Genomic DNA, 144,179 nt, shown 5'->3' with positions numbered 1-144,179 from the left:
ACATCTCCAGTGCTTGTCCCTTTGGGCCCCAATTCGCTTGAGCTTACCTGTACCTGGCTTTCTATAAAGGAGCTCCTTCCTAAGAGAGGTCTGAAAAAGCATCGCTAGCAATCTTTCACACGATTAAAAATTCGAAAAACATCTTTGGACCAGTTGTTCAACTGTGTCCGTAGACGGTGATTCCAAATTCAGACCCCTGCAAACTGAAGGCTAGGCTACAGGATCATTCAGTGGTACTGATTAAACTGTGACAACTAGAACAGTAGGTGGTCTGTTTTATATAGTCTCATCTGCAGAAGATAAAGTAAGGATGAGCAAAGTTATCTCACTAGAAGTCTTATTATCCAATTTGATTTTTTCCCCAACATTTTGCAATATGGCTTAAAAAGAAGGCAAAAGCAAATGACGTTAACCATGGGTTTTATTGAGTGCATGCACAGATAAAAAGGTAAAACATGCATAAAGTATTATGTTGAATCTTAATTTGAAACTGAGAAATGGATTTCACTTTTTAGAGGTTAATTTTGTCAAACTGGAACAAGTTTGATGGTTCAGAGGTAAATATTTTATGATCCCAAACTGAGATGTGGTAATAAGTGCATTTGTGGGAAAACATTGCATGTTTAAATAAGTCTTTGATAATAATATTGATGCCCCACATTTCTGTGCATATAGGAGTTATAAATGTATAATTTCAAGTTCATATTTGCAAAAAGAACATAACCTAATTCACTGTTTATACACCTGTAAAGAACAAGTCTGAACATGAGGACATTTTAAATTCTAAGGAGGGGCAAAAGTGTGACACTGTATTAGATATCCAAAGCTATGAATCTGCAAGTAAAAGTTCAAAATACTTTTTCAACTACAAACTGCTAAGCAAATATAGGGTACTGTGTTTATTACAATGTTGAAGGCCATATACATGCTAATATAAGACATGACCAAAAATCCATGACTTTCCCATATTTTGAACAATTGTTCTTGCAATCATAAATTTTAATTCCTGGATCTCCAAATCAGGACCGTTTGTACCTACAGAATCTACACCAACATTTAATTTATCTCAAAACTTTTATACAAAAGACCATCCTAAGCTTTTATTTCCCATTAACTATTTAGCTTTCAGTTACAAAGTCAATCAAGAATGCCTAATGAATCCTTCTGTATAAAGCAATATCACTCCTCAATGTCAAATATCTTAAAATAATTTTCCTCTTAAGGGTCCTTTCTAACACTGAGTTTAAACTTAAAATGCCTTTTTTTTTTTTTTTAAATCACAGAGAAGGTGTTTTCCACATGAATGCCAGAAGCATCCCTGGACTAAAATACACTCTCAGAGAAAACTAGTAGCTCTAAACCTTAGAACTTTCTGAAAGGCCAAATCTATTTCCACATGATGTAATTTGGTTTTGAAATTTATTTTAAGGAACAGAAATCCCCCACTCCTAATTGGTGCACTGGGTGTAGTATGTGTTTTTAGATACCGGGTAAACAATTTACTTCAGTATCAAGGAAACATCAGTGAAGATTTTATTAGAATTCTAAAAATGAATAATAAGCCCAGCCCCATGCTTATTATAATAACTAAAAGAAATTGGAAGCTCACACGAGGTGACTTAGCAAAGCTCTTTTTTCATCCCATCACACTGCGTGGGGCAGCAGCTGGCCTCTTTTTCGGCACTCTTGGTGTGTTTACTGCAGCAGTGTAACTCTGTCTCAGAGGGCTGGGGCTGTTGCTAGGGCTTCCACCACACCTTCCTCAAGCTTACCTAAAGCCCAGTGGTCACAGTTTCATAATCAGGCAGTTCGCACAGTGTCAACATGGGGACATTGGCAAAAATATTCTCAGTGTTTCTACAGGTGTTACATTTTCTGCTCCCCTGGTGACCAGTAATCATTCTATTGGATTACAATGATATATTTAAAAAAAAATGTCCTGGCATTGCCGACAACATGCATATAAGGCCATGAAGGTCTACACAACAAGGATTGCACAATAACCCATTAAAATAAACATTTGCAACCACAGATAGCTGGACTGAAATCCCTGCTCTGATACAAATAACATCTGGACAACTTTTGTTTGCATCTTCCAGCGCAAAACACCCTTGAGAAAAAATAGAAGGCAAACTAAAAGACAAAGGACCACTAAAGGTTTTATTATGCTGTGGGTGTGGTGCCATAAATTTGAGGGGGTTTCAAGCCAGAGTTGCCAAACCTGAATTTAAACAGCATGTTGTTTTTAAAAGTTGTAACACTGGTGAAGAACAATTTGGTTTTCTTACATAATTAATCCAGTGTGAAACAGAGTGACTGGAAAGCATCCAGTGGTTTAAAAATAACTCAATTATTTATAAGTTGCACAGTGCTATAGGATTCCATGCTAAGAAGAAGAAAGTGATGGAATCTTGGTAACAGGCATGCCAGACTTACTCAGAAAGAGTTTTATGAAGTTGACATAAATAATCTAACTATAGAAAAGTATGGTAAGGATCCAAGGAGTTGAGCTCAATTATGAATAAGGATGATGGGCAGGAATAAGTTTCTTTCTCTGACATATACATGAATCAGAATATAAATATATATATATCTCAAATATGCATATCATATATGTATGTATATATATATATATATATATAATATCTTGGGACAGACAAAGACAGAAATAAGTTTGTACAATACCAATATCAAAAGAACTGTACAATGTGACGTAGGGGTTGTGAAGCATGAAGGGGACAGAAGGAAGTGGGGAGGAGGCTTGGGAAAGAAAGAAAAATGGGTATCCTTTACAAGATTCGCAACACAGGCCATGAATCATGCACAACAGTGAATGGACTTTAATTTCTAATGCTCTACTTTGATGTGAAGCAAAATAATTACCAGCTGAAAAATACTAGCAAGTATTATATTCACTATAAAGATAAAGAAATTAGCCATAAATAAATCCTTACATAAAATCTCACACTTAGGGCGGGCTGGCAGCTAGCAACTATATATTTATGTCAGCTACAGCTGGCCACTAAACAAAGGGAATGGAAGTTTGCTTTAGTAATATTAAAATCTTGCGAAATTCATGTTTTGCTCTTTCCTCTGTTTAAATGGGCATATGAGAGGTGGCCATAGTCAGAAAGGGCTAAACCAGAAGTTGGAAGAGTTGAATTCCAAGTTCTGACTTTACAGTGCTAGGCGGGCTTTACTAAATCATGCAATTTACCTTCATTTCATCCTTTGTTTCAACTAGAGGTCAGAGATTCAGGGAAGATGAAAGCAAATATCCATCCATTCAGCCACTCCATAAACGTTTATGGTGGGTCTAGTATGTTTCAGTCATGTCGTATTTATTTTTTTAGCCTTGGAAATGAGCAAAATATGAAACATAATTACATCGTTTATTTACTAGGCTGAACAAACACAATTTTGATGTATTAATACCCATGAGAAGGAAAGTAGATGTCAGTTATTTAAACAAACCATTAAGTTGAGAACAGGAATGATTTTTTCAATCACTTGTTTCTTATTTATGACTGTTACCTGATAGAGAAATTTCAGTAAACCCATTATAAAAGGATTTCATTTTCTTGAGTAAATATAAGGAACCATGGAAATATTAAAAGAGAGAAGCAAGAGAGTACTCTCTCAGGTGGCTGCAGTACAATATATGACTGCTATTAAATGAAGCATTTTTAGTGGCAGTTGCTGGGGTAATAACTGGGAAATTAATACTAGAACAACTTTACAAAGTTTTTGAGTAACTGTTGAAGCCAACAAATGGGCTCTTGACTGCTGTATTCCCAACAGGAAGTTTCCAATGCTTTCACGCTTTTTTAGTATGTTCTTTCAAAGGTCAATGGCTTTCCAGCTATCAGTGGAGTCTCTGCTTCTGTAGTTGTCTTTTTGCTTCATTCTCTTTCATCCAACCACTAAAGGGACAAGCACATCAAACCTTCTTTGATTAGGTGGACTATCTACAGCAGCAAAATCCTTTCTGAAATGAACTAGATCAATTCCTCCTGATGAGGTCAGTGCACGTTTATGTGGGTGAAAAGGGCAATAATGCTGATGACCGCAAACTTCACGTGGTCTCTCTGTGCAGGAACGAAGCTAGCCATTCGCCCATTCATTTACTCAGGCTTCCATATACTCGTTTACTTAAGGTCTACCTTGTGCCGATTATGATCTCAGATATCAGGATGGAGATGTAATATATTGTTTCAGAAGGTGATAGTCAAAGATTTGTGTTCAATCTTAATACAATGGTATATGAATGCTGGAAGGTGTGACTTTTCCTAACAGAGTCTGAAAACAGCTTTGGTGAGGACAAGACATTTCATCTGGGTCTTGAAGGAGAACAAAACTATGGACAGCAAGGAAGAAGGTAAAAATCCTTCCTAGCAGAGGAAAGATCCTGAGAGGGAAGAAGCATGAAACTGTTTCATGTTATGGCAGAAATGTCACTGTTTCTTGTAATTGGAGAATAGTGTATATCATCTACTGTTCCTCCTTCTTGTTTATAATTTGCCAAATAGATTACCGTCTTTTACTCCGAAGGAGAGAGGATTTTATTTCCTCTCCCCACTCTCTATGCCCCCACCCCAAAACTAAAAAAAAGAACTTCGGTTAGACTAAAGTTTCAATCAGGAGAGACAAGAACTATATCCACTTGAAGAAAGTAAAATAATGAATTGTATTTTGATCCAAATAATATAAGCCTCCTTTACCCAACATCACTCTCAAAATTCTCCTTTGTTCCATATGTCTTTATAGTTAGAACAAAAGGAAACTTTCTCCAACAAAGCATTCCTTCACTTTTTATTTTGTGTTATGCAGCTTTACGGTGTTCATGAGGCTAAATGAACAAACTTTCTAGCAAGTTTCAGGAGCAGCACTCATTTAAAAAAATGTATCAGAAATTATTCCAAGATGAAATGCTAGTATCATGACCCACGCAGACCACCTGGAATTCTTTAAACCATTATACTCAGTAACACTTCTTCTCATGCAATGTGGCTTGTACTTCCTAATTTCTCAAGAGATATTTGCTTGGACACTAGCTCTTTGTTTTCAACAGTTTTCCTGCCCTTGCAAATTAATCCCCACCTGTAGTCAAATGCTTCCATTTATGAAATCACAACAGTTGTTTAAGCATTGGATTAAGAATAATGGAAAACGTTATGTAATTTTTGGATGCGGGAAGAGGAAGAAGGATTTGAAGTGAGCAGGACAATCATCTTGTTTAGCTGTATTTTTAAAGATACAATAAAAAAGAAAATGAACTGGGTGTGCCCAGAGCCGGAAGAGTAAAGCTATAGCTTTAACTTTATGACTGGAACAAAGAAAAACTACATGAAATATATGAAACAGTAGTTTTCAAGATGATAATTATCAGGAAACTAAGTACAGTAAATCCCTGAAAGATGGGGGAAACTGCAGTGAGTCTTAGAAGGCCCTAAATTACTGCCTTGGGAGTGTTTCTAGGACATTCTAGAAGGGAGAACCTAGACAGACCTGCAAACATCTTGAGTTGAGGGGACAGAGATGAGAGTTTGAAGAGACCAAGGAGACTAGAATATGCAGGATAGAATAACAGAGTCAAGGAGACACTCAAAAAGAGAACTCCAGAGATAAGCAGAGAGTTATTCTCTAATATCCAACTGATTACAGATCATTGCAAAAACTGCACAAGGCTGGGAAAGTAGAACCAAGAAAGATAAGTGGTAACGGTGCCTGGTGCTATGCAGAGGTAGGAATAGTACCTATCCCCTACAGTCAAGCTGCAAAATTCCATAATTAATGGGGCAGTGGGAAGGGTACCCAGTTTGGCCTTGCCTGTGTGATAAGGAATAATTCATTCTAGACTGGGCACTGATCTAGTTCCACCTAAAAAATATAAAAAGAAACTAAAAGGGATCAAACTATTTTCATGTAATTTAACTGCATTCCAGAATAAAACTCTAGAACTTTTACAGGAATAGAAAAATTATTGTATATACAACAGGTACAACTTATAATGTCTGGCATGCAGGCCACTATTAACAGGCATGCAGAGAAGCAAGAATATATGATCCATAATGAGAATAAAAATCAATCAAATCAACCCATAACTGCCACAAATGTTAGAATTAGCCAATAAAAAATGTTTAAATGACTTTTATAACAGTTTTCCAAAAGTTGAGGGAAAAGATGTCTTTTAAAAATAGGACCATAGTACATGGGTGGGAGGAGAGAAATAGAAGTACATTGTTGCAAGATTCTTATGCAGAACTATAGACTGATAAAATAAAATGATTGCATAAAAAGTCATTAAAATAATAAAACAAAGAGCCATACTTCATAAACTGATAAAGAAATGGAATTATAAAAGTAATTATTTAATCTGAAAGAAGGTAGAGAAAGAAGAAAAAGGGAACAAAGAACAGGAATAATAGAAGAAATAGCAAATGATAGGCTTAAAACTAATCATGTATTAAATCACATTATGCAGAAAGAGTCTAAAAATCCCAAGTAAAAGGCAAAGATTATCAGATTGAATAAAAAACAAAACCCAATTATAAACCACCTAAAGAAATGTAAATTAAATATGAAGACACAAATAGGGTAAAAGTAAACAGGTAAAAGAATATTTACCATACTATCAGTAATAAAGGGAAGATGGAGAAACTATATTAATTAATAAAATTGATTTTTAAAGTAAAGAATATCATCAGGGAAAAGAAATTTTATTTCATAATGATAAAGCACATTCTTTCAACAAGAGGACATGACAATAACAAAGCTTCAACATACAGTAAGCAAAAACTAAGGGAACCACAAAGGAAAATATACAAATCCACCATTATAATCAGGGATTTCAAGAACAAATAGAAAATCGGTAAGAATAGTGAAAACTGAAAAACACCATCAACCAACTTCATGTAATTTATTTTCAGAGAACGTTTCACTCAACAACAGCAGAAGGCACATTCTTCAAATATGCAGAGAACATTAACCAAGATATACTTGTTCATAAAACAAGTCTTGATATATTTAAATTAGTAAACAACATGTTCTCTGGGTACAATCAAATTACATTAGTAATCAATAACAGAAAGATCTCAGAAACATCTACAAAAAAAATTGGAAATTTTGCAACGCATTCTCAAATAACCCATTGGTCAAAAACAGAAATCAAAAAGGAAATTGAAAGTATTTTAAACCAAATGAAAATGAAGTCACAACATATCGAAATGTGTGGGATGCTGCTAAAGCAGTATAAAAACTGTAAAGGCAGGGAAATATATAGCACAAAATGGCTATATTGGAAATGAAAAACAAACAAACAAACAAAAAAACTCACACCAATGACCTAAGATTCCACCTTAAAAAACTAGAAAAATGAGGCAAAAACTAAATCAAAATAATCAGAGGGAAAAAATAATAAAAAGTATAACAGAAATTAATGAAATAGAAAGCAGAAAACCATGGAGGAAATCAATGAACTGAAAAGCTGATCTTTAAGAAAAATCAATAAACTTGATAAACATTTAGCCTTAATTCTTATGATAAAAGAAAAAGCTCACATTGCCAATTTTAAGGAATGAAAGAAGTAGCTCACTACAGATTCTATAGATATTAAAAGCACAGGCATAATAAGGAATTATGATCAACTTTATGCTTGCCAGTTCAACAACTTATAGGAAATAGTGAAATTCCTTGAAAGACACAAACTCAAATGAAAGAAATAATATGGATGGCCTTATATCTATTAAATAAATTGAATTTATATTTAAATACCTTGCAACAGCCCTTCAATTCCAGATAGTTCTGTTAGTCAATTTTATCAAACATTTTAAGGAGAAATGGTACCAATTCTACACAAACTTGCTCAGAAATTTAAAGAGGAAAGAATAATCTCTCGCTCATTCTATGAAGCCAGAATTAACCTGGTACCAAAATCTTACAAAACCATTACAAGAAAAGAAAACTACAGTTCCATATCCCTCATGGAAATACATGGAAAAATACTCAATGATATATATGTCAAATTCAACAACACATGAAAAGGAAATCCACCATGACCAAGTGAAGTTTATCTGAGGAATTCATGACTGATTCCATTTAAGAATAAATCAATGTAATTTACCATATCAATAAAGTGTCAAAGAAAAAGCATATGATCTCTTAATAGAGACACACATGCATACAAATATTTGACAAAATTTGCAAACCATGCCTGACAAAAATTTCGACAAATTAAGAGTAGAGAAGAATTTTCAAAACCTGATAAAAATCTACAGCTAATATTATACTTAAGGATGAGAGACTGAATGTTTTCTCTCTTAGATCAGGAGTAAGATAAGAATGTCCATTCTCACCACTTCTATCATACAGTGTACTCAAGGTTCTAGGCAGTGCAATAATCCAAGAAAAAAGTCATTGAAATAGGAAAGGAAGAAACAAAATTGCCTTTATCTCAGATGGCATTATCATCTATGCAGAAAATGCCATGGAGTCTGCAAAGAGTATCTACTAAAGCTAATAATTTAATGTAACAAAACTGCAGGATACAGTTTCAATGTACTAGCCACAAACAATCAGAAATTTAAATTGAAAAAGCAACACCATTTACAATACCATAATAATATAAAATGCTTAGAGATAAATGCACACTACCTATTTACTGAAAAATATAAAATTTTGCTGAGATATGTTAAAGAAGACATAATAGAATGGTGGAATATGCCACATATTCATAGATTGGAAGACTAAATATTATTATGATATCAGCTTTCCACAAATTTATGTATAGATTCAATGCAATCCCAAACAAAATCCCAGTACAATTTTTTTTGGATAAATTAACAAGTTGGCCCAAAAATTCATATGTAAATGTAAAAAATAGATAAAAGAACATTGTAAAAGTAGAACAGTTGGAAAAACCTCATTAAAGAAGAAAGTTGGTGAGTGTTCTAGTTTGCTAGCTGCTGGAATGCGATATACCAGAAGCAGAATGGCTTTTTAAAGGGGGAATTTAATAAGTTGCTAGTTTACATTCTAAGGCTGGGAATATGTCCCGATCAAAACAAGTCTATAGATATGTTCAACTAAAGGCATCCATCCAGGGAAAGATATCTTGGTTCAAGAAGGCCGATGAAGTTTAAGGTTTCTCTCTCAAATGAGAAGGCACATGGCAAACCAATCGGGGTTTCTCTCTCAGCTGGAAGGGCACTAGGTGAACATGGCATCATCTGCTAGCTTTGTCCCCTGGCTTCCAGTTTCATGAAGCTCCCCAGGAGGTGTTTTCCTTCTTCATCGCCAAAGGTCACTGGCTCATGGACTCTCTGCTTCATGGTGCTGCAGCATTCTCTGCTCTCTCTGAATCTCCTCCATTCTACAAAATGTTTCCTCTTTTATAGGGCTCCAGAAACTCATCAAGACCCACCCAAATGCGTGGAGACACATCTCCCCTAATCCAGTTTCACAACCACTCTTGATTGGGTTACATCTCCAGGAAGATTATCTAATTACAGATTCAAACATACAATATTGAATAGGGATTATTCTACCTTTACTCGAAATGGGATTTTGATTAAAACATGGCTTTTCTAGGGTCCATACATCCTTTCAAACCAGCACAGTGAGCCAAACACTAATTTCAATACCTAACATAATGCTGAAATGATCATGACAGAGTGGCATTAGAATAAAGATAGATAAATCAATGGATCTGAATAGTAAGTCTAGAGATGGAACTGTTATTTTTGATGAACAGTTTCTTTTCTGTAAGGGTGATAAGACAATTCATTGGAGAAGGATTAGTTTATTCAACAAATGGTGTTGAAACAATTGAATATTAATATGCAAAAAATTAACTGCAATCCTTAACTTGTTCCTGTAGGAAAGTTAACTCAAATGAATCATAGACCTAAGTGTAATACATAAAACCAGAAAACTTTTAGAAGAAAATATTCATGACATTTGGCTAGGCATTTTTTTTCCAGATACAACACCAAAAGCATGATCCAAAAATTATGATTATCAATAGAATATCATAAAAAATAATAACTTGCTAGTTTTTGAAACTGTTAAGATAATGAGAAGCCAAGCTACAGACTGAGAGGAAATATGGACTGAACATATATCTGATGATGGTCTTTTATTCATAATATGTAAATAGCTCTCAAATTTCTAACAATACAATGAAAATTGGGCAAAATATTTGAGCAGACACTTCACCAAAGAAGATAAACAGATGGCAAATAAGAACATGAAAAGATACTCAGCATTATTAGTCATTTGAGAAATGCAAAAAAAAATTTAAAAAACAAACAATGAGATATCATTTCATACCTATGAGAATGGATAAACTGAAGACTGACCATACCAAGTGTTGGTAAGGGTTTGGAGGAACTGGAACTCTCATACACTGTCAGTAGGGATATAAAATGGCACATCACCTTAGAAAACAGGAAGTTTCTTAAAAATACGAACATATACCTACTATATGATCCAGCCTAATATTCTATTATTGATTATTTATCCAAGAATAATAAAGGATATGTTCATACAAAAATTTGTATGCAAATATAATAGCAGCTTTATTTGTAATAGCCCAAACTTGAAACAACAAACATGTCCATTAGCAGGAGAATACATTAACAAATTATGGAGAAATAGTATTCAGCAATTGAGAAGAACAAAGAGATTCAATATAGCCGAATCTTAAAATATTTTTGCTGAGGGATAGAAGTTAAACACAAAAGAGTAAATATTTTTTTGATTATTTAAAAGTCTAGAAAATGCAACCCCTATAATAGCAGAAATTAGATCAGTGGTTGCTTGAAGGGGCACTTGGGACTAGAAGCTGAAGAGATAGATTAGAAAGAGATAGGAGGAAAATTTGGGTAGTGAAGCATAAGTTCAAGATCTTGATTGAAATGATGATTTCACAATTGTACACATATGTTGAAATTTATCAAACTGTACATTTTAAATATGTGGTTTACTGTATATCAATTATACCTCAATAAAGATTTTAGATACAAAAATGGTGAGCATACTTCTTTTTACAATGCTTAATGAATATTTAAATATGAACTTTCAATTTCTATAGACTTGTTGTCTATAGACTTGCTTATAATCTTGCACATTGTGGACAACTATAATGGATATAGAAACTATGCAAGAAAATTAGGCCCTCCTGCATAAGAGAAAATATGTTTAAATGACTTTAGAACATAGAGATCATTATACTTCTTGAGTTTTGCTCACTTATCCCTGCATGTGATGTTTATACATATTACCATACTTTGTTCATTTTGTTCTATGTTCCTTGAAGGTAGAAGTGGTCCCTCCACTTATAACAGAGATAACGCAAATTGGATCAGGAGCCAGATGTTATTCTGTGGCCTAATTAAATGGTGGGTTTTTCATGACTTAGATTTTCACATCTGGCTGTTATTAGATAGCCCTCCTTGACTACCCCACAAAGCAGCATTTGATGTAAGGGCCAAATCCACCCCACGATTTGCTAATTTCTCTCACTGACTAAATCCACAGGGAGAGGTCAGGCCCAAGAAATGAGGCAACAAAGTAGGAGATCTCTCTGCCAAGGGACTTCTATTTCTGTTTGGGTTTTAAGTGCATTTTGCCTTGACTAACTTCAAACATTGATTGTAAGAAAGTGGACTGGAAATGCAATGATTGACTAATCGCAATGTATTACATACAATGAATTTTGAATACCACAGAACTAATTGAATAAAGGAACAGAAATATTAATATTGAATTAATAGGAATGATGGGAGTAAATTAAATACAGCGGGACAAATTCTGCCCCTGGATTTGCATGCACAATTTCCATTGACTTCGATGGGGGTTTTGTTGTGTGTATCCAAGGGCAGACTCCAGCTTAATGAATTTTTTAATTGTTTTTAAATGGTGAATGAATTGGTTAAAGTGCAAAACACCAGAAACGATTTCGTACATACTGCATATATTCCCGTGTTTTCTTAGATGCCTGAAATACATGCATATAATCGTGCCATATCCAGGAACAACTACAAATGTCAAATTTTTATGTTTGCAGTAAATGATATAAGAAATAAAATCATTGCTGCTTACATTGTCTTTGTAAAATGTTAATGCATGCACATTGCTGCAAACTTCTATTTCTGTATATTAAAATGGTAATACTTTGACTTATTATGAGCCCTAAAAGAAATCTGAAACTATGATGACCAGGCATTCATCTATGTCTTCACAAGTGGCCTCATCATGTATTTCAATAGTTAAAGGTGCTTCCAGCAGTATTGCACTCATCACCTTCTTATTTTTGTTTAAAAACGATTTTTTTACTGATTATATCAATGCTTGTGATTATTATTTGATATTGAGCAACTGTCACATCAGATTTTTTTAATATTTAAGCGAAATATTTTAATATTAAAGCTTTTGTATCTTAAAAGTCCAGGGTGGACTCTCCTATTCTATTCAGATATTAAGATAATCAAATGCCACTCCACTGGCCTGAGGCATGGAAAGACAATGCCTCTGATCTGAAATTTCTAACGATTCTTCCTAAGATATTTTTCTTAAATAATATCTCCCAAATAATAAAAATATCTTGTTGAGTAAGATAAACATGGATAGGAAATGTATGTATGCGGTTTGTGTCTGTGTTTTTTCGGATGAGGATTAGGTAAAAGAATAATTTCCCTGTGAAACAAAGCAAAACAATAGGACAGAATATTTTACATTCCTTGAGGGAATCTGTAATCTAATACTAAATCAATCACTTTGACTTAGAGTGACACTTGCCACTTTTCTCTTCTTTGTGTTGGTTAAGAAATAAATTCATAAACGCAAGTGCTAGAGCTCTCCTTTATAGCAATCTTTATAAATGGAGTGATAACTACTTAAAGAGATAGGTTAACAACTTGATCTATTGGCTGAAGTCTTTCTTAAATTTTGTCATAGCAAATCTTTTGCTATTGATGGCTATGAATTCTTTATGCAAGTGATCAAGATTACAATTGGTATAATTTTAATATTTGGGGAAAAAATGTTTGAACTCTCTTCCACAAAAGATTATGCTCTAAGGAGAAGATAATGTCTTAAAGATAAAAAAGATTTTAAATTACTTTTATTTTAAGTAATCAATTTCTGAGATACTAATTTTTAAAGTAATTGAATGATGCATTCCACCTCTCTCAGCCTAATTCCCAGCATCCATCCCATTTGATGATTAGGCCAGCCCTGGCTCTGGAGCAAGGTGTTCTGAGTGTCTCAAGCGAGAAAAAATAATGTAGGTCAGATTACATTAAAATCTCTGGAATATATGGAAGAGGTAATACATATCCTGTCAGCATTCAAACCCCAGAACATGAAAACAATTTCATTAAAACCATATTTTAGTTGGCAGATTGAACAAAACTTTGTTTTTATTTTATTGTTTTCTACTGATTCATTGTTTGTCTGTTTATTTTGCTTTATTATGAAACCTGAAAGAGTTCTTTCAAAGTGCAAAATTTCCACAGGCAGGAGATATTCTTGTATTTTGCCTGTAGAGCAAGGAAAACATGTGAATGGGTAAGTTTTATAGTAACTGGTTATCTTGGGCTGTCAGGCTGCTGTGACAAATACCACAAAATAGATTCACTTAAATGGTGTGAATTTATTGGCTCAAGGTTTTTCTTTACATGGGCAGGCACCGGGAATCGAACCTGGGTCCTTGGGCATGGCAGGCAAGCATTCTTGCCTGCTGAGCCACCATGGTCTGCCTGGCTCAAGGTTTTGAGGCTAATAGAAGTCCAAAATCAAGGCATCAACATCATTGTGCTTTCTCCCAGAAATTCAAAACATTCTAGTACTGGCTGCCAGTGAGTCTTGGGTTCCTTGGCTTGTACCCTTGCCTTGTGACCCATACGGATGTCCTCTCCTTTCTCTTCTGGTTCTGTTGACTTTCAGATTCTAGTTACTCCCTGCTGCTTTCTTTTGCTATGTCTGAGTATCTTCTTCTTACAAAGGACTCCAGTAATCCAGATTAAGGCCCACCCTCATTCAGTTGGGCCATATCTTACCTAAAATTAACATCTTCCAAAGGTCCTTTTTACAATGGGCTCTTACCGCTCAGATACAGATTAAAGTTAAGGATGTGTCTAAAGTTGGATACATAATTCATTCTACCACACTAGTGGATGAAAACTAAAGACTGAAGAAAAATATTAAAATAATTCATTGCAGCATTAGGATCCTATTTAATTGTGAAAAATATATCATTAACCCAGAAAAAAGTTGCATCTGTAGTTTTCCATTCCAACAAAAGTTACACTTAATCAGTAAGTCAAAATGATGATTGGGGCTGATTTCATACATTGTGGGCTAGAATCCCTTGAGCAATATGCAACATTAACTCAAAAGAAATTGGTCCAAATAAGTCTTTGAGGGCAACGTGGCTCAGTGGCAGAGTTCTAGCCTGCCATGTTGGAGACCCGGGTTCATTTACTGGTGCCTGCCCATGCAGAAAAAAAAGAATGCAAAAAAGTCTTTGACTAACTTGTAACAAACGTTGCATCAATAACCCTGAAAATACAAGAATAAAGGCTCTCTGCCTTAACCACATGCATTTACCCATGCTACTCAAAGTGTGGTTTCAGTTGCCATCACCTATGTGCTGGTGCGAAGCTATTATGTAAGTAAGAAAAGCCATGCTCTTTTAATCCAATCTTGTGGGTACATATTTATTGTAGGTGTGATCTTTAGATCGTTCCATGGAGATGAGACCCACCCAGCTGTGAGTGAGACCTTTTGATTAGCTTATCTCCATGGGTCTTAATTTGTTTACTAGAGTTCTTAAAAGAGCAGACACAGAGAGCAGACACCCAGACACAGACATTTGGAGATGGTGGGATAGCCAGCATAGAAAGCCACTGGAATCAGAATCTGAAAGCAACACAACTAGGAGCAAAGGACCAGGAGATGCCAGCCATGTCACTTCCCAGCTTACAGAGAAACCTCAGATATGATCACCCTTCCTTGAGTGAAGGTGCCCCCTTGTCAATGCCTTAATTTAAACATCTTGATGGTCTTAGAACTGTAAACTTGTAGCTTAGTAAATCCTCTTTGGAAATGCTGATCCATTTCTGGTATATTGCATTCCAGCAGCTTTAACAAACTGAAAACAATCTACTTGGGTATTTGTTAGAAATATGACATCTCAAGCCCACCCCAGACCAGATGCTTCAGATTATGCATTAAAACGTACCTACATTAAAGCAAAAAACAAGTGATTCCTGTGCACATTTATGTTTGAAACACTGTTCTGTGATCATAATGATATACTTGAAAATGCATGGACTTTAGAATTGGAGCTGCTCTGCCACTAATTGTTTGTGCGAGCTTGGATAAGTGATTCTTTCTACCTAAACTCAGTTTCCTCATCTGGGAAATAACATCTACTCTCAAATTTTGTTGTGAGGATAAAATGAAATTGTATTTGTGAAGTAGTATATCCATTCTTGAAAATGCTCATGAAATACCTTTAAAAAGTTGTATAGCATAACTTCTATATGATATATTTTTCCTTTCCTCTGAATATAGGTCAATAATTCTAGCCACAATATACTACAGAAAAGAAAATTTAAAATGGTCATTAGTAGTAAATGAATATACTGCTTTTTTACCCTTTGAATTTTTCTGTGTTTGCAATCTACAAAACCTTGCTCAACCTTTTTTGTGTGTTTGCAATCTACAAAACCTTGCTCAACCTCCCCGTTTTTAATTTCTGTTCACACTGTGCAAGTGCTAAGCCGGGGCACACTTCAAACTGGCTTCAGCTTTCAGATTCCTCAGCATGTGTCACTCTTCAGAGTTTTCAGATATTCTTTCTCAGGTTGTTTTCTCTTCTCTGCCACTGCTGGTCCTTACTTGTAGACATTTTCCTTCCCAATTTGTAGGACAACATAAGCTTTTGGCAGTACTCGTCATCCCCAAACAAGTTTATTGACCCTCTTTACTGTCAAGATAAAGAAGAGAGTTATCATATCCTACTAGGGATCAGTTTCCTTTCGCTTCTCCTCCCTTTATTTTTTATTTAACCTAAAGATTTGCTGCTTATTGCCGTGGTCTTCCACCAGGACCTCTGATCACTTTGGGTTAACGTGTATATTTATAGTCCTGTTGCATAATTAGAACACCTATCTCAATAACTGATACAACGGCCATAATGGGTTATTTTCTTTTCTCAATCCAGGTGACTATTTGTAGTATAGTATTATTATAAATCTAATGAAGGTATTTGTGTTATTCATTGTTTTTTAGAATCTTGTTGCCAAGCAAACAACAAAAATGCCAAAAACTTGGCATTTTTAAGTTCACAATACCAATTACTATCCCACGCCCGCTACAGCTTTCGAACTGAAAAGAAATTCTATTTATCTACCTTCTCTGAGGTCTTGTTCTATAATTTGAAGAGCAGACCATTACTCTGTAGCTTGGCTTTTATGCATTTATTCATGTTATGAGTACAGAAATAGTCACTGCACATGATTAAACTAGTGTATGTTTTCAAAATAGGAATTCTGTCCCTCAAGACTTATGAGTATATTCTTATTCAGCTTGTCTTAACAAACCCAGCTGTGTTGGCTGTTGATATGGTGAGCAAATAGGTATACTTTTGAGAGTTCAGGTGGGTGCTGGTAATAATTTCCCAGGGATAATGGATCTAAAGTGAGACTGACTGGGCAAACCAGGATGCACAGTCCCTATAGATATGGGTAATTTCACCACTGGAATACCTGTGATGTGATGAAAAAGTCCTTTATCCAGGGAAAAAGGTTCTGGAACACAGGATATATACGATATGTAGAGCTATCTTTAGATGTGTACAATTAAAAGAATTGAAGCAACGAACTTGAATCTTCAATCTATAAGGAAAGTCAGGGAAAAGATGCCAAGAAGCTGAGACCTGGGGGACTCAACAACAGAGACAGCTTGACTCGGGTGATGACAGGTATAGTGAAGAGCGGTTGAGGAGAGGAAGGTTACTGCAGGACTTCCATAGTGTGAGTGGCTTTGGGCAGAACCAGAAAGAGAGATTTTAAGAACGTCTGTCCACACAGACAGATAACATCACTGTATCAGCTCTAAATGTATTTTCCGATTATTTTTGATTAGCAAGGAAAGCTATGTGTTTTTTTATACTGCTAATTAATAGATTTTGTTACAAATTATGGATAGATTGCTAACATTAAAAAATCATAATACCAAGGAAAATTTTAATATTAAGAAATTGGACATATATTTCATATGTGCAGTGTAATATTATATACACTATGTATGTATATTCTGACAATAATGGTTAGAAGTGAGCTTTAGAAGGATATATTCTACTACTCAATAGTAAAGAAAAAATAGGAACTCATGGCTGATTTATTTTATCCTTTCTTTTAGAAATAATTATAATGTGTTAAAAAGTAATGACATAAACTACCTTTAAAAGTGATGCTGAACATTTTATAGATGCTCCTGATTGGATTCTTTAAGTGCCTGGGTTTTGGAAAGTGCTAGAGAAGAGCAGATAGATAAACAGGATGACTGAGCTGGGAACACCTTTCTTGGCTGCCCTGCATTTTTTTTCTGGCCCACAAAGACCCTGAGGAGAATATTTAAAGTTAGGTTAGAAACATATGTAAGTTTAAAGTTTTCTAAAGAGGGAAGAGAAAATTTATTTTGCCTGTTTAAAAGTGCAAATTCTAGTGTTTTGAGCATCCAGGGCACAAATAGCAAATGTAATTGTTCCGTGAATTTGGCCCTTGGGTTTGTCTTTCAAACCTAAGCATTGCAACCAGATCAGAAATTTCAACAATGTGGCATCTCTCTGACTTTCTCTGTGAAATCTAATGCTCTGTCTCATAGACATAATATAAAACACTCTGTGGGTCTGCATTATGTAACCTCCAGCCATCAATTCCAAACTTGGCTCAAAATCTGAAATTTTCCCTGGAAAAAAATATATAAGGAAATAATAATAGTATTAAATTTGAAGTCACTCATATTTGAATATATGAGAACTTTACCTTAAAAGCTGAATACTTTCAACTATCTGCTTTAAATAAGAACTAATCTGGACCAGCTTAATGTAGTTTTTGATAATGCTTCACTTCATATTCAATTTTGGAAGTCTTTAGCTTTGCATATTCTTTGAATTTTGTCCTTTTGATACTAAATAAAATTTAGAGAAGTGAATTTGCCCAACTTAGCGAGGCAAATATTGACTTAGTTATAAAATCTATGTCATTGGTTAGGCTTCCTCCCATTAAATATGTTAGAGTATGCACGATTTTATTAACCCATCACTAAAATCATACTTTATATAATCAAACCCATTTCTGAGTTTCAGGAATATAGTTTGTTGATTTGGTATTGTCCAAAGGACAAATCCAACAAATTCAACAGTTGATCAATCAAGCGCACATGCCATCTTAGTATTATTTGAGACAAAGGTGTTATTTAGATAGTGCTCTACTGTAAGCTAATTCAGTGGTTTAGGAGCATAGAGTTTGGAGCTAGTTGGACTTAGATTATAAGTTTTACTAAAAGTTACAAGCTTTACTGCTTATGATCTCCAGCGCCATGAACAAGAGTCGTCGATCTCAAGGAGAGTCAGGAAATCATGCGGAGAAGGTGAATACCTGGGACACTTGACAGAAGAAGTCAGACAACGATGGTGATCGTCAAGAGCTATTTATGAGAGGAAAGTTACTGTGGCACTTACCAGGTGTGAGTACTTGGGTAACTTACCTCTGCTCTCTGAATCCTATTGTCATATCTGTAAAATAGGAACAGCAATATCTAAATCACAGAAAGAGTGTGTAAGTACGAAGCTCAGTACCTACACAGAGGTCCCCAATAGAAAAGCTATTATCATCAACATATGCACATATAGATCTTTTTTTTTTGAATTTAGTGTTTCCCTATTAGGTATTTAACATCTTTTATAAATCTAAAAATAATTTCTATTGCCATGTTGTTCTCAGTTTTGCATGTTATCAAAATATAGCGGTTTAAATGATTTGCAACATTCTTAGATATGACTATCTTGTCCTAAATCAGATGCTTCTCTAAGGATTTCATGACCAATATCTTAACAAAACTTCACAAATATAGCCTCATGAGGAACAAGGGTACTAAGTCTAATTTTTAGAACCCAACCCCAATGGGATCACTTGCACGTTTTCTCATGCCCTTCACACAGGCAAAAACTGCCTCTCAGATGGTAGCCTAACCTTCAGACAGATGTTGCACATGCTCCTTGTGATCAGCCAGACAGGGATATGTATTCAGTTTATGTTCTTTCTTAACGACTTTTTAAAATTTTTATTTTGCATACGCAAGCATGGGGAATTGAACCCATCTTCATAACTTTTCATGTATCAATTCCAAGGGCTTACCCTATTAAGAGAGAGCATGAAGCAACCCCATAATCATCAATACATACCTCCAGGACAAATAACATTTCCTCTATATGCCCTCTATTTATATTCCATTTTTTAAATTTAAACGAACTTTTTGTTTTAAAATACTTTGAGATTACAGGCAAGCATTAAAGATAAAAGCCAGAGTTCCCATATACCCTGCTTTCAGTTTTCCCTATTTGTTTATGTCACTTTGAATTTTATTTTTATTTTCCCAAACAATTCTCTTTTTCCCCTTCCCCCAACCCCTGCTACCTTCTAAGTCATTTTCTATCTCTGTAAATTTGCTGTTTTTAATCATCTCTTATAGGTGAGATCATTCAATATTTACCCTATTTGCCTTGCTTATTTCAATGAATAGAACATTTTTAAGGTTCTTCCATGGTGCGGCATGTCTTATAACATCATTCTTTCCTATGGCCAAATAATGCTTCATTATGTGAATTCCACATTTTATGTATCCATTCATTTTGTTCCCACCTTTTGGCTGGTGTTAATAATGCTGCTGTAAACATTTGTGCGCAAGTTTCTGTTTGAGACAACCCAGTTTTCACCTTCTTTGAGTATATACCTAGAAGTAGAATTGCCAGGTGTGGTGGTTTGAACCTCATAGGTACCCCAGAAAAGCCTATGTTCTTTTAATCCAATTTTGTGGGTGCAGACCTATTGTGGGCATATTGTGGGCAGAACCTTTTGAATATTAGGTTGTTACCATGGAGATTTGAACTTGCCCATTCAAGTGGGTCCTAATCCACTTGCTGGAGTGCCTTAAAAGAAAAATATTTCAGAGAGAACTTAGAGCTGAGAGAAGCTAAGAGAAAAAGAGAACACCCCGGCAGAAGCCAGAAGGACCCACAGATGCTGAGAGAGCCATTTTGGAATCAGCCCAGGAGGGAAAGGCCAGCTGAAGTGGCCATGTGTCTTCCCATTTGACAGGAAACACTGAACACCATCGACCTTTCTTCAGTGAAGGTATCCTGTTGTTGATGCCTTAGTTCAGACATTTTTATAGCCTTACAACTGTCAATTTGTATCTAATAAATCCCTTTGAAAAGCCAACCTATTTCTGGTATATTGCATCTGGCAGCTTTAGCAACCAAAATAGGTCATATGGTAATTCTACTTTTAACATATTGCTTTCCACAGTGGTTGCACCATTAGGCATTCCCACCAACAATGTGCTAGAGTTCCAATTTCTTAATTTTTCCCTTATGTTAATATCTTACATTACAGTGGTACACTAACCAGAGTTAATGAACCAATATTAGTATATTACTATTAACTAAATTCCACTGTTCATTCAGCTATCACTAGTTTTTCTCCTTTGTCTGTTCCAGGGTTACACTCAGAATTCCACCTTACATTTAATTGTCATGTCTCCACAGAAATCTCTTGGCTGGGGGTTTCTCAGACTTTCCTTGCTTTTGACAGCCTGGACAGTTTTGAAAGTACTTGTCTGGTGTTTTGTAGAATGTCCCTCAATTTGGATTTATCTAACTGTTTTTTTTTTTCTCATGGTAAGACTGGGGCCATGAGTTTTGGGAAGGTCTTTGGTTGAGTTTTATGTTCAGCTAGTATTTTGTCTATGTCCAGCCTGGAAATGTTCAATTTTTTTTCCATGTGAGGTAAAGTTTGGGATCATCCTGCTTTTATTTAGCACTCCTCAATTATTTTGCTCAGTGATGGAGAGGAAAGCAATCTGTATACCTACCAGAAGAGATGAAATGATGCTAGCAAATAATTATGCAAAACAGAATAAAATGTTTTAGCCTATTTCTCTAAATATGTGATATTCCTGCCCAACTATATTTTCCTGAATCCTCTTTCACACCAAAGACAAGTGTTCACTACATCTTATTCTTCAGTATGTTTCTTTCATTCTATATAAGAAAAGGTTAACCCGAAAATATGCACCAAACTTGAATGAAAACATCTTCTTTCTTTTCCTATGTAACATACCAGTGCTTGAAGTTTGCTCTTCCAGCATTATTTGTTTAATAGAAATATTTTCCATACCACCTGGTTCTGGCAGAAAGTCAAAATTTGCATTTATATGAGGTAGTTTATCAAATATAACATACAGAAGTCTGTTAAGTACACATTGCATTTTGTTTGTGAGAAAATCTGTTTGTATTTAATGTAGTTTTTAAATTAACCTTAATGAAAGCTTCTGAAAATTGTTGTTCTAAGCATTTGAAATATGCAACAAGAACTGGTAGAAGACATAAACATGTTTTCCATTATATGTTATCAGATAGCCCAAAATTACTACAAAGAAGAATGTGGGACTATGTTAAATTAGAAAGATAAGCAAGCATTTAGTTAAAAGGAAAGGTCTTTAGAAAAGAAAAGCATCTAACAGTTAACCCCAAACATCTTACAGCAATCTTCAGCTAAAGATAATCTAACATTTTTAAGTTAGAATGTTACTTAGTGTATATGGAAACTAAGGTTTTTTTGCACCAAACATGAACATTTCATTTTTTTCATAATCGTAAATTTGCCAAACACAGACTCATCCATGGTTTACTGAAGTGCTGAGAAAGGTAATTTGGAAAATGAATTTATCTGGCTTGCATCTCTTAAGATAGGGAGAGAGTCTCCTCTTTCTTTCCATTATTGTCTCATTCCTTACCTGGTTATCCTTAATATCTTTTTAAAATTTCAAAATACAGCAGTGACTTTTTACACTGATAGCTCCCCATTTGTGGGTTCAGGATGACCGTTTGTTGCCAGTAGACCATGTTTGTTGGTTTTGTTTGCTTATTTGTTTTTATCAATTGTGGCATGCCCAAGTGTCTTAAGGGCTCGGAAATGTTATTTACATGAGTGTGAGGCCAGGCAGGTGCTAAGGTGAAGAGGAGAGCATGAGGCCTTTGTAAAGCAGATGACTTCTACTTGGTCCAGCCCATCTTTGCTGTGTGGAAGGAAATGCCCAATGTCAGATCATGGGATTTTTCAATTCAAGCCTGAAATCCAGTTACTTATGTAACAATGTGTGATTTTTAAATATTAGTAACCAATTTTGAAATATGTTTAAATATTGGATAAACCAAACAAAATCTTTTTGGGGTTTCTGCATGCAGCCTCTGCAATAAAGTATAATAAATAAAGAATGTTGACGATCGCCTGATTCAAGCAAAACCTGAGAAGTGACTGTGGTTTAACAAAGACTATATTCCTCTGAATGGAAAGCCATGGAGTATTTAGAAGTAAATCAGATGGCATTAGGAGCTGCTGCTCTTCAAGACTTATAGCATTTGACAAGCTCTGGGTTATGGTTCTTAATCATGGAATTTGCCACACCTTTGATCACAAACCTTTTTGAAGCCACCACAGTATTGTTCTGATATTAACAAAAAATAAATTTAAAAATCTTTAAAACAAGTATTCTATGCAATATATCCCATTTTTGATCCAACAATTTCACCATTTAATCTAGTTCCTAAGCTTCGCTTCTCCTAAACTTAAATGTTTAATGATGATTTTTATCATATGGAAGCCGATGCAAACTTTTTGATTTACCAAGACGATACAGAGCATTTGAAGCTTTCATCTATTTCTCATTTGACTTGCCTACTTGTATGAAGTATATTTTGCCCTTAACTATCATATTTAGCAGTTGTTACCATTTGGATTAGTGACCAGGTAGCTCTGATTAATACAGAGAGAGGTGTGTGAATCTCAACTTCAACGCTAAGATCTGCCAAGAAAAGCACTCCACACCTCAATCCTCCAGTACAGTAACAAAGGCCAAAAAGAAAAATCTAGTCCATCCACTTTCAGCATATTCTAACTCTTTCCTTCCATCCTCATCAGGCTCCTGTGAAAGTGAAAAAGTGACGAAGGGGGGTGTGAATGGAGCTCAACCTGCCTTCAACCACAACCCAGCGCAGTCGTGAGAGGCATAAGCTGAGAGCTCTTCTAGCCACCTTTACCACTTCCCAGAATCCTTCTGTATAGCCCCATGCCGGCATCTTTAACAAGAAAACAACTTCATACTCTTACTATTTATAATGCATTTGAAGTGTGGTTTAAGGTGTTTGGAGAAATTTTAAAGAGTGAGAACTGTTGTTTATTGGGGATTTGGAGTTCAATTTTCTTTTTTAATACAAATAATTTTCCTTATACATCTTTTCACCTTAAATTCTACTTACCAGAGAATTCAGTCTCAAAATGTAACGTACTTCCATTCCTTTGTACATATGAACATGTGTACTTTGCCTGTAAAATTTTTTACGTGTGTTCTTATATCACTATAGGACCTAAAGTATAGCAAAAGATCATGTAAATAACTTCAGAAATTCAAGTAGAGTTATTAGAATTATCTCAATGGTTCTGTATAAATAGTTGTTATTTTTTAAAAAATAGCCATGTCTGGTGAATAAAATAAATAAACTTGGCTTAGGCTAGTCACTGGGTGAGAATATAAAGGGTTAAAATGCAGATTCTTCTCTAATACACATCAAGTGTCTGTCATATGCAAGGAGAACAACATAAAATGACAACCTTACCATAAAGGTCATATAAATTCAGTTCTGAAGAAAACAGTACTAATTTGGAGGTAGATATTTTGGTATACCTTAATATAATTCATCAGTTGCATTGTTTCGGTCGTTCTAATATAACATATAATGTTAGTAATACTAAAATTATTAAATCAGCATATTCATTTCTATGGCAATTTTCTTGATAAATTAACAGCACCTTGGCTAGTAGAGAATTACCTGAATTGAAATATGTAAAGCATAGGTCAGACAAAAATTATTTGTTTGTTATTAATCCTATCAGTATTTATGGATGTATGGTCCATGAAACATCTGCTACAGAATAACCTGGGGGAAGTTGTTAAAAATATAACACCCCTGGACATCATCTTGCTGGAATTCGCATATTTATCACTACCTGGTGATTTTCTTGCCCAGAAAGAACAAGTTCACAGAAAGGACGAATTTACAAGTCATGAAAGGATCATGATGAGTTTATCTCCTCTCCAATGGATAAATCTTTCATAGCAAGGTATAATTTCAACTTTTTAGCTTGTTTGTTGTATTGAGGTGTGTCTATTTCCAAACAATTATGTTAGAGCCACCAGATTTTCTCTAAAATCCTCTTTGACACATTGCCATTTTCTGTGACCCATTTACCTCTGTTAATAAATTTGTGGATTTTTAAAATGTATGCTTAAACTGTAATATCTCTCTCTTAATTGCTATCTTTCTAAAAGGAATATCGGGTGGCTTGATACAGTATAGCTGATTATAAAGTTGCAATTTTGGGGTGCGCTGGTGGTTCAGTGGTAGCGTGCTAGCCTTGCATGTGGGAGATTCGGGTTTAATTCCCAGACCATGCACCCCCTCAAAAAAAATTACAATTTTGGCAGCTAATCCCCCCTCTCACTGAATATTTAAAGAAAAACATACCATGGGATACTTTCGCCTTTCTTCTTTCCGATCTATTTTGTGATCTGGAGTGATGGGCTTGAAAGAATATCTCTAACCTGCACATCATTCTGGATATAACAAAGATTTAACCAGTGATTATCAACTTCCTATATGTTTTTAAGTGTTATTTTATCTTCACACACAAAAAAATTCATAAAATGGAGGAGTTAATACTCCTATATTTAACCTTTCTGATCACAAAGAAAAATGCAAATAATTTAATAACATTATCTTCTTATACCTTTTCGGGTTTGTTGAACTAGTTATTATATGGGAAGAGCCCTGACACATTTGCTTCAGAGAGAAACATAGTTGGTGTACAATAGCTGATATCAGTCCACTAATAGATTTAACCTTGTAAATTCATAGATATTTTAAAGTGTTATGATTTGAAGGTCAACTTGTCTGTCTTACTGTAAAAGAAAGGCAAAGAAATGAATAAAAATTAGAAAGAATTAATTCTTCAAAAAGTTTTTACAAATCAAAACCCTGCAGTTTCACACTGAGAACAAAAGAAGCATATTAAACACCAAAGTTTATCAAGACAAATTAGGTCCCAGTTTCAAATTTTCTTTAATCTTTTGCATCTGAACATTTTTTTTGCCTCATGCTGTTTTCCCTAGTTAAATGTTAAAATGAATTCTAGCCAATACCATTGACTTCCTCCCTTAAAAATATTGAGACACATAATAAAAAATTAATTACTTCCCCTAATTTCCGTGTGATTCTTTAAAAAGATGTAAAATTCATTTAAAGTAAGTGGTGACTTTGTCTTTGAAGATCACGACAATTAACATGGATCAAAGCTTAGGTTCTGTAACGATGATAGCTTATTAGCATAATGAAATTAACTTAGAGACAAGAATCTTTAATAGGTACAACAAAACCGCTTTAATAATACTTGAAGAAATTATGTATTTGCTAGAAGTACCACAGTTTCAGATTTTCTATCCAATTAATAAGTTGTTAATTAACTCCTTTACCAAACAATGCGCACTTTAAGTTAACATCTGCCCATTGGAATGCATTGTCTATTCTGCTTCATTCTTTGGAAGGATGTGGTAGTTTTGCCAAGGGTAGTTTGCATTTTTATTATTAAATTACATATTATAAAATAGTAGTATTATTTTCACCACTAAAATAAAGAAGGCTTAATTTCATGCTTTGGGAAGGGAATGAAGATGTCAAAATTATGATTGCATTGTGTTTGGTAGTTTGCACTTTAGGTCTGTAGTATTTCAAGGTCAAAAACTGTTTGGATGGCTTTGAGATGCCTAAAATATTGACAGTTTTTAAACAGAAGAAGAAAAAGTATTCATTATAAATAATACTGAGTAGAATGCTCACCTTCCATGCGGGAGACCAGGGTTCGATTCCCAGGCCATGCACCCAAAAATAAATAAATAATTTAATTTTATATATATAAATAATACTAGGGTGGGCAATGGTGGCTCAGTGGCAGAGTTCACGCCTGCCATACCGGAGACCCAGGTTTGATTCCTGATATCTGCCCACGTTAAAAAAAAAATACTAATATTTTGGTATGGGTGTACATGTTGAGAAACACTTGAATAAATAAAAAATGTTTATATTTCCAAAAGCAAATCATGATCATGATGCTTTTACTCAAGTTCTGTGGCAGAAATGTATTATGTCATTCATTCATTCATTCATGAAACCAATATTTACTGAATGGGCCAGACACATGATTCTTCTCATAGTAAAAAGATTTGGGGTTGTATTACTGAAAAGCACCACTTTCACTATTGCTGATGTTGTTTTAGTTAAACTATTGAATTTCCCTTAGTCCACGTAGCAGAAATAGGCACTCTGGCTAGAGCTTCTTCCTCTGCTATAACTGATTGTCATAATTTTTTTCTAATTGACACAAGTGGGTATAATAAAAAAAGAACAAAACAAAAGAAAAACAATTACATAACTACTCAACAAAACTTTTAATATTAAACTTTAACAAGGAAGCTCCATTTCACCCACAATCCCACCTCTAACAAATTCCTCCTCTTCTACTGCCATGTGGAAAATGTGTGGGTATTTCAGTCCGTATGTGGTGCCACAACTCTCCCTAAGTATTTTGTTTCCTGGATCCAGATATTAGTGAGGCTCGCCCAATTACAAGGTCGTTCTGCTGCCTCCATCGCACATCTCCCTAAGTTCTGGTCCTCCAGGTAAACATCAGGTACCCTGAGTGCCACTCATAGAGCCTGTGTGCCCCAGGCCACACAGCTGCACTAATAACCTCCTTCTATATCACATAAGGGCCAGAGCAGGATGCACAGAAATAAAGCTCATAGTAGACTTACAGAGAGAAATGCCAGGAGACAAGAAACCTTATGATGCACAGTGGTGCATTGAGAGCATAGTGCTGAGATGTTTCATCGGAAGCCCCTGGAGTACACTAGATTATGGTTTGAGTGTATTCAAACAAGTAAGAGTAGTGTGTTAGGTAGATTCAGTTGTCAACTTGGCCAGGTGAGCATACCTAATCTTGTTGCTGGGGACATAAGCCAACGGTACGTGAACCTCATCTGTTGCTAACTACATCTGCAGTAGGCTAGGAGGCGTGCCTGCTGCAATGAGTGACATTTGACTTAACTGGCTGGTGCTTAAATGAGAGAACGCAATGTAGCACAGCCTAAGCAGCTCAGCATTCCTCATCTCAGCACTTGCAGCTCAGCCCAGGCCTTTGGAGATGCAGAAAGAAGTCACCCCGGGGAAAGTTGTTGGAACCCAGGGGCCTGGAGAGAAGACCAGCAGAGACCATCTTGTGCTTCCAGGTAAGAAAGAAAGTTAGCTCAGTGGAAAGTTAGCTGCCTTTCCTCTGAAGAACCAACAAAATAAATCTCCTTTTATTAAAAGCCAATCCGTCTCTGGTATGTTGCATTCTGGCATCTAGCAAACCAGAACAAGTAGCAAACCCATAAGTCTCTCTGCTTATGAGCCCGAAGTATATTCTGTACCTTTATTTTGAAATTTGCCAAATTCTATCTTATAGTAGTGCTATTTTGTCTTATCACTCAACTATAACAGTCTTGGAACCCCTAAACTACTGTGTAATATTTCAAGTTTCAGACTCACAGACACCACCTGAGTTACAACTTTTAGGATTTGATAGATATTTATACATTTGATGTAAACATTTTGACATCTTCTGAGATACCAATTATTGCATGATGTTTTTTTTTAATATTAAACAGATATTATTATTTTCTAATTCATTGACCAACAGTATCTGTTTCAACCAGGATTAAGTCAGAAAGCAGAAACTCATGTCAGTTATGCAATAAGAGGAAGCTTAAAACTAAGAATTAATTACAGGAATAGGAAACCTGAAAGAGCTAACAGAGGAAGGTGAGACTACCCCAAAATTAACAACTGCACCTCTTCCCTCAACCACTCAGATGAAAGGGGTTGAGGTAGGAGATGAGTTCTCAGAGTCCAGGAAGTGGAACGATGGAGTGGGGCCCATATAAAAGGAACTGGAGCCACAGCCAGGGTTGGTTTCCAGAGTTGGGCTGGGGAGCATTTTAAACCATGGCACCTAAAGGGAGAGAGAGAAGAGAAACCTCCTGGCTATTCTCCTCTTTTTGTCCTCCAGTCTCCCAACAGTGACTCTAATTGGCCAAACCTAACTGAAATCCCAGTGGACAAAGCCAGTGAACTGTACTTTGCAGGGGTCAGCCATTTTGATGGTAGAAAAAAGCAAGAGAAAGGCAGAAATTAGATATGAGAACAAATATGCATATGGCTGGCATGATTTCATAAATGATAACTTTTTATTAAACACAGATATTAGATAAAACAGAACATTACCAAAACAGCATCCTTATTGATTGTTTTATGGCCCCATTGGAATCCTCAGGCTCATCCACCTTTCAGTTTGATGCCAGAGATATCTTTCTGAAATGCAGATTAGATCAGGGCACCCTTCCTGTTGTAACTTCCTTTAATTCATTATCATGCTTTATAATAGAAATTCTTAGTTTATCACGAAAGAGCCTTTATGTTTTGTGTTCTGCCCCCTTCTCTAGCAGCCCCTGCTGATCACCAACATATATCCTTGAATCCATACTAAAGTAACCACTTGAAATTTTAGAATATTCCATGTCATTCTAGACCATTAAATCTCACATGGGTCTCTTTGTTTGACATGACAAGAAACACTCCCCACCCATTACCTAATCATCATCATCTTTTCCTTCCTTTAGAATAACCCTTATAATCTTTCAAAATTTAATATTTGTGACCCTAGTACAATTGAGGGGTCTCTGTGCTCTCTTGTGCTCTGGGTATACCTCCATCAGTACATTTCAGTGCGGTCGTTCCTTATATTTTCTACCCAGCATCTGGATTTTAAGTATCTTAAAGTTGAGGGTTATGCTTTCTTTATTGTGAACCACTAGTGCCCATTGTGTAGTACAGAAACAATAAATGATTGATGAATAAATGAATGAAATTCACTTTTTTGATCATGTTAAGTAACAGCATATTCATTTTATGTATCCTGTACATACAAAGACAACCCAAGAAAATGAAATAAAATTGCTTTTTTTTAGATAAATATAAGTGGAAATTGTCCCTTTGTGGTTTTTTTTAACAGTAATTAAAATACCTTCCAATAGACTCTTCTAAATAAGAAAGATTTAATCCATTTTTTTCATGATGTATTCCGTTTGAGTGTAGTCCTTTTCCTTCTTTATCAGAGTGTTGTGATTTTTTTTCCTTGCTAAAGTTTGGTGCAGTCATGTCATGGATTTGAATTTCCCTTGACTCTGTTTTTAAATGTTGTCATTTTAGCTTTTCCAGAACAATTTATGTTTTACACATAATTTGCATGTTTTTCTTCTAATTTCTTAAGTTTAAACAAGAATAAGCTTTCTGGTCTCTTAAGACAACTCAGCAGGACAATGTATTCTCCTTAAAAAAACAAAAACTCTTCTTTTTCTAGGTCAAGTGCAAAAGATACTTGCCCAGGATAATTTTCAAAAAGGACATTAATCTCAGCACTGCTAGACTAATAACAAAGGGAAAAAGTAAAAAAAGAATTAAAAAAAGAAAAGGAAAAGGAGGAGCTTAAGAAGATATCAAAATAGATTATGTATTTTCCCCACTGACATTTACTGATCATTTTTTCATGAGTATCTTCAAATCCATATTATTAGATCACCTCTTAATGTTTGACTAAATCTCAGAAATTAATTGAAGCCAGAATCCTTAAAGTAGATATACAGCAGAGTGTTCAAGGGCTGATGAAGTAAGAAAACTAATGGCACACTAAAGTCTCAGTGACTAAATGAGCGATACTCTTGTAAAAGGCTCTTAGCAAAAATTAAAGTACATTCAATTTGTGTGATTGATATAATGTGAGACAGAGTCTGGCTGAGCTAGTGATGGATCCCTTCAGGTGTTTTTAAATACCCTATGAAAAGCTAATGACCATTTCTGATCACCTATTTGTTTTTGCATGGTATAAATATTCTATAAATTTATTTTTTTTACTTTTAATTTTAAGCATAATAAAATTTCAAATATGTTCAAAAATATACAGGACAATGTGGTGATCATTTATGTACCCATCTCCCATGTTCAGCTATTACCTGCTATTGGCAAATACTGTTCTCCATATTTCTATTCTCCACTTGGTTGTCATTATAGTTGATGAATATCTGCATTATTTTGAAGAAAATTCCAGGCATCATATCATTTTACCCATAAATAGTTTAATATGTACTTCTAACACATAGGGACCATTCAAAACATAACCACAATGCCACCAAACATCAAAATAAAGAACTGCTTCTTAATGTATCTTTACACAGCCCATGCTTTAATGTCCATAAACTTTTTTTCTTTCTAATATAGTATGTTCAGATCAGAATCCAAAGAAGATCCCCACTTTCCATTTGATTAATTTGATTCTTAAGTTTCATTTAATCCTGAACGGTTGTCCCTCCCCTTTTTAATGCCATTTCCTGCTGTTGAAGAAATTAGATCATTTTTCTTGTTGATTTTTTTTCTCATTCTTTATTTGACCAATTATTCTTCATATTGTCACTTACCATCTCCCTCAATGCTCCAGGTTTCCTGTAAACTGGTGGGCAGAGCTAGAGATTAATATTTTTTTGAGGGAGGCAGGTTTGTGGTACAAGAAAATTTCATGGCTGGAGTTATGTGTTCCCTATTCTATCAAAAAATAGGGATCTATCTAATAGATCTAATAGATATATCCGAGCAGGATCTATTCCTACCTCATTTTTAGTGATTTTTGATAAACTGATGTTCATGCGAGCTTTAGTTTAATGCTACATAGAAAATTATTTTGTTGGTGTTGCAGTTATTTAAAAATCTCTTTCTTGATTATGGGTTAGCTAGAAAGTTTTATTAACTTTCCCCTTATGACAGCAATCTCAGTTTCTCTGAAATATATACTGGGGTAAACTAGAAAGGACATAGGGATATCATCTGTGGTTTAGTGAAAATAATAACATATTTTTTGTGCTCTATATCTATGATAAGAAAAGTTCAAAATATTAGGAGGTATTAAATATTGAATTTTATAAAACTTCCTAATTAGATATTATACAAAGCTTGATGAGATACCTGAGCTTAATTCTATAACTTTTAAAATTAAACTTTATATTTACAGATGATTATAAGTACAATGAATTTGTAAAAAATTAACATAGAGAGATCTGATGTTCCCTTTCCTCAGTTCTTTCCATAGATAGCAGCATGCAAAACTGTAGCACAATAACACAGCCATGATATTGACACTGATCCAGTCAAGACACATCCCACTTCTCTCACCACAAGTTCCCTTATTGCCCTTTAGAGCCCCTTCAACCTTTCATCTGTGGCATCCACTAATCTGTTCTCCATTTCTATGATTTTTGTCATTTCAAGAATGTCACATAAATGGAATCATACAGTAGACAACTTTTTGGATTAACTTTTTTCACTCAGTGTGCATATATCAATAGTTCATAGTTTTCAATAGTATGGATGTATCATCATTTATTTACATTCAACTACTGAAAAACATCTGGGTTGTTTCCATGTTTGGGCTATAATGAATAAAGTTGCTGCGAATATTTGCACAGAGCAATTTTTATGAACGTAGGTCTTAATTTCTTTGGAGTAAATGCCCAGGACAGCAGTTGCTAAATATCTATGGTAGTTCTATGTTTACTGTTTTTTCTTTTGAAGAAACTGATCAACAATTTTCCCGAGTAGCTGCGCCGTTTTATGTTTCTATTAGAAATGTGTAAGTGATCCGATTTCTCCTTATTCCTCCCACCACTTGGTTCTGCCACGGTTTTTGTTACTTTAGTCATTTTGATAAGCGTCTCAATATTTCATTGTGATTTTCATTTTCATTTCCCTATGGTCTAATTACATTGTTATTATTTAAATGCTTATTTTCCATCTTTATAGGCTCTTCACCCAGTTCAATGCAGACATTCAGTGAAATGTCTCTCTTTTGCCTATTCTCCATTTTGAATGTTTAATTTCTTACTGTTGAGTTTTGGGAGATCTTTGTATATTCTCAATACTATTTTAAGCATAGTCTATTGTCTGTCTTTTCATACTTTAATGGAGTCTTTCACAAAACAAAAGTTTTTTTTTTATTTTGAAAAAGGCCAATTTATCAAGTTTTCCTTTAATAGAACATTGTGTGTGTGTGTGTGTGTCAAGTCTAAGAATTATCTGCTTGACCATAGAAGCTGAAGATTTCCTCTTCTGATTTTTTTAAAAGTTTCATATTAAGTCCGTGATGCATTTTGAGTTCATTGCTGCATATATTGACATTTTTGTCGAGGTTCATACTTTTGCCAATGGATATCCACTTACTCCGGCACTATTTGTTAAAATGCTACCCTTCCTCTATTGAATTGCTGTTGCACCTTTGTCAAAAACCATTTGGGCATATTCAGGCAGGTCTGTTTCTGTCCATTGATCTAGGTGTCTTCCTCTCTACCAATAATTCCAATGCATTCTTGCTTTCTGTAGCCATATATTAAGTCTTGAAATTGAGTGGAATGAGTTATCTTATTTCATTTTTCAGATTCAAGATTCTTTTAAATATTCTAGTTTCTTTCCATATAGATTTTAGAAATCTTGTCTATATCTTCAAAAAATATTTTTGGCATTTTGATAGAAATTGCATTAATCATATATCAATTTGGGAAGAACTGATACCTTTACTATGTTGAGTCTTACAATCCCTGAGCATAGTAGATCTATTTAGATATATGTTCATTTCTTTCGTCATTGTGTTGTAGTCCTGTACATATTTTGTTTGATTTACACCTAAGCATTTCTCTTTTTTTTGAGAAATTTTAAATGGTGTTATATTTTTAATTTCAGTGGCCGCGTGTACATTGCTGGGATATACAAATACTATGGATTTTTTAGTGTTTATCTTGTACAGACAACCTTGATTAATTCTTTTATTGGTTCTAGGAGACATTTGGTAAGTTCTTTGGGATTTTCTACATAAACAATCATGTCATGTCATCCAAGACAAAGACAGTTTCATTTCCTTTCTTTCTGATCTATATACACTGTATTTCCTTTTCTTCCTTACTCAAAGGCTATAACTTGCAGTGCTAAGTGGTGAAAGCAGACATTCTTGCCCTCTTCCCAATCTTAGCAGGAAAGAATTCACCCTTCAATATTAAATACTGTGCTAGCTATAGGTATTTTATAGATGCTATTTATCAAGTTAAGAAAGTTCCCCACTTTTTCTATATTTCTCTATTTGTCATGAAGGAGCATTGAAATTTTTCTGCATTGATATGATGATATGGTTTTTCTTCTTTAGCCCTTTAATATGGTGGAATATATTGATCGATATTTGAATATTAAACCAGCCTTAGATTGCTGGAATAAAAAGAAAAAATTATTTTTATATGCTGCTGAATTTTATTTTCTAGTTTTATATCTGCATCCATGAGGGTATTAGATTGTAGTTTTCTTTTGGGGGGGGTAGTGGCCTTCATCTGTTTTTGATGTCAGGTTGATAATTCCTTCATAAATATGTTGAGGCATGTTCTCTCATTTGATCTTTACTGGAAGAGATAGTGGATTGTATAGAATTTTGATTACTTTTTCTTTAAACATATGGTAGTATTCCCCAGTGAAACCACCTGGTCCTGGACAATCCTTTTTTAGGATTTTTAAAATTATGATTCTATTTCCTTGATTGTTATAAGGCTATTCATGTCCTCTATTATATATTTAGTAATTTGTAGTAGTTTGTTCCTATTAAAGAATTGATCCATTTCACCTAAGTTGTACAATTTACGTGCTAGAGGTTTTCCTAGTATTCTTTTATTATTCTTTTGATATCTGCAAGGCCTGTAGTAGTATTCTCTATTTCATTTCCCTGATATTGGTAATTTGGACCTTCTCTCTTTTTTTATTGTCAGTTTTGCTAGAAGTTTGCCAACTTTATTGATCTTTTCAAAGAACAAGTTTTTTGTTTCATTGATCTTCTTTTTCACTTTCATTGATTTATTCTCTTATCTTTATTATTTCCTTCAATCTGCTTACTTTGAGCTTATTTGTTCTTCTTTTTCTAGGGTTTTGAGGTGGGAGCTGGTATCAGGATTTATGACTTTTGCTTTTTTATGATATAAACATTTTGTGCTATAAAATTCCTGCTCTGTACTATTTTAGCTATGTCCCACAAATTTGATGTTGTATTTTCACTTTCATTCAGTTTAAGGTATCTTTTTAAATTTCCTTTTAGACTTCCTGTTTGACTTATGAGTTTTTTTAGAAGTGTATTGTTTAATTTTCAAGTGTTTAGGGATTTCCTTGTTATTTTTCTGTTATTGATTCCCAGTTGAATCTCATTGACAGACAGGTCAGAGAACACACTTGGTATGGCTTCAATTCTTTTAATTTTGTTGAATTTTCTTTCATGGGCCAGGATATGATATATGCTGGTAGATGTTCCATGAGAGCTTGAAAAGAATGAAAATACTTCTATTGAATAGTGCGTTCTATGAATACCAATTAAATCATTTTGGTTGATAGTGTTGTTAGTTCTTCAACATACTTTTTAAATTTCTGTCTAATTGTTCTACCAATTTCTGAATGGTAGGTGACCCTTTGGTTATTTTTGTAATATTCCTCTAGGTGTGTTGTAATTTCTTTGCTCTGACGTCTATTTTATCTTACAGTATTGTGACCACTCCTGCTTTCATCTGATTAATTTTTGCATGACATATCATTTATCATCTTTTACTTTTAGCCTCCTTATCATGTTATATTTGCATTGAATTTGTTGTAAGCAGCATGTAGTTGGATCATATTTTTTTTTAATTCACTCTGCCAGTCTCTTTCTTTGACTTGGTATATTAAGTCCATTTGCACTTAATACAATTATTGGTACATTGGGGATTTTCCATTTTATTTTTGTTTCTTTGTTCCATTTTGTAATTTCTGCATGTTATTTTTTCTTAACTTTGTCCCAATTACTTCAACATCATAATTCCATTTTCATTTATCTGTAGCACTTTAAGCGAATCTCTTTGTAAAGCTTTTTTAGTGGTTGCATTAGGTATTATATATAATATATAATATTATATATTTTATATTAGGTATATTATACACACACACACAAACATAATTTATCAGTCAACTGGTTTTAACATTTATAGTTATTATTTCTTCAAATTCTCTTTCAACTATTAGCTACTTCTCCTGTCCTTCTGTGTTTCCAAAGACATAAATGTTAGAACTTTTGTTATAGTCTCACAGGTCTCTAAGGTTCTGTTAAATTCTTTCACTATATTTTATTTCTGTTGTTTAGATTGGGTACTTTTTATTGGTCTATATTCAAGTTCATGATTCTTTCTTCAATTTTTCCCATTCTGCTTTGAACTCAGATGTTGAATTATAATTTCACTTTATTTTCTTTACTGAGACATTATTTTTTATTTGTTTCAAGAATGTTCATAATTGATTGTTAAAGCATTTTTATGACTGCTTTAAAACTGTTGTCAGATAATTCTTATATTACTGTCTTCTTGGTGATGGCATCTATTGATTGTCTTTTCATTCAAGTTGAGATTTTCTGGTTCCTAATGAGACTGGTAACTTTTGACTGATGTCTGGGCATTTTGGCTATCATGTGGTGAGACTCTGGATCTTATTAAAATATTTTAACTGGCTTTTTCTTAAACTGTTCTAACAGGTAACCTGTCTGCAAAAGGTATATACTCTATGATTCTAACTATATGGCCTTCTAGAAAAAGCAAAACAATAGAGACAGTAAAAATATCAGTGGTTGGGAGAGTTTCAAATAGAGGAGACAATGGATGCACGAATGGAGGATGGGACATTTTTAGGGCAGTGAAACTATTCTATATGATACTGTATGGTAGATACATAATAGTAGGCATTTTTCAAAAGCCACAGAGCTAGACACAAAGAGTGAACACTAATATAAGCTGTAGTCTTTAGTTAATAATGTATTTTGTTTCATCAGTTATAATGAATATACCTCCTAATGCAATATGTTAGTAATAGGAGAAACTGTCCTTGTGGTTGTGCAGAGGACACTTGGGAATTCTCTGTACATTCTTCGCAATTTTTTTGTAAGCATAAAAATACTGCTCTAAAAATAAAACCTGTTAAAAACAGCATCATTGAACCCCAAAAGTTGGAAGAACGCAATATATATGTAACAATACAGGAACACCATCTGCAGCTGTATCTATCAAGAGTCTCCACTTGCTGCTCCTCAACTAACCAATTCCCACACCAGCTGCAACTTAGGCTACACATTTTTCTTCATGAAAATCTGAAAACAAAACTCCAAGAAGCTCCAAAAGACCTTTGTTCAAAAAGACACAATGAGCTCTGCCACTGGCCACTGAGATGTTGCCCAGAACTTTTGTGGCTGAGACGACAGCATCATGGGAAAGAGCCAGCCCCAGACTTGCTCATCCTGCCCACCATCTATAGGGCTTCACTATCAGACCCAGTGTGGCATGGCTGTTTAAGGCCAGTGATATACGGTTGGGCAACTGCCAAATAAGCCCAGTTATTCTGGCCCTGCAAGCCTGAGACTCACCAATTCACCAAGATGAGTTGCATTGTACTACATAGAATTTGACAAGATTATGTAGCTTGGTATGCTGAAGTCCATCCACAGTCTGCAGCATGCCATTTTTATTCTGGTATATTTCATAAGACTAAGTTAGTGTGGTAAATTAAGTCATGTAGCCCCAACAATGGAATATTCCATTGAAGGTATATACCACATTTTATTTCTCTGTTCTTTGGTTGATGAATATTTGGGCTGCTTCCACTTTTTGGCATTTGTGAATAATGTTACTATGAACATTAGTGTGCAAATATCTGCCCGAGTCCCTGCTTTCAATTCTTCTGTATATATTATATAGCAGTGGGATTGCTGGGTCAATTGGTAGTTCTATGCTCAGATTTCTGGGGAACTGCCAAACTCTTCCACAGAGGCTGCACTATTTTTCATTGCCACCAGCAATGAATGAATGTGCCTACTTTTCAACATCCTTTCCAACACTTGTAACTTCCTTCTTTCTTTTTTTATTGTTTTATTTTTAATAACAGCTATTCTAGTGGATGTGAAATGGTATCACCCTGTGGCTGTGATTTGCATTTCCCTAATAGCTAACCATGTTGAGCATCTTTCAAGTGTGCTTTAACCTTTTATAACCATTGTCTTTGGAGAAATGTGTTAAGTCTTTTGCATATTTTTTATTTGGGTTGTCTGACTTTTTATTGTGGGATTGTGGGGTTTCTCTATATGTTCTGGATATTAAACCATTATCAGATATGTGGTTTCCAAATATTTTCTCCCACTGAGCAGATTGTGTTTTACTTTCATAATAAAATCCTTTTATGTGCAAATATTTTTAACTTTAATGAGATTTTTTTTTTCTTTCGTTGCTTGTGTTTTGGGTGTCAAGTTCAAGAAAACATTGACTAATATAAGACCCTGAAGAGGCATAAGTTATCTTCTAGTAGTTTTATTATAAGACATTCTTAATCTTGATCCACATCCCTGTGGATGTGAACATACTGTTGATAGGACATTATTTTTTGTTAAACTATGGCTCAACTGAATCAGAGTGGCCTTTAATCTGTATTTCTGGAGTCCTCAATGGGCAGAGACAATGCAGATGCCATCAGTGAGAAAAGCCACTGAGAAGACCTAGAAGCCAGGAGGCAGTGGAAAACTAGAAGAGCAGACACAAGGAGACAGAAATGATCAAATTATTGGAGGCAGAAATGCAAGCCAAGAATTCCAAGGATTGTGACAAACCAGCAACTGAATGCCTAGACTCAGGGGAGAAAGCATAGCCTGACTGACACCTTGATTTTACACTGTGAGTTTCTGAACTGCATAGCAATATGTGCTTATCTTTTAAGCCAAGCCATTGTGTGATGCTTGCCAAAGCAGCTTGATAAATTGAGATAGTTAGCTAATAAACCTTTACAGCAAAGCAAATTTCTTAAAAATAGATCTTGTTTTGTTGTTGATGGCCATTATGATATCCAAGGGGTTTGGAACTAAAAGCCTTTCAAGTTGATAAAGAAAGAATGGAGTTACTGGCCAAACCTACCCGTACAAGTCAAGGCGACATCAAGGGTGGAATTATGATTTTTTAGTAGCCCTAGTCACAGACCACATCCCATTTTCTGAGTATGCTTAAGTCATATATCAGCCATTCAGCATGCCCTCTAGGCACCCCCTCCTCATTTGAGCAGATGATTGGCCCTTTCTTTTCCCATCAGTAGTCTTCAACAAAGTTCTCAGGAGTGCATCTTGAACGAAGAACAGTAAAAAGTCAATATATTCTGCTTTCCATAAAGCTGCTTTTTAAAAAATATATTGACGATAGATTTTTTTCTATTTTCTTGTTTTTCAAAAGTCCATACTGTTGATAAATAATTATAAATGAAGCAGTATATTTTCAATTCTCTTTTTATTAAATAAAAAAATAACTTTGTGTTAGTCCCCTTTTTAATTACATTTTACTGACCTATAATGTAAAAAACCTACTTCGCAGAACAAGTATTATCATTTACTTGGTTTTGTGTCACTTTAGGAATATAACTCATTTGCCAAACTCAAGATTAAAATTAATAGGATAAAAGATGCAGCAACTAAAAAATGAAAGTCAAATAACATAAAATTCAGGTTATTATTTAAGACAAGCACAGTAGTTGTGTGACAGTGTCTGTAAAAATACATCTGAGACAAAAAATAAAGGCATGAGGAGGCCAACCTTTGGGTGGCCTGAAATCCCATTCTATGCCCATGAGCAACCCGATGCAATCTCTGTTAGCACAATGTGGTGACTGGAGTATTGTACCAGCTTTCCCTAAAGGAGTCCTCACTGACAGCTAGAGAAACAAATTAATTCTTACATTGCTTTTAATTTTGGTTGTCACTAACAATGCCTCCACCTTCTGGCTTCGTATCTCAATATTAACTTACAAGCATGAAACCAGAACTTAATCAGGCGATGTTCTGGGATTTACTTTCCAGCAGCTAAGATACTGAAGGTGAGGTAAGAGCAAACATTTGGTGGTGTGGGACAGTAATTAGGTTCAGGCATAAGACAATGAATTGCAATGTTAGCTAAATCTGTTCATAGTTGGTGTCTCATATCAATTAATGGAAAAAAAATACATCACAACAGTGAATAAGGGTTGAGGATTCTTACAGATGAGCCCAGATTGGAGCTGTGCCCTTATCACCATTGACACCTTTAAAAAACACAAATGGCTTGTTCCAGAAAATGCTATTTTTTTAATGTATAACTAACTTTCTCTTTCTTTCTTTCTCTCTCTCTCTCCTTCTTTCTTTCCTTCTCTTTCTCCTTCCCTCTCCCTTCCTCCTCTCCCTTCTACAAGGCTCTGTTCAGTGGACATGTGTGACCTTAGAAAGACAGAATCACTCTCTTAAATGCCATGAATGATTATAGGTTGAAGTGAAGTTATTTTTCATTTATGAAGAACTGTGTGGTACAAACAAAAGAAAATAACACTCTGAGTTAAGAGACTGAGAGACAAGATTTGTCCTAACTCTCATGTTGTCGATGACTTTAGATATGCAAAAATATCCAATGCCTCTATTTCCACATCTGGACAATGGTCCCAGAATTCATTCAGCTTTTCTCAGAAGTTGGTTGCAGGGGCTAATTAATATTTTATTGACATTTTAGAGATGGAACTTGTAAACCGAAATCTTTGAAATTTTGATTGAAGATATAGTAGCAGATGACTCTTTTTTCTTCTTTAAAATGGAAATTATTTTCTCCTTTTAATTCATAGATGTATAATTGTTGGGCCTAATTTGATGTCTGCATTGTATAGGTAGACGACAAAAACTGAGCTCTCGATCTCTGAATTTTTAAGGATCATCACATGAACCTCACTGGACATGTAAGTAAGTAACTGGCCTTTTCCCCAGACATGTTGAATCAAAATCTATGGAGTGAGGAAACTCTAGGAATGAGTCTTAAACCCACTTGAGTCTGAGAAACAGTGCACTAGACTGTCTAATGGCAGAGATTAGAATATAGGGGCAAAGACAGAACTAAACCCAATAGCCCTTGAATTCTAAATCAGAGTTCTTTAAACTTCACGAATGTAAATAAATATGTTATCTGAAATCTAATTTGACTTTTAATTAGGCTCTCTTGTTTTATAGATTTTTGCTGTTAGGAGTGGGAAAAAAATCCAGGAAGAAACTTTAAGGAGAGATTTTTGCTTTGGTTGTTATTTATAACTTTCTCAAATGTTATCTTATAATTCCTCAAATAAAAGAAACATCTTTATACTCTTCCACTCATAACCCTTAATGATAACCTCCCAGTTTTGGTGCATTCTTGCACATAGTCAGAGGTCCAAGTAGCTGAGTTTGTATTTGATGAGTGTTTGAATTAAGGCAAGAAGAGAATTGCCTTTCAAGCATGAAGAAACAAGATTCTAAACCACTGAAGCATATAATCTAACTATTGATACCTTAAAAGATTAATGTATAAAAGAGATACATGCATGTAAAGGAACTTCTTTATTCAGTCAGCAGGTTGGGATAACTAAAATGCTCTCTCTCACTCTCTTTTCAAAAGCTGTAGTGATGGCTGAGGGAACAGGTTAGCCCAAGATATTGTCTGCTATGCCCTCTGAGTCCGCAGATGGGACTGTAGTTGCTGAAATCTTGGGCCTTTCACCTCTGGCCCCCCCAAATGCAGAATAAATTCTCTTGTTCTCTCAACATTCCTAGTTATTTTAAAAGATATAAAGATCAGCAATCAGCAAAAAACAAACACCAGTTTCCTCTCTTTAGCATTTCAAAAGAAGAGTGTTCCTAGAATTTATTTTTCAAAAATCAAAAGGAGAAATCAAAGATGTTACCACCTTAAGATGTCAGCCATTCTAAATTCTAGTTTTCTTATTTTCCCTAAGTTTCTTAGCATGCTGTTTTCTGTCACTGAAATGCACACTCAATCAGAAGCAAAATAGGAAAACAACTGCTGAAAGTTCCATTATATCCTGAAATTGCATCTAATCATATTGGGCTGAATTCCTTTACAAATAAAAACTTGTACCAGAGACCTGACCAAAGTATTTTGAGGTGAATAAAAAAATATGAGTAAAATATCAAAATAGAAATAAAGTGGTTAATGAATTCTACACCATTCTAAGCATGCACAAATTAATTCTCTCTATTTGTAATGCATTCAAATGAAACACAAAGACAACACATAATTCAATAAATAACAATAGATAACTCAATAGAGGAATAAATAATAAGATAAAGGTAGAAACCAATAAGACAATAAAAGGTGACTATTTGCCATCAATTTAATTATCAACTCTACATTACACAAATTGCAGATTCAGGCATGTAGGAAATAAGATTGCCTAAGGTCTAGAATAACTGAAATTTGATTTGATTGGTTTGGAAAGACTTTGAGAAAATGAAATCACTTAGAGATTGAGAGAGAAAAATTAAAGTTTGATGAATTCTATGAGAGAATCTGACGAAGGACAATAGTGCATGTTAGCCAAGGAGGCTCTTAGACAAGATTAAGAAAGGTCAAGTTTGTCTTTGTCCTTCTGGCACTTGGTGACTGTTGACTATCCAGGGGCTTCATTCCATGGCTCTCACTTGTCATGCACGTATTAAACAGAACACTTCAGTTGCTGAATAGTGACTTGGGGAGGACAGAGGAGCCCAATGACAAAAACTCTAGGAATAGAATTAATTTCAACATGAATGGTTTTAAAAGCTAGCCTGAATTTGTGCTTCTCTTCACTCTGTTCCTATCTCTGCTCTGGGTTTTGCTGGATTGCTTTTTTCAGAAAGATTCTTCCATCATTATGGCAAGGTGACTTCTAGAATCTTTAGACTCTTGTAATAACCTCCTTCTCCTTAAAATTCTTTGACCTTAATTGACTGGTTTTGAATCACACTCTTAGGTCTTAACCATGGGCCATGGGATGCAATGGTTCATTGAGCACTTCCAAGTCAAAGGATTACTCCTGGAACTGGGGGATGTGAACCCCACCTGGGTGGATTAAGAGTAGGGAAGAGTTGGTGTGTCTAGGAAAATCAAAGGGAACTTAGCAGGGGTAAAAAGGGAAAGGGAGGATGAATGCCAGGTCAAAACAAATGTCCACTGAATAATGATCCACAATCAAGGCCTTTTCTTATCACGTACATTGTATGGTCTACACACTAGATCTTCCCATAACATAGGAGGGTTTTATATATCATACTTTGAGGTGCTCCTAAGTGAATAAACTCCCTAGGGTATAAACTGCACCTGTCATAACTTCAAGGCCACAACCTGTGAACTTAATGAATGACAGAAGAGAGTCCTTTGGTCTTCCTTACTGCAACCTCTGTTTGAGAACTCCCAGTGATGATGGTCATTATTACTGTTGCACAAATGTAGTTTAAATTTTTCTTTCTAATTCTGAATTGGTATCTGACTCTCTGTGGTTTTCCCATTCATTTTATTCTTTTCTCTAGAATCATCCAGATCACGTACATTGTGTGGTCTATACACTAGATCTTCCCATATTTAAAGGCAAGTTCATTCAACAGCTGTGCATGATTTCTGTAAATTTGTGCCCAAAGTATTTATTTATGTATGCCCTTTGTTGCCTGCAATTTTTATACCATTCCTTTTTCCTGGACTTCATTTTGGTTGAACCATAAGACTGGAGGATTTTTCATGGTCTCTGATGTTTTTTTTTTGTTTGTCTATTTTATTTTACTACTTTCTTTTATTTATTTGTCTTTAAAAATATATTGTCTAAGAAATAAAGTCAGAAGAATAATACTTCAACCAATATTAAGTAAGGAAGTATTTCTTTATATCATTATTTATCAACTACTGGCTTAATAATGCTAAGGAAAGAATTATTGATCATTGGCTTCATACATTAGAGAGCCATCAAAATATACCAAATTCAGCTGTGGACTAAAAATATTCTGCATTCCTTCGTTCTTTTCTCTCTTGCTCCATTTATCAGGATGTTTTACTCCAAAACAAACAAGTAATTCCAGCCTTATGGAAAGTGTATACTTTATCATCTTGGAGTCTACAAAAAAAAAATATTTATTGTTGCAAATGGTTGGATCCTGCTTGTAAGTCATGGGAACTGAATTTCTGCCCTAATGTTTTGGCACATCTTCAGTGTACTTACCTCTGTAGGAGTGGTGTGTATCTACAATTATTTTATTTGAAAAGAATCTTTGTCTTGGAAAATCCCGTTGAGATGTAGCACGGTGTTTCCAAGGATGCCTTGGAACATGAAAGAATGGGGCAGTAACATACAACCACTTGGTTACATCATTCATACCAGAGAAATTATCAGCCTGCTACTGATGGAGAACACTTGTCCTTCTCTTTATTATAAAAAATTTTGCAGGATTGCTCAGCCCCCTCTATTCATTTCATTCCGGCTGTTCTAACACAGGGAATGAAGCAAATTACTTCATTCTCTAGGCGTACATTAAAAAGGACAATATCATCATTTGGGGGGATGGGGCTTTTTAAAGATTTTTGCTCAATTTGAACTGTGTGTGGAGCAAGCTCACTGCCTTATAACAAAAGCATAAAGCACAGTGGTGACAGGCAAATCAAAGGCTAAAGATATTGTTAAAAGGAAGAAGCCCTAAATGTTTAACTATAAACAACCGTAGACATCTGAATGGAAGCAGGGAAGAGGTAAAGGAGACCGTGAGAAGGAATGTTCACTGGGTCAGCACTGGGTCCTTTTATAATCCTTTGGGAAAACTTATGTGTAAGGCTCCAAAGGAAGAGATTCTTTCCTGATTTGTCCTACTTCAAAGAGCCACATGTTTTTTTCTTACTTGAGCTTATTTATTACCATCAAAATGTACATAAATTTGTTGTGATACCAAAATATTAAAATCTTTTTAAATCAAGTATCTGATACTCTCTCATCATGTTATCCTGTAGTGTAAGTCTAGCTTTCTCATTGGAAATCTTTCATTTCTTCATATGGTATCTCTGTCTTAGTATATTTTCTTTCTGTAACTGCTACAAATATCCATAGTGTTCCTTTCTTTATCTCCACTTTTTCTCACTTTCCACTCTTCTTCTTGAGTGTTAGTATCTAAGACAAAGTTGGTAAATACATGAATACATCCTACCACTTTCTATTTCCACATTAATGGTGGACATTGCAAATTAATCATGGGGAACTTATTTAGAGAGGCAAACACAGTAAGTGAATCAATCTCACCGTGCATTCCAGCAGAGCACAACTGAAAAGTGAAGAAGACCCGGATTCAGGAAACTGTCAACTCCAGGAATATAGTGAACTTTCGAAATACTTCTCTTACATGATTTTTTTTTGATGAATGTGTCTCTATACTTGGCCCAATAATGATAGCAAAAGTGATTCTCAATTCATTATCCTTTTAGAAGGTATTTTTTTTATCTTCAGTTTCATTCATCTTTTACTTCCCAAATCGATTTAATACTTAACAATTTGCACATATTTTTTAAGGTGGTAATTTTTGGATTGTCAAAAATTATTTTTCATTTTAAGGTCTAGACAGAAATACAATCCCTCTACTTGCCCATTCTTCCCCTATTCACAATCCATCCTTAGTACTCACATGACTGTTCAGAGGAGGGTTTGATTTCATCTTTCTGTGTATGATGAGGAGCTGTAAAAGCTGCTACTTCTATATGGAAATTTCTCCTTTGGGTCACATCTTATCTCTTTCTTCCCACCCAGAACAATGGGTATGAGGTCTTGTTCCTACCAGTTTAATGCAGAAAAAAAGAAATTTTTAAGGCTTACATATGGTTCAGTCTTCTTGACCATTGATAGACTACTTGGGCTTTGATTTCCATCCATAATTATCAATAAGGGAATATTTGTCTAGAATGTTCCTTCTTCTACCTATATTCCTTGAAATCATGCAGTGAAGATAGGTGGCTGAACTCAAGGGTTTAGAGATCCTGTAGTTAACCACATAGTTACAACAAATATGACAATGCTTGGCAAATTCTGGTGAATGCATACAAGGTGAGTGTGTACAGAGAGGACATGGAATAGAGAGATTTGAATATCTTCTCCTTTACCATAAACTAAGATAAAGAACAGCAAACTCAGGCAATCTGTTATGCAAAGAGGTCATTCGGACTGAAAATAAATACCTAGGAAATGCTTTAGATTTGCTGAATTGTGTTTCATAAATATAAACACAGTATTAGAGAACTATACTCTTTTCCTAATAGGTTCTCCAGCATAAAATACCTAAAAGCTCAGTTTCGCCTGCCTGGATCTTTTTCCAGATTAAATTTAGTTGATATATCCCTTATTTCCTTTACAAACAAACCACCTCCTCAGCATCTCTGGCCCATGTTGACACCAAAACAAATGAAAGCATCATTCAAAAGAAACAAAAATTAATCCAAAAACCTACCCAAAATTTCTTCAAATTAGTATGTATCATTTCTCCATCCCAGCTTCCCCTAAATTCTTGCTCATTTAATTGCTACTACCCAAACTGAACCTTTAAATCTGCCTTGGGGTGCTCAAAGCCCTTTTCTGTTAAAGTTTCACCCTCTCAGTACACCCACACATACACTTGTAGCTTTGTTTTCTTAACTAATTTTACCTGTGAGTTTTTTGAGTCATAGGGAGAGGGTCATTATGTGCAACCAAATAACATTAAATTGCTCATTGGACATTCCTTTCCTTAAATGCCATGGTAACCACCCTATACCTGAAGATGCTTTACTAGGTTCTAAAGGAACCTGGTAAGGAAGCATCAGAATGGACTTTGTAGGAAGATGGGAAGAGTAGCTCTACCACTATTAGATGGTGGAAGATCCAGCACAGTAAGATAGATATCAACCATCAAAAAGTTGCAGTCTTTGTTTTTATGCCTTCAAAATATTTTGAAGTCTCTTTTCCTGAGCAAGTTTCCATTAACATACATTTGGGGACTGCTCGGGAGAGTGATAACTCCAACCCCCTCTCCCCCAACCTTATTGGATCTTCCTTCACAGTTATGCCACTGGCCTTGGCGGGTTACTGAGAGTTTTCATTAGATCTCCTATGCAGGAGTGCCAAGATTTCTGCTTCCTTTGTGTGCTCTCTCTTTCTTTCACCATAGTTCCTCCAATTTTCTTTGCTCAAGGTGCTGAGCAAAACGAAATACTTCTCTCTCCCTTCTGAGTGTAAACATTTCCGACCCTCTACTTCTTTCTCTTATTAAGGGAAATTGAGTGGTTTGAAGTATGTCCCTAATCTGGTACACTAACAGGAGAGGCAAATGCTTCCTGTCAAGACCCTGCTCTTGGTAATGTGGCTGTGTTTCAAACATTGCATAACAGGGCAACCCTTGTATACTCAATTGAATTACTTAGCATTTCTGACCCAAATGTACTGGATTTGAACTTAATGTTTGCATTACTTGACAATAACCTTTTCCCTTCCCTAGTTCTCCTCTAAAGACTGGGTGATCAGAAAAAGGAATTGTGAGATGGGCTTTATTTTTTTATATTTTTATTCAGTGTGCACAGTATCTTACATCTAGACACTCAATGACTATTGGTGGACTTGACTGGAATTGCTTTAAGATAAGGCTTCATAGTACTCTAAAGTATTATTTCTCCAACTTTAGTGTAAGCACCTGGGTGGTCTGAAGTGGGGCCTGATAATATGCATTTCTATCAAGTTCCCAGGTGATGCTGATGCTACGGCTTGGAGACCACACTTTAGGAAGCACTGATCAAAGAAGCATGCTGTATATTCTCAGCAATACAGAAAAGAAGGCAAGATCTAGGAAAAGAGACATAAGATTAATTTTAAAACTTTTATTTTCCTTATGTTAATTTGGCTGTATTAATGACTGAATACTAAAAACAAACAAAAAAGAATGAAAATATTAAAATCAAAAGAAACAGTGACTACATTTGAAATTATTTACAGTGTTTATACTATTGCTTTATGACAGATAAATAATTAAAAAGTAATATATAAATATGTGTTTATGTATTTATTTTATAATAGTTGTATATCTGATCTATATTTCTAATATAGTATGATCTTTACATATATTATAATAGAATATTTATATGCTACATACTACTAAAATCATTACAAAAATGGACAACAACCTTTCAAGTTGTGCTTAATCATCCACATTTTACAAGTGGATTTTACAAGAAAAGGTTTGAGAGGTTGAATAAATATAGCACAAGACAAACTACTCCTAAGTGATAAAATTCAAAGCAGAATGTTAGGTAAACAATAATCAATGGAAGGCCTGAAATGGAATTAGGCCACCTTGGTCTTAGACTCATGATTTCACTAATTAACTGGAGAAACTTAAGCAAGTAGCCTAACCTTTCTGTGCCTCAGATTCATCACTGAGAAATGAGAATAAGAAAATCTGCATTATCTCATCCACAATACTGTTGTGAAAATCAAAGTCCATAATGTATTTGTAATTTATGTATTTATTCATACTCACCTTATTGCATAAAGGATCTAGGGATGCTATGGTATAAATAAAATTGTGTAGAATAAAATAAAATCGTGTAATATGTGAATTACGTTGTAATTCACATATCCACGGCCTGATGATTAGGAAGAGTATGATTATAACTTGCTTTACTTTAATTTTGCAGTTTCTCTATTGAGTACAGAGATAGACTAGCTTAATTGTTAATAGTTAAGCTACTCAAACCTAGTTATAAAACAAACAAACACAAATATGAAATTACCTTGCCAGTGATATAATCTATTTTCTGGAACTATTAGGGGTGAAAAAAATGCTACAAATGGTTCCATATTTTGAAGTAAGAACATATTTCTGTTATAAAGAAAGGAACATCAGTAGCGCAGCTGTTTCCCCAAAGGGGGGTTGGAGGGGACTTTGATTTAACCTTTCTCCTACCGCCTTCCTTTCTTTCTCCCTTCTAACACCAACATTTTTGAAAGGTCTGTCTTCTGAATTTCATATGTATTCAATAGTCTCATGTAATTTTTGTTGCATCTACTAACAGGATATTCTAAATGCAATTCGAATTTAAAGCATTTATCCTAATGACCTTAACAATGTTTATTTGCTTGGGAATGTGTAGAAGACAACATCCCCAGCCCCTCCTTTCATAGGTGAGGGAGAAAGGGTCTTAGACTGATGGTTACAAGCACACAGCCAGTCAGTGGCAAAACATGTACTAGGTCTAAGGAAAATGATCCCATCACTTCTGTGACAGCTTCCTCCTCACTACACCATGCTACTCCCTTTGAAGTTTCCACCCTTACCTATAGAAATGGATTAGAGCCAAATCAAAGGCCTTTACTGAGAAGTGCAGAGGAAAAAAAGTACAAAAGGTACATACCTGTTCTATTTAGAAGGGCCAGACAAACTTTTAGATCCTTGAACTGTCTTTTATTTAATGCTGACCTGAGAGAGGTGGCTATACCTTTATGAGTCCAAAATTATTATATTACAAAATGGTTAGCAAAAGTATAGAATGTTAGTGTCATAAAAATATGGCAAATAATATACCAGCTCTTTGTTTCTTACTTCCCATCGTGTTCCTTCTTTCTGCAAGTAATACTTGTATTGATCATACTTTCTGTCCCCTGCATCTGTTGAATTAAATGTATGGATTTTTCTTTCCCCTCTGACATTTCCTTTTTTCACCACCTAGACTGGTTCTCTTTTCCCCTTTCATCTTTGCCCTTTCACCATGGGTGTCTCCATTGTTCCCTTTCTTTTCTCCTCTGCATCCTCTTTTACAAACTTCTTTCATAGAGTAACCACAATAAGTGGGGAATTTGACAATGGAAATGTGATCCCATTAGTATCCCTCTTCCCCCTACATTACCTTCCTCTGTGATTTGAGACTCTCTCAGCAATGCCTTAATGTGCCCCTACTAACCAAGAGCTGGTATCCAGACATTTGGAAAACTGGTAGTGAGCGATTCCCAACCTGGCTCATAATTGTCCCCACAGCATGACTATTACATTTCAGATGCTTTATTCCAGTCTCCTTTCACCTGTTGTATTTTATGCTTTAGAAAGTCTTCGTTATGTGCCTGCTGCCTCAGTAAAATATGTGTCACTTGTCTGAGTTCCACTTTGACCTTCTTCTAGTTTTGAAATATAAGGCTTGAAAGACCAAGTAGAAATAAAGGATATTCTTAAGATAGTCACAGAATCATTCATTTGCAATATTCCCCATTATTTTGCAACTCTGAGAAATTGCCAATATCATTGCAAGATTTGGCTTGTATACACCTGGAAAATATGAGATTTGAATATTTCATGCTGACACTCCAGCTTTGCGTCCCCCTGGGGGAGAGGGGAGGCTAAACGGCATGTGTTCAACCAGTCTCTAAACTGTAACTTCACACGTGCTAGAGGCAGTTTCCTGGTGGCATCTTAGTCTTTCAATATTTACTCCCCATGTTTTCACCCAAAATGAGTTTATTTAGGTGTTCATGGATTGGAACAAAGTACAATTCAGGGTCTGCTTGAGACCCAGGTAGAGAAAGCAGATGTTTATGAGGTCTGAGTTAAAGAGAGTCCAAAAGCCTCCTACAGAAAATATTTCTCCTAATGGCCTTACTGAGATTCCCATATTAGTCACTTCCTTGGAATGGAGCAGAGGGGGTGGGGGGAAGCCTCTGATAAAAGATACAAGCTATCTAAAAGTAGTGGCACATAAAGTTCTTTTCACTTACTGATCAGATTAGATAACCAGTCACTTAGAAGGATTAAAGAGAGGAAAACTGTGATAGGGAAGGGGACTTAAAATGGGGCTTGGGCCATGTCCAAGCTTGGAAAGGCAACACAATTTGAACAGTTGAAGGAATTAATAAAAAGGGAGACATCGCTAGAAACACTCCTCATGATATTAAAATGATAGCTTAGTTCAAGCGCAATGCTATGTACGTATTTATCCAGCCATCCAACCACCCATTCAGCCATTTATCAAGTGGTTAGCGCATAGCCGTGCATGAAACACGCTGATTGTACACTAAGGACCCAGAGATTAAGAAAGCTGAAGTCTCTGTTCTTAAAGAGTTCAAAAAGGAATAAAGGCAAGTAAATACAATTTTCAAATCAATTGTAGGTGCTTTAATAGAAATGGGTGACTGTTGCTCTAATAGCAAAGGATGATATTTATTGCTTTATGATGAGCACTGATCTATGGCTATATCATTCATTTGATTCTTACAATAAAGTACTGAGGCAAGCACTATTATCAAGTCTTTTTCACATATGAGAAAAATGTGATAGAGCTTAAGTAACTGGCTCTAAATCCAAATGATAGAAAGAGACAAGATTAGGATTGGAGCCCAATATCTTTTATCTCAAAATCCGCATTCTGAGTTCTGTGTTCCATAGCTCTCAGGAGTACACAGGCATGATAGCTTACCTACATAAACTCCTGCAGCGTTAAATAGAAGCCCCATTACACATGGTTATCTCTATTTGAATCTTTGCCCGGTTAAGAAAGGCAAATAGCTCCTCAGCTGACGTTAGAAGAGTTTAAGGCTATTATAGACATTTTTTCATTCTCTGTGGTTTCAGCATAAAGCAGCAAGACTGGGATGTGAGTTTAAACTTCAGTGCTATCCACTGTGACATGTATCCTCTAGTATTAAAAGGGGTTTAGAGTCACACCTTTAGATTATTACGATTTGACAATTTTGATTGTGAGTAAAGACAGGCATTGGGAATTACAAAGCAGATATATGACAGAAAGCATGGGGAGGCCAGTGAAGGCATGTAAGCAAGACAAATTTTGTCAGGACATGGGGAGCAGACCTTGGAGACTGTAGCGTTTCATCTGATATACTTATAAGCCACAAACATGTCTGAATGACCAAGAGCCAGCCACCACCACAAAATAACCAGGAGAGGACGGGAGTCAGCAGGGAACAGCTGGGAAGAAGGCCAGGCCGATAATGAAAGGGGGCATTAAGGTATACATTAAACTCTCCAAAGGGGAAAATAGGAGCAAAATTTCCAAGACCATCCTAACAAAAATTTGAAGTATTAACATTTTTTGCTAAAGCTGCAAAAATGGCAAATTTGCTGGTTTCGCTAAGTACATTATGTTGCTTTTCCCCCCTCCCTCTTGAAGTGGTGAGATGCTGAACAGTAAGTGAGGATGTAAGAGACTTTTAAGAAGGGTAGATCAACCAATTACTTGGAGTTCGCAGGGTGCAGCTTATTTTCCTGGCATTGGGAAATCAGCATATTTGTAGCTGGCATCCAATGGCTTAGCTTGATTCCAAGAGCATCTTAGGATTCTAGATGGGAGAGAATCTGACTTATCTGGGGGAGTAGAGCCGCCACTGGAACCCAGGGCGCTTGACTGAAACTTCAGACATCTGATTTTGTCAGAGTTTGGATCCCTTTCCTTTGAAATGCCCTGCCTTAATAACCGCTTTAACCCGTTGCCAGTCTTTCCTGCAAACATGTCTCCCTCTGATTGGGAAAATTAATGAACAGGCACTAGCTAATATAATTAAACCAAAACATTCCTGATTTCAGTATAAGAAAAATCCACTGCCCTGATTTTCTCTTGACAACACAAAAGCCTTGCCATCCCCGAACTGTTTAATTATTGAAATGAACTGTAACTGTACACCGGATAGGGGCAGAGGTCGCTGAGCAGTACTGGAAGTCGGGAAGCAGGCAGGGGCTGACAGAAAGACCTGCCAACGCCTCCGGCTGCAGCTACAAACCCACACGCTTTTTCTCAGGCATTCAGCCTCCGATAGGTAGCCTGAGAGCGGGACTAATTTGCTAGTATTCCAAAGGTTCAACGGTGCTTGCTTGTTTTAAGACAAGCCAAAATATGCTCTGGAGACCACCACGACATTGCGATTCCCATGCCCTACCGCATTCCTCTTTTCAGATCCCAGGCATTTTTTTTTTTGTCTCCCTACGTGCAGTAAAGGATGTAGACAAAATGAATTCCAAGTGGCCTCTGTGTGGGTGGATTCTTTTTTTTAGAAACAAATAGCAAATTAAGAAAAAAAAATCCTCTTCTCACTTTTTTTTTTTTGGAGAGGGTGCATATGTTTATTTTCTCAGAGACACTTTCTGTTTGGCAGTGACAACAGAACTTGAGTCTATGAAAGTGCCTTTGTTCTCCTCAATTTTTAAATACTAACTCTTCGTCCCTTGTTGTACTTAATTTTCTTCGCTGACACCAAAACCTATCAGAACGTAATGCAATAACTTTTTTTAATAGGGATGTCCAATTTTCTGTGATTCTAGAAACCAACATCTCCTGGAAAGAGAAGGATATTTTTTTCCTAATACAGCAGTGATAATTTTTAGATTATTACCAAATCTGATGATATAATGAAAATAAACCTGGAAAAGAGAACTAGATATATTAATACTAGGTTCATCAGAATAAAAGGATGATTTCCAAACCTGTATATAAAATTGTTTGATAGTCAAGAAAAGTTATAAATATAAGCATGTTTACATGATTTGGCAAAAAAGCTATTTTCAAAACATTTTAGTGCTCTGAATTAAAGTTTTTTTTTATTGTTTTAGAAAAGAATTTTATCAGATGTAACAAATTCTATTATAGCACCAAGGATGTCCCAAAGAAAACTTGTGAAGTTGGCACAATTTGCTTTTCTTCTCTCCAATCTTCCTGTTAGACATCATTTTCTTCAGTGCCATCCTTCCTCTACCTGTTAATTCTCTCCATCAGTGTTCCTGTTTTCACACTCTCCAATCACTTTATTAAAACTTACTACTAGGCAAAGTGATGATAAAGGCTGAATGGGCCAAGGGTGATAGGATTCAGATATGTGGCCTCTTTTTAAACCCAGGAGAGCAATGAGAAGACTACGCTTTACTTATCTATGCATGTGGTGGCTTAGAGCTACGTACCCCTGAAAAAAAAACACCACGTTCTTAATGTGAACCCATTCCTGCGGGTGGTAACCCATTGTAAACAGGACCTTTTGATGAGGTGCAGCCTTAACTGAATCGGGATTGGCCTTAATCCTTTTACTAGAGGCCCTTAGAGAAGTCTACAGAACACAAAGCCAAAGAAGTAAGAAGCCCAAAATCCACAGGACTGGGAAGAAAAAAGAGGACTCTGCTATGTGCACTGCCCTGTGAGAGAAAAGTCAGGGACCAAGGATCACTGGCAGTCACCCCAGAACGTCGCAGCCTTCAGGAAGAAAACATTGCCTTGCTGACACCTCAACTTTGGACTTCCAGCCTCAAAAGCTCAAGCAATTAATACCCATTGTTGAAGCTGGTCCACTGAATGCTTTTGTTTTAGCTTGGAAACTGAAACAGTGCATACAATTTTTTTTATACAACTTGGAACACCTCTAAGAATGAAACGCTTGCTCATTATTAATTGCACTAGAACTCTCCCCAGAAAAAATGGAACACCTATGTGTTTATCTAAATATTCAATAGTAAAGGAATTCATGCTTAGACATACATTAGATGCTGTATCTTGCAATTTTCCTAGCCAGACTATGCTTTGATCTTCCATTTACCGTCCCCATCTCTTCTATCTGATCCCTGTTTTCTACTCACACTATCAGCTTCCTAGGGACTCATTTTCAACCTTTACTGTCACCAAACTTTTTCCAGTCTTTCCAGAATGATTTTCTGAACTCAAGTGAGATATCTCCAGTATAGCCTCTAAGGGAGAGGACCTTCTCCCATCCTTCAGCTCTTCTGTTCCCATCTGGATGCCTGGAAGCCCAGATTCCCCAAGTGAGAAAAGCTTCATCAAATTATGTATCACTTTACCCATGAAACAATAAGGGCATGTGAAAATGCTACTATAAGGTGACTTATTAGTACCAGAACTTAGTATCATGGGAAGAAAATCTTATCCTCCATAATAGTCAATTATATCCATCAACAGCCATGATGGATTTAGTTCTAGATGTCTCCAGACACAAACATGATAAAGAAGATCTCTAGTAATCCCTTTGGATAGATTTTGTGAAAATGTAAATAATGTCTAGCATTGATTTGCAGACCTTAGTATATGCGAGGATTACTTGGAGCTCTTCTTTAAAATGGTTCCTGGATTCCACCCCTCAGGAAGTGTAATCGATGGCCCAAGAATCAGCCCACTTAATAACCGCAACAAACAATTTGGATGTAAGGGATCCACGCAGCTGAAAGCACTGGTAAAGACTTTATCATTCTCAGAGGATGTCATGGGCTCTAAGTAGACTTTTCTAATTACCTACAATTCCTCCTTTCTCAGGAGGGATGAACAGACCCACCTAAGACTGAAAAAGAAACTTCTTCTTCCCTATAGAAGTTGCATGGTGCACATCCTGGAAAAATAGACCAATTTGGACATATACTTGAAATTAAGGTCTGGGATTCATCTCCAGGAAAAAAAAAAATTACATTAAGTATAGTCTCAATTGCCTTTAAAGAAGGAGCTGTTGTTCTCTTTATGACCCAGCCATGGCACTCAGTGGCCTCAGGGATGTACAAGAACAAATTAGATAGAATAGGAATGGAATTACTGTTAGGCAAGTGTCTGAATTTTTCAAGCAAGGTGAGTTTTCCTCCTCCATGGTCTAATTTAACATACCATCATGGGAAGAAATCCAGCGTCTGTAAACTGTATTTAATCCATTCTTTAAATAGTATTATAGCCTTTTTCATTTCTTTTTGTACTGCATTTTGTTGTTTTTGTCTCAGAGGCTTTAGCACAGGGCCAGGACTTGCACTAGAGGCCTGCAGATTACAGAAAATAATGACCTGTATATGTTTACTTGTTCAAAGGAAATTAGAGTAGCCTGATTTTTATTATTCCCCATTGCCCCACGTTCTCTGGTGAAATAACTTGCCCTGTTCTCTAATTTACTTTTTACATCATTGGAAATGTATACCATTTAGCCCAGATTCTCCCATGACCAATCAGGATCTACTGCTAGCTAGGTTAACAAAACCTTCCCTGAAATGGCAGGCCTTCCTAATACAGGCCAGCCAAAGAAGAGTTGATACCTCTGGAAAGTATGTGAACTAGAGAAGGTAATTTACCGACTTCTTCCCTTAGGTAGCCAGTGACCACTCTAAGAGCCTGCTATTGAATGTGACAGCTAACCTTTTCAAGTTTGCTAAAAATTTGTAGGCAATTTCCTTCTGATTATGTTTTTAGGTGTTAATATATCAGTGCATTTCCAGTATTGCTACTTCCCTCGCCTGCCTTTCCTCCTCCCTTAACCTATCTTTCACTACCACTTATATATTCTCTTAAATGTTAATATTCAGAATCTAAAATTCATCTGTGTGTATACGTTTCTTTAAGCAAAGAGGAAGAAAAGTTATTTTTTAAATTGTGATTAGATATTTAAATCATTATTTTATTAAAATTTTCTAATCCTATAGCACGTATCGTAAGTATTTGCTAGAATACTTGGGGAGAGAAAGGGTGGAGGGAACTATACCCTTATTGGAGATGAATATCACTGTATCTCCAGAATCTTTATCACGTACCAGCTTTTTTTTAATTAAAATTCTATCTATGGTTTATGGACTCTTCTAGATGAAAGCAACATTTGAAAGGCAGGCAAAAATGATTTTTGTTGGAGTCAATGTGCTTTCTCAGACATTTAATGAAGTTTTGTGGATTCTCTAAATTCTATTACAATAGCCTAAATTGCACACTTTTTAACTGGCAGGATTTGGCAGAATAAAAATGAAGAGAAGTAGTAAGTAGCTTTAATACTCACAACTTCTGAAATTCACTTCAACATGATCATATTTTAAGAACTCAACAAATTTGGCATTCATGAAACTTTTCTTTATCTCTCCTGTTTGGTCTGAGCAGTTACCTCATTATTAAACAGGTTCTCAATTCCAAAACAAACTCAAGTTACTCCTACTCATCTTATTTAATTTCCTTCAGTCTCATTTATTTTAAGATCAGCTATTGTTTTTGTTTTGTCCCCTCCCTGACCCTTCTGAAACAGCAGCATTCACTTCTCAGATCTGATGCCTCTCATTGAGTTACTACGTTATAATGACTGAGCCATGGTTTTACTATTGCAGCTTAGGCAGTTTATCTTAATAAATCCCCCTACCCGCCCCCCTCCACCCACACCTTGGTCTAAATTCTAATCCTAGGTAATGTGGTAACCTGGTTGGGTCTGCTTTCAGGGTCAAGAAAATTCTTTGGGATATGCTGTCTCACTAAATCTCCAAGGACCTTTGAGTTTCAGGAAAGGATTGAGACATGACTAGTTACTCAGTAAGAATAGTTAAGTCAGTTAATGTTTGTCCTTTCCAGAGCGTTGACTAGACAGTTGACCACAGGGTTAGGGAAGAGGAAGGCAGATTGAAAGTGATGCAGTGGAGAAGAGAAAGAGAAATACTAATTGTTTTCTCTACAGTGAGAAAAATATTCAATTGCTAAATATCGGTTGGAAAATATTCCAATCACTTCCATTCATTCCAAAATGATTCCATTGAACATCATAAAGAAGATATTATGACAGGAAATACACCTAGACAATATATTGATTTATTTCTCTTGGCAGTAATTTGGGTCTTACTCTGTAAAAACTCTTTCCCAAGCTGCTGGAATTTCTTTGCCTCAGATAAATTTTTTTTTTTTGTACATAGCAGCTTTATTGAGATACAATTCACATACCATACAATTCATCCATTAAAATACGACTCAATGCTTTTTAGTATGTTCAGAATTGTACAACCTTCACCATAATCAATTTTAGAACATTTTCCTCAGCCCCCAAATCAATCTTGAATGTATTCATTACTAGTCACTTGCCATTTCCTCTGAGACACACTTACCTGGGCAGCCTTGAATCTACAACCATATCCACAGTTATGCCTCTTCTGAAATCATACAATATATGGTCTTTTGTGACTGGCTTCTTTCAATAGTATAATGTTTTCAAAGTTCATCAACATAGTAACATATTACAGTACTTCATTCTTTTTTGTGGCTAAATAATATTCCATTGTAGGATATCCCACATTTTATTTATTCATTTGTTAGTTGATAGATACTTGTTTTTTCCACTTTTTTGCATATTAATAATAAGGCTGATGTGAACATTCATCAACAAATTGCGTGTGTGTGTATATATATTTTATATATGTTTTAATTTTTCTTAATATAAGTATCTAGGAGTGAAATTGCTAAGATATAAGGTAACTCTCTGTCTCACCTTCTGAAGAAGCCTGCTATTTACTAGAACAACTGCACCACTTTATGTCCCAACCAGGAGTGTATTTTTCCACATCCTTGCTTATACTTGTTATTATCTGTTCTTAAGAAAATCATCCTCGTTGGTGCAAAGTGATGTTTTCATTTGCATTTTCCTCATGGCCAAAGATGTTGAGAATGTTTTCATGTGTTAATTGGCGAGGTCCATATATTCTTTGAAGGAACATCTCTTCAGACTCTTTGCTCACTTTTAATTGGACTGTTTTGTTATATCTTTATTATGAGTTGTCTCATTAAGGTAGGATTTTATCTGTGAGTTTTCATAGATGCGTTTTGTTAGGTTGAGGATGTGCTCTTCATTTTCTGTCTTATAGTGTGCTTTCATCATGAAAGGATGTTGGATTTGTCAAATGTTTTTTTCTTTTTTATCAAGATGCTCATGTGCATTGTTTTTTCTCTTATTTTATTGATATGGTCTATTCCATTCATTGATTTTTAGATATTAAGCCCTGGGATAAATGCTATGGTCACAGTACATAAGCCTTTTTAAATTTTACTGGATTCAGTGTGCTAGGATTATGTTGTGAATTTTTTCAGCTATATTCATAAGAGATATTGGTCTATACTCACCTCTATTTGTTTTTATTTTTTTTTGAAAAGTTTGAGAAGAATTGACATTAATTATCTCTTAAATGTTTGGTAGTATTCACCATTGACACTCTCTGGGCCTTTACTCTTATTTGTGGGATGTCTTTAAATTACAAATTCAACTTGACCCAAACTGTATTTTTGCAGTTCTAAAAGTAGAGGCATTTTCTGTTATGTGAAAAAGTCAAAACTAATAGAAGGGTTATTTTTGGTGTACTGATGAGGGAGGGGAAGATAAGGATTTCCTCCTCAGGCAGCAGCAAGTTAAATGAAGAGGAACTTCCCTGGACTGGGAAACAGGAGGTATTGTGTGTGGCGGGGAAAAAAAAAAACAATGGAAACCTAAAACAATGGATTTGAAGAAGCAGAAGAAAGTATCAATGAATTAGGGGTCTGGATATCTGAAATCCAATACACAAAAGAAAATATAGGGAGAAGAATGGAAAAATATGAGCAGGTTCTCAGGGAATTTTTAAAAATATGAAATGTATGAATATATGTGTTGTGGATATGCCAGGAGAAGAGAATAGAAAAGGAGGAGAAAGACTAATGGAGGAATAATCACTGAAAATGTCCCATCTCTTATGAAAGACATAAAATTACAGATCCAAGACATGCAGCATACCCCAAACAGAATAGATCCCAACGGACATACTCCAAGATACTTACTAATCATATCGTCAAATGTCAAAGACAAAGAGAGAATTTTGAAAGCTGCAAGAGAAAAGCAATTCATCAAATACAGATAGGACTATGGGTGGACTTCTCAGAAGAAACCATGGAAGCTAGAAGGCAGTGGCATGATATATTTAAGATTATAAAAGAGAAAAACTACCAACCAAGAATTCTATACCCAGCAAAATTGTCCTTCAAATATGAGGGGAAGATTAAAATATTTCCAGACAAATATTCACTGAGAGAATTTATGTCTAAGGCACTGGCTCTGCAAGAAATACCAAAATGAGCACTGTATGAAGATAGAAAAAGGCAAGAGAGAGAGCTGGAGAAGAGTGTAGAAATGAAGACAATCATAAAGGTAAAATGAAAAAACAGATTAGATATGACATACAAAATCCAAAAGGCAAAATGGTAGAAGAGAGTATTGCCTTTAGAATAATAACACTAAATGTTAATGGATTAAAATTCCCAGTCAAAAGACATAGACTGGGATGGGCCATGGTGGCTCAGCAGGCAGAGTTCTTGCCTGCTATGCTGGAGACCTGGGTTCAATTCCCAGTGCCTGCCTTTCCCCCCCCCCAAAAGACATAAGACATAGGTTGACACAATGGATTAAAAACCAAGACCCATGTATATACTGTCTACAGGAGATTCACTTTAGATCCAAGGTCAAATATAGGTTGAAAGTGAAAGGTTGCAAAAAGATATTTCATGCAAACAACAATCAGAAAAGAGCAGGAGTAGCTATACTAGTATCTGATGAATCAGACTACAAATGTAAAATAATTAAAAGGACAAAGAAGGACACTATGTATTAATAAAAGGAACAATTCAACAAGAAGAGATAACAATCATAAATATTTATGCATGGAGCCAGAATGCTCCAAAATACATGAGACAAACATAAACAACACTAAAGGAAGAAGTAGACACCGCTATCATAATACTTGGAAATTTCAATTCCCTGCTCTCATCAATGGATAGAACATCTAGACAGAGGATCAACAAGGAAACAGAGATTTTGAATAATATAATAAATGAACTAGACTTCACAGACATTCACAGAAAATTACACATTCACAGAAAATTACACCCATAACAGAAGGATACATATCTTTCTCAAGTGCTCATGGATCATTCTAAAGAATAGACAGCATGCTGGGTCACAAAGTAAGTCTCAACAAATTTTAAAAGATTGAAATAATACAAAACACTTTCTCAGATCATAATGGAATGAAGTTGGAAATCAATAACAGGCAGAGGGCCAGAATATTCACAAATATATGGAGGCTAAACAACACACTCATAAAAAAAAAAAACAGTGGGTCAAGGAAGAAATTACAAGAGAAATCAGTAAATATCTCAAGTAAATGAAAACCCAGCATATCAGAATGTATGGGATGTAGCAAAGGCAGTGCTGAGAAGGAAATTTATTGTCTTAAAAGCCCATATTAAAAAAGAAGAAACAGCAAAAATTGAGGAAATAACTGTTCACTTGGAAGAACTAGAGAAAGAACAGCAAACCAACCCACAGCAAACAAAAGGCAAGAAATGATGAAGATTAGAGTAGAAATAAATGAAATTGAAAACATGAAAACAATAGAGAACATCAGCAAAACCAGAAGTTTGTTCTTTGAAAAATTCAATAAAGTCAATGGACATGTAGCTAGGTTGACCAACAAAGAGAGAGAGAGAGGATGCAAATAAATAAAATCAGAAATAGAAGAGGAAATATAACCACTGAACCTACAAAAATAAAGGAGGTGATGAGAGGATAACATGAGCAACTATATGTTATAAACTAAACAATGAAGATGAAATAGACAACTTCCTAGAAAGGCATGAACAGCCAACATTGACTTGAGAAAAAATAGACAACCTCAACAAACCAATTACAAATAAAGAGATTGGATTAGTCATCAAGAAGCTACCAAAAAAGAAAAGTCCAGGACCAGATGGCTTCACATGTGATTTTTACCAAGCATTCAAGAAAGAATTGTTACCAACCCTGCTTAACTAAGCTACCTAATTCATTCTATGAAGCCAACATCAACCTAATATAAAGCCAGACAGAGACACTACAAGAAAATTACAGACCAATCTCTTTAATGAACACAGATGCAAAAATTCTCAACAAAGTACTTGCAATTTGAACCCAGCAGCACATTAAAAGAATTATACACCATGATCCAGTGGGATTTATTCCAAGTATGCAAGGCTGGTTCAACATAAGAATATCAATTAATGTAATATCAACAAATCAAAGGGGAAAAATATATGATATCTATTAATCATAATCATCTCTATTGATGCAGAAAAGGCATTTGACAAAATTCAATATCCTTTCTTGATGAAAACACTTCAAAGGATAAGAATAGAAGGGAACTTCCTCAACATGATAAAGGTAATATATGAAAAACCCTTAGTTAACATCATCTTCAATGGGGAAAGACTGAAAGCTTTCCCTCTAAGATCAAGAATGAGACAAGGATACCCACTGTCAACGTTGTTATTCAGCATTGTGCTGGAAGTTCTAGACAGAACAATTAGGCAAGTAAAAGAAATAAGAGGCATCAAAAGTGGAAAGGAAGAAGTAAACTCTCACAGTTTGCAGATGACATGATGCTATATGTCGAAAATCCTGAAAAAATCTACAGCAAAACTACTAGAGCTAATATATGAGTACAGCAAAGTGGCAGGGTACAAGATTAGTTCCCAAAAATCAGTAGTGTTTCTATACTCTAGTGATGAGCAATCTGAGGAGGAAATCAAGAAAAAAATCCATTTACCATAGCAACCACAAAAATCAAATATTTAGGAATAAATTTAACTAAGGGTACAAAAGAACTGTACATAGAAAACTATATGAAATTGCTAAAAGAAATCATGGAATGCCTAAGTAAATGGAAAGGCATACCATATTCATGGAAGAAAGACTAAATATAGTTAGGATGCCAGTTCTTCCCAAATTGATTATAGATTCAATGCAATACTAATTAAAATCCCACCAGCTTACTTTGCAGAAATAGAAAAACAATCGAATTTATTTGAAAGAACAGGGTGCCTCGAATAGCTAAAAATATCTTGAGAAAGAAAAATGAAGTGGGAGGTCTCACACTACCTGACTTTAAAGAATATTATGAAGCTACAATTGTCAAAACAGTATGGTGATGGCATAAAGATATATTTACTGACTGTGTTGGTTTGAAAATATTATGTAACCCACAAAAAACATGTTTTAATCCTGATTCCAATCTTGTGGGAATAACCATTTCTTTTAAACTCTATTCAATACTATAGGTTGGAATCTTTTCATTAAGTTATTTCCATGGAAATATGACCCACCCAATTGTGGGTGATAATTTTTTATTAGATGGTTTCCATGGAGATATATCTCCAACCATTCAATGTGGGGTTGCTTACTGGAGCCCTTTAAGAGAGAACCATATTGGAAAAATCTTTAAGGCCACAAGAGCAACCAGAACTGTATTGTTCACGCCACCAGAGACCTTTGGAGATGGAGACAGAAAACGCCTCTGAAGGAGCTTCATGAAACAAGAAGCCAGGAGAGAAAGCTAGCAGACATCATTATGTCCTCTCCCAGTTAAGAAAGAAACCCCAAAATTCATCAGCCATTTTGAATGAAGAAACCTTCTTGTTGATGCCTTAATTTGGACATTTTCACAGTCTTAGAACTGTAAACTTACAACTTAATAAATTCCCCTTCTTAAAAGCCATTTCATTTCTGTTATGTTGCATTCTGGCAGCTTTGTATCTAAAACACTGACCTATGGAACTGAATTGAGTGTTCAGAAAAAGACCCTGTCATCTACGGACAATTAATCTTTGATAAGGTGGTCAAGCCAACCCACCTGGAACAGAGCAGTCTCTTCAATAAATGATGTTTGGACAACTGGCTATCCATATGTGAGGATCCATTTCTCACACCCTGTACAAAAATTAACTCAAAATGTATGAAAGACCTAGATATTAGAGCTAAGACCAAAAAGCTTTTAAAAGAAAATGAAATGAAATGTCTTATAAGTCTTGTAATAGGAGGAGGTTTCTTAGACTTTACACCCAAAGCATGAACATTGAAAAAGAAATAGATGAATGGAATCTCCTCAAAATTAAACACTTTTGTGCATCAAAGAGCTTTGTCAGGAAAGTAAAAAGGCAGCCTATGTAATGGGAGACACTATTTGGAAACCGCAAATCAGTTAAGCGTTCAATATCCTGAATATATAAACCAGATTTTTCAATTCAACAACAAAAAGAAAAAAACAAAATTTAAAAATGCACAAAAGACATAGACACTTCTCAGAAGAGGAAATACAAGTAGCTAAGAGGCAAATGAAAAGATGTTCAACTTTACCGGCTAATAGGGAAATGCAAATCAAAATCATGAGCTGTCATCTGACACCCACTAGAATGGCCATTATCAAAGAAACAGTAAACAACAGGTACTGGAGAGAATGTGGAGAAAGAGGCACCATTATCCACTGTTGGTGGAAATGTAAAATGGCATAACTGCTCTGGAAGGTATTTTGGCAGATCCTCAGGAAGCCTAGTATAGAATTTCCATATGATTCAGCAAACCCCATTGCTAGGTATATATTCAGAGGAACTGCAGCAAGGCCACAAACATTTGTAGACATTTGTACATGGATGTTTATAGAAGCATTATTTAAGATTTCCAAGAGTTGGAAGCAGCCCAAACATCTATCAATGGATGAGTGGCTAAATAAACTGCAGTATATACATACAATGGAATATTATGCAGCTGTAAAACAGAATAAAGTCACGAAGCATGTACCAATGTGGATGAACCTTGAGGACATTATGCAAAGTGAAATTAGCCAGAAACAAAAGAACAAATACTGTATGTCTTGCTAATATGAACTAACATTAATGAGTGAACTTTGAGAGTTGAAGTTAAGAATACAGGTTGTGAGGAGATAGAAATAGGATAGAGATTGGGCATTTGGTATTGAAGGAACACAGATTGTGCAATAGGACTGATTGTAAAAATTCAGAAATGGAAAGCACACCACTATATGATTGTAGCACAATAATAAAAGTATACTGAATGAAGCTGAATGGAGTATGATTGAGGGAGAAGGACTGGGGGCACGTATGAAGCCAGAAGGAAAGATAGAGGATAAAAATGGAGATGATATAACTTAGGAATGCTTAGAGTGGACAATGATGGTAATTAAATGTGCAAATAAAAAAACATCTTTGCATGAGGGAGAATAAATGAATGTCAACATTGCAAGGTATTGAAAATGGATGGTTTATGGGGAAAAAGTACTATCAATGCAAGCTAGGGTCTATAGTCAACAGTAACGTTGTAATACATTTCCACTGAATGTAATAAAGGCATTCTGCCAAAACTAAATGTCAACAGGTGGAGGGCAACAAGGAAGGGTATGGATTCTTTGTAGAAGGAAATGCCACCATATAGATTATGGTGGAGAAGGCATGTCTATTTACTTAGGTTGGATTGTATGATGTGTGAATAAAACTGTTTAAAAATTAACAGAGAGAAGCCAGTGCTAGAGAAAAGGTGGAGAAAGAGATGTACCTATTCACTGTTGGTAGGGAAACAGAGGTGCAGCCCCTTGGAGAGCAGGGTGATGACTCCACAGGAGGCTATGGTTGGGGTGCCACGTGACCTTGCAACCCCATTGCTCAGCATATGCCTGGAGGAACTGAGTGTAGGGACAGGAATGGACACTTGCACACTGGTGTTTATGGTGGCTGTGTTCAAGATTCACAATGGATAGAGGTGGCCTAAAGATACAATGACTTAGGAATGGAAGAGGAAACTGTGGTGTATACGTACGGCTGCAAGAAGGAATGAAATTGTGAGGCATGCAACTAGGTAAATGAAACTTAAGGTGTGTATGTTGACTGAAATGTCATAAACAAAGAGACAAATATGCTCACTCATATGGACTAACTATGATATAAAAACTGAGTGAACTGAAGTCAAGATCATGAGTTATCAGGTTGGGGTCTATTGTAACGGGTCCTAGATTGTAGGCTCTTACAGCAGTCACATATATTCGGGAGTTGAAGCTATTATTTCTAAATTCTGAGATACTGAGCTGTTTGTGTATAACTTGGTCATTTCCAGAAACTTCAGGTATTTATGTGACACCTGAAACTCAGAGTTAGAGCTCTGAAGCTATAAATGTCAGCAGTACTCCATACAGAAAATGTTTAAGAAGTTTAAGAAGTTGAAAAAAGGGATCAGACTTCAACCAGAAATGTGAATGAAGCTGATTTGGGTAGGACTAAGGTAGATCAGAATACAGGGTAAAGGATGATATCCTCCATATTTTGAAGCTTCAACTTCTGTGTGAGACCAAAGGGAGAGATGTTTAGTTAGTGCAAAATTTATACCTGGGATGGCACATTACCCAATTTAACTTATGTGTTCAGTTTACTTGAACACCATAAGTACATGGACTCTTGAATAGGGCATGAGATCTCGCTGGTTTGTCCAGATAAGTGTGATACCCTGATATATACCACAGTAATTTGGACAGTGAACAAAGAAGTATTTGCAAAGTCCCTTTGGAGGACTGAGGAGAAAGGAGGAAATATTCAACTTTCCCATTTGGAAAATTTCTGATATTCCGCAAGCAGTAGGGGCAACCAAATAAATAGACTGAGTCCTCAATCTTGGGGTGTGCCCCTATGAAACTTATCCCTGCAAAGGATACACTAAGCCTACTTAAAATCATGCCTAAGAGTGACCCCCAGAGAACCTCTTTTGTTGCTCAGATGTGGCCTCTCTCTCTAAGCCAACTCAGCAAGTGAACTCTGTCCCTCTGCCCTACGTGGGACAAAACTCCCAAGGGTGTACATCTCCCTGGAAACTTGGGATAGAACTCTGGTGATGAGTTGGTATCTAACATCATTGGGGTTGAGAAAGCCTTCATCACCAAAAGTGAGGTGGGAAGAGAAATGAGACAGAATACAGTTTCAGTGGCTCAGTCAGGGGGTTATTCTGGAGGTTGTCATGCATTGCATAGATATCCCTTTTTAGTTTGTGGTGTGTTAGAGTGGCTAGAGAGAAGTGCCTGAAGCTGTTGAGTTGTGTTTAGTAGCCTTGATTCTAGTAGACACTTGAATAACGATATAACTCCTGCAATGTGACTATGTGATTGTGGAATCCTTGTGTCTGATGCTCCTTTTGTCCAAGATATGGGCAAATGAGTAGAAAATTATGGGTACAAAATAAATAAATAATAGGGGAGGGAAGGGGGAAAGTAAATTGGATAGATTTGAAATACTGGTGGTCAATGAGAGGAAGGAAAGGAGGGTGTAGGATATGTGAGTTTTTTCTTTTTTCTTTTTATTTCTTCTTCTGAAGTAATGCAGATGTTCTAAAGATGATAATGGTGATGAATACACAACTGTGTGATGATGTTGTGCACCATTGATTGTACACTATGTATGGACTCTATGTGTGTGAAGATTTGTCAATAAAAAATATTTTTAAAAAAGATTACGTGAGGATAGATCCTGTCATGGTCAAGTTCATGTGTCAACTTGGCCAAGTGGTGGTACCTGTTTGTCTGGTTGGGCAAGTGCTGGCGAGCCTCTCTTGTGGAGTCGTTGGCTTCCCAGCCTGCCCTGTGGATTTTGGACTCTGCATTCCCGCGGTCACATAAGACACTTTTATAAATTTTATATTTCCGAGTGTTCCCTGTTGATTCTGTTTCTCTAGAGAACTCTAACTAATACAGGTACTATTAACTTATTAGCTACTGTTGCAATTGATACAACAAAAAATTATTAGCTAAATTCTATGTGATGTGTAATTCTTAGGGAAACTACCAAATATTTTTATTTTCTTCTGCCTCTGGCTCTGACAATGCCTCTTCTTCCTCTCTGTTACCAACTATGAACATACCACTCATCTTTTATTTTTCCATTTCCATATTTTCCCTTATCCTCGTAGTCATAAAGACCCAAAAACTCTTCATTTATTCTGTCTTTTTTGCTCAGTCCTCACAGCTTTTACTAATGCTATTGATAAATGCTCTGAAACATTGTTGCCTCCATTTTCTTCTGTTCCCAGTGACACTTACTTTGTGCCTAGTGTCTTCAGGCTTGATACTTATCTTTTAAATCCATTAACTCCAATCCATTACAGAACCCTACAGAGTAAGCATTCCTATCCCCATTTTACAGATGAGGAAATGTGGCAGAAAGCCATAGCGACCTACCTTAGCTTACTCAGCTATTATATGTCAGTCTTCTGTGTCTAAAGTTCACCCTGCCTTTCATCCTATGAGCTGCTGCCAAAGTAAGTTTGCCATAATGCAGCTTTGGGTATAACGTACTCATTTCAATGGGTCCTTATTGCCTATAAAATGAAACCTAAATTCTTAGCCTTAGAATTCATAACCTGCTATAATCTGGCCCAAATCTACATTTCCAGGCTTGCCATTTGCTGATACTTCTCACACTCACTATGCTCTAATAAAAACGTATAGCTTTTCATTTCCAAGTATGTCTTGTCCTTCCTGCACAGCTGTCTTGGCCTATATTCTTTCCTTCCACTCAAATGTCCTTTGACCCAGTGCTGCCTCTACCCTAAGGTGTTCAACCTTTTAGACGGACATAAATCCCCTCCTCTCTGATCCCATGGTAGTGTTTATAGCCATCTTATAATTCCTATCCATCTTTTTAATATATGAAGGAAAAAAAAGAATGGGAAAAAAAATCTCCAGAAAAAAGGTGTCTTACTTTTCCAGGGCTGCTGGAAAAAGCACCACAAACTGGGTAGCTTAAAACAGAAATGTGTTATCTTACAATTGTGGAGGCTCGAAATCCAAAGTCAAGATGTCAGCAGGGTCATGCGTCCTGCAGAGTCCACAGGGAAGAATGTGTCCTATGCCTCTCCTAGTTTCTGGTGGTTCGCTTACAATTCCTGGCATTCTCCCACCATTCTCTCTGTTCTCTCTGTCCATATTTCCTCTTCTTATAACGACACCTCCTACAGTGTGATCTCTTTCAAACTTGCCTAATTCCATCTGAATGACTCTTTCCGAATTAGATCACATTCTGAGGAACTGAGGATTAGGATTTCAACTTTTCGTTTTTGGAGGATACAAGTCAGTCCATAACAATGTGATATTGAAAGGATATCTGGATTCTAGAAGGACAATTGTAGAGAAAAAAAGAAAAGAGGGAGGAAAGCAAAACACCTGGCAAGAGCGAAACATTCCTATTTCTGTATAAGTTCAGGGGCTCTTCATGAAGGAATAGCGAAGAGGACGCATGAGTGATGACTGAGGAAAATGCCAAAATTTAGGAACAACAGCACCCAGGTCAGAACAGGATCTGAGATTTTAAGTGACTGGAGGCACTACATTGGGTGAGGGGTGAGGTGGCTTCCAGAAGCTCCAGCGGTAAGCAGGAGACCTCCTGTCCTGGGTGAGATAAGCACCAAAAGTGCCTCAGAATGGGCAGGATCACCCTTGGTGCCAAAGCCACACATCTTTAGCAGTCCCAAAAGCCAGCAGATTATGTCAGGACTTGCAAACATGCTCCCTGTGCCCTGTCTGCCCTATACAATCATGCCTTCGTAGATTGTCTTATGATTTGATTTCATACACTCAAGATATAACAGCATGAGGGGGAAAAGGGTACAAAATTGCATATACAGTATGATCTTACCTTATATTAAAGAGAAAAAAGATGTAAATATAGCTAAATAGATATGAATATAAATAGCTAGAAAACAGAAAGGAAATAGTGGAGGTACTCTTTAAAATTTGGAATAAGAGGGAATTGTGTGATTTTTATTTCTTTCTTTAGTTTTTTTCTTTTTGTATCATGTTTTGAATAATAAGCATGTAATATTTTCACAAACTATTTTAAGATATTCTAAAAAGTGAACTTCCTGTTGAAAAGCAGGATTAGTCTAGGAATTAATAATGGCTGATTCTTTAAGTAGGACAAATATGGGACCTTGTGACAGAGCTGGAGGAAAGACAGAACCTTAGGAAAGTGTGGGAAATGTGGAAAATGTGGTTTGCTCAGTGGAAATGGACCCACTTCTACAAAAACTTAACAAGAATTTAGCATGTGTCATCAGAGCACTTTCTTTGCAACAGACAACTATTTTGTAGTTTTGTAATAGGAAGCAATACGTTCTCTGCCCCTGCCCCATTCCCCACTAACCGCTCTCTGGAGGGAAAAGAAATAAATAAAAAAAATTATTTTTAACTAAACCCTTTGGCCACGTGTAACTGTATATTGGACTATAGAGTCCAGAGTTTGTTTGGAATGATGGATGATGTGACAATAGAGCACAATCAGACAAGACCAGCCATCAATCTCTTTAAATCAATGATAGACCTTGGGTGTGTTTTGTGCCACTTTCATTCATTCTGGTGCCCAGAGAGTTGCAAGGAGCAGCCTCATGACCCCATATGAGCAAAGAAAATGGCTTTTAAAGTTGTTTCCAGGCTTTATTCATCACTCATTCCTGGGTGAGATGCCAGGAAATAACTTTCATGTTTTTTCCTCAACTCGTCTTACTCACCTCAAAGTTTGGGTGAAAGTTGTGCACATACACACACAAAAAAGGAAAAGAACGTATCTGAGTGGGGTTTTGTCATGGGAATAGATTTGAGTCCCCAACATTTTTCTTTCCATTCCATGCTCAGAATTTGGTCCTGTGTTGCTGGTGGGAAGTCTCTGTTTGGTCACAATTTCTTCTCCTTGGAGCATCCCAAGATGTTTGGAGTATCTGGCCATCAATGCATACCGGATATTGCCATTCCATTCATTAGACAAGACCATCAAGAGCTTTCTCTGTTGATTACAGGTAATTTTCGCTGTGATCTTCATTGCCATAGTGATTAGTATTTAGGCCCCACCCCCAGAACCATTCCATGAGCATTATTGGCCTCTCTCAACGTGAAGAGTACCCAGCACTGGGGGCGTTGAGGGGGTATAGCCCCCTTCCTAGCCTCAGGACAACTTACAAGCCTACAAACTATCTCTCTTCTCGAAATACCTTTGTCACACAGCATCATCAACTCAAACCACTAGCTTGGCTTGGCTTGAGCACCTGTTTTAATCTTCTTCAGGGAACTCTTCATTTTTACTCCTCATGCATTCTGCTAACCCCAGGGTGAATGAGAAAGTAATTGCATCTTCAGCCTCCCAGAAACACAGATGTCAATCAATTCCACCAAGTCAGGGTGAGCTAGGGAAAAGATGGAAGAAAATAGTTTTGTCTCACTTTTACATATTTTATATATAAAGGCTTTTTGGAATTCATATTATTTTTATTTATTTCCATAGCCCATGAGACCAACAAAAGGTTCTTTAGATTTCCCATCTACCTGGGAAATACTTTAGCATTTATTTTGTGATACTGTCTTATAAATACATAACACATACAAGCTCTTATTATGATGCTGATTCAATTTCATTTACTGATGGAAACTATTTCACATGTTTAAAAATGCCTTACTAACATACATGCTATTTAATATTAATTGAATACTAAGGGAAACAATAAACCAGTAACACCTGGAATCTATATACCTCAGATTACAAAACAAACTAGAACAAGGGAAAAATCACTGGAGTAATAGTCAAATCCCTGCTCTGAATCCAGAGCATTTATTAGATATTGGACTATTAGGAAGGTGCCAAGACTCTACTCTGAGCTTCTGATACTCAGCATACATAGAGATGGCATAATTTGTACTTTGTGGACTATATGTGGATTCAAAGCTATTTCTCTTGCAGCTGTGTCAAACTCTTTTTTCCCACTTACCAATGACAAAAGCTTGTCTTCAATGACAGTTATAGAAAAATAATTCCTATCACTGTTATTTTTATTGCTATTATAAGGATCAAAGCAAAGATGTGTATTTATACTTGAGTTATCTATACAGATAAATGTGTGTCTGTCTGTACATATGTGTGTATATATCTATGTATATGCATTGTATATATATGTGTGTGTGTGTGTTGTATCCCATAGTGAAAATTACATTAACAATTAATTATATAAATTAATATACTTAATTATATTAAATATCACATTACCTTACTAAGAAGGTTAACTTGTTTCAGTGGTATTGATAAAACAAGGGCCATCATCTATCTCCATTTTATTGCATTATGAAGTAGGCAGAACTATCCTTTTCAATTGTCAGCTGGGCAAATTGGAGTCACATATAGATGCAAGGGACTCTAATTAGTCCATCACTAGGATAATTCATATTCCTTCGTTAAAGAGAAAAAGAAAACAAATTACAGACTAAACCAGTCCAACCAAAAAAAGTATGAATGAAAATAGGTGTACCTGGAAGGCCTTTTATGTGACAGAGCAAATTCAAAGCATATACCACTCCATCTTGGTCCTTGGAATGTAAGCAAAAATAGAAGTTCCCGAGTGCGCAAGCTTTTAGTTAGAATCTCTTGGCAGACAAGAACATTGTTCTGGAAGCAAGAAAATCAAGCAAAATTCCACTCTTTCAGGGAAGCCCATCCAAGAATACCAAAGTAGAGCTATATTTTTATTTTTTTCCTGTTTCAGCCCAGATCTGTTGTTTGGCTTTCAAATTACAGGTTGTGTCTGGTTCCCACACTTCTGCTTTTCTTGTGCTGAACAGGAATAGTAATAACAGGCTTCTCCCTTTTACTTGTGGGCTTTAGGTCTTCTTCATCACAAAATGGCTCATTTTTCTAAGGAAACTTGTAAGTACGAGGACTGGAGGTGTATGCCACTCATATGGAGGTGGGAAACCCATTAAAAATAGGAGGATTTGGCTGAAGAGACTAGATTATTGTTCTTTGTTCCCAGATATAAATGGTACATTTATGAGTAATACCCTTTTCTGTTATCTACTCCTAAGAGCATCATCCAAACATCACTACCATTTAAACGACTACTTTAGAGAAGGAGCTCTGGGAAATTCTATCAAGGAGAAAATTATGCACATCCATTTCGCTATGGAATAACACCCTGCATACACTTTCATTCATTTAAAAAAATGTTCTATTGATAATCTATAAAAGATAATTAAACAAAGCATAACAAATACTGTCCAAGTGCATAATGTCTGATAGCCTGGACAAGAGAGTAGTTAAATATAATATAAGATATATTGAAGGAAACAACTACACACAGATATTACCAATTAGTGTATAAATTAATCATCATCCATACAAATATTGTTCTTCTCTGAGGCTATCTAATTTGTGGCACTGACCAGGCATCAGTGGGAAGTGAAAAATGACTTGGTTGGATAAGATTTTGGAGAAATCCTGGATTCAGAGACTCCAATTGACCACTGAAAGGATGGTAGGAAGATTTTAGTGAGAGAAGCCTTATTGGTTTGACCCAACCCAGAGAAATATTAAGGAGCCGCACAAACCAATGTGGGAAAAAACCTTGGAATTTTGACTCATCAGAGATTTCTAAAGAACTCTTTTGGCAGACAGGCTTTCTTTAAGGACATCTGGGTTTTTTCAAGTGCAATTAATTCATTATTTTTTTCTTAAACAATTAAAGAAAGAAATAAAAAATAGGCATCCTCTTGCCCTCAAGCCATTTTTTTTTTTTGCTCAGACACTTTTAAAAAATTAAACATCACTTGTTTCATACTTTATAATTGTAGAATAATAAGTTATTGTCCTATTTTATTAGAAGATGAAAGGGAAGAACAGAGTCTAAGTGATTTCTGATGAGGGAAGTAGAGGAATTCAACGGTGCTGAGTACCCTTCTCAGGACCAACAGAAACATCACGAAGAGTTGTGAATAGCCCTGAAAAGAACTCTAACTTTCCTGTGCTGAGATGTTGCTTGTTTTATAATCCCCACTTACAACTCTTTCTACACAGTTGCGTTCACTACCCTGGCTGAGAAGACCAAGTTCTTTCACGGCCCTATACCCCACAAAATATTCTTTGTTGATTAAAATGAGGTAATGCAAATTCACCTTGATTAGAGAGAAAAATAACCCAAATTCCCAAACTAATTAATTGTATGAGTTGCTCCACCTTGAACATTATATAATTTCAATAAATCAGGATTTCCCTAAACAGGAGCAGATCCAATGAGAAAGAAAAATGGGTTATGGGTTATCCAAATATTTGTTAATAAAATATTATTAGAAATAAAGGAAAGATTTCAAATTATAATCCAGATGTAATGCTTTGAGTGGCCAGAAATTAAAATCTGAAAAACTTAGTGCTCAAGATGGGATGGTATTCATGCCAATATCCTCAGTAATTAACAGTGGGTGTTACTGGATGCTTAATCTTTAAGAATGTTCTAACTATGCCTAGTGTGCCAGTTTTAAAGTTCTAACCAGCACTTAAACAGCACAAAAGGCAAATGTAAAAAACAGAACAACAAAAAAATTTTGATCTAAGCCATGTTTAGTGCTTTGTTTAAGTATGATTTTGAATTATTCTCATAAATAATTTAAGATTTCCATCCATTTATTTGGCTATCTGTTGAGTTAATAAAGCCATTCTTATTCACTTCTATTTTAAATGTCTTATGAACATAATCTTTGTTAAAGAGAAAGCACATATTTCTTGGTTTATCAGGAGAACAAGGCAAGATTACATTTTTACTCACAAGCCTTCAAATCTTCCTACCTTTACTATATTTTCTGAGTCTTTACTTTCACAGATAACTAGAAATGATTGTTTTGTACTCATTATAACAAGTAGATCATATTAAACATCAGGGGTAGTTTTTTTGTAACCTCTTATTAAAAATGTCATTCCCTGATGCAATGTGCTTTACAATGAGGTGATCAGATGACCTAATTTGACCCAGAGTTCCTCTGTTTAACCAACAAGTAAGGAGTTTTGTAAGATGAGGCTTTCCTTAAGCAGCTGACATCAGATTTGTACAAAAACAACAAGCAAAAGCAAGAGCTGCAGGTATGAACGTTGATTTTGCTTTACAACATGTCTTTGCTTTTTCAGGACAACCTCCAGAGAGTATTCTGACTCAGCACACATCTGGTGTTCATTAATTGGCTGCAGAAAGAGAACATCTGAAGATGCTTCATGCGTAATTGCATATTTACCAAAATGTCACAAGGCTTCATGGGAGGCTTTCTCCATGGCCATTTCTGTGAAAGGGGAAAATGTGAAGAATGGAGTCATATTCAGGGCTTCTGCTATCTCCTCAACACTTGACTATAGTTTTCTTTACAAGGGTATTGAACTGAAATTCTCAGCTATGATGACTGGTGAACCATTAAGGACAATGAGTGAAATTCTCCTTTTGTGTCTGGAGTATTGCAGCAGCCTCATACCTTGTCCCTTAGCTTCCAGTTTTGTCTCCTCCATCTATTCACTACTTGGTAGAGTGTGCTTTTTAAATCCCAAGTGAGATCCTGACGTCCTCCTGCTCATCACTGACCTTCCCATTGCTGAAAGAATATGATTCAAAATCCTTATGAGGGTCTCAAGGCCCTTTAAGATCAACTCCAGCATATCTCTCTAACTTAATATCCTATATTCTGTCCTTGGCTAACTCCTCTCAAGCTGCAGTGAACTTGTACTCTAAGAAGACACCAAGCATGCTCCTATGCTAGACTTTTGCACTTTCAGTTGTCCTGGTCTGGACTGCTTTCCTATAGATATCCCTATGGCTCCCTACTTCCCTTCCTTCAAATATTTTGTTCAACTCCCACCTCCTACCCCACCTCCACCCCTACTCTTGCCATTTCATTTTTCCCCACACCACTTATGTCATCTAACATTCCACTTAATTTATTCATTCATCCTGTGTATAGTCTATCTGCTCCCACTAGAATATAAGCCCCCCCCGGGGACAAGGGTTTTGTCTGTCTTGTTCACCCCTGTGAATAGCCCGAGTCATGTAGTAGTTGCTCAGGAAATTCAATCCTGTGAGCAATCCCTGAGAATTTGATTAAGAATATTCTTGTTCTGAGGTATTTAACTCAACTGATTTTTTCCTAGAGTGGTAACAAGCCAAATTACCTGTTTAATTTTCTGTAAACCAATTAGCTCTGCAGAAGAAAATCTCTGTTCCATAGCTAAAGACAATACCTTAATGTTAATCCTTTACCTAAACATTGTATACTGTAAGTCGTACAGATAAGACACATTGAAGAACACAGTATGATTCAGGGCATGAGCTGGAGCAGGAAAATCCCTTACAGTATATAGCCTACAAATAGGAGGAATCAGTAAAATCACATATATATATAATATAAATTTTATATATATATATATATATATATATATATAAAACATGGATATAAATTATATAATATCCATTTGGCTGCTTTATAATAGTTACTATTAAAGGGACATACAAAGTATATTTTAAATCCAAATAGTACCATAAATGTTTGTTTATGTTCAGCTAAATATGTTAGCAGTGGTCCTCTTGCTAAAAAACATTTTATTTTACTAATAGTATTAGTAAATACAGGTTCTCCGGTTTTAAAAAGATATATTTGTTGTAAAAAAAATACAGTTCCATGCAATTAGGTAGGTTTGATGATTTTCCTTAAAATGTATGTAACCATTCCATCCTTGTCATTAGCAATCAAGTAATCGTGATAAAAATAAAGCAATTGGTCTTTAAAAAGAGTACAAAGCTAATTTAAAATGACAATTTAGTCATCTAAGTAAGCAACAGCTCAGCAACAGGCCTTCCTACCACTTGAAACTGGTAATGTAATAAATTATGGTTTGAAATGATCTCTTTTCAAATGACTGTTTTAAAATAAAAAAAGTCTTCACAGCTGCAAAGTCCTCACATGTTCTGCCCTGCCATGTTCAGTTGATTTATTCTCTGAAGTTGGCTAAATTTTTATGTATGTAAGGCTACATCCACGCAAACCTTTATTTAGAAACTCATTAGTGCTTAAGTAAATGAATCCTCGGTTATCCATGTGTTGAAACCTTAGAGATTTAAAAACCTTAAAGGCATTTGTAGGAATAATGAAAGATCAGGATATCAGTGAGTCCCATATCCTATGGAGCATTAATTTAGCAACTATATCAATGTAAAAATCTATAGTCAACTAGTATAATGGGGAGAGAAAAAATAATAAAACCTCATCCTATTGAGTGCCCTCATGTAAAACTGAAGAAAGGCGGTGATGCTGTGAAATTCTCAAATACTCTTTAGAAGTCAGAAAGAAAGAAAAACCTGTAAACATGCAGTTTTCCCCAAATTGCCTCCACTTCATCATTCCCACAGTTTCATATTTTTCCTTTCCCCATCTTTTCTTTCTTTGTTCCTATGTTTCTTGTGAAAACAAAAATAAAAACAAAACAAAGCCCCTCTGTGTTCTAATTTTCTACACTCTTCTCCGCTTCCTTCATTGTTTGCATCTCCCGATTTTGTAGAAAGAAGTTTCAGATGCAATTTGACTGGCAGAAGCAGGTTGCAGGCTTGAGCTGGCTTGGGATAATCCAAGAAACACTACTCAGAGTTCCCAAACAAACCCACCTCCATAAGAAAAGAAAAGAGAAAGAGGAAAGAAACAGAAATTGTGCGACCTTTCTTCTGAGACCCAAATTCATAACTTCTCGGCCTCATCAAGTCTGTTAAGTGGCAGAGCTGCCTACTTGGGAGTTAAGGAACAGAACGAATGATATGTCAGACCATTCTAGATGACTGTATTTTGCTGAATGATGAAGTAGCAACTGCTGGAAATAATAATAGGTTTTAAAATAGCAAAAATTCCTGAATGACTATATCAGGGAGTGACCAATTTCTATCATATGTTGATGTCAATTTAGAACATGGATATTTCCTAGAGTAAAACGAAATGAGATTCCATATTTCCTCTTTTTTTTTTTTTTTTTACAAATGATTTAAACAACATATAAAAACCCATCCAGACTCAGCCTTAGAGCAGATGGTAAAATGGCAGGAAATGCATCTGTATAATCATGTTACTTTCCATGTTTAATGTAGGAACATGAACATTCTCCATAGTAGGGCATTCCTAGAGGCAAATGAAGCCACAAAATGCTACAACTACAGTGTTAAGGAGCAGCCTCCATAGATTAAAACCAAAGGACCGATTATGAAAATCTTCAGAAAGAAAAGTACATGCACTGTTAGTATCATCTAAGCTGGAATTGAAGATGTTTCATCCGAAACCCGTTATCTCACGCACCTGAATATCGTCCTGCCACTCACCACCCTCTCTTAGTTGCTATCTCCACGCTCTCTCTGCTCGAGGTTGGTCAAGGAGCTGCATGTGCACAGGATGTGGCCAAACAAATGAGTGGTCTTCATTCCTCAGATGTGGTAAAGCAAAAAATCCAGAAAAATGGAGCTGGACAGTAGGAGGACTCCTTTTCCCTTTGCTGTAGACAGACCTAGGTAGCCTACAGACTAAGTGAACTGGACAGCCCCACTTTATTCTTTCCCATTAGACCAGAGATTACAAATTGGTAGCCATTAGCTGGAATAGGTTCCTATGTGTTTTTGGCTATCAGCGTATTTTTTAAAACATTTTAAATTAGTCACTAACACCTAACAGTCAGTAGATGTCATATTTAAAAAGTCAGATTTATGCTTTTTTTTTTTTTTTTGGACTAAAATGAAGATCTGGTAACAGTGGAATCATATCCTTATCTGGAAACATTTATCCAGAGCCCAAACTTGGCTTCACTAGCCAAGGGGCAAACACTTCCAGCCTCTGCCACTGGTTGTTGTTGCTCTTTTGCTGGGCCTGCATCCCTCATTTTCCCGCAATGCCTGGCTCTTGATTGAGGCCTTGGATCTAAACTCTACACCCAAATCTGAGCCTTCTGTATCAGAAAATGTCAATGACCAAGAATAATGAGTTCAGAGAAAATCACTGCAAGGGAGGAAGGGGAAAGTAAGTTTCTTACTCCTTTAGAACAGTATGATTGCTCCACTCAGGTCTTCTCAAGACATGCCCCAACCTAAAACTACTGGCAGAAAAAAGGATGATAAAAATCTCTAAAAAGATCAAACACTGAGTTGGGGCTGCGGGGAGTGGTGGGGGCGGGAGAGGAAGGGAGTGAAAGAGACTAGTACCTTAGCATCACACGCGTTCTGACCATCCCATTAGTACTTCCTCTTGGGAATGCAAAAATAGGAAGAGCACAAGAAGATTATGCTCTGTATTCCCATGCTCACTCAAATATTTCTGGAAAAGTAAGGAAACTTAAGCGTCAGGTTCTCAGTAGCCAAGTTCTCTTCCAAAATGCTTGCCTTTAAGTTTTTAATTTCTTATTCTTTTTCTTAAGGAGGGTCCTCAAAATTGTGTAAATCTCAGTCCTCAAACATCTACCTCCACCCATATTCCACATTTTGATTGACTTGTCCAAATGCATAAGTCAAAGATATAAGATGAAAAAGACTCACTTGGATTTGATAAGATACCAAGGATATGTGTGTGTGTGTGTGTGTGTGTGCACGCACATGCGCGTGTATGTGTGTGTGTGACTAAACCACAACATCTCAGACAGGGAAATAATCAGAACTGGGAGAAAGAGAATGTCTCAGAAAATTGTTTACTTCATAGAACACTTTCTGGGTCATTATGTATAGAATAAGCTATTTTCAAAGATTGCAAATTAATTAAAATTTCAATGAAACCTGATGAATAAAATCAGAAGCACTGAAACATTCTTTCTGTAATTTAATAAGATGTATTTTATGTCATCTAAGGCTAGAAAGATGTAATCTGACTCAAGGGCAGCCCCTGATCTCCAATATAAGGAAACGTTTAAAATGGAATTTTACCATTAGTAAGATTGAGACGATCGTCCCCAAAAATAATTATTAAGAAATAAATCCTATAAGTATCAGCTAGAATCTCAGATATAATATACATCAGGGCCATTTTATAATTTCTAATACATTCACTTATTCTTTTCAATGTTATAGTATCATCTTTAATAAAAGTACAAATAAGATATTAAAAAGTTATAATTTTAGAAAATAACTTCTAAAAATATGATCTTTCCATTCATTAAAATCAGAGCCTTATATCTGATGTAAAACCAACGTGTAAACTACTGGAGTTTTGATTCTGTCAAGCTTCTCAGAGGCTGAGGGCTTTTTATTCTAGATTCAAATGGAGGAATTCATTTCAACATAGAGATGTAAAATCAGGCATGGTGCAACAAACTGGCATAAACGGGATTCCATCTGTCATTAGGAAATTAAAATATAATTAAATAATAATATACAGTAACTTGACAACAATATGCTTCCTTTATACCATGTTAAGGATCTCTCAGATGGCTGACATGGATTACAAGCAAGGACATTCTGACACGATCAATGATGACGAGCTTTAAACTCAGTCCAAAAGAAGCAATTTTAAATAAAATGCTCCACCATTGCAGACAATGTTATAATGAGATTCTTTTGTAAAAGTTCTTTATTTTTCTGTTTTTGAAGTCATGTTTTTGCATGTTTGCCAATAAAGACATTGTAAGCACAATTATAAAGTGTGCATAAAATAAATATGAACCTAGTAATGTGTTCTAATAGAGATAATTTTAATGCTTTTTGACAGATAAATGAGACAATATATTTTCAGCAGTATAATTTGATCGATGTAAGTTTTCTTAGATTTGTAAGTTTGGAAGCCAACATCTTCAGGTTTATAGCTTTTCGCCAAACACAAAAGTAGATTTTGTAGCATTTAAACAAACAAAAAAGTTTAGCACATGAAAAATATTTCATTTCTACAGGACCTCTGATTTTTGCTCACAGTATTGGCTTTCAAAGACATGAAAACACAGGCAGTTATTTTCTCATCTCTTTTTAATCATAAATATATGGACACTATAAAAATGGATGGTGATTCAATATCAATGAAAGAGTTCATGTGTGTATGGTTCCTTCCTCCTAAGAATGTATTTAGTTTGTTTCTTTATTATAATTTTTGGTGGTTGTTGTCATTCTGTTTTATTTTTCTTATGGCTTTTGATGGAAAAAAGTCTTTTCTTGATCCCAAAATGTCCCTACTTAGAAAAATACGTCATTTTTTAAAGGGGTTAAAAAATTCTAGTACTATTTTAAAGAAAGTAAGAACTTAGTCTTCAGATAGATCAGGAATTAATCTTGGTCCAATTGTCTTAAAGAAGCTATTTTTTTCTTCCTTTTTAGCTTATGAGGTAATGAAATATTTAAATAACTAATACTTGGCATAAACACTTATTCCCACAGTATTTCTTGCCAAAATGAAAGAAGAAAGATCCAAATATCAAACAAGGGATGCTGTATTTGTAAGACTGTAAGTCTGATTTTCTACATGACCTCCCCTTAAAATAAAATGAAACAAATTAAAGTAAAACCAAATAAAAATAATTGGAGAAATGGAAATCCAGAAGGCTCTCGATCCTCAATGACAAAAATTAAAAATCAGAAAAAATATAGTAAGAGATATTCTTGCTTTGACAGTGAATCGATCATATAACCAGATCATTTTTCCAACTGCAATATTTGTTCAATTTTCAAAAGGAACAAAAATGTTAAGACAATGTGACCCATGACTTCTTGTTATCTAGATGCCACTAAACTTCTTTAAAATGTTTTCCACTGCAGAAAAAAAATAAGAAAACTAGCTAAGCAATAGGAATTGAATCATGTCCACTACAAAGGCATGTTTATGTCCCAATCCCTGGTGAACCCATTTTTAAATAGGACCTTTGAAGATGTTTTTAGTTAAGGTGTTGCTAAGCTGAAAAAGAATGGGCCCTATTCAAATATGGCTGAAGTCCTTGTGATTAAAGGATACTGGACAAGGAAAAAGAAGCCATGGTGAGAAACCTGGAAGGAAGAAATCAATGGAATATGAGAAGAGAGGAAAAGACACCACCATGTGCATCGCCATGTTCCTGAAAAGCCTTATAATGGGAGAAAATATTGCCTTGCTGATAGGCTGATTTTGGACTTCTAGCCTCAAAACTGTGAGCCAATAAATTCCTCTTGCTTAAGCCGAGCCATTGTATGGTATATGTTTTAGCAGCTAGAAAACAAAAACAGTCAGAAATAATGTGTGTTCGCTAGGTCTTGTTTTATAAAAGAAAATGCTCTACTGAGAAGAGATGTCAGTGATTACATTCTATGTAGGTTTCATTTTTGTAAACATCAAATTGGCAAATATACTTTCTTCCCTAAGATTTAGGGAAAAACTCATTTCAGCAAGGCTCCTCCACATAATTACTGCATTGAAAATTTATTAAAGCAAGAAAATAAAAACATTTCTCAGCCTTGGAACTGGTGGTAATTCAGGTACATTGAAACCAGGAGGATCTGCTGATTCCAGATGGAGTGGATATATTCCCCTGGCACCTATTACTAGCCAAATGTTTCGTAAAGCAAACACATGACCTAAAAGATTTTGCAAGTGTGGGGTCTTCAGAAAAAGGAAAAAGAAAAAAGTACACACTTGCAAAAAAAATTCTGTTCTTATTTAAAAGTCATTTCTTAATTCCTAACCATAAGTTGTTTTTAAAAACACATACACTTTTAATATTTTTCAGCTGTCATGCCCACTTTAGTGAGTCTACATGTGTGGGTACTCCATAAATTCTCAGTGGTGGTGGCAGATGTCCCCTTTGAAATATTTCATCTGCTGCTCAGAGTGGAGGGGAGTGTCTCCTCAGTGCCATGAACACCACTCCTTCTGAAGGCTTCAACTTGGGGCAGCCCCTCCAGAGCACACACAGCCCAGCTTCATGTCACTCAAACAGTGCTATGAGGAGCAGAGAAACGTTCGACTCTGCCAAGATGAAAACAGGAATTTTAAATAATAACATATTTATAAGGTCCTCTAAAACAGGAAAAAAAACAATCTGCTGTAAAAAATCAATAGTTGGTGTCATGAAGGCTCAGACAATGAGAGAGTAAATTTTCTATCTGTGGTTCGAAGTGACCAAATCCCATGTTCTTGGAAGATGCATCCCCTCCTTAAAGAGCTGCTCAGTTTTAGGGGCCAAGATCATCTCTTCCTTCCCTGAATTCCTCTAGGAGTTTCAATCTGTATCACACATTTTAGCACCTAATTACACAGTGACTTCTTTTAGTTCGGGGTTTAGGAGTTTTTACTTATTTGGAGTTAATTTGTATTCTTCCTCCCTCAAGAACCTTCTGTTCAAAAACTGTGCTGGACAGAAGATACTAAATAAATACTCAAATCACAGCAATTCATTGAGTAAATTTTATTAAGTACCTAATATGGGCCATGATAAAAAAAAAAAAAAACACGGTCCCTTGCCCTCATTCAGCTACATATTTCTAGTAAAGAAAGAGACATGAACTCAATAATCCCAGAAAGGCAAGTATAATTATAAGCTGTGATGAACCATAGGAATGCACTTCCTGTAAAGGAAGAGCACAGAATGCCGAAAAAGAGTCTATCAGGGAAAGTGGTAGAGTTTTCTGAGGTACAGGCATTCAGTTTTAAGCCCAAATGATAAGTAGAAATTATCAAGCGAGAAGGAAGCATTGATACCTTGTGAAGAGTCAACTGCAGGATAGTTTGAAGAACTGAAAAAAGACCATGTGGTGGGAGAGTGCTAAATTAGAGGGACAGAAGAAGAGGCCAGAAATTTTAGAAGGGGCCTGATCATGTAAAGCCTGTGGTCTTTGATAAGGGTTTGGAACTTTGATGTTGCATCAATCTTGAAGTCAATCGTAGTGTTTTGAGCCAGGGAGTGGCATGAGAAAATTTACTTTTTAAAATGATTTTGATGGATGAGTGAAGAATGATCAAACATAGAAGTAGGGAGACCAGAGAGAAAAAAATTTACATAAATCCAGGTGAGAAATGACACTGTTTTGAACTTGGGCAAATGATAGCATTGGACATGGAAAGATGTAGACAGAGTTGAGATATGTTAGGAAGTCAATCTTTAGGATTTGGTGATGTTTTGGCAAGGAACTTGAGAGAAACAGGAATAAAAATGATATGCAGGCTTATGACATGAACAACTGGAAAGTATTGGTACCATTTACCTTGGGAAGATGAGGTAAGAGTGGGAGTAGATTGGGGCATTAGGAATCAGTAGTTATCTTCAAAGATTAAATATTACCTGTTCCTGAGATATCAAAGTGGAGAAGTCGAACACACAGCTGGTTATATTATCTGGCACTCAAAGAGAGATATCTTTGTAAAAGGAAGTTTGAGATTCTACATACCAATAATATTTGGAAAATAGGACTGGAAGAGCTCACTTAGGGATGGTATGCAGGGAGAAGGGAAGAGGGCTTGGGATAGAAGCTGAAGGAATTATTGTGACGAAGAGGACATGGAAAAATATATTGAGAAAGAGTGTGAAGAAGCGAAGTAGAGGAAATTAGGGGCACAGTGTTGAACCCAAGTGAAGTGGGCCCTGACCCTGTTAATTGTCTTGTGAGAAGCTGCTAAATCAACAATCAGTGTCTTCAATTCAAAGCATCTTTTCTCAGGTCATTCCAATTAAAGTTCATGTTTAAAACATAGTTTGGGAACTGCTCAACCAAGATGGCAGAATAAGATGTTCCAAGGTGCCATTCCCCCACAAAATCTTTGAACACCTAGCAAAAATGGACATGGCCACCTTCCTTAAACTGACAGGATACAGTTAAAGTGTCACGATACCTGGGCAAGTGTCTAATCAGGAAAAAAGTAGCTTTAAAATGGTAGGAGAAACTAGTGGTGTTCTTTCTAATCACTCCAGAATACCTGGAATGGGGAAAGGTCTAGTTTGTAGGGAATGGGAAGGGGTATGTGTTCAAGAACTGTCAACAGGGCAAATTCTAAGGCCACCAAGTGTACACAAGTGCAGGACAAGATGCAGCCTGAGGAAAGAGGGAAAGGAGCCTATACTTAAATTTCATTTGGGGATGATCTTCTTAGTAGGTGGGCTAAACTTTTGAAGAGAGCACCAGCAAAGGCAGAGCCTATTTGCAAAGAAATGTCAAAGGTGTTTTGTTTTTTTTACTTTAGTTGGCTTGCTTTTGTTAGCTCCTGGCATTCAAAGAAATCTGTCATATTACTAAATGGAAACAAATTTAAGAGACAAACAAGTTAGGAACTAAATCCCAGAGTTAACCTTTAAAATATTAAAATGTGCATTGCAACAAAAGGTTACAGGACAAACAGGAAATGATGGCCCATCCAGAGAAATAAGATAAAAACTCAGAAACAATCAACAAAGAATACTAAGCTTTGGGCATACTGGACAAAGATGTATATATATATCATATCATATATTTAGGATCATATATATATATATATATATATATATATGATCCTAAATATGCAAAAGAAGATAAAGGAAAACATAGAGAGACCTAAAGAACACAAGGAAAATGAAGAATGAACAATATGGGATCACAATAAAAAAATATAGAAATTTTTAAAAGGAACCAAACAAAAATACAGTTGAATACAACAATTACTGAAATGAAAAATTCTGTAGAGGGTTTCAGTAGAAGATTGGAGCTGACAGAAAAAAATATATATGAATCAGAGAACTTTAAGACAAGAAAATTGAAATGACTCTGGCTTAGGAACAGAAATAATAAACAATGAAAAAAAAGTTGAACAGCACTTCAGAGACCTGTGGGACACCATCAAGTGCACCAATATACACATGATAGGAATTCTATAAGCAGTAGAGAGAAAGGGAAAAAAGGCATATTCAAAGAAATAATGACAGAAAACTTCCCAAATATAAAGAAAGACATGAATATACATGTTCAAATAATCCAATGAACCCTGAATAGGATAAACTTGAAGAGAATTATGCCGACACATCATGGCCAAAAAATGTTGAATGCCAAGGGCAAAGTTCTAGAGGCTACAAGAGAAAAACAATGCATATGTACAAGGGAGTTCTAATAAGATCAAGTTCCAATTTCTCATCAGAAACCATGGAGGCAAGAAGGTAGTGAGATAAAATATTTAAATGATGAATTAAAACTGAACGAGATATACACCATATCCTTGTCACTGTTGATGACAATGCAGGAGTAGACTCAATCAGTGTGTTTGCCTGCTACTGTTTGTTTATAAATGATTCAAATGTAAACTAAGTTTGACTTACTATACTACAATTGTAATCTATTGGAAAATACCAAGGAAATACTTATATTTTCAGCTAAAGTATAATAGAATATGAAATGGCATTGAGATCACCAGAATATAACACCAGACTCATAAGAAGGCATATAATACATATTTGTTGTTTAAATGAAAGAAGCCAAACCTGGATTTATATCCTGTCTGACCATCTAGTGCTTGCCTTTTTTTACTCATCTGTGAATTGGAAAGAGTAATAATGCACAGGGCTGCTGTGAGGACTATTTAGGAAACAGAAAATAATTCACATGGTAGATTCTCAAAAGTGTTACTGTCTTTACTTTTCCCTAGGATATATTTTAAAAACTGAATGTTAGGAGCCCGTAACGAAAAGACACTGTTTCTCTGCTCAACGGACCTCAGAATCCAAGTGAACAGATTTCCGTGTAATGCAGAAAGTTCTAATTAATCCAATATCGATATGATGACTAAAGCTATGCTATTGTAATTCAAGACCGAATGAAATGTTATCAAATATTGAGAATTCAATAGGGATATTGAATCTAGTGCTCAAGGGAGTGAGTTCTATATATGAACATGGCTTTGAAGAAGGGAGAATAGGAAATCACAGCAATATTTCCCAATTAATGGAGGAAAAATGGAAGACATTCTTGCTAGAACAAGACACAAATTATTAAAGTATTCTTATAACCAAGTAGAATATGTTTGTCATAGACACTTCTTGAAATAGCATATTTATGTAAATGACTGAATAAAATTAAATTATATTTAAGTCCTTCCTTTCCTAGCACACCAGTGTTTGAATTTTTCAGAAAATCAAGGAACTAAAGACAACTGATTCAAAAAAAATCTTGTGATTATTAATATCCTTATTGCCATTAAAGACAACTGAATTATTAATAGCATCATCAAATGATGCATCCATTCTTATGCCTTATATAGAATTGACAAATTAATTTTGTTAAATGAGTGAGCATATTAACAATATATGATAAGCTTTCTATGAATTAGCCTATGGATGTCTGGTATTTTGTATTCCATAGTTTCACTGTTGCTGTTTAATTTTAAGTGCTATCTTAAACTTACCTACTTTCCCCATCTGGTAAAGAAATTTTATATGTAAAATCAAACTTTATAAATATGTAAAAAGAAAATGCATTTCTCTTCCATTGTAATTCAGTGTCTAAACTCATATTTTTATTAGAGAAGTTGCTGGCTTACAGAAAAACCATGAATAAAATACAGGATTGCCATATACCAACCTGTTATTAATTCTTTACATTCTTGTGGTACATTTGTTACTTATTGATAAAAGCACATTTTTAAAACTATACAGTTAACTATAGTCTATGGTTTAATTTAGGGTTCACTGGGTTATGCTGTACTATGGACTTTTTTCATTCTAGTAATATATATTCAACCTAAAATCTCACCTTTTAACTGCATTTAAATGCATAATTGTGCAAGTAATTATGTTCACAATGTTGTGCTATCATCATCACCACCCATTACCCAAACATTTTCATCATCCCAAATAGAAACTCTATATTTTAAGCCTAAACTCTCAATTCTCTACCACCACCCCATCCCCTGGTAACCTACAGTCTAGATTATCACTGTATCAGTTGGCTTATTCTAATTATTTCATATCAGTGAGGCTATACAATAGTTGTCTTTTTGGGCTTGGTTTATTTCATTCAACACGATGTCTTCATGGTTCATCCACATTGTCACATGTATTAGAACTTTATTCCTTTTTATGGCTGAATAATACGACATTGTGTATATACCATATTTTGTTTACTATTCTTTGGTTGATAGAGAATTGGTTTGCTTCCAACTTTTGTCAACAGTGAATAATACTACTATGAACATTAGTGTGCAAATATCTGTTCAAATCCCTGCTTTCAATTCTTTTTGGAATATACCTAGAAAGGGTTTTCCAGGTCACATACATAGCTTTCTGAGGAACTGCCAAGATTTCTTCCACAACAGCTGCAGCATTATATATTCTTACCAGCAATGAAGGAAAGTTCCTAATTCTCCATGTTCTCTCCAATATTTATAATTTTCTGGGGTTTTTTAATCCTACTGGTTGTGAAATGGTATCTCATTGTGGTTTTTTTTTAGTTTGTTTGTTTGCTTGTTTTGCATGGACAGGCTCCAGGAATTCATTGTGGTTTTGATTTGAATTTCCCTAATGGTTAATAATGTTGAGCATCTTTTCATGTACTTTTTGGCCATTTGTATATCTTCCTTGAATAAATGACTATTTGAGTCTTTTGCTCATTTTTAATTTGGGTTGTTTGTAGTTTTGTTGTTGAGGTGAAGGACTCTAAAAATACATTCTGAATATTAAACCCTTATTGAATATGAGGTTTCTAAATACTTTCTCCCATTGTGTAGGTTGCTACTTTCATGATAAAGTGCTTTAAGGCACAAATATTTTTAATGTTGATGGGATCCCTTTTAAGTACTTCTTTTTTTGTAGTTTGTGCTTTATTTATAATGTCTAAGAAACCTTTGCCTAACGCAAGGTCCTGAATTTGCTTCCCTACATTTTCTTCTAGGAGTTTTAGAGCTCTAATTCTTTTATTGAGCCCTCAGAACTGGGCTCCTAGCATTCCAAGGTAGATAGACAAAAGCCATGACCAGTGATAGGCTCCTTGCCCACCACAGATCTTGGGAAGTGGCTTTTCATGCCCTTTTCTAGCACCAAAAAGCTATGTCAGGGGCCATACCCCACTGATTCCTGCCAGTAATGTGGGAGATGGATAATGGCCCCCTCTATTTGGAGAGAATAATTTCTTTCACCATAATTTACTAGCCTCTTTCTCCTGCTCTTCCCTGGATATAGTACAGTGTTCTACTGGACTGTAGAGCTTCAAATACTTATTCAAACAGTTCCAACCAATTTAGTAATGGTTCTGGCAGAGGGACTGATTCTTGGAGTTTCTTATTCCACCATCTTCCCACAATCCTCACAAACTCAAATTTTTACATCCTACCTTATCACAAAGAGAGCCTGAGAAGTATGACTATTCCCACTTGTAGCTCTGTTTCAAAAAATGAAATACTGTCTTCATGGAACACTCTACCTCAGAACACTTTTTCTGCTGGACCTCACAGGATGTATTTTACGGCAATTTAGAAAAGGATCCAATATATATTATAGTCCTCAGGGGCTTTGGATGGGTAAAAGACCACCTAGAAATGGAATAAGATTTCAGATCTGTGGGTGTTGCTATAAGGAATTTGCTAAACCTACAAATTTCCTCTTCAGGTCACTCCCAAGTAAAGGTGACATATATGTAATAGCTATCTATTTTGATGATATAATTGCTTCAAGTTACTTCTACCAAAATACAGTTAAAATGCAAATTTATCCTAATATTTATAAGACTATCAGTTAAAATAATATATTCCAACTTGTAAGAGATCACTTCATTACTTTCTGTAGGGATTTCAAAGGGAGTGTGAGAACTAGTAGTTGGAGTAAAATTTTTGCTTTTATAGCTATAATTGCTTCAACCGAACAATATCATTTTGCATCTGTATCTCCATGTTCTCAAAACATAAAATTTCCTATGCATTGCTCATATATGCAAGAAGACTTTGAAAAAAAGCAGAGAAATATGACGATGAAAGCTGACTATAAAAGATGAAAAGGGTGAGAAAAAAATGATTACTATTAATAACATTATTCTTAACCTCTAAAAAGGTTTTTTGTTTGTGCAAAGCATTGTGACAAGCAGGAACTGTATGTGTTATCTAATTTAATTCTCATAGCAATCTTAGAAAGAAGAGGGTCAGATTTGGAATGTGAACTCAGTTAAAATGAAAACTTATGGAGTGATAGAATGGGAATAAAATAGAATTTAAAACTTTTTTACACTGTTCTTTTTTCCATAACAAATTATTTCTCAAAAAGAGCCATGAGCATGCACTCCTTCCCTCCATGACATAACTTACAGAATTGCAATTAGATAATATCAATCAGGAGACTTAAAAATTGTCATATCTTCTGAATCAACATTTATACCTCAGTTGAATTTTATCATAACAATTACCCTGAAATGGGTATAAAATACAAATGCAAGGATGCACATGAAAACTATTTTTAGGTAAATAATTTAGAAATGGCAAAAATAGTATGAAGTTTGTTAAATAAACTATAGTAGGCCTAGGAGACAGCTTATTATGCACCACTGGAAATTCTGTTAGAAAAAAATAGTAGGGAGCATGAGAAGAAAATGTTCACAATAGATTGCTAACTTTAAAAATATATCCCAATTTTGGTAGAAATGAAAAACAGTATTATGTGTATCTTGAAAGATCCTGAGAAATATTCCAAAATGTTAACGAGCAATCTTTCTGCCAGGAGAGTCCAACATCCGGCATCAGAGATACCAGTGGTGAAGGAGAAGGGGCAGCACCATGAAGTCTTCATGGACAGGAACATGGTGTGATTCTGGATGTTTTTCTTCATCTTAGAGGCTTCAAGCTTGCTTCTCTGGCCCTTAATAACCTCTCCAATCCTTCTTCAATAGCTCTATTTTCTGCTTGAAGTAGCAAGAACTTGTTTCTATGGATGGCACTAAGGATCCGGACAGATACAAGTTCTTAGAACTGTCAGTAAAGAATTGGGTGAAACACAGCATCCTTGCTCCAATCTGTCACCCTTCTAGGAAATGCTTTTTTTTGCCTCAGGTCATCAATTTAAAATGACCAGAATCAGTTTTCTGCCCCAAGGTAAATTTCCGAATAATAGCAGAGACACCAGAGATAAAATTGGGACTCAGGGAGAAGTAAGGAAGTACCAGAAGCTGGATTCCCCAATCCCACTCAGAAATGCCTGACTGTGAACATTTTGCCCCCAAAAAGGTAGCAGTTATCTTCACTTTCATAGTCAAATAGAATTCTATTGGAGTTCTTAGTCCAATCAGGTAGCCTACACTATCCCTGCCTCTCTCAAACCACACCTGTAACCTATTGGGAAGTGCCTAAGACCAGCTGACTGAGGAAGAAAAGCTCAGACCTGATTACAGGTGGATTGCATGCTATATCTGGACAAGGCAGGACTGGAGTGCTGCTGTAGTAAATAATGGAAAGAAGGGAAATCTTCTCTCATGAGCAAAACATGGAGTAGTAAATCTATTTATATGCTTTGCTTGGGAAGAGAAATGGCCTGAAGTATAGGATGATTATTAAGCAATTTCTGGTTTGGCTAGTTGGCAGGAAATGGAAGAAAAGTGTTGGAAAACTGCTGAAAAAAGTTTGTGGATGTATCGAGAATAGGCATGGAGCATGACAATGTTTGTATCCTGTTTGAAATGCTCAAAAAAGAGGTGCATTGTTTGAGAAGCTCTCAACAATAAAATTGGCAAAATAATTCATGCAGTGAATATTGACTGCATCCTTCTTTAGCCACTCCAGTGGTTATTCAATGGGCTCATGTATAAAGGTGCCATGGTGGCACAACTCCAAACCATGTGAAGACTCAACAGCGCAAGACTTTCCCTCCATTCTTCCATCACAGCACAGTTTCTAGTGTTTAACATCAGTAGCCAAAGCTTAACACCTGTAAGAGCTCCATTCTCAAAGAGATTGGCAAGTTCCCAATTGCCATTTGATTATAGTGGATCACTACCATTTTAGAAGGGATGCCAGTAAGTTTTCACTGGAGTAGATACCTATTAGAGAAATGGATTTGCTATGCTTCTATCAACACTAAAATCCACAAATTTATGGAAATGTCTTGTTAACCATTATGGAATCCCACAACGGATCTGGGTTCATTTCACAACAGAAAGTGCAATGGGTTCACACCCATGAAATTCACACGCCTGGTCATACACCCATTGCTGAAAGGCAACTGGCTTAACAGAATAAAGCCTCACTTTATGGAGTCAGCTGGGAGACCTATCTTGAGGGTTCTGGGTACTTTGAACTCCTTCTCCCATAACCAGTATTTTATAAGGGTTTGGGAACAAAGGGGTGGAAATGGAAATTACTGCTTTCACTGTTATACCAAACATGTAGCATTTTTTCATTTTGTCGTTATAACTTTGAGCTCTGCAGATTTGGAGGTTAGTTCCCCAAAAAGAAATACTTTCATCAATGATTCAACAACTGTCCCATTGAATTATAAATTGAGATGACCACCTTTATAGTTTGACCTCCTCCTGCCACTGAATCAGCAAACAGTGAAAGAATATGGGTGGATTAATAATCCTCATTACCAATATGAAATTAGTTTACTGACATTCGATGGGATTCACTGGCATTCTCCCTTAATACTTCCATGTCCACTGGTAAAAAGCAAAACAGCTACCCAATAAAGTCAAAGCAAGTAATAGTTCAGACACTCTAGGAAAGAACTCTTGGGTCACTGAACAGGTAAAGAATGTTGGCCAACTGAGATTCAGCATTGAGGGCCGGATGAACATGAAATTGTGAATAAGTGAAGCACTTTCATTATTAGAGGAAGAAATGGGGGCTATAAAAGCTCTACTTATTTTTGTTCTCTATATAATATCAAGGTATTTATATTTTATTTTTTCCATTTTCTCTACTATTTTTATATGAAGTGTTGATTGTGCTTAAATTTGCATATTGATGCATAGGTCAGTGAACTCTGAGGATCTGTATCTAGACCTGAAGAAGTCAGCAGATCACCTGAAACCCTTCAACTATGAGAGTTGAACAATCAATGATGAGACCTTGGATGCCTCTTTTGTGAGAAAGCATGAGAGCATCCCCATTTGTGTTTTGAGTTGCATTTTATTAGGTAAAAAGTGCTGCTGTATGGGAGTAAATTAAATATGGTTGAGGAGAATACATGTTATGTAGTAAAAGGGGTGGATTGTGTCAGGTCAGGTACTGTCACTTTCGTTCGCAGATTTATTTCTGGTATTTATTCTGTTCTCCAGGAACTGACATTTGCAAATAATATTTCCAAGGCTATTTTCACCAACAGCTTTCTGGCAAGGCCAGGTAAATGTGAAACACTGATGTGAGTTTGGGAGTGAAGGAATGGAGAAATCAAGTCCCCTATTCCACCCTTCCCACTGTTTCAGGTTTTTATCTCTGGTGTTTCATCTCTCCATGGTTCCAATTCTATTCAGGGTTCTAAACAGCCCCTCATGCTATGGTTTTACCTCCTTCTGAGTGGCACTGGCTCCTGCGCTCTGGTGGTATCACCTTATTGTTTTGCCCTCCAGGCCTAGGAATATTACTGCTTTGGTGACAAGCTAATGGATGGATTGGCAGACCATCCTCCTTCAGGTTTTCATTTCTCCTGATCCTTTATTATACATGTTATGCCTCTTCAGTTCAACTACCAGACATAGGCTTTGTTTTCCTCATTTGACACTGACAAACCCTGAGGCTATTTCAGTAGTTCAGGAGGAACATGAAAATGTTTCTGAAAAAGGCTGGGATCCAGAGAATCAGGACAGAATGGTGAAGTTGCTGATGTGTAAATTGTAGGTGTGAAGAAAGGAAAGGTAAGGATGAAGCCTGGTGATTTACTCTGAGCAAATGGATAGATAATAGCATCATTTATGGAGATGAACAAGCTAAGGAGCAGGTAAATTTTGTCTAATCCCCTTTGGATTTGTGCATTGGGGTAATCCTGTAGGTTAGCCAAGTGGCTATCTCTGGTTGGTAAATTATTATTGGAATCTAGAAATGTGTGGAAAGACCCAGACTCCTCCTTTTTACGTTTGTTTCAGCTCTCCTTTTCACTTGCACTCAACTTCAGGATGGCTGGACACCAGCTCCGTTTTGGTTTCCTCATCTCTAAGGAAGAAAAGGAATGTGGGGGAATATTTTCATTTAAACAATATTCCAATGCAATAAGGCAATTTGGCTGATTTTTTGTGCTTACTAAAAATGATTTTACCTGATTCTGAGGTGATAAAACAAGTGAGGATCATAACAGGGGAACCTTGTGGCAATACTTAGTTGCTTGTTTTGGGAGCAATGAGGAGCCTAATTACCCAAAGGCCAATGGCACTTAGTGACATCTTGAGAACCTACATTCCATAAACATTTCTCTTTTAGGACATAATCAGTCAATCTGCTGCCTTAGTCTCAGATAAATTTCATCAGATTAAAAATAGGAGGAAAGTAACTACTGACCTCAGAAAGAGCCTCTGGAATCTAAAATAAATATTTACAAGCATTTTGAGCCTGACCAAGGGGATGCGAAAGAAGCATTAGCTAGGATTTGGCTTCATTAATTTAGCCACATTCTCATGTTTCTCTTCCCATAAAGTTGCTGATCATTTCACTTGTAAAAACATAATAAAAAATCTGAAACAATTGATAAGCAAGAGTGCCTAAGAGAAAATAAAAAGATTACTATCATATATTTCTGAAAAGAAAATTTGGTGTCAAATTATCTTTCCTAAGTTTCCCTCATTTAGTGTTAGCTACTAAGTTTTCTTCATACACTATTCTTTTAGTGACAGTGTCTTCAAAAAGGTTTTGTGACATGTGAGATAAGGTGAGAATCTATTGCAAGGGCAGGGCTTTCCTTCATGCTTTCTAGATGTGCCACATTTCTAGTTAACAGTGCATGGGATTGTTGTATGTATGTGTGTGTGTGTGTGTGTGTGTGTGTGTGTGTGTGTGCTGAATGCCTCATTCCCAATGCTAGCTGGCCATTTAGGGGAAAAAGAGTAATGAGAAAAGAGGATTAGGCACTGGGGTGGGAATTCCCATCTTTAAGATGCCTTATGAAACTGAAGAGTCTCATGTTTGAAAGGTCAGGGAAAGAATATAATATATTCATGAAAAAGAGACTGCCTCCTTAATCCTGTTGTTCTTGGACCAGTCCACAGAGAAAACATAAATACCGCTTCTACAGATGTGTGAGAAAAAGGATAAAAAGTGGGAATTTGCTGTTTTACTGCAAGGGCATTCTTTTGGTTTGCTAACATTTCTGGAATTAACCTGAATTGAGAAAATCTCCCTACAAGGAAGAGATATTATGGGAAACTAGTGAGGACAAAGGTTAGTCACTGACTTCTCAATGTGGTTTAATCAAGTTACAAGCACCACACCTAAAAAAAATGAAAAAAGACAACTGCTTAAAGAAGGCACTGCTCTCTATATGCTCTATTACATGAGTTGGGTATAAGACATGAGTGTGCAATAAATCTCTAGTTCATGCATTCAGGGGCTGCAGTATAATAACGATAGACTATAAATCACAGAAAAATGTTACCTTTATTTTAGGACAGCCAATAGCTAGAAATAGTACTCAACAATAGCACAGATGTCTAGTAGATATAAAAACAAATACTTGGCAGTTGTTGAAAAATGGGAAGTACAAGAATTTGACCTGAAATATACTAGAAAATAGCAGCAGTTTTTTTGTTTTGTCAGGTTTCCAGTTTTGCATTTCACTATTTTTTATCTCATGTTCTGTAATAATAAATCTTTGTTAATATTTGTGGATCACACATACATACATGATCTTTCATGTAAATCTGTTTTTCCTTGAGAGCTTAAGGGTAATTGAAGCTGAGAATCTGAAGTAAGATTAGGTTATAAACAAATGGGAGGCTCCTGCAAGGACCCAAGGGGACTGGAAGTAGGATTTCAATGTGCCAACTATTAGCTAATTGTGAAGATGACACCAACTGGCTCTTAATCCACGTACCAAAATCTGCCTCAAAAAGAGCTGTTATGAGAAGAAAATGCTCATTGTTGCAACTGTGACCAATTGTCTAAAATCTAGTAATGGGCAATGAAAAATGAAGATCTCTGGAATAACTGTTACAACGTTAAAGTACAAAGAGTCTTCTGATACCCCTGAGGGAGAAGTAGGAAAACTGGATAATGTATTTTAAATACAACAGGGTTAAAAAAACAAAAAGCTATAATTTATTTATTACTTCGTTGAATTTTGCTTAACAGAAGTTTGGAGAAACTGGGAGCTTATGAAAAATTGAATTACTTTTTAAAATATATATAAATTTAGTTTTTACCTTTCCTTTTTTTGTTTGTTTCTTGCTCCCTATTTTTTTTTGATGAGGTGATGTTAATGGTCAGGGAATGGGCATGTTAACTTAAACAATTGAAATCTGAAACTTATTCCCAGAGGCTGAAAAGTACAGCTCAGTTTCCTCTGATTCTCCATTTCCTGGGCTTAGCAAGGACCATGGGTATCAAGAATATTTAAATTTAATGATGAGAAAATCTGTCCTACTAAGATTTTTCTCACCCCAGCAGGAAAGTACCATACCAGAAATTTCACAAGAAAGTCCGTTCTCATGAGACTCACAGCCAGACATTTAACCATTTTGATAAGTTCAGTAGAGCTTCAATCAAAAAGCTTTCAAATTCCTGTCCCAAATGACCCCACGGATCCCTTTGAGAGCCACCCAACACCACTTCATAGTTCCCATAAACACTTGGACCTTTCCCTGTGAAAGCTGACAAATTTTCCCGAAAGTCCTTACATACCACGCTCGGCCTCATCTTGCCAAATGTGCTATCTCAGTGGAAACTGCTGGAACTTTCCAGACAGATTTTCTACTAAAGGCAAAAAGTACCTCAGAAACTAATGTGCCCACATTGTTTTCAGAGACTAACAGGACCTAGATATTTCATACGCTAGGGAAAAAAAAACGTCTTTTTTTCTCCCTGTATGACCAAGAATTGCTCTCAAAGTACTTTGTGGAAAATGCCTCCTAACTGTAGTAATTGCTGATGTCAACACCCCTGCTAATATTCTGGAACTGCAAACATTTCACATCAGATCTCCACGTGGAAAAGGGTCTATTCACCTCTACTTTGTAAATTAGCTATATGATTTATCTGCGGGAAACATTTCAAAAATATAGATTCCGAAAGACATCTACCACATGATGGCTTTTCCATATGGCATCTCATAATTATTTTGCTGTGTGCGAACATGATGAAAACAGTTTCATAATTCTCCAAGGGTCAGAGTAAATTATTTCAATTAGACATATTTCAGAGCAAACATTACCTTAGGGTTTATTAATAATATTACCTGAGAAGGAACAGCTGTCTTTTATGCATAAAAAGCTGTTGGTTTTTCACTGCTCCTTACTATAGAAACCCTTTTGTGACTTAAAAAAAATGGCAGGTTTTCTCATGCTTTACCTAAACACAGAACTTGGCAGTAGGGACCTGGTTGTAATCCTCAGCATGGGAGCTAGTGGGTGGATTTTTTTTCTCTATAAACTCTTGTATAAACCACACCAGTCTCCTGGTATTTATTCTGGGCAATGCTGGAGATTGTACACAGATCCAACAGGCCATGTAAAGAAGTTTTGTAACTTCCTGAAGACCTTTTATGCGCAGTCCTTACTCTGAATGCAATACCAAAAAGATGGGATAGTGAAGCAGCTTAAAAGAAAGGTTTTATTCTATTGTCTTTTCCTCCTTCTCTTTGGAGACTTGCAAATATGAATTAGGTCAGTTGGGGCAACATAATAATAGCAATTAATATGACATTAATTGATCTATATTGAAAGTTCAATGTCCCTTGAAATGTCTTCAGAGATAAATCACATAGGTAGCTATATTCATAATAATTAGGGATTGAAATTTTTCTCCATAGATTGGTTGTCACTTTATAAGAGTTAGAGGGAGATACATAATATTGTAGCACATCAATTAAGTTTAGCTTTATTACTGCCACTAGTCTCTGAACAGGCATATTAAAAGATCTCAAGGCTTAAGATTCCATGAGGTATGTGGAAAATAGATTAGATTTAGCCCGTGTACACGAACGTATGCCCTTACTGCAAACTTTCCTTGCCTCCCACTACAACATGATCACAGTGATGACACTGATGATAATGATGGGATGGTTATTTTGGTGAGGATTCTGCACATACACATTCTGCTTTTATCAAAATTTGCACAAAGAAATTGCACATTTGACAAATTACTTTTTAAGCGTTTGTTACTGTTGGGCAAAGGTAAGCGTGGTAGGAGATAGAATCTTACTCGCTTGGAACTGAGACCCCAAGCAGCTTTGAACTCTCAGGGGATTCTGGAGCAGTGAGCTGAAGCCACAGCTGTGACCCTATAGAGCTTTTCTGGAAAAAAAAAAAAAAAAACGTGAATTTAAAGCACTTGAGTGAAATTTAAAGGAAATTTACAGGTAAACGCAGTCTTTAACCAACTTTCCTTTTCACAACTGTACGTGAAGCCATGTGAAGCAGTCCTCCTCTGAAGGAAACAAGGAAATGCTGGAAGAAAATAGGATTATTAGAAGATGGACATTTATCTGTGCCTCCACCAAATACGACAGAGCTGTGCGTGAAGCACTGTACTTTAAGGAATATAAATGAAAAGGTTGTTCACATTCTTTCCCCTCTACTTTATTTTAGAACTAAATGCTAATAACATAATGGAGACATCAGGAATTAAAAAGAACCCTCATGTTCTTTAATACTTCCTAAGGAGCGGCAGAACATTTCTTTCACATTGTTTTAACCAATGCAGAAAATAAGATAAAAGAAATTCTCTGCCATAAGCACCCTTCCTTGCCATCCTACAAGCTCATATTTTCCATATCTCATCAATCCTTATTTGGCACTCCGGTATATCACATTTTTATTTTGTACTTATTTTTTGCCCCCTAAATGGTAAGGTAATTGGAGCCAAAAGTAGAGCTATAATTGGTAAGAAAAGATTTGGAAACTCCATCACAATATTCATGAACCATCAGCAATAGTTCAGTATGTACTTTCAGGACCACTATTTATTCCCCAAACAGCCTACATATCAGTACATGGCACCATCGTCCTTCTAGCTGCTCAGGACAAAAATTTGACAGCTATTGTTCACTACTTTTTTTCTCTCATACTCCACATCATATATATCGGCAAAACTTTCAGCCCATAATCATATAATATTAAAATAAAAAAAATTTCTCATAATCTCTGCTACCATCTCCTTAAACCAAGCCATTAGCATCTTTCATCTGTGCTACTGCAACAGCCTCCTAAATGTATTACTTGTTTCTGCATTTGTTTCCTTACAGTTGCACATACAGTTGTTGGTAATTCTTTTAAAAGATGAATCAGATAACATGACATCCCTATCCTCAACCTTCCAATATCTTCTTATTACACTTATAAGAAATTTCAAAAACCCTACCATAACTTCCAATTCCACACCACTCAGCAACCACTCTAACTTAATTTCCTACCATATTTCAGGTTATTTATTCTACTCCCGCAGTACTCTCCATGACTTAATCTCTTACTTCATTCACCTCTCTGTTCAAAGTTAACTTTCCAGAGGCCAACCTTGACAAATCCTACTTAGAATAGCCCATCATATCATTATCTTTTACCCTACTTTATTTTTACTCTTACAATTGACTTCACATATAATATATATTTATGGTTTATATTTGCTTACTTACTGTTTACTTTATTAATTACTTAATTATTGCTACCTGTTCTACCAGAAATATAAGCTCCATAATGTCAGACAGCTTGGGTGATTGCTTATCTCTTCTTCCCCATCACGAAGAACATTCATTGCTGTTTCGGTTTGATAACGCTGCTGGAATGCAATATACCAGAAATGGATTGGGTTTTACAAAAGGGATTCATCATTTTATGAGTTACTATTCTAAACCCATGGAAATGTCCAAATTAAGGCATCAGCAAGAAGATACCTTCACTCAAGAAAGGCAGATTGTGTCCATGTTCCTCTGTCACATGGGAAAGCACTTGGTGACGTCTCCTAGCCCTTCTCTTCTGGGTTAGCTTTAAAATGTCTCTTTCATCTCCTGTGGATTCTTCTGGCTTCTGCTGGGTGTTTTCTTTCTCCAAGTGCCTGTGCTTTTTCCAAAATGTTTCCTACTTAAAGGATTCCAGTAAATGGATTAAAGCCCACCTTGAAGTCTTCATGAAAATTTAAAGCCTAAAGGAGGATTTAGCAGTAAGTCAAAAATAGAGCATTTGACTGATTATGGATAGAATTGCATCTCCATGAAAACAACATAATCAAAAAGTCCCACCCAGAATGCAGAATGGTGCAACCACTATGAAAGGCAGCTTGGTGGCTTTCCTTACCTTAGGAAGCTAAATACAGAATTGCCATATGATCCAGCAATCCTATTACTAGATATATATCCGGAGGAACTGAAAGCAGGGACACAAATGGACATTGGTACATTGAAGTTTACAGCAGCATTTTTCATGATTACTAAGAGTTGGAAACAGCCCAAATGTCCATCAATGGAAAAGTGGATAAACAAACTTGAAATATACAAATGATGGAATATTATGCAGCAGTGAGACAGAATAATGTCAGGAAGCATGTAACAATGTGGATGAACCTTGAGGAAAATGTGTTGAGTGAAATAAGCCAGAAACAAGAAGACAAATATTATATGGTCACACTAATATGAACTAATATTAATGTGTAAAATTTGAGAGTTAAAGTTGAGAGCACAATTTTTAGGAGATAGAAAGATGATAGATGTAGGGCTGAAAAAGTACAGAATGTTCAACAGGATTAATTGTATACATCCAGAAATAGATATCACAATATTGTAAGCACACTGAACACAGATGAGTATGAGTATGATTGAAAGAGGAAGGCTAGAGACATGTATGACACCAAAAGGAAAGATAGAAGATAAAGACAGGGCCCATACAGCTTAGCAAATCCTATAGTGGTTAATGATGGTGGTTAAATCTACAAATATAAGAAAGTTTTTACATGAGGGAGAACAAAAGAATGTCAACATTGCAAGGTGTTGAAAATAGGATGGTATATGGGAAAAAATTCAATCAATGCAAACCAAAGTCTATAGTTAAAAGTAACATTGGAATATGCATCCATGTATCAAAGGTGATATACAAAAACTAAAAGTCAATAAGAAGGGATATAAGGAAGGGGTATGGGATCCTTGGTGTTGGTGTTGGTGTTGGTATTTCTCCTTTTTATTTTTTAAATTTTTTAATAGTAATTTTTTTCATTTTTCTTTTGCTTCCTCTTCCTCTTCTTTATGGAAGAAATGAAGTGTCTTTATATAGATTGTAGTGGTGAATACATAACTATGTGATTCTACCAGGAACAATTGATTGTTTACTTAGGATGGTCTGCCTGTTTGAAACTATTATGTACCCCAGAAAAAACATATTTTAATCTTGATCCAATCTTGTAGGGGTAACCATTTCTTTTCATTTTGATTCAAGTTTGTAGGGTGGAAACCTTGATTAGGTTATCGCCATGGAGATGTAGCATGCCTGATTGTGGGTGTGACCATTTGATTAGATGGAGATGTGACTGCATCCACTCAAGGTGGGCCTTGATTAGTCTCTCCTTTTAAAGGGGAAACGTGTTGGAGAAACCTCAGATGTAGTCTCTCAGAGAACAGTTACTTAAGAACTGACAGAGACATGGATGTTTAGGGATATTTGGAGTACCAACAGAGAGAGCAGATGCCTAGACACAGGCAGAGCCCAGGAGACATCATGATGTGCCTTCCTATGAAATGCTAAGCAAGCCAGAACTTAGAGTTGTATCCCTAGATGCTTAGAGAGGAAACCTCTGGCATCAGAAGCTGGAAGTAATAGAACTGGGAACAAGGACCAGCAGCTGCCAGCCTTATGCCTTCTCAGCTAGTAGATGTGTTCCAGAGGGTATCAGCCTTTCTTGAGTAAGGTAACCTCTTGTGGGTGCTTTAATTTGGATATTTTCACAGACTTAAAATAGCAAAATTGTAACTTATTAAATTCCCCTTTTAAAAAACCATTCCATTTTGGTCTATTGCATTCCAGCAACTTTAGCAAACTAATACAGATAGATTACATGATGTCTGAATAAAACTGTTTAAAAAATAAACAGAAAGATACAAGTGCTGGAGAAAATGTGGAGAGAGAGATGTGCTGTTCCTTATTCACTGTTAGTAGAGAATAGAGCAGCCCATCTGGAGGGCAGTGTATTGGTTCCACAGGAGGTGAAGTATAGAATTGCTATATGATCCTGCAACCCCATTATTAGATATATACTTGGAAGAACTGAAAGCAGGGGCATGAATGGACACTTGCATGCTGATGTTTATGGCAGCAGTATTCAGAATTTGCAATAGATGGAGGCAGTGAAAGGGCACACTGACTGATGAACAGTAGGGCAAATTGTGGTGTATACTTACAATGGAATATTAAGCAGCTACAGGAAAGTATGAAGTTGTGAGGCATGCAACTAGGTGAATGGATCTTGTGGACAGTATGTTGAGTGAAACAAGCCAAAAACAAAAAAGGCAAACATTATAATGCCTCACTGAGAAGGACTAACTATAATGTGCAAACTCTAAAAACTGAACCTGAAAGCATAGGTTATCAGGGGAAGGCTTATCATAAAGGTTTCTAGATTATAAGCTCTTACAGCAGTCACATCTATTCCTGAGTTGTAATGGTTATTTCTAAATTCTGAGACACTGAGCTCTTTGTGTATAACTTGGTTGGTCCCTGGAACTTTGGGTATCTGTGTGACACCTGAGATAAAGAGCTAGAGTTCTGCAGCTCTGAAAGTCAGAATTACTCCATACAAAACTGTTTTAAAAAACTGAAAAAAAGATCAGAATTCAACTAGGGATATGAATGAAGCAGATGTGGTTAAGACTAAGGTAAATCAGACTAAAGGGTAAAGGATGATATTGACTATGTTTTAAAATTTAACTTCTATGTAAGACCAAAGGAAGAGATGTTTATTTGGTATAAAATTTATATTTTCGGCAACACATTATCTAAATTAACTTGCATGGTCAGTTTTCTCAAACACTGTGATTACATGGAACCTTGACTAGGGAGTGAGACCTTGTGGGTTTGTACAGGTTAGTGTGATACCCCAATACAACCCAGAGTAATCCTGGCAGAGGATAAAAAAAGTATTTGCAAAGCCCCCCTTGAGAGACTGGGGAATATGTGGAAGTATTAAACTTCTCCATCTGGGGAATGCGGCCTACCTGCTTAATAAGAAAAGCCCTCGATCTTGGGGCTTGCTCTTATGAAACTTATTCCTGCAGAGGAGAAGCTAACCCTACTTATTATTCTGCCTAAGAGTTACCCCCAGAGAACCTCTTTTGTTGTTCAGATGTGGCCTCTTTCTTGAAGTCAACTCAGCAGGTAAACCCATTGCTTTCCCCCCTGTGTAGGACTCCCAATTGACTCCCAGGGGTATAAATTTCCCTGGCAATGTGGGACATGACTCCCAGGGTTGAGCCCAATGCTGGCATCGTGGGATTGAGAAGGACTTCTTGATCAAGAAGGGGAAGAGAAATGAAACAAAATAAAGCTTCAGTGGCAGAGAGATTTCCAAAGAGTCAAGAGACTATTCTGGAGGTTATTCTTATACATTATATAGGTATACTTTTTTAATCTTTAGTGGATTAGAAAAGCTAGAAGGAAATACCTGAAACTGTTGAACTGTATTCTGGTAACCTTGATTCTTGAAGACAATTTTATAACTATATATTTAGCATTTATAATGTGACCATGTGATTGTGAAAACCTTGTGGACGACATTCCCTTTAGCCAGTGTATAGACAGATGAGTAAAAAAATAAGGACAAAAAATAAATAAATAATGGAGAGGGATAAAGGGTATGGGATGTTTTGGGTATTCTTTTACATTTTTATTTCTATTCTTTTATGTATTTTTGGAGTAATAATAATGTTCAAAAATTGACTGTGGTGATGAATGCACAGCTGTATGATATCTCTGAACAATTGATTATACACTTTGGATGATTATAGGTCATGTGAATACATGTCAATAAAATTGCATTTTTAAAAATGTCCTACCCAACAATAGGTCTACTCACACAAGATTGGATTAAAAGAACAAGGTTTTTCTGGGATATAAAACAATTTCAAACCAGCACTTGCCTAGCACATAGTAGACAAATAAATATGATATGGATGAGTATACTTTACCTCATTTAAAGGTTCAAGGTAAAATAAAATAAGATATGAGATACAATATGCCATACAGTTTCACTCATCCTTTTCCCATATTACAGGAAAAAATGTGTATTAATAACTCATTAGATAATGGCTGGCAATTAATCTGAAATGATGACACCTTCTGTTCATAACTTTCATAGCCCATATCTACCACCAATACCATGGAATATAATGACTATTTGTGAGCTATCTACTTGTGGCCCAGGCAAAGCATCTTGGCCACTTTTATACATCAATATGCTGCTTTTCATGCGTAACTCCAAGATTCTAAAGTTTCAAATTATACTTTTATACCAATTGATAATGTTGCACAACATAATCACCAGAACGCTTCTAGTTACATAATTTTACATCAAATGTAAGAAATGAATAGAACAGGTATCTTTCTTAAATAGATGGAAACTGAATGGTGATTCTCAGTTAATTCCATTTATGCTTTATACAGCCCACTCTTTATACATAATTTCAATATACAATTAAAGTCAGTTGATAGCCTAGATTTACTTGCTAATATAACCACAACTTTCCAAGTTAGGCAGCTTGACCATGACGAGTCTTATGATCAGAAGAAAAGGTGGCTAATCAGGAGTTTAGAAAACCACAACGAAGATATCTTATATATAGCTCACTATTGAACCTAAGCAGTTCCCTTTTGCTTTGTACTTTGATTGCCAAACCTATAAATAAGATTGATGCACAGAACTCTAATAAGAAATCCCTTAATATGGTCATTTTCACAGGCATTAAGAATGAATTTGGCAAGCAGGCTATTTATTAGGGCCTAACACCTGTCAAGGGGCTGGAGAGGAGGCAGGTTTGGGCAGAAGAAATTGAAAGCCAAGCAGACCTAACAAAATCTGGTCAAATGCTTAGGGTAGCCCTTCATAATTGTCCTTCCTTGGGCAGAAATATTTGGGTCTTTATACACTGCCTATGCCACTCTTTGGATAGGGATGACAGAGGCACAGAAAGAGTGTTATGAAGAGGCAGCTCACAGAAGCTTGGCAAATTCTGAAGGAACTAACAGATGGAGGGTATTTATTTGTATTGGGGCAGTAAGTCCCTCCTTGTGTAAGGGTCTGCGTGGCAGAATTCTATTTCTTTCACAATTATAGAACCTTATTACAAATCCTCATCTCCTTTAAATAAAACGAAAGTAAGATATGTCCTAAATGGGCACTTTCCCAAAGAAAATATAAATATTGGATAATGATAATACACATTTATGAACTAGGTTGATGTATACACGTAGCTGCACAATCCATGGGTTTGTATTGCATGAGAAACAGAGCTTGAAGTATTCCAAAGTTCATCCACAGGCCAATATCCATAGCAGAGAAGAACCGCTGTCAGATCCATACATTCCACTTTGTCTGGACCTCTTCCTAGACTTATCAAGAGCATTGGCTTTTACTATGGGCCTACTTAAATGGCTGTTTGAATTTTACCAACATCACATCTCACATCATTCTAAAGGGTTCATGAGCACATTTGTATATGTAGCTGAAATAAAAGCAGAGATGTACTTAAATATAACACAGTTCTTGAATTTTCTACATATTCTTTGCTGTCAATATCATTAGGCAAGGAACTGTGAATCGTAAAATATAACATGATTATTCCTCTCCCTCCTCACTCCCCACTTAAATATTTTTAAAACCACGTTGGCTGTTTCTCTTTTTTTCTTGAAATACTCAACCAATTGGCTTAGCCCTCCATTTTTTTTTCCTGCTGTGTCACCTTTTAATACAGGTTTTCATCACCTTGGCAAAGGAGATTTTTTTCCTCCCCAGTGAAAAAGATGGATTGGTAAGAGGCCCCACAGCCTATAAACCATTTCCTTTTCATTCGGGTCCTAGCAGTTTGGCCTGGCTCACGATCAGGTAGTACTATAACTTGTCTGGACCCCTTCTGAAAGGCCTCCTGCTCATTTATTTATGCCTGAGCACTTGGGTGAGCCTTGAAATAGCCTCTCTAAAGATAGATGGGCTCTATTTGCTCACCTTGAGTCCACATTGTAGTAATATGTGTGCCCCTTTCTTTCAAAATCCTGAGGTTCTGACCCCAGAGGTCAGGATTTCCTCGGAAATGACTCCTGGAAACTGTATAGTTTAGTGTAAAACACCAATAACTGTGTTCACTCTTAAGGGATTTCTATCTCTTAACATTGTCAGCTGTTTTCATGTTCCAAATTAAAGTCCCACATAGGAAGTAATAGGAGGAGATTTCTAACCTCCTAAAACTAAACCTGGTAAAGCTTTCCTATAACATTTAAATAGTCAGGGTCTTTGCATAAATTACAAATTTTGCAATAGTGTGCTTACTTTAATAAAGATGCTATAATATAATACCCAAAAGAAAAAAGAAATCCTCTCATCATTAATGTCATTGCCAAGAACAGGAACTAATGTTATTTTAGTTTTGATCTTTGTCTTCTCAGTCTCCCCTCATTGTTTGATTCAATTACGTGTCCCTCCTTTACATAATGCAAGTACCACTCATTCCCAGCTCCTCCTTAATTACAGACTATTCAGGGGTCCTAGATGTCATGAGATTAAACCAGTATATTTGGACATTGTTTTATTCTAACTTCCAAACTCCACCAGGTACTGCATGTTCCAGACAATTTTTTTCTTAAGGCCCCCAAATATCAGACTACATAGATAATAGCTCATTCAGTAATCAGTAGATTATGAAGTGGTTGAAATGTAGATGAAAATTAATGGATAGATTGATTCAAAGAGGCTACTTAGATTCCTTTGATGAGATAATACAGCATCTTTAACCTTTAACCTAACTGGCTGCTATTCCTCTTACCCACCTAACTATGCAATTTGCAACTTTGTGAGAACATTTCAAACTAATTTATATTGTAGGCTTGTCAAATGCAGTTTTAAATCATTGTAGTTAAGGATTGAAGATTTAAAAGAAAAATTAAATATGTCTTTAGCTTTTATACCTTACATCTCTACCAATACTTTGACTAGCATCAATTATTCTGCTCATGTTGAAAATTAAAATAATAAGGTGAAGGGATTATGGATTGATAAAATTATTGTTAACAAAAAGAAACAGCATGCATGTCATCGTAGATTGTTTTTGGTCATCATAGATTTTTAAGCATATTTCTGCGTTAAACCTAACACAGAGTAGACCAAACTTAAGAGGTTCTTATCTTTTAGAAGTTTCCCATCTGTGACTGAAAAAGAATATTTGAATAAATAGAGAAGTATTAAGCAAGGATTTATACAGTAGTTAAATGTCATTGAGTGATGGTTGTATAAAGTGAGATGTTAAGGGGCATAGATTGCAGTATCTCTTTTAAGATATTCTGGAAAAGGAACTTTAATCATGTTGACGAAATGTGGGTCCATTGAACCATATCAGAGCAGGTCTTCCAGACACAATCTTGTGTTAAATGAAGACCAGAGGATGAGCTGGTTGTAGCCACCTCTTCCTTCTAGCACGGTGAGTCAGTTTCATATTTCTACAGTCTACAATCAATCTTGATTTTCTGTTGGTTTGAAAACCTTCTGTAAACTGTAATTACTTCCCACAATGTCGAACACATTTTCCTTGACAAAGGTGATTATGAGGCATTAGCATCTAATCCGATAAGAAATTTGTGCATTGGTAAGCCTATTTCATAAGTAGTTAAGAGCAAATCCTCCCCATTCATACCTTTTCATGTTAACGTTGCATGTTACCACATATCTGATGTCTACCTGAATGTCAGGAGAAAATTCCTCAGGCAACACAGGTCCCTCCAGAAAAGAACCAGGGTAATCAGCTTTCTCTTAAATGTCATGATAGGCTTTAATTTCTCCAGGTCCCTTCAGATAATTTCTATATTTACCCTGGAAAAGTATACATAAGTTCAATTCTGGGGATGAAAATACTAATTTAACAAAAATGTATTTAGTGGAAACAATGATCAGACTACAAATAAAAACATTTATATAGAAAAAGTATGCAGTAATATAAAGTTATAAAAAAATTCAGAAATCTCTATAAGCTAAATAAATAACATCAAAGATCATAATGCAACAAACGGACAGAAGGCAGAGCGTCTATGGAAGACTTCAACACTGTTTTCTCTTATGCTTCTAGTAGACCAAAAGAAAATGTGAATTATTTGAAAAAATTAACTAAAATGATTGAATAATAAAGATTTCAACTATAAGCTCTACAAAAATTCTATCTTTGTTTCAAGTAATCATGAGATGTAAAAAAAATGAGTTACCTACATTTTCATGAAATATGCCAATATACTCCACAAAGCAGAAATTATGCAGAGCACATATTGATGATAATGATAATATTAGAAATAATAATAACAGCCTAAAGACATGAACAAAACAAATAAAAACCCAAATAGGAAATTTAAAACAATTTCACTAAAAAAAAATTTTTGGACCAAGAAGAAATAAAAATTAACTTAATTACTTAGAAAATAATATAATTAGTATATTATATTTTAATTCATATTAGATGCAGCTAACATTGTATCTAGACAAAATCACATCCTTAGAATTTTTTTTATAATTACATAAGAAAAAGTGAAACAAACATTCGACTCAACAGATTAAAAAAGAGAGAACACACTTAAGGCAGATGGAAGAAAGATAATGGTAAGTTAAAAGCAGAATTTAATTTATTTTAAAAAGAAAGTAATAGAAATGCTAAATTCAAGAAGTATAAAACATTTTAAAACTTCCTGCAAATGAAATTGAGTGGGAAATGATCGTGATGATAATTACAATGACAAATAGCTACAATGTACTGTCTGCTTTTTCCATTACAGATACTGCCTTTAAAATTTTGCATCTTTTTTCAGTTGATATTGAAAATAGAGCTACGTAATGTTTATTTATTTCCTTTTATTACAAATTTGGTCGTTGAAATTGGAGGTATTAACTTACTATTTTTATGAAGCTTCTTGTGTATTAAAGATGGCCATAAAAGATGAGAATGCATAACTCAATTAATCTGATAAAATATGAAATGTTCAATTTTCTGGTAAAATATGCAGTTTCTCAATTGTACCAAGTCCAAGTAGGCAACCCATATATATATATATATATATGCATCACCACTGAATAAACTGGAAGCATAATAGAAAAGATTATCACCAAACATATCTCTAGGCCAACATGATTTTCCATTTTAACTAATGAGCTTTTGTTTTTTAAATCTCCAAAGAACAATGTTTTCTACACTATATTATTTATATTCTAGAAAGAAAGGATGAAAACTAGTCTTTTAATATTATAAATTAAATATCTGATATTAAAAACCTCGTAAAGGTAACCAAGAAAATAACGCCATTGAACATTTATCAAGTTACGTAGCTATGAAAATACCAAATAAAAATTCCACCAATAATTTTCACCATTATAAAAACATTTGATTGGATAAAATGCAATCCATTTCTCATTAACTGTGACGTAGAATAGCTCTTAAGACACTAATCAGCCTCACCTTATTGTTAAATCACTAGAGATATTCCTATTTAATTCAGGAACAAGGGGAGAATTTTCACAATGTTATTACATAAAAGATTGGAAAGGCCCTGATAATTAAACAGTCAGTGGAACAGTTCATGAGCAATAAACAGAAAACATTTGGAAAGTAGGAAACAAAAATCATTTCTATAACTAGATCACAGGAAACCAAAATATGCAACTTAAAAACTCTTAAAAGTTTTAGATTCTTAAAACCATCAGTAATCAAGTAATTGGAACTAAGTTCCATTTACATCCAAGTTACACATCTTAGAGCTTAAAAAAAGCAATTAAACAACTAGAGATGTAAATCTCTGTGGCACTGTGCTGGCAAGCTGAAATTTCTGTATCACAATTGATCATAAGCAACATTGTACTGTATTCCTACTGGGTACCAGGATCTGTTCAGATGCAGAGCAAACAGCTTTGAAAAAGATGCATAAGATTCCATTCTTATGACATTTATAATTAATTGGGATGAGTAGAGAGGGTTGATAAAAAATGAAGAATAAATAAACAAGGAAACATCTGTGAGTGAAAAGTGCTGTAATGAATAGAACAGGCTGATAAGCTGGAAACCGATGGGTTCCTTTGGGTGAGAGTTCAAAGAAAGTCTTACTCAGGAGGTAATATTCAAGCAGAGACCTGAATGATGAGGATATGTGAAGATCAAGGTGAAGAGAATTCCAAGCGTTTTTAACTTAAAACTTCACTTAAATTTCATCTAGAATTTTATAATATACTCATGTGGCTTTTCACCTAAATTCAATGTGGGTTTTCTTTTGCCCAATATCAATGACTCATAAATTCATAAGGCCATTTGGACTTAGTTTTCTTGATTTAGTTGCTTTGACTTCAGTTCATTTGGACTCTTCTTATAAACTGCTAGATGTTGTCCTATATATACTCTTATACTACCTCCTTCTCTTACTCTTTCTCCTTCACTCAGCAGTATATGCCGTATGTTACCTTATCACTGATTTTCACCCCCATCTGAACTCATTACTGAAATGAAGGATGTAGTGAGGATAAGTTTGACATATTTCTTGTTAATAAAAATTGTGATACCCAAATGACCTCAAAAATTGTGTCCATACAAATTAAGGTAGTATCAAATTGGCTGTTTTCAAATGTTCTCTGGACCCCTTATCAGACCGGTTTATACCCTTCAGGTTGATCCTTTAAAATTAAAAATAGTTAACTACCAATTCTTGTAGTAAGATAGTGACCAGTTCAGTCTGAGTCTCCCTTTTTCTCTTGGAAACTATATAATAATGAAAACATCAGCAACAAGAGCCGTGGATGCCATTTCCAGGGAAATTAAGAGAAAATGTTCAAATTATGTTAAGTGATGATTAAAGCAGTGATGATTAAAGCAGCTGAGACTGACAGTCTTTCAGAAATCCTTTCAGGGAATGGGAGATAGAATGAAAATGGGAGAGAGGGGAAAGCTAGTAATGGCAGACCTCAGAAAAGGTCAGAAAAAATATATTTCTTCTATTTATGACCTATATCCATTGGTGATAGTGGCCATGAAGATGGCAAAAAGCTTCAGGCATATGCAGAAAGTAGTAATGGAGCAGAAGTGATTTGGGTAGGCTGAGGATGCATGGACTAGAGAGAGGGGATGTTAGCAGAAAACTTTTCATCAATAGACAATAATGCTTTTAAGACTTTTAAGGTATGTTCTTCCTTGGCAGTTTCATAAGAAGTCCAGATAAAGGAGAGCTAATTTCAAAGAGATTTGTGCGTGCAGCTTTCATGTAATAGAGTGAATTATTAACTGGTACTTAAGAAACACTAAATCTGTTGTTGTTAAGTAATTGTATTAGGCTGAAATGGAGAGAAACTATGCAAAATGACAAGAAGCCATTGTACCTCAAAACATTTAGAAAAAAGCAGGTTGAGAAAGCTACCTAGATGCAATTATTGGCAGTTTCTAATGAAGCAAGGAGAATGGCTCAGAGGGAAGAGCCAAGGAGAACAGAGGGTGCAGTCAAGAGATGCAGAATTATTTTCAGGGAGCAGAAGTAGATCTAAAGAAGGCTGGATCTCACAAATGTTATAAGCCATCAACTGCTAAGGGCCTCCTGTTCTCCCTCTTTTCAGTGGGAGTATGTATTGCAATGATCCTCTATCTCACTGCTGCATGTTGGCTGGGGGTGGTGGAGGGAGGTGTGTGTGTCGAGGGGGTGGTGAGGGGTGAGGAGTGACAGAGAGCACATGGACCTTATTTAGATAACAAAATCCTGGACTGCAAGCTGATACCCTTTGGAGACCTTAGGATGGGATGAAAGTATTTTGCACGTCAGAGAAAAAGAAATAATTTGTGGCCAGAAGACAGACAGGGTAGATTAAAGATGGCAACAAATTATTTTCTAGTCTTCCCATCGAGAGGTGAAGAGTCATTCTCTTTCCCGTGAAGATGACCTTAGTGACTTGCTTGCTAAATAGAAAACAACTGAAGTATCATTTAGGAGCTTCCTAGGCTTAGGCTAGGTCATAAGAAGGCAGTCACCTTCCACCTAGGCTTCCTCTAACCCTTCTAACTCAGCCACACGTTCCCAATTGAGAGGTTTGAATACCCACCTGGAGATACACATGGAAAAGTCCCTGAGATTACATAGAAATGGAGAGGGGCAAATCTGAGCTCAGCTTCCAGGTCACCCTCTAAGCCACCAGATAAGTTAAACCATTTTGGAAATTTCAGACCAGCTCAACTGCCAGGTCTGAATATCACCAATGACCAAAAGGGATGCAATATGAAGTAAAAGAATTTCCCAGTTGAGTCTTACCTCAATTTTCACTCACAAAATTGTGAGACATAATAAAATTATGTTGTATGCCACTAGGTTTTAAAATGGTTTAATAGGCAGAAAGTAAGAAAATTAACATCTATAAGAAAATAGTTATACTATGTAAAGAAAGAGGGGCTAAGAGTGCCAAAATAAGATATAATTAAAAGGTAAACACTGAAACACAGATGTATATCTTAAGAAGCATCAAAGCTTCAGTAAGAAAAATAACAAAGAAAACAGCCTACACTGTGAAAGGTTAAAAATATAACACACACCATACACACACACACATATATCACACCGACACCACTATGGAGTTATACAATGAACAAATTTTTCTGGATAGCAATTTGTCAATATGTATTAACCAACTTAAAATTGACTATATATTTTGACCTTGGAATTACATGCAAAAAAAATGCCTTAATAAACCAAAAGAAATCTGTGTAAAATTTCACAGATAAAGTTGTTTATTGAATAGTCATTTATAATAGTGACAACATGGGGTCATAATTACTGCCCAATATAAAATGATTTAATAAATGATAGTACATCATATGACAGAATAATATATAATCAGTGGAAAATGTGTTTGGAATAACATTTAATATCACAAAATCAACTCAAAACGTGCTCATCACAAGAGAGTAGAAAATAAAATTCTGTATAGACTATGATGCCATCTTATCAGAAAACAAAGCAAAAATCAATATATAGATATGTTATAAATATATATATAAATGAAAACCAAAATATGAATAACATTCATCTGTGGGAAGTAGGAACAAATTTATTTTTATTTTATTCTTTATATTTTGGGGATACTTTTTCATATGTACATGTATTATATCAAAATTATAAAAAAAAACAGTCAAAATGGTTCAATGTAAATTATCAATCAAACTAAGAATCTGCCATCTTCCACAGAATGAAGCTTTCCACTCTATCTCCAGTTTTGATGGTTGATTTCAGAAGAGGTGATAGTTATACCAGCACAACCAAGATTCACAATTTACTATCCTAAAGAAGATATATCTGGAGTAAACTTCCTAAGTATAATGTATTCTATACATTTATGGGCTACCTGCTGTTGCTGAGTTGTCCATGGTTTCTTTAAAGGTGAGTTGTCTGGATGTATAGCATTTAACATGCTTTCATTGTTCTCAAAATCCAAATGCAAAACCTTGTTCCAGGGCCTATCATCCAGCAAGGAGAACATTACTGGTAAATACTGAACTTTGAACACATATCACCCAACTACACACACCACGGAAATATCTCACCTTTAATAAACTAGGTAGTGAGTCTTTATTTAATTAATGGCCCCTAAAAAATCCTGATCATTTAAATATATTTACCAAGACTCTTAACCACTGAAAACAAAATGTAAAACTTTCTAAGATGACTTTCTAGTATAGCTGATTCAGATCGCTTTTGGTAAACTAGGTAAGTGCACGTACTGTTGTAGTGATTTTAGGGTGACAGGTTACTTGTCATTTTCCCGTTCCATTGTCTCCTAAGATCATGAAGGAGTTAAAGTTCCTCCAAAATTGCCATCAAAAAAGCAACAGCAGGAGCATCTGGCTCATTATTAGATTATGTGGGCACCAGTCAGAGGAGAACTCTGAGCAGACGAAGTAATAGCAGTGGAAGCATAGTTGTGGAAACATAACCCACAACTTGAACTGCCAGGACACAAAATTACCCTTTGGTCTTGGCACAGAGATGTCCTTCATTTTTTTCGCCTTGCTGCTCTTTTTACTTCAAACAAAAAATATTCAAACTCATTAGCTTTTGTTACTTTCAATTCAAGAATATGAAAAGATTAATTTTTAAATGATCTAAATAGTCTTTTCCCCCTAGTTCTCTCCTACTCTACTTCTCCACCCTAAAAGGAAGAAGAAAGTGCCTGGTATTTAACTAGGCCTGAAATCAGAAGAGTCTGAGTACCACAAGAAAGCCTGCTCTTTTGATATTTTTGGCGAGCACCAGGAGTGGATGTTCTAGAAATCTGGCCAAATTTTCAGCCCAATTTTGCCAACTAACTTGTGAGGTTCTGAGCATTTGGAAAGGAACAGATAAGCAACTCAGCATCAGACGTTTATTTAAATAGAACCCAGACACTAATGGGCTTCAGGTTCAAAAAAGGTGACATTTTTACAGCTTGCTCACAGTCCCCGTCGCCTTGAATCCATTGACTAGTCGGAGGTGAACTTGTGAGCAGAGCCAATTCCTCACACTAGGGGACAGACACACCGCAGAGCCAGAAGGAGGATTTCCTGGGGTTTTGATGGGTCATAGTAAACGATTCTCTGGTCACATCTAGACTCCACAGCAGATGTTGGACAATCCTGCTCCACATTTGACTTGTTTGGGAACACAACTGTGAATACGACAAATCTCAACTGTAGCTTTTTTTTTCATTAAATAAGTATATCCTTGTTAGTATAACACAAAGAAATAAAACAAATGGGGAGTACTGGAGGGTATAGAGAAAATAATGTACTGTTCTTCTTGAAAGGAAGAAGACATTATCATGGAACATTTTGCAGTGTATGTAATTAGCTTGAATTGAGGAAAAGAATGAGGCAATGCTCTCAGACATGAAAAAAGAACTTTCAAGCAGGAAAAGAGGAACCTTCCCACTTTTGGTGATTTGAGGATGACTTTTCAGAGCCCTACCCTTAATCATTTCCCTACCAACTTTATCTCCATACCTAGTATTTCATAAGTTATTCAACAGTTATTTTTAGTTGCTTTTTGTATGCTCTGAAGACTTCTTTTACACTGTAATATTCCACAAGGGAACCTATTATGCTATTAGCTATCTAGCAACTTAAATTGGACTTGTTTTTCAGATTAACTAGCAGAAATCTGAGGAGGTGGATTGCAGAAGAGATAGGGTTTCCTTTAATGAGAATTAGTGGCTTTATAAGGTTTTCAGACCCAGGTAGATTATTTGCTAGAGTTAAGTTGAAGACATAGTCAGATATGTCACTTCGGCCTGGTCTTGCATTCACATCTTAATTAAAATTTTCTTGGTTAGCCTAATGCATTTCTGGTTGTGATGAGCACAGAAAAAGCAAATTGAAGGTTGACTAGATGCAAAATAGAGATTCAGTTAAAAATTAGATATATTAATGGGAGAGTTAGAAAGTCCAAGAGGAGAAGGAAATTAACTGAAGTTTAAACAGATATAAAAACTGTGAGTTTAGAGCCAGGAATTGTAAAATGTTACCAGATACTCAGACACTGCTGAATTTTTGGCAAAAAGCTACTAATCCAGGAAGATGGAGCTAAAGGAAGAAATAAGGAATTAGAAGGCCCATCATGGATTTTATGTGCTTTATCTTCTATGGTATTTTGTTCAGTGAAAACTCATGTAATTAAACCATCTTGAGGTTATTACTGTCATCATTCAAAATAACAGTAGCATTTAGCATAATTGATTCTTCATCTTCCTTAAAACAATTTTTCTCTTGTTTTCTTGACACTCCTCTCTTTCAGTTTTTCCTTCTTCATCACTAACTGCTCCTTCTCAGTTGTTTCTTTCATTTACTATATGTTCTGGTTTGCTAGCTGCTGGAATGCAATATACCAGAAACAGAATGAGTTTTAAAAAGGGGAATTTAATAAGTTGCTAGTTTACAGTTCTAAGGCCAATTAGATTAAACAATTAAAACAAGTCTATAGAAATGTCCAATTTAAGGCATCTGGGGAAAGATACCTTGGTTCAAGAAGACTGATGACTTTCAACGTTTCTCTCAGCTGGAAGGACCCATGGCTAGCATGGCAGCATCTGCTGGTTTTCTCGTGGCTCTACCAAAACAGGACTCTCTCCAAAATGTTTCCTCTTTTAAAGGATTCCAGTAAGCAACTCCACCTTCAGTGGGTGGAGACACACCTTCATGGAAATCATCTAATCAAAAGTTACCACCCACAATTGGGTGGGTCACATCTTCATGGAAACAATCAAAATGCTCCCACCCAGCAATATTGAATGAGGATCAAAGGACATGGTTTTTCTGGAGTCCACCATAGGTTCAAACTGGCACACCATACTTCTAAAGGTGCCTAGGAGTCACTCCTTAGACCTCATCTCTTCTCTAGGTGGTCTCATTTAGACTGTTGGCTTTATTAACATTCCTATGTTGCCAACTCCCAGACTTTACTTGCAGCCATGGTCTCCCCTATAAACTCTGAACCTACATGAACCATTACCTTTTAACCATCTCTACTTGAACACTAAAGGTTTTTGCCCCATAGAACGTGCACCCTCTTTAACCTGTGCCTCAGTGCATGCCAGATCCACTCTTCCAGACTTCCAATTGCTTGGGTCAAAATCCTTGGAGTCATTCTTGTCTTCTCTCTCAGACCCAACATCCAATTTGTTAACAAATCCTAAGGGCACTGTCTTTGAAATATACTCAGAAAACATCAATTTCTCACTTCTTCTAGTACTACCACACACACACACACACACACACACACAAGCCATAGCCATTTCTTTTGGGGGTTATTTCCATTGATTCCTGCTTCCACCCTTCTTCCCCAGCCTCACATAAATAGCAAGTATATACTTCTAGTTTCCAAAGCAGATCATGGCATTTTCTGCTGTAACCCCTCCAGTGGCTTCTCGACATATTTGGAGTAAATGACAAAGTTCTTATATTACCTTATGAAGAACCTAAAGGATCTGATTCCCATCCAACTCTCTAACCTCATCAACTCATTTCCCACTTACCTTCTTACTCTTCCTATCCACACTCACCTTTGCTAGGAACGCATTGGGCCTCAGAGACTTTTTTCTCACATACTATTCTCTCTTATGGGTACACTGATCTCACATGTATCTACACGGCTCACTCCTTTATTTTCTTTAGAGATCTGCTTCATTGTCATATCATTAGATGTCTCCTTGACTCCTCAGTATAAAATAGAATCCCTCTCCCTCTTCTAACCTACATAGTGTTGCCAGATGTAAAAACACACACACCTACACACACACACATAAAAACAGAACACTCAATTAAATTTGAATTTCAAATGAATAATAAATACCCCCTTTTTTGGTAGAAGTATGCCTCAAATACTGCATGAGACATGCTTACACTAAAATTATTTGTTGTTTATTCAACATTCAAATTTAAATGGATGTCCTGTATTTTATCTGGACACATTAAGCCCATCCACTGAAATAATCCTTCTACCTCTATTTTAATTTTCTTTACAGTATATATGGCCACCTGACTTACATATTTATTTGTTTCTTGTCTATCTCCCAGACTAGATTGAAAACAGGGATTTTTTTTTTCATTCATTATTACATCCCTGCACCAAGAACAATGCCTAGAGTACAAACATTTATTGTATGAGTAGCATACAAATATTTATTGCATGAATTGAATGAATGAATAAATAAATAAATAAATAAATAAATAAATAAATAAATAAATGCTGCTATACCATGTAGAACATGGGGTTGTGGTCTTCTTGCTCTAGGATCACCTTCGGTGATTTTTCCTTTTCATCACCATTACCTCCCTCCTCACTTCCTTTATTGTTCCTGGCCAGAAGAGAATCAGGTTTCTGAGGGCCTCGTTTGGCAACTATGTTTTCTAGATAAATTCTGCTTAATCCTCCCCCATTGTGCAGGTTTCTCTACCAAGCCTCTGTTAACCAGTTCAGCTTTTCATGTTTGCCCTTTTGCTTTACATAGGAACCAAAGAGGCAGAATCATTTGGGGATTCTTAGTGGGCTGTGAATTTCAGAAGGAAAAACTACATTGGATAGTGAAGGTCATTCTGAATTCGTTAGATGTCAGGGCAGAGTTTATGGAAAGTCATCACTTAAATCTGAAACAAATCTCTATTTTGTCACTGAAAATGTTCTCAATTACTCAAACTTACTTTTTTTTTTTTTAACATTGGCAGGCATCGGGAAACAAACCCCGGTCCCTGGCACAGCAAGCGAGAGAGAACTCTGCCACTGAGCCACTGCTGTACACCCTACTCTAACTTACTTTTAATAAAAAGTTTAATGTGGTTTTATTTCTTCCAGGCAGTAGATAAAAAAATGTCATAGAAATATTGATTTAAAATCCTAGCAAGTTTGCCCCCTTTATTAAATCTGTTGTTGTTCTTTTAAGAGAAACACAATCTTTCATGGAATTTTTTGTTAACATACATGTTAAGACTGCTTTATGTCAGGAAGTAAATCACTATTACTTCTTTTACTTCAGGGGAAAATATTACTTTTTGCAACCCAACATTGACAAATAAAATACAGTAATGTATTATTTAATTTATTGAAATTTGTGTTAATAGCTGCACATGATATAAAAATGCGTGTAAACTCCAGTATAGCCTGTGAAAAAAATTGCCAAGCAGAAATCATAATAAGGATGAAATTCTATGGCTTGAAATTTAAATCATTTACTGTGAATGGTAATCATATCAAATTATTTTACTTGATAAGAAAACATAGTAAATAGTATGTAAAATAAACATGAAAATCTACTAAAACCCAAAATTTGCTGTGAGTTTTTAATTAAAAATTCTAAGTTTTTCAAATCCCAATCAACAATAGCACTTTAAATTTGTTGGATACAGCTTCAAGATGCTTAACAATGACTCTGTGATAAGTAATCCATTGATAACAAAGATACAGGTTAATCACTGAAGTAAAAACTCTACTCCTTCTTTCATTGTTTACCACCTGTTTCTCCACCATATGTATTCTCTACTTAATTTTGCCATTTCTTTGCCTTCCAATATGTTTTGTCTTGAAACTTCAAATATAAACCTTGTCTTTCAATATGTCCTGTTTTCATTCATTACCGAGATTATTACTAAACTCAATATCTCATTGGCACTTATAACAAACCTAATTTTTAGCCCAATCTAGAAATCTGATTTTACTTCTAAATCAAAGGACAATAAAAAGCCATCTCTCATCTTTTAATTCCATCTGGGTGTGATGGTTTAGGTTCTGGTGTTAACTTGGCCAGGTGATGATATCCAGTTGTATGGTCAGTCTTGCACTGGACTGTTATTGCAAGGATATTTCATGGCTGGTTGATAAACTGGGAGGCTGGTTTATTAAATCATCAGTCAGCAATTGCAGCTGTAGCTGATTACATTTACACTCAACTAAGTGTGTGTTTCCCACAACAAGAAAATTCAATCAGTTGAATTTGATCCAATCAGTTGAAGATTTTAAGGAAGAATAGAGAATTTTCACTTCTTCTTCAGCCAATGAGCTGTGAAAATTGTCAAGACCCTTCGTCAAAGTTGCCAGCTTCACAGCCTGCCCAATGGAGTTTGAACTCTTGCATTTTCACGGTTGTGTGAGACACCTTTATAAATCTCATTTACAGAGCTCTCCTGTCAGTTCTGTTTCTCTAAAGAACCCTGAATAATACATTTGGCTTCCATAATCTCCAGGCAAATCACTCTCTTAGAATTTACTACTACATATTATCTGTATTAAACACACACAGTGAATACTTACTAAGTAATTATTGCACAAGAGGTACTTTTACATGTAGTTTACAAAGAATAATTCATTTAATGCTAACATAAATCACTAATTTAGGTTCTATTATTATCTGTTTTATTTTAAATGAGACTGAGACCCCCAGAGGCAGAGTAACCTAGTATCCTAGGACCAGGACCGAACCCAGAGAGCACAGCTCCAGAACCCTGCCTCCTACCCACCAGTGAATATTGTATTTGCCTCCTTGAGTTCTTTACATATGTGTCTCTCCACCTGACTGTGAGGTCCTTAAGTTCAGTGGCTCTTTATTAATAAACTTTATATCTCTTGTGCCAGTCATAGTTGGATCATAGCAACCACGGCAAGTTAAATGGGGGGCAGGGAGGGAAGAAGGATTGGGAGAGGATTAGAGCAGCACATTATCTTTTTGTAAAAAACTCGGTTCAAATTTAAAACCATAAATATCTTCTGAATCTTTACCCATTGATTCTAAGGAAGGCAAAGAAAGAAACAAACAAAACAAAACAAAACCCTCCACTCATCGAAAATAAATTAATGAACAAAGTCCTAACTTAGACATAACTCATGTCTTCCAGGCCAATGCCTCCAAGCGTACAGAGTTTAAAGCACTATTCAGTCAATCACTCATTTAGTAAATATGTATTAAATGCGTATTGTATTAGCCAATCCCCAAGGAGTTTCTCTACTCGTTTTTTTTCTACAAAAGACATATCATCTTCTTGGATATGTAATTTATTTAATTATGTTTATTATTAATTATATAGCTCAACCTTCTGAAATGTAAGCTTCGCAAAGGTAGATTTTGTTTTGGTCCCTGATGCATCCTGGGCACCGACACCAATGCCTGAAAATCCATATTCAATAAAGGATTATTAAATGAAGGAATAACTGTGAAAAGGCATAGAAGCTTAACAGCACATGGTGCCTTTAAGTAATGGCAAGGAGTTGGCAGAATTTGTGGTCCAAGATGTGGTATGCAGTGAAAGAAAGCTTCTAATCAAGGGTGACTGGTCATTGCAAATGATATTGCCAATGTCAAAATATGGACTACAAGAAGAGGAAATACAAGAAGGGGGAAATTTAGGAGTTTGGTTTTGAGTAGGTTTAATTTGAGTTGCACATGGAACATCGAAGAGAATTCCAGTAGGCAGCCCAAAATGCCCAGCTACCTAAGAATTACTAGTAAACACAATCCATTTATGTAACACCTAGTTATGAAAGTCAGTGTTTAGAACTAATTTGGTAGTTGAATCAATCACTACTCCTTGGCTTTCTGTTGTGAACTTATGAAATTTATGATTGAAACTGAAAATAAAGTAAAATAAAATTAACTATAATAGATATTCTTAAGAAATCTGTGTGTTTGTGAGAGTGTGTGTGTGTGTATGGCTAACAATTAGACATTTGAGTGTGAACTAAGGTGACCCTCTTTTTTCTGTTAGGAGGACTGAAGGAAGCCAGATGGTGGCAATTATTTTTTTTCCTTTACATTATGATTAGGTTTACTGATGGATAAGAAGGAGAAAATGGAAAGATTGATGCTGTGTAAGAGAAGAGATTGATAAAACAGGTCTTTAAAAAATGAAGATAATCTATGGAATCAAGAATATAAGTGAAAGTTTAAATTTTGACAAAGAGGAACAATGCTATGTTGCCAACAAAAGCAGTGGATTCTTTTGCCTGATGCATTCAAATGACCAATTCCTGAGATACCAGGGTTTCAAAGAGAGAAAAAGTTGATTACTAGGTGCATAGGAGAGCAGATGGCCTATCGCCCAAAATTTGTCTCCCAGAATTGCAGTAATTCTGATAGTTTTATTAGAAGAAAAGATGGGAAGGGTTTAGAAAATGAACATAGAGGCCCCAGATGAGATCATTCAAAGTGATCTAATTATTGAACATGTGCAGAATGTTTACATCTCAGTCACGGAATCTATGTAAGAAGACGGTGGCCTTGATATGATGATGGGCATGATTTTTAGTTTCATAATGAGGCATAGGTGACTGTAGGTTACAGTCTAAGCTACTGTGCATGTCAGATGGGCCCACTTTGGTTAGATCCAGTCTCAGTTATCAAGACAACTTTGGACTTGGGGTGGGTTAGTTCTGGGCTGACCCAAGACCCTTCATTAGCAAATATTAGGGGCTTTCTTTAGTGATTACATGACTCTAAAGTTGAAAAAACGGATAAATGGGTGCAAATGAAGGTTAGTCACTCAGTTTTTACAATCACAGGGGCAGAAGGTAAAGGCTATATAATCATTATCAGAGATCAAGGCAGCTAGATTATAATTTAGAGATTTCAGGTATTTCCCTCTGTCTACTCTAATACACCAGAAAGCAAAAAGGAATATCTATATAATGATTCAGTAATTAAAATCATCCCTTAAATCCTAATTTATTGGTTACAGATAGGGTTGAGAGCAAAGATACGGGGATCCTTTAAGTAACAGAAAAATTTCAATGAGGTATAAATTATATGCTCTTGATATTCTCAGAAAAGCATACAGAAAGATTTACATGCGAAATTCAGCTTAAGAAGGCAACTGTTCTAGTTTGCTAACTGCCGGAATGGAATATACCAGAAACGGAATAGTTCTTAAGAAGGGGAATTTAATAAGTTGCTAGTTTACAGTTCTAAGGCCAACAAAATGTCCCAACTAGAACAAGTCTATTGAAATATCCAATCAAATGTATCTAGGGAAAGATACCCTGGTTCAAGAAGGCCGAAGAAGTTCTCTTTCAAGTGAGAAGGCACATGGTGAACAGGGTCACAGTTTCTCTCTCAGCTGGAAGGGTACATGGTGAGCACAGTGTCATCTGCTAGCTTTCTCTTCTGGCTTCCTGTTTCACGAAGCTTCCCAGGAGTCGTTTTCCTTCTTCATCACCAAAGGTTGCTGGCTCATGGACTCTCTGCTTCATGGTGCTGCAGCATTCTCTGCTCTCTCTGAATCTCTCTCTTTCTCCAAAATGTTTCCTCTTTTATAGGACTCCAGAAACTAATCAAGCCCCACCCAAATGGGAAGAGACATGCCTCTACTTAATCCAGTTTAACAACCACTCTTGATTAAATCACATCTCCAGGGAGATGATCTCATTATAGTTTCAAACATGCAATACCGAATAGGGATTAGAAGAAATGACTGCCTTTACAAAATGGGATTAGGTTTAAAACATGGCTTTTCTAGGTGACATGCATCCTTTCAAACCCACACAGCAACTGATATAGCTGGTCCAAAGCAGCCCCTAGTATGTATCTTACTAATTATTGAGAAGGGTGGAAAGGCACTAGTTGAGAAGAAAATGGTAAGGGGCTATGAAAGTATAAAGCAGAAACCAGTCATATACCAGGAAGATACAGGGAAACAGGACACCAGGTTCCCAGCTCACTGATTTATTAGTTTTTCTTTTTTAATTTACACATAAATTACACAATTTCTCTGAGTTTAAATGGCGATATTTACACTTGTTCCTCATAAGACAATTCTGTAAATCAAATGAGGTGATATATTTGAAAGTTTTTAGTAAAAGGTCTCTTTATATGTATGCATTTATTATTCCTATTATTGCTACTACTGAGACTTCATGAGCAGAAGTCTAGTTTACTATAATAGAGAGGATGTTGAGTGAACAGGTAAACTCTAGAGATGTACCAAATTCAGCATTGCAAGGAAATTGTCACCAAATGCTACTGCTCAGCTTATGCTCCCTTACGTATTAAAGCTGCATAATCAGAGACTGCTCTTGTTATCTCAAAGCACCAATATCCAGTGTAAATTCATACTATGACCTGAGTGAATATGTATTGCTTCTACCAGATTGCAGTGATCAATATAGAATTAAAATCTACAAGTTCAAGTGAGACTTAGAGTTATTCTCTGATTGAAGATTTAGCAACAAAGACTGCCAAAGGTTTAATCAAAGGGTGATTCATAGTTTTAATCCTTATGTTATTATTCCTTCTTCTAGCTTCAGGAATGGCTTAGTAATCAAAATGTCTACATGGAAGACAACTAATTTGAAAGTCCTGAGTTATTGGAGGTTCACAAATTTTATAGGCAAAGTACGTTTAAGCATAATTAATAGCATATATATAGTATTGTGATTAATGAGTTGAGGACACAGTGGAAGAAAAATAATTTCTTTTTATCCCCAAAAAGAGAAATATTTATGTATATGTAGTGGTGCTTTGGAACTGCATGTACCCCAGAAAGTCATGTTCTTAAAGCTAATCCATTCCTGTGGGTGTAGACCTGCTGGAGGTAGGATGTTTTGATGAGGTTATTTCAGTTAAGGCATAACCCTTAATGGTCTTAAACCTCTTACTGGTGTCCTTTATAAATAAGATAAATACAGAGGGAGGTGGAGAAAGGCACAGAAGCAAGAAGCTGAAAGCAATGAAACCCAGAAAAACGGGGAAACCACAGACACCACCTTGTGCCTTGCCATGTGGCAGAGGAGCCAAGACTTGCTGGTGGCTGGTCTTCAGGAAGAAAGCATCCTCTTGATGAGGCCTTGATTTGGATATTCTCAGGCCCCAAACTGCAAGCTAATAAATTCCCATTGTTAAAAGCCAACTCATTTCATGGTATCTGCTTTGAGCAGCCTAGCAAAAAACTAAAACAATATACTATTCAGGTTAGCAAACTTTGGATTGAAAAACACATTTTCATTGCTATGAAAATGGGAATATTCCAAGTCCAAATAAAGGGCACCAGTGATAAGGAATAAAATCTTTCCAAACTTTGATATAACAAAATTATACTCGGTGTTTTAAAATTTAGGAAAATGCGTCTGTTCTCAAGTATGCAATTCTGTTTTTACCCCTCAGGTAGTCTTTCTTCATAAATAGTTCCTTTACTAGTATATTTCAATATTTATTTATAGTTCAGGTTGTGTTTGATAAAAAAGCCGTAAGGTGTCTGAAGCAATATATATAAAGTGTTAGAGGTCTACACCAATTCAAGTGTCATAGCAAAATAAAGGAAAAAAACATTTATAAAATTGAAATGTAAGTCAATGAGCAAAATATTGCTTTAAAAGAATCTAAATTATAGTAAAAAATTTTCAGAAACATCCTTATTGGTTTACGTGAGTTCTAGGTACCTATACTGAACCAAGGAACTCTTTTTTAACTTGGGTTCTCCCCCAAAAGCTGTGCCCAAGAGGACAGTTTGTTTGCATATTACTTTACTGGGGGAAGTTCCAACATGCAACAAGGGGCTGGGGATAAGGGGGTTTGGAAGAGCAAAACAGCAAAGAAGGGAAAGTCTCTTCAGGCTAAGTGACACTGTAGGTAATTGGGGTTCAATGCTACTGGGAATCCTTGAGAAACCAGGTAGAATTCATCCCATAATTGCCCACCTCAGACCAGTGTAGAGGGGAGTATGTCTGCTTGGTTCTCACTCCCCATTGGCCAAAGCTCACCTTGAGGCTGTGAATTCCCCTGCCCTGCCAGTTGTGTATATTTCCAGCCCTCTACTCTACAGCTGCAGAGAATCCCAAGGCAGAATGCGAGAGAAACAGGATATAGTTTAGGCAAGACACCATCAGGCTCACCTGAGTCTGGCTGTATGCTGCAGCAATGAGAAACAGGTGTGTTACGAGTGTATGCCAGGTGGGACACATGTTCTGGGGTGTTTGCCTTCTTCAAATATCACTGGCACAATTTAAAGCAAACCTGGCTGGCAACAGATTTTTTTTAATATGCTAATTTTTTTCGGAAAGAACTGCTACAACATCTTCAACAGTTAGGTGAATAGATTCTTAGAACTTTGGATCTGGAAATTATTTTGGAATTCTTCTGGTCAAGGCAAAAGCTTTTCGAGATTAAGAAGGAAAGGCTCCTAAGTTTTATATCACATGACCCATGGAAGGGTAAAAACAAAGGCTTTTCTTTCCTAATCCAGAATTCCATTTTCTACTACATGTTTGAGAATCATTCATTTGTTCATTCAACAATATTGAGTATCTGCTGAGTACTTCCATGCAGTCTGCTAGATGCTGAAGAAACAATGGTCAGAAAAGTAGACAGGATCCCTGCAATCAAGGAGCTTATAACATAGTGAGGTTGTCAGTCAACAAACAACAAAGAAAGGAAAGGAAGGTAGGAAGGAAGAGAGGGAGGGAGAGAAATGGGAAGGAGACATTATTTGTACACTTACAACCATGTTAAGTACTCTGAAAGAAAAATCTAGGCTTCTACTTTCTGACAGAAGATCATAGCATCCACGGAATAAACTTCACTTGCTTGATTCCTCACACTGCTTATCTGTTTCTAATGCCAGAGTCAGAACGCTTTTTCCAAAATGCAAAGTCTGGCTTCATTTACCACGCAGACCCACTCCCCCCTTTGCTGATTAAAAGGTCAGTGTCTTCCCACTGCATTTAGTGTGAAGGCTGAAATGTTTCACACTGGCCAGAAGATCCTTCCTATCTGATCTTCCAACCGTTTCTCATATCTTCATCTTTTCTCTTCCCACCACTGGGTCTTTGCTCAGTGACACTCCGTCTGCCTGGGATCATCTACCCTTCCCGCCCTGCCCCCACCATGTAACTCCTAACATTCTTTGGCAAGGCTCCACACGAGAAACTGAGGCTGTCTCCTGGGGAAGAGAAAGAAGAGGGGTCTGCCCACCTCATTTGGAATCTTTTCTAATTCTCACAGGGCCAGCTTTGGAATGACACTGACGTTCAGGTTAACACAGGGTTGGCGTAATACTGCCCAGAACTGACAATGTGCTTTTGGGCATCAAATCAAAAGAAAGAATTACAGGAGGGAGAGGTAAATGGCTCCTTTAAAAAAATCTGCTAACACCTAAAACATATGCCTCAATAAACATAGCTTTCTTCCTAGCTTTCCACTTCCAAAATTTCAAAGGCAGGACAAGTTCCCGTAACAATAGGGAACAGTTAGAAAACTACAATATAAATATGTATTTTGTGGTCTTTGCTAAAACCTGCATTTTGAGCTGTACCTCATGGTGACTGCTTTAGAAATGTCAATGCCACAATAGACTCAAACTATATCATAGTTTGATCTATTGACCAAAACAGAAAAGACAGTCATATATCTGTTTTCATTTACTTTAATAAACTGTTACTGATTGCCTCTAAAATTCAAAGAATTTCAAATATGAATGCATATTTGACAGTTTTCCCTTTGGGGAGACCAATGCAAAAAGGATATGCAGGAAGTTAAGATAAACAAAATGGCCTTTTCCCAGCTCCAAGAAGAAGTCTCTGGAATTATCCTTAACATATAAATATCTATAAAAACATCTAGGATTTCAACTTTGTAAAATGCATTCTAAACCTATAATGTTATCTGTGAGAAAACTACTCAAGATAAAAATGGTTACTCAAAGAATTATAAACAGATTCCACGTTTTTCGTACGTGTCAGAACAAACTCCTTATGTTAGAATTACTTAAAAAAAAAACAACAGGCAAAACTGTCCTTTAAATTCCCCTTCAAAATATTGGAAATTTGAAGGGAAGTTACTTCTCTTTATCTCACAAAGCTGTCTTCACTCTGAAGTGAAGATACTGGGTAATTATTTTAGAAATATCATATCATCTTAATTGACTTCCTCCACCGATTAAATTTATTAGCTAATTGTTCAGTATTCCACCTGATTTTCATGGGCTTTGAACTAAAATCAAAGGACTATCAAAAAGAACACTGAAAATATGGCAGACTAAAGAGCACATACTTAACACATGTTGACTAGTTAGAATTTTATCTAATATGTATTCAATAAATACACGATGTTTTTCAAAGTTGTCATTTGTATTATATAATGAAGCTATGCCTGGATGACTAACACTTTGGTTTAATTGGCATTAACCTGGGATGAATATTCCAAATTAGATCCACAGTGAAGGGAAGCAAATAGCCATCATTGGATGCTTGGTGATCTTTGTGAAACACAAGTCTCTCCTGCTGCTGCACTCAATATCATTTTGATGGATTCTAATCCTACAGATTGCCCAAGTTTGGGATTCACAAAACAATCTCTAAGTAGTTTACGGTCTAAATCCATGGAGTCACTGACTAGAAGGAGAATATTTTCTTCTGTGAATCTGTATGTCCATAAGATGGGCAGTAAATACTAATTCTAGGTTGTAGTTCTCAGAATTGAGTTACTTTTCTTTCAGGGGTGAAAACATGGCTTCTTGACTTCTGTACACATACACACACACACACACACACATTTCCTCTGTCAACTACAAGAAAGATAGTCTATGGAGTCTAAAATTCTCCCTTCAGCAACATACATTTAGCCTCCAGTTAGGTCAACGACAACTACACGTACAATATCCCAGGCAGCAGGAAGCTTCAGCAGGTAGTTCCTATTGAAATAGAAAGTTTAGAAAGCACTTCATGAAAGAATCAAAGTGAAGTCCCCTTAAATCTTTGTTTTAAGCCAAAAACAAAGTAAAATCTTAAAGCCTTCTAAAACAATGACAACACAAAAAGCTCTGACTTCATAAGGAATACTTATAACTAAGATCAAAGAAAGTATTCACGTATCTCCTGCTTCTCCTTACAATTTTGTGTAGACACACAAGAGATTTTTTTTTAACTACTCTAAGATCATACATTCAGCAGGAACTCTTAATTCATCGACATTATGATTTTGCCTTCAATGGATATTTTCAAATCTCATTCAGAACAAGTGGTAAAAAAAGTCATCATTATTGGATCTCACATAGTTTTGCATTAAGGATGTATCAAATTTGCATAACCAGGAAGGAAAGAAAAGTCTCACCAAACATTGGTTGCAAGCTGCAGTTTTCAGAATTGGTGATTGCTAAAATAATGTAAGGCCCTTCCTGACAACTGGAAGGGCATTCCACAAAATATTAACCGTTACTGCTTTAGTCTTTTAATTTATTCATTTTACTTATTCTTTTATTCAACCCAAATTTACTGAGTACTTGCTACATTTCAGGCAATGTACAAGGTGCTGGTGGTAATAGCAATGAAAAAAAAAACAGTATCTCTGCTCTCAAAGAGCTTATACACTAGCAAGAAAGAGGGCTATTAAGTAAATAAATATAAAAATCGTTGTAGTGGGATGATATTTTGAAGTGTTAACTGTCTTAGTTTCCAGAGCTGCTATCACAAATACCACACAATAGGGTGGTTTAAACAATGGAAATATATTGGCTCGCAGTTTTGAGGTTAGAAGAGGTCCAAAATCAGGCATCAGCAAGGCGACGCATTCCCCCCAACATCTATAACATTCTGGTGCTGGCTCCCAGTGATCTTTAGGGTTCCTTGGCTCATGTTCTTACCACATGTCACGTGAGAATGCCCTCTCCTTTCTCTTCTGGTTCCACTGACTTCCAGCTCCTGATTCTATCTTTTCAATTCATTTTCATTGGACACTTGCACTTCTTCATTTAGTCAAGAAATGCTTTCCATATTTTTACCTCAGGAAAGTGATGCCATAACTTAAAAAAAAGAAATCAATTAAACCAATCAAGTTCATTCTTAGTTTGGTTCTCAGGAGGAAACAGGAAAGTAAATCTCAGGTATTAAGATATTTTATACATCAATGAGTTAGAGCCAAGATATTTTACATTGTGAGGAAAATTTTTGAAATCTAGAAGATCATAGAGTACATTTTGAAAACTATAAGTGGGTCCCTAAGAAATATTTTCATCTCCTCCTTCCTTCTTTCCCTGTTCAGATTCTAGGTTAGGAAAGAACGGAAACCCTAGATTGTCTTGGGAATCTGAGTGTTGTCAGACATGTGCCTTCTTTCCTATGTGGACTATGAATTCACAGGATCCAGCAGGAATACTTGCAAGATGTGTTGAAACAAGAGAATCTGAGTTGTTTCAGAGAGTTCTGGCATTCCATGACAACAGAACAATTCCCATGTACATAAGTGTGACGATAAAAGAATGGAAAAAGGCCTCTGAGAGGTTTCTGTGTCCCTAGTGGCCCAGGAACTAGCAGGGTTTTGCTCAGGGATCTAAGAGGATGCTGGGAAGTAAGAGAGAAAGAGACTCTCCAGGTTCTGAGTGAGCTTGGTGGCATGAAGAAGGACCTTGTGCAGACTGAAAGGTGAAGAACAGGACAGCGGCCATCTCGGGGTTTTCATCCTGGCCACTGACCATTAGCCTTGTATCTGTTATAAATCCCCTGGGTCATAGACACGACTTTATCACTGTCCACATCCCCTTCTCCTAATATATCCTTCTCCCCACCAATTGAAGTTACCCCAAGAGACTGGGACATATGTTTTTTTGTTTCCATTTCTCAGGTATCCATCAAATCTAAACTCTCAAAGTTTACTTTACAGCTCTCTCTATGCCCCCAGCCTGAGAAGATTGAACGGGTGGGCAGTAGGGCAGCTTGGCTGTTACTTATTAAGTGGTTTTCCCAAAGAATTTCCCAATGTATTGCTCATGCCCTGGAAGTTCTTTCTGCTTCCCCAGAGGAATGGACTTTTGACCATGTCATTTTCACTTTGCATTTGGATGTGTCATCTCTTCCCTGACTTTTCTTGCCAAGGGGTATAAGGAAATAAAAGGGGAAGCATCAGTCAGTACTTATTTGTACACAGCTATATATTCCATGAACAAAGCTGCAGAATGCAGGGACAGTATAAAATAAGGTGAAGCAAACTCAGTGTATGAAAGAATTAGAAGAAAAGAGAGAACAGGAGAAAGACAGAAAATAGATGAAGTATGTATTTGTGTTCCAATATGTGAGTGGGAGGGGTCTTCTTTCTTTGATCTGATATTAATTAAATAATATTAATTTAAATTGGCCATGCAGTTATCTGAGGTAATCTTAGTATTTGAGGAAAAAAGTCTAATGTGACATCAGAACGTATTTTTAAGAATTGAATATATTTTAAGATGCATATTAGTTCCTCATGTCACTATAAATTGCTGTTAGCAAAATTACTGAATTCCAGAACAACGGGATTCAGAAAATCTTCTAAAAATTCCTACAAAGAAAATATATCCTTCTCTGTTCTAATTACAACTTTCTCCCAGCGTCCTTTCCCCGAAACTCATTTAGTGTCTTGGTCATGGGATCTATATAAGAAAGTAGTATAAATGGATTCAATAATGTTTCACTCATTTTCATTTTACCAAGTTCACCAGTTGTAAAGGCAGCACCAGAAACAGAATGTCCGAGAAGAAAACACCAGATAGTCCTGCTAATTGCACCCTGATAAACATAACTCATTGAAAATGTGTATGAATAGATGACATTTTGAAAGACAAACTTCACTAATCTCAGCTGACAAATGCTTTGGAAGTTTCCTTATGGAATAAGTTGGCAATGTTTTCACATTTAAACTTTAAAATGAAAGGAATCTCTAAACTACCTTTCGTTAGCAATAAACACCCTTCACCACAACCCTCACCACTGCCATTAATAATAAATAAACAGATAGATAGACAAATAGATAATTAAGCCATATGCACTAAGATTCTTAGCCTATATATACATTTATCTACTTCTCTTTGCCTAGAGTCTGGTGAAAGCTGGAAGGTGAATTTACTGTCTGTACCTTATTGGTCAAGTATAAAAGTATAATACTTGAATCTTTCCTCCTTATTTTACATTGCATTTTCTCCTGATTAAAATGGAAATTCGTGGCTTGGAAAATGGGAAACTGGACCAATTATGAACTAGAGCAAAGTTGAAGAAAACTAGAAATATTTCCAGAGTGTTTTTGGTAATTCCATGAGTTTTCCTGACAATTGGTCATTCTACCCATGTTGCTTCCTACGGTATAATGAAACCTATCCAAAGCTCATGCTGCAACACAACACAACTTCAAGGGAAGTAATTTGCCCTTTTTTTTAATTAAATGATTTTCCAGGCAAGTGCAATTAAGAGAGTATTGGCTCTGGTGTTGTGAATTCATTAAAGATATTTGGAGTACTGGTTCTGTAAAATTTAGCTGCATGTGGCTATTGGATCACGAACCCACTTTCCCTGCCATGTAGGAAGAAAACATGTTGGAATATAACTATTAGTTGGCTTTGTGGTGTTGGGTTACTGTGCCAGTCTGAGGTTAGAGCAGAGAAGGGATCCCAAGCCCTAGGCTTTGTATTATATAGTATTGTATTTTTGATGTTGTACTTAAGGGTCAATTACCGTTTAGGTTTATAGCTCACCAATTTTCATTTTGGTATGCAAACTGCATGAATATACAGGTTTTAAAAATAGCTTAAATTGGGCAGTGCCATTTTTAGATATAAAGCCATAAAATATACTTTTCATTGGCTTCAGTTTGTTTGGGATGTTTCAAATCTTAAAGTTTATTCTAACTTAAGATGCAAAAATGCACATGTCCTTTCATACATTTTCTTGAAAACATTGCATAAGGAAGATGGCAAAAGGGAGCCAGGCTAGATAGCAAATTAAACTTCAACAGGAAAACAAAACTATCTCTTTTCTTGTGAGGTTTTGTGGGTAAATATCATTTTGGACAATGTTCTTAAAATCAATAAACTGATCAATCAGTATTCCTTGAGGATACACTAGTACTACCTTATCTTTACCCAATACTGTGCTAAGTACTGTTATGTTTAGAAGAAGTCCCTGCCCCCAATGTGCTTGAAATCCTAGTTAGCAAAAAATACAAAGTCAGCAATGTCAGGCTTAACAGCATTATCCATGAATCATGTGGCCGAGAGTTTAAGAAGCAAAGTCAAAGTCACTTAAAGAATTGTGCAACTTGTTAGTGTCCTGTGAAAGGGACAATGGGTTACAGTGTATGATAAATTGTCCCAGATAAGGAAATTAACCCATCTAGGATCATGCAAGCTTTAGGATACTTATACCAGGCCATTAGAAAATCTCTGATTAAGGACAAAATTGTTTCCCCTACCATTCCGAATGTCCAAAAGCAATTGTCTCTTGTATTATTACAAGCTAAATCTCTTAAAATTCTACTCTCTCACCCATCTCTCACTCCTCCACCTATTCTAGTCTGGTTTCCAGCACCAACGCCCTACTTATACTGCTCTTGCCCAAATTACCAATGGCCTCCATGTCGCTGCTACCACTAAAATAAGCCTTTGCTTTGGTCTTTTATCCAAATTTATCTCTGTATAGCAGATTGCCACCAGTTTCCAGCTTGCCTCTCACAAGAGAGTTTCATCATTTTTTGGTTCTACCCAGAATCCATCCCTGTCTCCTTTCTATTGGCATCTCTGTTTCCTTTGGGGGAATGTTCCATGGGTGTGAAGTCTTGGTGGGAGGTAATGACTGCTTCCCATTATGGAAGCTGAAGGGACAGAACCTTTCTCTCTATTCCAGAGCACAGGAGACTTGGCCTTCAGCAAGTCTTAGCCCATAAATTATACTCTCCTCGGACTTTAAATCTTGATCAGTTCAGGATGTAGAGACGGTTAAAGATCATATTCATACACTAGAAGTAACAGCAGGCCCCCAAACCCTGCTGAATTACATTTGTTGTAGTGTATGCTACCCTGTTCTCCACAGCTGACTTTGTTCATGTTTATTAACCTGGTTATACATGTTCTCTTTGATTCCATTATCTCAAGCTAATGTAAATGTTGCTTAAGGTAGATAGTCTCTGTTGCATATAAAAAGGTGATTGATTGCCACACTTTATAATTATCTGGCTCTTCTTTTTCTAGTCTTTGTAGAGTCCTTTTCCCCTGTCCATTCCCCGTAAGTTGTAATTCTTCTAGATATGTCTTAATCCCCTTCTCATTTCACCCTACATAATCTACCTGTGTTATTTCAATCTCTCCTTTGACTTTGACTACCACCCATATGCTAAAAAAATCCATATTGAAAATCCCTCCTCTGACCTTCATATTTTTTTTTATCATTCCTGGCCATTTGTTCATTTATTTGTTCTACATTTTTTTAGTGAGCATCTTTTATGCACCACAAACTATAATAGGCATTGGGATAATAAGAAGACTCATAAAGGGAAAAGGTTTTCCACTTAATGGAACTTTAGTCTTGTGAATTCTCTAAATTCCATGGAGCTTCATTCTAGTGGGTTCCTTAGTCTAGTAGAGCCCATAAGTACCATGTAATATTTAACATCTCCATTTAGATAACTCAGAGATACTAAACTCATCCTCCTCCCCCAATCTCTATATCCATAAATTCCTCTTAATGGGCTCCATATTTCAATTAAATTTTCAATTGCTTATTCCAGGAACCCAAGCATCAGTCTAACTTTTCCTCTTCTCCCCATCCTTACCACCTCTGCACCAATCCTTAAAAAAACCTATCTCTCTAGAATTTGTCCACCTTCTACCGTCACTTTTTCTGTTGCTTTATAAAAGCTTACAGTCACTCTCTCCTAGTGATTAAGGTAATGCTCTCCTACTTAGTCTCGGCTTCAATGTCCAGATCACTGCCAGAATGAACTTTATGAAATCCAAGCCTATTTGTGATTATCTATTATTTAAAATCTTCAAGGACACCACAAAATCTAAAAATAAAAGGCAAAATCTTCCCGAGCTCCTTTCTTTCTTCGTGTTTACATTTCTAACCCCTAACTCATTGCCTTATATACTGCTCACTCCAGCTATTTGAAATCTCTCACATCAGCAAACGAATTATACTCTATCTCAAGTCTCCTTCTACTTGCAATATATTTCCAGTCCTATATACACTCCAACCAGGCCAACATTTCTTAGACACATTCACTTTTTTTAAGAGTTTTCATTCTTCCCACAAGACTCAGTTCAACCTTTTGTGAGTTCTTACAGCCTCTTGTTTATCCCACATCTGACATTTTTCAATCTGTGAAAATACTTGTGTTGCTTTTTCAAGGGTTTAAATATTTTAGAAGTATTGATTTGACTATTCACCAGTACTTGCATCCATATGTAAATTGTCTGTAAGCTGTGCTGTATTGCAACAATTATCAGACGATGAAACTGCCTCAGGCTCTAAATATGACCTCTAGTCTTACTTTGGCTATATCACACAACACCATATCAAAAGACTGTTAACTCTGAAACTGAATTTTTTTCTGAAAATGTTTTAGAGCCCTCTAGGATTGGCTACTTACAAAGTATTACAAAAATTCAGAATACCAGGAACGTAATTCTGTTATTCATTAGGATACCAAGAATCTTTTGTTTCCATTTTTTTATTTTCTTCTTCAACCTTTCTCAAAGGTGAAGAGAAGAGGCCCTGAGAAGAAAATCAGGATAAAAGATCATTAAAATCTGAAGCTATCCGAGTCTAAGAAATAAATCTGAAAGACTCAAGCATGAGGTGAAGAAGAATGATGCTTACCATGATAATTGGAACGGAAATTTTATTGAATGTCTACTATATGGGGATAAATAGACAGACATTTGGATTCAACATTTTACAGAGATGTAGACCAGCACTATGATACATGAATTAAATGAGGGTTCCTGAGACCCTTTAGGATTTGCACAATAATTTGTAAGATGTTATTTCCCATTTTCACTCATTCTCTAATGAGAACACAATGGAGTTTTCCAGAGACTATACAGTATTTGATTTGATGATAGATTGATTATAGAAGCAGATCTGAAAATCCATCTGTTTTTTATTAATCCAGGCATTAAAGAGACTTGCTAAAGTGTTAAGTGGTGCTAATCTTCTCACTAAATATTTTCTATTTTGGAAAATGTTATTATTTATCATGAACACATATTATTTATGTTACATAAAATGGGTATATTATAGATTAATAAAAGTAGATCAAAAAACAAATATTTTAAACATTGGTTTTAATTTTCAGTATGGTAAAATATTTACAGATATAACAGTCAATTATTGAATATCCTTAGTAGTTTTTACATGTGTCTAGGGCCTGAGACCAAATGATTCAAGAACTGCCTATCACAGACAGCAGAATAATCCTAAGAGGGCATCTAACCATCAATGACTTCTACTGAAAACTGAAGAAGGCCAGATACGGGTGACAACCAGGATTTTTGATGCCCCAGCAGCCCTCTGTCAGGCAGTCTTCCAGGACTGTGATGCTAGGATAAAAAGAGTCTCATAACTGAATTTGCTCTGCCCAGTACATCCATGTAAATGTCAGCAGTAGACTTTGGTTACAGGTGGTGGTTGAGGACATTCCTTGAAGTGATAGATTTTCTCAGATCATCAATTCAAAGAGCATCATTGTTTGATTTATGTGCAAAAGTTTGTCCCCGTCATGGGAGACCACCTTTTGGAACATATTGCTGTAGTGTAGCAAATTTCAACTGAAGAATGAACTGAAATAAGAACATTTGAGCACTTTTTTTTTCTCCATACCATTTGCAGGTGTCCTGTTTCAGTTTACTCTTTGCAATTATTTGGGTGTCATGAAAGAAGACATCTGTTAAATAACTGACTGATTGTTCAACCCTTGCCTAAGTCCAGCAGAAAGCATTACTTCATTCTTGGTGGACTAACCTGTTAACCATGTAACTAATTATTTCTCTGAATAGAAGGATCCGATTGCTCCCTTATTTATTGCAATTGTCTCATATTCTGAAAGACCGGATATAAGGTAAGTGCAAGTGTCCTCAATGTCTTCAGAGAGGATTTTAAGGTTTCTCTTTTTAATGGACTTTTGCTAAGAGTAGCAAAGAAATGATAAAAAGAACAGTTAAAAGAAATTTGTTTTCTAAAGTACCAAAATTAATGTAAATACTTCAGCATGAATATTCTTCTTCCTCTTTTATATTTTTCTTGAAGTCTGTCTTTGCTAGTAACGTACAGGAATAATCTCTGTACTGGTTGCAATGGAAAGAGCTAGTATGCTAATTTTTAAACCCTAATATAAGGAATGAGTCCCTATCCAAAAAATTAAAGTAAAATACAATAAAGAATGCAGGCTGATCCTTATCTGACCTAGAATAAATAATTATCATGTAAGAGTAATATCATAGATAATTTCAAGGTCTCAAGAAGGTTTCAGCTTAAGTAAATGAGATTGCAGATTCTACACACTGACAACTCTTATTTTTCCATCACGTACAAACTTGCATCAGGACCCGCCCCTTTCCTGTACAATTACAGGGTAATTGCCTTATCTAGCTGACATCGCCCTTTTTCATTTTGGGGTCTGCATGCATTTTCCACTTACACTCAGATCATGTTTACGTGAGAGGCAACAGAACAACTTTCTTTAAAGCTATCAAAGCCTTCTTCATTATCCTTTATGGGCTGTGCCGAAAACATCTCAACTATTAGACATTTAACTGGAGTGCAGTAGAATGAGCTTGCTGGCCCCCTCCAGTTCCTTGGTGAAAGCTCTGTTCATAATCAGTTTCTGTTTTTTTTAATGACCCTCAAGAGGTTCCTTCCGGTCCACTTCAGTTCCCTTTTTAGTATCCCATTGATTTTCCAGACTTTAGGAACGTGTCCTTAACCATCTGCTTTCCCATTGGCTCTCTCCACTGAATGCAAAGGGAACACTTTGTTACTTTATACATTGAGACAGGAATATCTTGAGCACTAACACACCATTTATAATAGCACAGTTTACAATAGCATTTCCTGCCGAAAAAAGATGCCTCTCTCAAAGAAGGATGGAGGATTTCTGTACCCCATTTACTTACAAAACTACAAGCACAATACCCTTGTTTCTTGTCAACAACAAAAAAAGATAAAATAGAGTAGCAATCACAATACATAAATGATATTATTTGTCCCCAGAGTGAATACCAAATAGTAAGTCACTCAAAGAGCTTACATGAATTATAAATGGTAGCAAGTCCGGAGAAGGAACTTCAGTACAGACCAACTCCATGTTGCTGATAGCAGGAAGAATTTAATGTCAGAGAGGCTATACCAACTATGTGATTAGATTGCAAGGGTATATGGTTTACTTTTGATTCTTCCCATTCTCTAAATCTCATTTTGATGACATAAAGACACTCTCAGATCTGGGAATCTGAAAATAAAGTATTGATTAAATATTAATATCAACTAAGATAATCAATATAAATATGAAAAATCAAATGGGGGTGGTGGGATTTTCAAAGAGATGACCACACGACTCTACCCACCCCCAAAATAATAATCAGTACAAGAAAACAAAGAAAGAACAGAAAATCTTGGGTCTTAAACTATACTCAGAAAAGGAAGACAGAAATATAAGCTTATAGAAAACTTGAGCATTTATTTATATAATACTGGTAATGTGATAGTGTTCACTAAAGGAATCTGCCCTGATCTGAAACTTGGGGGCAAAAGTCATTATTGTTTCTGTTGCCAAGAAGAGGGGTATTCATGCTGTAATATATCACATGGTTCTATTGCCCAGTTCTTATTTAGAATCTCTAATAAAAAAAAATACGCTATTCGCCAAAGAAAATTCATTGTATGTGATCAGATCATAAGCTCTATAAATAAAAACATGCTGGAGACCGGCAGTCTTGTCTTGGAGTGTAGTGTTCACGGGTCTTACTTTCTCACTATTTCCTTCAGCATTTTCCTTGAGGTTCTTTTGAACTAAATAGAAGAAATTAGGAGGATAAGGGAAGAAAGAAATCTTTCTTCCATAAAAAAAGTTCCTTACACACATACACACACACACACACACACACACACACTAAAAGGCAGTAGTTGTAACCAAATCATTATCAGGAAGTGTATTTTAGGAGAAAGGGGGAAATATAAAGGAAAGATTCATCGGAAAGATTCTAGTTAAGGACTTTACCAAGGAGAGAGCTAAAGATATCTTTGAAAACTGGTGAGTTGCCCTGCTTTGTTGAGTTTGAATTGAATGTTCCCAAAGTAACATTTCACAAACAGGGATACCCTTCCATTTCACACTGAGCCTGCTCGAAATAGAAACACCATTTAGCAATATTTCATACAAGAAAATTGCATTGTAGAATTATCGTAGTCTTAGTGCTTCATTAAATTTTTTTAAAAAGTTAAATTCCTGTTTTGTTGAACAGAAGAAATGAATAGTAAATATTGATTTAGAATGAATGCAAACATTTCCCTAGGAGTGGATAATTACTGCCTTTCTATGCAAAACACTTATATTTGAAGAAGCACTTCACTTACTTTGCCATGCGGTATACATTCCTTAGTACATTTTAAATTACATGTTGTCCTGGACAGTGTCTGCTCTATAATTTCTTGTGTCTCTACACCAGAGTCAGTATGTAATTTTAAACTACAAAGTTTCTGCCAGCTAGAAGAATAGGCTTAACTCTTTCCCTTTGCTAGGCTCACAAATCCTTACAAGAGGAGATCTGGTAAGTGAGACAGATGATCTCAGACCTTGAACAGTTTGGTCTCCTGTCTTAGGCTAACAGAAATGCCTCTAATAACTGACCACAGATTTAGAAAGCAGAGATTAAATGGAATGTAGAATCTACAACACTGTCAGCTTACCATGCATCTAAGAAGCATGAATTAAATCATTAACATCAGAAATTTTGAATGAATCATGAATGATTCAAAAACTTGTTATAGAAAGGTTTAGTTAAATAAAGGACCATGGTAGTGGGAATAAATTTTTGGCAAAACCTTTGATTATCCTACTTTTATCCCTCTGCCAAGATATTTACAACATAGTACAATTTAAATTACTTGAAGGAATGCATTTCAATAGCAGCTATATAGATGGCAATTTAATTATGAAGGTGATATTAGAATACTTTTAACTGGGTTCCCCAAATCTGAAATATTCAGTATTACATTCATTAAAAATGATGTTTACCATGACATTTATCATTCATACTTACAAAATTTCCCTTCATTAAAGTAATCAAAATATTTGAGAAATAACCTCAAATTAGAATGAAGTAAAAGAAGAAATAAAAGCCAAGAAATGCTAAATTTGGAGCAAGCACGCTATACAGGAGATAAACAAAGCCAAGATTTTATTTATGTATATAGATAGAGCAGTGTATATCTGACTTCCACGGAATTCCTGCATGTGTGAGTAATGGGTTTAGTCCCATTTGTTTTCTCTCGTTTTAAACCACATATTCCCTTCTGGAGTTTATTAAAATTTTCAAAATAGGAAAACTATACTGTAGGAGAAACAGCATCATTTCCGTGATTACACCAGCTATAAATATACCTGAAGAAGGCAAATCCAGTGTTTCCTCTTTTGCATGCCACCTTGTGGCAGCCGCTGCATTCTCTCATGCTTACACGCTCACCCACTACTGGCTTATTTTAGCCCAACATGCTGGTCATGAGAACTGCCTGGGGAGCTTATTAAAAATACAATTCTCAGGACCTTAGCCCAGGGTCTGACCTGATGAGTCTGGAATAGGGCCCAGAAAACGAAATATCTTTAAATGCTCCAGATACTTCTTATGATTAAGTTGGGAAAGAGCTGTTCTCGATCTTCTTTCTAATCCAACCTCTAAGCTCAACTTCATTTTTAATCAGAGTATGCCATATTTTTACTTTCCATATTTCAGGTGAAAAAGGTAAAGGCTCAGTGAGAAATGTTGTCCTTATATTCCTTACAGAGGGGGTAATTTTAAAAGTCATTTAACATTAGATGAGTGGCCATGAAATTTCTACATCTTGATCAGGCTTTGGGCAAATACATATCCCTCCAAATCTTGAATTATACCTAGGATGCAGCAATGTGATGAGCCCTGGCCCACAGCTCTTCTTGAAGGTTAAATGCCTATCGTATAGGAGGGTTGCGTTATTTTAGCCAAGGGCATTCAAAATTGTTCATAATAAAGATGAGTATATATGCAGAAAAGCAGACCACAAGTAGTAATGTGTAGAATACACACCTTACAGGTATTGGGGGGTAAATTTCAGTTTTTACCTTGGGAATTGTCTCTCAGTATATATTCTCTAGGATTTCCAGCTGTAAGATCCTATACGCCAGAGGCAATTTCTACCATCTTGTAGAGATACCTTGAAGAAAATTTATCCATCATAGAGTAAATTCTAGAGAGGAAGAGTGGGTGAAAAAAGTGTGTGTGTGTGTCTGTGTGTGTGTGTGTATGTGATGGGGAAAGACTACCGGAGGGTAGGGAAGGAGGAAGGGAAAAGCAGAGAGGAATCAGATTTCCTAAAAACATCAGAAAATATGAAAGGATTTTATATCGGTTTTCTGTTACTGACAATAGAAAAAGACCTCATTGATACAGAATCAATTGGTTTTTTATTCCAATTTCACAAACGCTTTGCAAAGGTGGGATCAAATAAGAAGACGATCATTGATTCACTCATTAAAATCAGTGAACATCGAAAGAGAAGCCAGATTTTTTTATCTCACCTCCATAGATAGATAGCATGATATGCAACCAGGAAATATCCTGCCCATGAGGACAAATACCTAACAGGCTTAATAGCTAAGACCTATTGAGTCCATATCGTGTGCCAACCATTATGAGCCATTGGTTATATACTTATATTAACTCATTTAATCCCCTAGACACCATGAAGTATTTAGTTTCATTTACTCCAAACACAGAGATGAGAAAACTGAGGCTTAGGGGAGACAAAGAACTTGCCCAAATTCTAACCATCCATACTGTTAGCCTCCATGCTCAAACTGGGAGAAAGATAGCACTGCCCAAATACAAATGAGATTTTTGTATTTTACTTTCTCCTGCCCAAGTTCAAGTGAATGCAAAAAAATGTGTTTTCTCCTCTGCCAACAATGCCACTACCATTGCTACACTGGCATTATTCAGCAAACTGCTTTCACTTAGTAAGCAGGGTACAAACACTTTGCCTAAATACAAGGGACGGTTTTCCAACAGGCACAAATCCAACCAGAAAGAGACCAAAAAATGCAGAAGAGGTGGAGTTTATTAAGTCCACTTTAAGAACTCTTTCAAGGCCTGACTGCCTGCATTTAAGTCTCGGGCACTGAACAGAATCTAATTTAGCTGGCCGTTTCTTCAGGTTTGATGCTGAAACTCACCCTTCGTCAGTCCTTGTGGTGGGGCACCATTTCAGAAAGCTGAGGATTCGAAGGAATGTTACTTCTACAACGGCATTCTTAATGTCAAAGCATAAAGCATCACAGTTGTGGGGAAAATTGTGCATCTACCAGGAAAATATTCATCAGCCTATCCAGTGGGCCATTCACTTCCCCTCTGGCTATTTGGACATATTTTAGTGTGTATTAAAACACCCATGAGATCTCCAATCTCAATTATAAAGCCTGAGAAAAATGTCCAGGGAAAGTTGTTTTCAGGTATAAAATTAGAACCGCCTTTTTAGCTCCTTTGCCTCAAGAGTTACATAACTGGGAAGGCAATGGAATCGCATGATAAAGATACCAGATACTATAGATTAGAAATGAAAAGCAAACCAACTACATCCCAGTTTCTTGCTACACAGTCCAGCAGAAACCGAAATCAACGTAGCTGAGAGAAGATAAAGTGTGGCGAGAAAATCTGCCAGTATAATAGAGGGATATATTCCCAATTCTATTTCCCCCCACAGAACTGTTTTGTTTTCTCACTTCAATGAGCTAGAATAAAACGTGGATTCCATGATCAAGCTGGCAACAGCCATGCACCCTACCTGGATGCTCGCAAATTGTAAATCACAACTTTACAAGGATTTAACTTTTCCCTTTCCAAAATAATCAAATGTTGTGGTGAGGGGGCCACTAATCATGACAAAAAATATACTGCAAACTCTTTCTTTTGGTGCCAAGTCCAATAAGTTCTCTGAGTGAAATTAAATCTTATTCCAAACCACAGCTTCCCTTGGGGATGTGCAAATCTCAAGTGGGGGCTGAAAGGCCAGTTGTATCAAAGCCCAGGGTTATACCCATTTTTTAAGTTTTTTTTTTTCTCTTCCTTTTAAAACTACTGCCTGTAGTATGAAGTCTTCAGTCCTTTCTGCTTTCCAGCCTGTGCAGTCAAATCAGTGCTTTCCTACCCTCCACATTCTGACTCTCAAAAGTGGGCCAGTCTGTGTCTTCCCATAGTTTCTCACAGTTTTTGTTTGTTTTGAGAGATTCTCTGCTATACTCCAGGGAGAGGGAAAAAAAAAGCAAGGAGAAAGAAAAAAATATCTGTTATGTTGTAAGCAATTACTGGCTCCATCTCTTAGATCTGCGATATCACAGGAATTAGAGATGGAAAAGGCCCATTAGGTCATCCTGCATACCCTGTGCCAACACAGCGTATTCCCTATAGTAGATGATCTCTTCTGAGAGTTTTTAATACGTTTAAAGGGTAGCCAGTAATAACACAGTTTCATTTTACCTCTTTTTGCAGTTTTGTTCCATCCAGTCTGCAGCATTCCATTTCTAAGGATGCTCTAGGGTGACTTCTCAAAGGACATTCTTGTCTGTCCATAAAGAATTAAAACATCTGTGCTATCCAAAAACGAGTTTCATAAGTTCAGCATGGAAGCATCCATAAAAACAAGTTTTAAGGAGCCAACGTTTAGTCCCAGGGACAGAAATGTAAAGTATAAAACAATTTTACATGACACCCAGTCTATGTATCTGGTACATTCTACCACAAATGTGGCAGTGTGCGTGCCCATATACGTTCACATAAAGTGCTTACAAATACTCATCGTCACCCCAGAGTGTTTCTGTTTCCTGAAATCGGTGCCAAATGCTGCATAATTCACGAAAATGTGATCCAAAATATTTAAGGTTATGTTTCTCACAATTTTCTTCTTATCTCTCTTAAGTCACACATTTTAAATGTCATCTTACAGAGGGAAATATTTAATTTCAAGAATACTACTCCATCAGAAAATTCTTCAACTCTTCCTTGAGTACTTTTGTTTTTCCCTCTTTGTTCTCATCCTAAGGTAATGAAGTGTTTGTCTTTACTTTTTCATGCCAGGCTGAGGTATCCCTACCTATTAAACTACCCTTTTCCTCCCTCTTGGAAAAGAAACGCAATGTTAGGGAGACCTCGGATGTTGAATGAAAACACACGGTTGTGCTTTTGAATGACTCCCGTCTTCATCCATTGTTCCTGAAGGCTAACTGTAGGAGAGCAAATCAGCTCTGATAGAACATATGTTTTCATCGTGTCAGAAGTTATCTAGGTATAATGATGGGTATATGTTCATTTTTAATATTATTTAAAAATTGGCCCAGATCTGAGGCCTATAGTAAAGAAATAATTTCTCACTGTTCTACCAAGAAACAGGATAGTTTTAGCAACCAAAAGTCTGGGTTTGCCTAGGTTTACCGCTGAATCTGCTCTTTAGAATACTGACTGTGGACTCTACCAGTTATCTTCTACGCCAACTGGATCAAGACACTCATCATATTTCCTCAAATCGAGGATGTCATGGATTAAATTGAAGGTCATTTTCCGTATTATTAGAAAAGTAAAAGCTCTGCCAATTGAATGATCCTTGCTCACTACCTAGAATTTTTTCCTCACAACAGGATTTTATGTGCTAACAAGAACATTTAAGACTATTGCACTATTGTCTCTAAGTTTATTCTCCCCACATCGCTCAAAACTATTCTGTAAGTTTTTAATTTTACAATATTTCTTGATCTTGTCACAAGCTATCAACAAGTTTTGAGACAGGTATATAGGGAAAAAAATTAAAAGGCAATTGCACTCAACATGTACAGTTCCAACAGTGCACATATAACACAATGGAAGTGAAATAAAATAATCATCTATGACAAGTGCATGCCTACAGACAATGACAGCTGCACCATGACTGAGATTACAAGACACAATCAAACACAAGCAACCATAAGACACATCTGACTTGAGATGTTATAATGTGAAGGAAAGAAAAGTGCCCCAGAAAGCCAACCAATTCCCATGTGCTTTACTTTCTTCGTCTGAAAATTGAGGAAGACAATAACACGTAGCAGAGAATTATTGGGGGAATTAAATGAATTCACACGCCCGTGTACCATAGTTGACATGCAGTAGGACCTCAGGAAATAACAATAGAAACATACAATTACTACTGTGAAAGGTTTAGGGGGCGAAAGGGTGAGAAGGAAGGAAGACAGGGAAATTTAAAGCTGGCGGGTTTATTTCTGCGCTCCTGGGCAGAACTCACGGAATCCAAGACGCAGGGAGATGAATCTGCACCTGGGTGATGGCAAATGGCAGTTTTTAAGCAAGCGGTTCAGGTGACGATCGGAAGGGGCGGTTCTCCAGAAGTCAGGTGTCCGGAAGGGGTGGTTCATCATTTCAGGAAGTCAGGTGTCCCAAAGGGGAGGTTCTTAAGGCGTGCCATCCAGAAGGGGCGGTTCCGGAAGTCATGTTGGGAGGGGTGACACGGCCTCTGCAGCTCCAGTTGCAGTGCCCTTCCCCTTTCCCCCCACCTAACGTACTGCTGCTGTTGTAAGTGCTTACATACTGAG

Source organism: Tamandua tetradactyla, chromosome 3, assembly GCF_023851605.1.
Source record: "Tamandua tetradactyla isolate mTamTet1 chromosome 3, mTamTet1.pri, whole genome shotgun sequence".
Lineage (NCBI taxonomy): Eukaryota > Metazoa > Chordata > Mammalia > Pilosa > Myrmecophagidae > Tamandua > Tamandua tetradactyla.
The sequence above is the reverse complement of the archived record's forward strand: the minus strand, read 5'-3'. Positions refer to the sequence as shown.